This window comes from Mytilus trossulus, chromosome 11 (genome assembly GCF_036588685.1).
Source record: "Mytilus trossulus isolate FHL-02 chromosome 11, PNRI_Mtr1.1.1.hap1, whole genome shotgun sequence".
Classification (NCBI taxonomy): Eukaryota; Metazoa; Mollusca; class Bivalvia; order Mytilida; family Mytilidae; genus Mytilus; species Mytilus trossulus.
The window spans coordinates 30,543,946-30,688,124 of record NC_086383.1 but is presented as its reverse complement, the minus strand read 5'-3'; the positions used below and the strand labels follow the sequence as shown (position 1 = coordinate 30,688,124).

Sequence of the window (144,179 nt, the reverse complement as noted above, 5' to 3'; positions counted from 1 at the left end):
GTGGTCGAATCCGTTTTTCTAATGATTTTTAGACGATATACAGACAATCTAAATTCTTCTTTTCGATTGATCTGCAAACAGGTGTATTCTTTCTATGTGACGTCATTGGGTATAATCGTCATTTGGTCAAAACATTTCAATAGGATATGCATAGGAAGGCAAGAAAACTTGATGTCAGTACATTAGAAGCAATTCACTATGCATAAACGATATTTATCCCCTCGCAACAGTTAAGATTTTAAATTGTAGACGCGAGACACGCCGAGCGATTTAAATATTTGAAATTGAACTGTCACGAGCGAATAAATAAAGTATTGTACAACTCATGTTGGTCGAATCTGTTTTTCTAATGATTTTAGACGATAAATAGACAATCTAAATACTACTTTTGAATTGATCTGCAAAAAAATGTATTCTTTCTCTGCACAATCGTCATTTTATCGTGATGTTACAATATGATATTCATAAGAAAGCAAGAAAATGTGACGTCATAATCGAAGTTTGACCAATGATTGATCGACCTAAAAAACCGACGACCACCTGCATTAGATGCGAAAATGCTATCACGATAAAATTTAATTTGGATGTAACGCGTCTTCTGATTGGCTGGCGTTGTTTTGTTTATCAGGTCATAGACATTATTTTGTCATGTGACCGTGATGTCATCAACGTTTGTTTATGGTTTACTCCGGTTTAAAATGGAATTAAGATTTAAATTATAAAAAATATACTGTAATATGTTTTTCTGTCTATTCGAAATAACATAAAAAACATGGTGCACACTTTAAAATAACCCGCTACGCAGGTTCTTCAGTTTGCACCACATTTGTTTGTATGATATTTGGCGTTCAAACCGACGACCACCGCACTCGATCGGAATCGCTACCACAAGACCACTTAAAAATGCAAACGAATGCCTCCACAGTAGATTTCTATAATAAATTATTGTTTACTGAATTACTGTCACTTTGGTCAAAATCACGAATGAAATATGAAAATCATGCTGAAATGCAATCTTCAGCCATATTATGGTACAGCTGTTTTATTTTTATTTTTAAGGTGATTACCCTAGCATATCAATGATGTATTATATTTTTTGTATTGTCATTGCTTATCTGGCATATTGTATTACCTACAATAACTTTTACGCTTCAAAATGTCAAGTTTATTTAATTAACCTTTTTGCGACCATGAATTCTTTAGTGTACTCATATTACTTGTAGGTTGTCACGTTACGATATAGATATTTTTTTAATAAAAGATTCATTCCTTTATGAAATGTGAATCACAAAATACGAACTATGTCCAGTGCACGATGTTTTGTCGAAATTGTCAACATCGCAATGTCAACTTTATAGTGTCGTTATTGTGTTTACATTGTATCCTATCAATATGTTCTATACCTTTCTGTTTACATCGTTCACATCGTATACATCGGGATGTTGACAATATCGTGTCGACATCGTGTTTATATTGTATATATATAGAGTCTATAGCTTTCTGTTTACATCGTTCAAATCGTATGCATCGCGATGTTGACAATAACGTGTCAACATCGTGTATATATAGAGTCTATACCTTTCTGTTTACATCGTTCACATCGTATACATCGCGATGTTGACAATATCGTGTCAACATCGTGTTTATATTGTATTTATATATATATAAAGTCTATACCTTTCTGTTTACATCGTTCACATCGTATACATCGCGATGTTGACAATATTGTGTCAACATCGTGTATATATAGAGTCTATACCTTTCTGTTTACATCGTTTACATCGTATACATCGCGATGTTGACAATATCGTGTCAACATCGTGTTTTTATTGTATTTATATATATAAAGTCTATACCTTTCTGTTTACATCGTTCACATCGTATACATCGCGATGTTGACAATATTGTGTCAACATCGTGTATATATAGAGTCTATACCTTTCTGTTTACATCGTTCACATCGTATACATCGCGATGTTGACAATATCGTGTCAACATCGTGTTTATATTGTATTTATATATATAAAGTCTATACCTTTCTGTTTACATCGTTCACATCGTATACATCGCGATGTTGACAATATTGTGTCAACATCGTGTTTATATTGTATATATAGTGTCTACACCTTTCGTTTACATCGTTCACATCGTATACATCGTAATGTTAACAATATAGTGTCAACATCTTGTTGTTGTTGTATATACATTTTTTTTTCGTTCTTTTTTTTATAAAATAAGTTAACATGGCTAAACAGTTAGTTATATAGTTAAAATTGTTTTCCATTTTTCATGTCGGCGTCTTTTATTGTTAACTATGCCATATAAACTTTGCTCAATGTTAAAGGCCATACGGTTATCTATAGATGTGCCAGTGAGTATGTATGTACTGGAAATTTTACTTATTTGCAATCATACCACTATTTTGTTTATAAATACCTTTCTGTTTAAATTGTTCAAATTACAATGCTAACAATATTGTGTCAAAATCGTGTTTATATTTTATATTGAGTCTATGGTACGTATATAAACGTTAAACTAACTGCATTTGTTTGCACCTGTCCTACGTCAGGAATCTGTCGTTCAGTAGTTGTCATTTGTTGAATTGTTCATACGTGTTTCTGGTTTCATGTTTTTTTACATTAGACCTTTATTTCTCCTGTTCAAATAGTTTTACACTAGTGTTTTTTGTGCCTTTCATAGCTTGCTACTCGATAAAAACCAAAACTCCGAATTAATGTCAAACCTAAAGGGGTATACTTATAAAAGATGTAACTTAAATAAAAGTTGTCTCATTTGAACTTATACCGCATCTTCTTATATGTATACATCGCTATGTTAACGATGTCAACGATGTAATCAATATATAAGAGTTCAAACAATGTTAACAAAGTTGACTAGATATCGGTTTAATATTGTGTACATCGCGATGTTAACGATGTCAACGATGTAAACAATATATAAGAGTTTAAACAATGTCAACGAAGTTCACACGACATCGTTTTAACCTTGTAAACATCACGATGTTACCGATGTGAACGATGTAAACAATATATAAAAGTTCAAACAATGTCAACAATGTTGACACGACATCGTGTTTACATTGTATACATCGCAATGTTAACGATGTCAACGATGTAAACAATATATAAGGGATCAAACAATGTAAACGATGTTGACACGACATCGTGTTAACATTGTAAACATCGCGATGTTAACGATGCCAACGATGTAAACAATATATAAAAGTTCAAACAATGTCAACAATGTTGACACGACATCGTGTTTACATTGTATACATCGCAATGTTAACGATGTCAACGATGTAAACAATATATAAGGGATCAAACAATGTAAACGATGTTGACACGACATCGTGTTAACATTGTAAACATCGCGATGTTAACGATGCCAACGATGTAAACAATATATAAGAGTTCAAACAATGTCAACGTTGTTGACACGACATCGTGTTTACATTGTATACATCGCAATGTTAACGATGTCAACGATGTAAACAATATATAAGGGTTCAATCAATGTAAACGATGTTAACACAACATCGTTTTAACATTGTATACATCGCAATGTCAACGATGTATACATTATATAAGGGTTCAAACAATGTAAACAATGTTGACAACATTGTAGATATCGCGATGTCGACAATATTGAATAAACATCAATCACTGGACATGATAAGAAGTTGTAAGAATAAAGGCAACAGTAGTATAGTATGTATTCTCCTTGTATTCATGTTTTTATGCTATGACAATCTCCTTATTCATGTCATTAATTTTTTTTTAAAGAGAACGACTAAATATAAATGCATTGTAGGATACATTTAGCAGAGTTATAATAAGAACTCTTCTATTCTTTAAAGAACTCAAACTCATCATATCTAATGGTGTATTTTGGTATATTTATTGGTAGATATAATGTACGTATACAGAGGTTGTCTATAAGGCAGGCCACACATTACGATTTTACAAGTTTTGACGTAAATGTACGACTGAAATTACTGAATGGATATGTTGTTTAAAAAACATTGCGACGTAGTCTGGCGCCAACAAACAGAAATTGGATCTCCAGCGTTTAAAAAAAAATTAGGGCATTTTATTTTGATATACAAAATGAGCACTTTGACCTCATTTTTTTGCAATCGACCGTGTACTTCTAAAATAATGTTATATCAAAATTAAAAGAAAAAAAGTCAATGAAAAATTTGTTTCTGAATGCATTTGTATTGAATATAGCATTAAACATAACTATAGCATTAAACATAACCAAGCTCCGGATTATCTATGCAAACTTGTTCCACCTAGTGTACAGAGCACAACTACATATCCCTTGAGAAATGGCAATGACATCATTGTTCCTTTTTGTAGATTATCTCTTACTAAAGAATCTTTTATACCATCAACTATTAACCTATGGAATCATACCGATTTGTCCCTTCGAAAATCAGACTCTGTAGCAAAGTTTAAAATCCAATTAAAAAGGTTAAATACCACAAATAAAGATGTACCAAAGCACTTTCTATATGGACCGAGGAAACTAAATATGATTTTAACACAATTCAGATGCTACTCATCTTTCTTGAACTATGACTTGTTTAGAGTCAATATAATTGCTGATCCATCATGCTTTTGTGGATGTAACATTGAGACTGTTCACCATTTCCTTTTCGACTGCTCTTTATATATACACCAGAGAGAAATTCTGATGAATAATCTAAGATGGCTTCCTGATGACCTTATATTAAATGTTAAGTTACTTACATCTGGTAATCCGAATCTCTCGTATGAACAAAATGTGAATATATTCAAACACGTATTCGAATTTATCAAAAGGTCTGAGAGATTTCTTGTTATGTAAAAAATGTATTTACGGTAAATTCACGTCATCATCATCATCATCATCATCATCATCACCGTTTTCAATGTTTACATCTACTTCTGTTTCATTTGTTTTTCTCAATTGATAGACTCGTAAAATATTGTTTATTTTGATATTGCATGCTCATATTAATATTGTATTGTAAATTATTGTCATTCGGAGCGGACTTCATAAGTATGGCTTACTTGTGTCCAATCCATTTTACTTTGAGTAAATAAAATATGTTTAAACTATTGAATAGAAAAGTGTCTACGGATTTTCGTTACCAATGTATGATTTCACAAAAAAAATATCAACATGATAAAGGTAACAGGCTGCGGAAAACCATGTCATCTTATCCGGACACAATATTCTGTCAGGTCAGAAATATTGATACCATACCATGAAAAAGTGGGTTTATGGTCAATTTATAAAACTATTCTAATGAATTAAGCAATAAAAAGTACGTAGTGTCAGGTCAGAAATATTGATACCATACCATGAATAAGTGGGTTTATGGTCTATTTATAAAACTAGCCGTCAACCCTTTGTAGTAACTCCTTAATGCCTGCCTAATAGAATGGTGAAGAAACATCAAATATCAATATCAGTGCGTTCAAACCGACAACCTCACAAACTCGAGATTGAACGCTACCAAGATACAATTTAGAAATACAAACGAATGTAAAGATCTATTTGTTTTGTGAATTATTGACCGGCGGTAATAACACTTGTAAATTTAACTCATATTATCTATTTTGAAATACAAATTTCAACTCTATTGTGGTAACAGCTTTTTTTTTAAAGTTAAAAGGTGATTTCCCTTTTATACCTATGTCGTATTACATGTTAAGTTTTATTCTTACATATTATATTACTTTTAAAAATTTTGAAACTTAAACATTTCATTTTTCTAAACTACCCATTTTACGACCTTGTATAATTCAGTGTACTCATATTACTTTTAAATTGTCACGTTACGATAGAAACAGTTTTATATTATGAATCCTTTTATAAAATGTGAAACATCAACCACGAAAAAATAAAGAACAAGGTTTTTATTATTCATGATAATCATTTATGAAATGTATTACTCTTTCCTTTTATTTCTCTAAGTGAACGACTGAAAATAGATGTATTTCAGGTTTATTTATCATAAGTCATAATGATATGTATATGCGACATGTCACTGCCATTCTAAAAAACTCTAACAGATTTACTTTTCCCATTGTTTTATTTGTGAATTGGTTATGGACAGAAGTCATCAAAATCAATTACCACATTTGGTGTTTTAAGGGTTGTCTACATTTTTTTCCGATTTCTCATGGTATACATTACCGGAGCACGGACAGATAATACTGCACTTGAATTCATCACGTTGTTAAAATCATTGTAAATGATAAGCATTCGAAATTGAAGGGATTTTGAGTTTTAACTGGATCTTAAAAGTCTGCATAATACTATTCAGTCATGTTAAGCTTTCAGACTTATTCACTGTGGTTAATTTTGTACTGTTTAGACAGTTAGCTTGCAGTCCTTCAGTATTGTTTGGTAGCATTTCATATCATTTAGTATGATGGTTATGTGTTCTGGTAAAAGCAGCTACTGAACAGTCTGAACATAGACTAAAAAGATCTAAAATGACTGGAAACGAAAAAACTAGTTGTCCTGCATCTCTTTGACAATAACGCATAATGTATACAAAATCAAGGGATACATGAGTATTGAATTATGGTCGCTTTATCAGATGATAATTAAGACGAAGTAGGAAGAGGGTGTCTGTTTGTTTAACTGTTTCATACACATTGACGTAGGATCGTAGCAGGACATTTAATTTAATCCAGAATTCTGTTGAAATCTCTTTTCTCAGTTGTCTACTGCCGATAAAACCTACGAATTTGATTTTGTATATAACATTAGCGAAATATGTAAATATTGTACACTTGGCCGGGTGTTTGGAGGGAAAGAGTTGGATAAAATTCAAAAGATTTAAAGTTTTCTGAATAGATATAGGAAAATGTGGTATGAGTGCAAATGAGACATCTCTCCATCCAAGTAACAATTTATAAAAGTAAACCATAATAGGTCAAGAAACGGCCTTCAACACGGAACCTTGGCTCACACCGAACCACAAGCTATAAAGGGCCAGACAAATATGTTAAATAAATTAATACTTTTCCACATTATCGTAATCCATGCTTTCAAAAATACTGATTAAAAAGATATAATAAGTAATATATGTCACAGAACTTTTTGAAGCCACAGAATGTTCAAAGTTTTTTTTAAATGTAAGGATTACATACAGAAAAGAAAAATTCCTCATGAAGCATCAGAAAACTGATCTATGCAATTTTAAAATAAAAAAATCGAAAATGCTTCTACTATGTCTTTTTTGGGAATAAAAACAATTGATTTATGTTAAAAAAAAACTGTAAGCTCTTTTGCACTTTTTCATGGCGATCAGTTTTTTTATTAGTAGAGGTAACCAGAGTTCATGAAAAGAACCACTAAAAACAAACTGACATTCCTAGGCAATTGGAGTCGAGCATATCTGTCAGGTGTCGTATTCGAAGTAACGTCAGGGTTGACAGGCTAGTGTAACAATAGCTCGATTAACAAGACCTCTGGGCAACCGAGGCTACGAACCAACACAGTAAATTTATTGTACATTCCTTCGCAATAACTTGAATTTCGCTCTAAAATTTCGGACATTAGTAATCAAGAGCCGGAAAAAACTTACCAGAAGATAAGACACTGACACATTCATTACAGTAAAAAGGCAGACAAAAACACGATCCAAATCTATAAAATAATCCATAGAAAACTAAAAAACTAAGCTAAATGAAAGCCAAACAAAAATCTTGGGTTATATCAAATAAACCAGAAGGGTAAGCTGATCCTGATAGATATGTGGCATCAACTGAGTTACCTCTTGATAAAACGTACTAACTTACGTACTGCCCGGTATGCCATCGGCATGTAGAACAGCAACAAAGGTTCTCCATTTCTGTCTGTCTTTGGCCATCTTTTCTACTGTTCCCCATGTTTTATTAATGATCTTCAGTTCTCCTTCTACAGTTCGTCTTCATGTATTTTTTGGTCTCCCTCGATTACGCCTTCCTTCTGTAGGCATGTTTTAAAGGTCATTACTGATATGATAAGATTAATTACGTATTTCTCCTACAAATATCACTTATTTTACACAAAGAAAAACAAAACATCACTTAGACCAATATGCGGTCTGATAAAAGGTCAGTGAGATTCAAAGTGATTTAATGGCAAATACAAAGGAGAAGATTTGATAAGGGCCTAAAATGGCCCCCTTTTTAGCTACAATTTAAAATTAGGATTTATTGACCAATAAATATCAAAATGGATCATAGTTAATACATTGACTAGATAGGAAATAAGGCTTTTGTTGAACATTTATAGTCCTGCGTTATATTCATGACGTCAAGAATAGTACTCATTTTGATTTCCCACAACAAATCAATGAAATTGGGAAATTTCCATTGGTTATTGAACAGAAACTTAGAGCGCATCTGTCGACAACAAATATCTTCAAACATAATGATATTTGACTACTTAGCATCAGTTTGTCCATGCATGCGCTCTATCTTTCCAGCTCCTAAATTTGACTGAAATCCAGGCGATTTTGTCGAATATCGCTAAAATCTCTTATGTTTACCTATTTGGGTTGTAAAAATCTATGCGTTAGAATAAAACTTTGACAGTAATAGTTTTATATAACTTTTCAACATGTATTCAAGTCAACTTAATACCTGTTGTATCTTGTAACATAACATTTCATAATCGGGGCGAAATATGGCCCTTACCGAACTTAATTTTTTTTCTGTATTTTTTTATTTTTCTGTCAACAATTTAGAAAACGGTCTACACGTTTGGGACAAATAAGGTAACATCGATTCTAAAGTTCGTGATAACACTAGATTTTGATTTAAATTTAGAATTTTTTTTTTCAGCAGAGTGAAGTGCGGCAATTGCAAGGGGTAAGTGCCTTAAATATGCAACGAAAATGTTTAGTATCAAATACCAACAAATAAAATAATCATATTACTAAGATGTAGCTTTTAAAAAATATATATATAAACAAGGTTCAGGGAACAACCAATGAAACAAAATCAAATATTAACCAGAGTAATTTCAATTAAAAAACATTTAGGTTTTCGTTCATTTGCATTTTATTGTTTTCCGTGTTATTTTTATCGTCTGGAAAGTATCTGCTCCGAAGTACTGATAACTGTGTTACACGATTTTTTGTATTTGCTAAAAGTATGTAGACAGTATGTGCTGTAATGAACATGTTTAAACGAACAAAAATTGTATATTCTAACATGACGTCCTTCAAACGCTTTGAGTACACACCCGTGGTAAAATATGAATATATTGCATTGGCTGTTCCGATCGAACTCCCACGTCATATGTTGTTTTATGAATAAACTACCCGACGTCATAGAATGTGACGTAATAATGTAAGCATTTTACGGGAAAAAAACACGCTTCTGATAGCATAAAATCATCACAACAAGGAAACGTTAACAAACGATGCTAAAATGTGGTATAAGCCCATTTTTTTTTATACACAGAAGACGTATAAGTACATTATCATTTAAATTCATTCAAATCTATCTAATACGTAATGGTAAATAGTTTGAGCATATCGTTTATTCTGTTTTCTCCGTTCTTTTACGCCAAACTAAAAGTGCGTTAATTTACGGGAACGGCAAATAGTTGCGTCCACCTAGAGCGCTTCGATTCAAAAGAATTGCCGTATTTGTCCTATTAGAATCGAAATAATTCATGGGGGCTTGAATATATCTAGATTTTACCACGGGTTGTCCCTTTATGCCGATATTTTACCCCTCGCTATCGCTCAGGGTAAAATATTTGTCATAAAGGGCCAACCCGTGGTAAAATCTAGATATATTCAAGCCCCCATGAAATATTTCTTAAGTATACATTTTTGTAGTTTGAATTAAGGTTACAAAATGAAATACAAAATTTCCAACATAAATTCATTTTATAAAACGAGGATATTTATACATTACAGGTGGAGTGGCTATATCAAAGAAGTTTAAAGAAGAAAGGGTAACAGTACGATATATAACCAATGTATAACCACCTTTATCAATGTTGTTTTGACCAATTGAAGAAACTTGTATTATAATGTCAATAACTAACATAATATTTAACAGTAAATGTAACTTTTAATTGTAAATTGAATAGGTTAGATACTTTGAAACTTGAACTTCCGTATTTCTGTTGTAAAAAACTATTTACTATTTATGCAAAAGATGCAATCAAGATATGATTTAATATGGCAAACTGAGCTTTATAATGATTTCAGAGGCAATAAACTGTATGGGAACAAGCTTAGAACTTATAGACTTTTTAAAAGCAGATTTTGCTTTACAGAAAATTACCTTTTGAAGGAAAATTTTAGAGATAGAAATTACTTAACGAAATTCCGTATCAGTGCTCACGATTTAGAGATTGAGAGGGGAAGGTACAAAAATCTGACAGTGTCAGAACGTATCTGTAAATTGTGTGGTACTGAGGTTGAGGATGAGGATGAAATTAATTTTCTTCTTCAATGCCACAAACTTTCAAATACTCGTTTCAACTTTTTAAATGAAAGAAAACAACGGTTTAAAAATTTTGGTGGTTTAGATATTCTCATACTCCAGAAACTTGGAGAATTATTGGAAAATTTATCCTCATATAGGAAATTTTCCTTACATGATATATAGATATAGTAATGCCCAGTGACCCCCCTTTTATTAACCTAGTTATATTATTAAACACTGTGCTTGTTTAATTCTTCTACTTGTCTTAACAATTTTTTTTTATAACATTGTGTCTTAATCATCATGATCATATTGAATTAATTGTAATCATTTGTATGTAATTAATGTTGATTGTTCTGCTCCTTGTAGGCGCTTTGATTAGCAATAACATATATTTGAATTTGAATTTTGAATTTGTTGTATATTTACGTTTTGACATACAACATTAAATGTAGTACGCATATGTTTACATTGAATGTTTATATTTGCTGCAGAGTTTGAATTAAGGAATGCTGAGGTTTTTTTTTTGTGGCCATTAACACTCTAATAATTCTCCAATTAAATTCTTTTTTTTTATCTCAAAAAAGTAGGTTATTGAAACCCTTATTTCGCACGTAAAATATCTAATTGTTCATATTTGTACTGACTTTCTACCATTGTCTACTTGATCAATCATGCAAACTTTTATTTTTTTTTCTAATCTGTGTCTCTTGTTTTACATCTAATCATACATGTATGCTCGATCAATATCAGATGATATAAAACATGACATGAATAAAAATGTAGCATGCATAAACCGACGAAACACTTTATTTGCAGTTAATTGCCATAAAACATAGCAGCAAATTACAGCTTATACTTTAATATGGGATACACCATTTCATGACTAGAGAAATCTAGAAAAAAAAGATACTTATGTTATATATGGACTAAATATTGTAATGCATGTGTAACCCAATCGTGTCTTATGGTCCTGCTTCCTTCATATTAGTAGTAGTCTTTCTTCATCCAATACTGTAGAATTTTAAACAATGGTGATAAAATGACCAATGCGTCTCAATGAATTGTTCTTTTTTTTCAAAAACTAATGATAAAAGAACGAGTTATTCAAATTGTGTAAACAGTTATGTACCAAATCGAAAAGCTAAGAGACAGGGCGTAATGCAATGCTAATAGAAAAGTTTCAAAATGATATTTGTAAAAAGTAAAAATCACAAGAATACTGATCGTCGAGGAAAAATCAAATTGGTAAGTTGAATCAAATGGCAAATTCAAATTGTCAAACACATAACCTGAATAGATAACAACTGTCATATTCCTGATTTGGAACATGTATTTTCTAATGTCGAAGATAGTTGATTTAAACTGGTTTGAGATAAAGTCAACAGTATTATACCGCTGTTCGAAATTCATCAATCGATTGAGAAAAAAAAAGCAAATCCTGGTTACACACTAAAAAGAGGGAAACACATCAAATATATCAGGAGAACGACGACAAAACATAAACACACCATTAAAATGTAAAACACAAAAACACAAACTATAATATAACCATGGTCATTTTTATAAATTGATACAGGACATTTAAAAAAAGAAAAAAAAGAAGAGTTGAACCTGGTTTTGTGACATGCCAAACCTTCTGCTTTTTTTGGCAATGTTAAATACTGTATGTTAAATATGTTGAATATGACATGAAAATGACAATATTACATGACTGGACTACAATACAAATAAATAAGAGAACATTTAGGACAGAGAAACACACCAATACTTGCTAATAACATGAATAAAAGGTACATGATTTAAAATTTAGAACTTCAGACGAGCGTTTCGTCCACACAAGACTTACCAGTGACGCTCTGGTGAAAAAAGTTCGAAATCCAAAACAAGTACTAAGTTGAAGAGCATTGAGGACCAAAAGCTTCAAAACGTTTTGATCAATACGGCTAGGATAAGAATATCCCTATTATGAGGAAATAATTCATACTTTTGCAAACATATTTTTTTATAAAATGACTATATAATAGATACATGTGTATGTACAACTCTAAACATCAACCCAACAATGTTAGATCTGTAAATTTGCCTTCGCAATTTTGTTGTTCTTCCCTCGCCGGAATTCGAACCCATGCTACTGAGATATCGTGACACCAAATCGCCTGCACTGAGTCCGGTGCGCTCGACCTAACGACCACCTTGGCTTCATAGATATATGACCTGTTAGTCAAATGCGTTGTGTTTAAATATACTTTTTCACTTTTTTGGTCTTTTGGAAAATGTTGTTTGTGTTGTATTTAGACCCTTCTACAACGAAATTTATTTTACATGCACACGTATAAAAATTGCGGTTTTTATCCATCGCAATCATAGGTTTGAACGTAGTTTTCAATTTAGACTCGTTTATATTTTTTCGTTTGGGCTTGTATCATATTTTCCCTCCAGTTTATATGATCCGTTCATCCTATATTGACTCTTAAAATTCAAGAGTCTTTCTGAAATTGATGGTAAATTATATGGCCTTCCAAATACCGTTTCGATCCCTAACATCACTGAAGAGACATAAATTGTCGAAATCTAGATCTGGTGTACAAACACAATTTTTTTCTGTATACATTATTGACTTTAATTTATTATACATAATGAAACAAAACATAATTAAAAGGAAATTTTGAGTATTTTATTACTTTAGGATTTTTTTCCTTTTTACATAAAGTGTCTTTGCAATAAATTGCATAACTCAATCAAAATGTGCATATAACAGTAAAGAAGAGACGAAAGAAACTTAGTGGAAATAAGACCACTAACCAGAAGAAAAGACACTGACAACGTCAAACCAGAAAAAAAGGCAGAAAAAGACAAACAAATCTACAAAACAATCAATAGAAAATTAAAAAAACCTAAAGTAAATGAAAGCAAACCAAAAATCTGTGGTAATTTTAGAGGATCTGAAAGGGTTGAATGGTCCAGCCTAACATGTGACAGTCATCCAGTTACTTCTTTATAATATGTTGGTGAGTTATCTCGAGTAATCATTTGTCTTGCGTATTTAAAATTGAATCTTATCTAGCACTAAGATAACGCAAAATTCATAAACCATCGATCAATTAAGTTTTATAATCCGTAATCCTTAAGTTATATACCAGTTTTTCGAGTCACACGAATAAGTGCATAGACTCGGCTTTATGCAAGACGAAATATGTGAACTATTTACGGACACTACAAATTTGTCAATTCTTGTTGCTCGACAGTTCGGCGATTTAACGATGCTATTTGTTAACCTATTGTAAACGAAAATCTTGTGATGTTATATGTATACTCCTGGTACATAATAAAATGTAATTTAGAAAAGACTGCATTGTCTTTTATTCAAAAGGCCTTTTTTAAAGTACCCCTGAACAATTGTTTAAGTTTTGACCTACTTCGTTACGCAGCATACACACAATAATAAATGTTTTCTACATCACATACTTTTTATCGTTTAGATAAGCATTATGGTTTTGTGTAAGTTTTTTTATTAATTGTAACACGAAGTTTATTTTATAATCTGATGTTTTCGTGTCTTAACCAAATCAAATGAGAAAGGTAATATATTACCGATGTTTACTCAACTGTTTGTGTATGACCCCAATGGTATGACAGTTACCCTCATTGCGTTTAAAATATGTTAACAGATTTTAACGCTATGTGCATTTTAAGATAAAACTTTGGAAAGACTGATCTGTAAGTAGAATGTATTGCATTGTTTATCTGTTTGCAATTTCGTTTGTTGATGACAGAAATTTTATTTAAAAATAAGTTTTTTTGACAGATTTTCTCTTTTGTTTCCTATCAACCACATACAAGTTAAAAGTATAACAATTTCATTACCAGCATATGTAAGAGTTCTAGCAAGAAATGCTTTGAATACGTTTAAACATGTTTGATTATTTAATTGCATTGCAAGTAAGTTGAGTAAAAAAAGTAAGCATATTGGAATTAATCGAAGTTAAAAGAGGAGGCAAGGCAGTTTACATTTGGAGATTTCGAAACTCCCGTTTTTATGTCAATCAGCGACCACACAAAACGTACACACACGATAAATATTACACAATATTTATCTCCTCGATCTCGCGACAATTAAATTTTGACTTCAATGCGCCAAGATCGCGTATATTTGACATCGAACTATTACGATATGATTAATATAGTGTTGCACGACTTATGGTGGTCGAATCTGTTTTTTCTAATGATTTTAAACGATACACAGACACTCTAAATCCTATTTTTTATTGATCTGGGAAAACATGTTTTCCTTCTATGAGACGTCATTTTGTTCAAAGTGTTCAAATAGAATATGCACAGGAAAGCAAAAAACTTGACTTCAGTACATTAGAAGCAATTCACTATGCATAAAAGATATTTATCCACTCGCAACACGACGGGTGCCACATGTGGATCACGATCTGCTTACCCTTCCGGAGCACCTGAGATCACCCCTAGTTTTTGGTGGGCTTTGTGTTTTTTTATTCTTTAGTTTTCTATGTTGTGTCATGTGTACTATTGTTTGTCTGTTTGTCCTCTTCATTTTTTGCCATGTCGTTGTCAGTTTATTTTCGATTTATGAGTTTGACTGTCGCTTTGGTATCTTTCGTCCCTCTTTTAAAATCTAAATTGAACACACGAGGCTTGAAGATCGATTTAAATATTTGAAATCGAACTGTCATGAGCGGATAAATAAAGTATTGTACGTCTTATGTTGGTCTTATCTGTTTTTCTAATGATTTTTTACGATATAGAGACAATCTAAAAACTGCTTTTGAATTGATCTGCAAAAAGATGTATTCTTTCTATTCACAATCGATACTTTTTCGTGATGTTACAATAGGATATTAATAAGAAAGCAAGAAAATGTGACGTCATAATCGAAGTTTGACCATTAATTGATCGACTTTATATGAAAATTGCATCGAAGAATTCAATCATATATTTTTCTGATTTGATTTGTGTTGAAAAAGGAAAGTGTTTACCATTTTTTGTTACCTATACATGTATGATTTCACAAATTCGTTAATCAAGGTAATAGTTCAGAGGAGATCATGTCACCCTTACCAGAGAAACGTTACTTCTACATCGTAAAACCTTGAATCCATTTTTAAGTATTAAGTTTGAGCCGGTCGGCGTTAAAACCGACGGCCACTCGCACTCGATGCGAAAATGCTAACACGATATAATTTAATTTGGATGTAACGCGTCTTGTGATTGGCTGACGTTGTTTCTTTATAAGCTCATAGACATAAACTTTTCATGTGACCTTGACTCTCTCAACTTTATTTTATGGTTTACTCCGATTTAGAATAAATAGGAATTAAATTATGAAAAATACTGTAGTATATTTTTCTGTCTATTCGAAATAACATACAAAATATTGTGCTCACTTTTAAATAACTAGCTACGCGTGTTATTCAGTATGCACCACATTTCTTTATCTGATTTTTGGCGTTCAAACCGACGACCTCCCGCACTCGATCGAAATTACTTCCACGAGACTGCTCCTGCAGTAGATTTCTAAAATAAATTTACGGTTAACATAATAACTGTAATTTCTGTAAAAATCACAAATAAAATATGAAAATCATGTATTTTGAAATGCAATCTTCAGTCATATTATGGTTCAGCTGTTTTTTTTTAATCTATTTTAAAGGTGATTACCCCCTATTAAATCAATGATGTATTAGATTTTTTGTATCGTCATTGCTTATCTGGCATCTTGTATTACCTAAAATACCTACAATATCGTTAACCTTCAAAATGACATGTTTACTTAAGTAACCTTTGGCGACAATGAATTATTTAGTGTACTCATCTTACTTGTAGGTTGTCACGTTACGATAGAAATATTTTTAAATTAAAGATTCATTCTTTTATGAAATGTGAATAAAAAAATTCAAAAGAAGTAGTAAGAAAAATGGCAACAGTAGTATAGTAATAATTCTTCTGTATTCATGTTTTTTGTAAAAGCTCCTTAATTCTGTTATTAATCTTTGTTTAAAGAATGACTAAAAATAAATGCATTGTAGGAGATATCCAGCATAATTATAATAAGTACTCTTCTATTCTAAACAAAACTTAAAGTCAACATAACTTATGGTTTATTTTGGTATTTTATACACCTCGCCAAAAGTTGAGCAATACTAAATGTTTTTACTTCTTTTTGTTTTGTTTTAAAATTGAATTTGATACTGCTTTGATTCCATATATTACGTTTATCTTTAGTTAATCGACAGGTAAGAATTCAAGAAAAAATAATATTTCTATTTACCTAAAACACCATGTTTTATAAAGCTACATGAAATGTAACTGTTAATCGCAGACTAAATTGTATCAATTTACGCGCCCGTATACCAGTTAAAAGACAATTGCTGACTCGAAGGCAGCACCAAGCTCGACATTAGTGGTCACTTGGTCACCGCAATAGAACTTTGAGACAGTGGCGTCAAGTCCATTGGTCTGACGAGAGAATATTCCTCCAACATCATATTGATGAGCGCATGCAAGTATGGCGTCCTCGGAATACAGCATACAGAAAACAGTACATTCTTTGAACTACAGCATTTGGTGGTAGGGGTTTGACAGTTTTGAGATGCTTTTCATTTGACTGTAAAATGGACCTTTATATTATGGATGGGACAATGACGTGTCAAAAATATCGCGATAACATACCCAGGATATCGTTGTCCCACATTTTGACTATCACAATCTTGCAAGTAGACCAATATTCATTGACAATTATGCTAAGACACACAGAGCAGGCACTGTTTCAGACTATTTACACAAGGAGGTAACTGACACTTTTCCTTGGATACCCACGTCACCGGATATAAATCCCATTGAGCATGTCTGGAATGAAATTGGTCGAAAAATCAACAACAGGATTCCTGCTAGTAAAAATTGACAGGAATTACGAGCAGACTTGAAGGAAAAAATGCTAAGAATTCCAGTTAGAACTTTTCGACGCTTATTTCAAAGAATGAGACGACGTGTAAATGATTTTTTCCGGATGCGTGGAGGAAACACTCGCTAGCGACCTAATTTGTACTTTAATGTATTCATAAATTGTCACTCTCGAGTTTTAAAAAGAATTTTTAGTATAGAGCAAAGCATTTTTTCAAAAACTTCAGTATAAGTTGAAAATTTATCTCGTATTTTATTTTGCCATTTCACAACAAATTGCCCCAAATGAAATAGTAAAAAAATCAATCATGAAAACTGTCCAAACTTTCACTTTTCAATTAACAATATATGTGGTATCTTATAAAAACACAAATTTAGATCATTGTATCGATATTTCGTAAAATCAGTAAAAAATTATTCTGGTAAATTATCAGGTGTTGCTTAACTTTTGGCGAGGTGTATATATTATTTATCGAATGCCAAAAATAACGATGTTACGAGTTTTGACGTTCATGTATGACTGAAATTACTGAATGAATATGTTGTTTCAAACACATTGCTACGTAGTAAAGCGCCGACAAACAGAAATTGGATTGCCAGCTTTAATAAAAGGGTCTTTTATTTTGACATACAAAAAGAGCACATTGACCTAATATTTTTGCAATCGACCGTGTACTTCTAATATAATGATATACAGTGAAACCTGTTTAAACCGAACCTCTTCGAGACTGAGGATTTTGTTCGGTTTTGGCCGATCTTCGGTTTTATCAGATTCAAAACGCACCTAATTTGATATGACGGTGCTCACGAACATGTTTGGTTTATACAGGTTTTCGGTTTATGCAGGATTCGGTTAAGCCAGGTTTCACTGTATCAAAATTAAAAGAAAAAAGTCAATGCTAAATAAGTTTCCCTATGCATTTGTATTGAATAAATACCAATGTATGCTTTCATCAAAAACTTATCAACATGACCAAGATAAATGCGGAAAGTCATGTTAACCTACACGGACACATTATTCTGACTAAAAACGGTCAACTTTTTGTTGTTACTCCTTAATACTTGCCTAATAGTGATAACCAGCCAATACCAATCTCAAGACGTTCAAACCAACGACCCTCCACGATCGCGATTAAAAAACCCTATAAAGCCATGAAAGATACAACTCAGAAATTCAAGCGAATGCAAAAAATCTATTTGGTTTGTTAATTATGGACATGCGATAATAACACTTGTGAATTTAACTCAGATTACCTTTTTTGAAATGAACATTTCAACTATATTGTGGTAACAGTTTTTTTAAAGTTTAAATGTGATTTCCTGTTCATACCTGTGTTGTATTACATGTTAAGTTTTATTCTTTCATATTGTATTACTTTTAATAATTTTGACACTTCACCATTTACTTTACCCTTTTACGACCTTGTATAGTTCAGTGTACTCATATTACTTTTAAATTGTCACGTTACGATAGAAACAGTTTTATATTATGAATCCTTTTATAAAATATAAAACATAAACCATAAAAAAAGAATAATAAGTTCTTTATTATCCATGGTAATTATTTATGAAATGTATCTCTTTTCTTTCATTTCTCTAAGTGAACGACTAAAAAAAGTTTTAGGTTAATTTCCACTGATTATATTTATATGCGACACGGATTGGGTAATGGCAAATGTAATGGTTATTAAGTTTTGTGCATTATAATTTTACATATAATTGAATGTAATGTGTAATTGGGCATTTTTTTTTAATTACATGTAATGGTAATTTAATTAATTACAATGAAACGAGTATGTAATGCTAAATTACTTTTGAATTACATTTGAATTATATGTACTTTTATGGTGTTAATTATAAGAAATGGTGTTAATATACATATTATTTATTTGAAATACAGAAATGTTTGCTTAATAGTCTTATTTTATATAGATTAGACCGTTGGTTTTCCCGTTTGAATGGTTTTACACTAATAATTTTGGGGCCCTTTATAGCTTGTTGTTCGGTGTGAACCAAGGCTTCGTGTTGAAGGCCGTACATTAACCTATAATGGTTTACTTTTACATGTTTTATGAATTATTATTTGGATTGAGAGTTGTCTCATTGGCACTCACACCACATGTTCTTATATCTATTATAACTTTTTAAAAAAATGTGACAATCATATATTTGTGTTGTTCAGTTTTTAAGAAAGATATTTATCTAAATAGATTGATAACACGTATATAAATACCATTAATTCATGTATGTATGGTTAAACAAATGTCTAAACCTTTCTTAGACAGTTCATTTAGAATTTTAAATCACTGCACAGCATCATTTTGTCAAATTAGTATTAACGAAAGGATTATAAAAATAAAAAATATCAGCTGTAAAAAAAAATGGCAATTAATCAGACTAAATGTGTAATAATACAGCCTAGGGACAATACCACTATAACATGTGTTTTAACTAATTAGCAAACTATTGCTAATATTAAGACATTATACATTGTTTGTACTAAAAATTATTTGCAATTTAGTGACATGTATACTATTGAATAATTTTAAAGTAAAAACACATGGATAAATTTTTAATTTATTTATAATGCATTTATTTATATTATGTTTAATTAAATTTAATTAAATGGCTTCATTTCTGAGTTGTCAAAATACCCCTTAATGTATTGGCAACTTAATAGAAACACAATTCCCGACATGTTACTGCTTTTCGCAAAAATTCAAAACAGATTTACTTTTCCTATTGGTTAATTTGTGGATCGAAATTGGACAGAAGTCGTCAAAACAACTGCCACATTTCTTATTTTGTTTTCAAACCGTTTTTCTCATTCCTTTAAGTCTTAGTAAATTACCACATTTCTTATTTTTGTCCTCGCTATTTCACGTGTTAAAAGTCGTCAGGATGACGAATCACCTTACTCTGACACGTTGTTTTACATCCTAACGGAATAGCATTTGATCTTACTTGTTATATGACTTTAGAAATAACAAATTCAATTCTTTTCTTTTGCCATCGATCTGTTACTGCTTAAATAATGTTATTTTGAAATAATTCGACAGTTTTCTCTTCTGAATGCATACATGTATGTATTGAGAAGAAAAAGTGTCTTCGGCTTTTCGTTACTAATGCTTGTACTTGTTTATTTAGTACACAACAAGTTAATCAAGATAAAAGTTCAAACGAGATCATGTCACTCTTTACCGGACAGGTTACTATCATTTAGAGTTGACCAGTCCTTGTTCCTGCTCGTTAATGTCCTGTGTAGCAACATTCAATATATATTTTAAAGTATAAGTTTGATAAAGTCAGCGTTAAAACCGACGACCACCCACATTCGATACAACATCGCTACCACAAGACCATTAACAATTGCAAACGGATGTAATAAAACTAAAAGTTTGTAATTTATTGTCACTCTGGTATTAACACTTTAAAAAAAATGAAAATCAAATTGTATTCTGTAATGGAAACTTCACCAATATTAATGTACAGTGGTCATCTTTCTATATTATATCACTATTATATCTATATTGTATTAAATGTAAAATGTTTTACATTTTCATTGCTTTGCTTTTATAATGTATTACTTACAATAATTGTGTCGTAAAACTTGCATGTAATGAAATTTTATCATTGTGGGCTGTTATTATGATTCACCATTGACCATGAAATTAATATCCATTTACAAAATGCAACATCGTTCAACAGTCAATGTAATGATTTTTTAATCTTCGTGTTTGCAAAAAAAATATCTTTTTCTAATATATATTATCGAAAGAACGATTTCGATTGACAATTTATTAAATTGAGAAAACTATTAAACTATTATGAGAAACCTTTTGTAGTTAAAAGGTAAAGAACACTTCTACATATCCATCTTGATGTTCTGCATTTATCTGAAATATTGGTGAAGTGCTAATAGTTATCAAAGGTACCAGGATTATAATTTAGTACGCCAGACGCGCGTTTCGTCTACATAAGACTCATCAGTGACGCTCATATCAAAATATTTATAAAGCCAAACAATTACAAAGTTGAAGAGCATTGAGGATCCAAAATTCCAAAAAGTTGTGCCAAATACGGCTAAGGAAATACCCTTTCTATAAACAATATGTTTTGTTATAGGCAAAATGAATCAGCTGGTATGGATCCTTCTTCTAAATGCAATGACATTGGAGTTTGTGGTCAAGAGTCAGCTTTCGGGTTTGTTGGATATATTGGTTAATCGTTTATTCTTAAACTTTTTAATACATTTTCAGTACAAATGTACGTCAACTACAAATCATATGGAGTTATAATAGAAATGACCTAACAACAACCCCTTTAACAAAACACATTTGTGAAAAAGCGTAAACGTTTTGACAGGATTGAACTGAGTTGATAAAAACCCACTTTTGAATTTTCAATAGCTAGTATGATGGTTTGGTTCTTTTTTTTTTGTATAATTATGAAAATATTTGTTTTTGTAAGTTTCGTGAAACATGTGAAAGTAATTCAACCAAATCGTATGTAGAAGAAAATGTATGTTTAAATGATTTTATCAGATTGCTTTAGATATGTACATAATCCGCATAATTTTTTGAAAGTTTTCCGGTTGTCATACGTCTCCCGGGAAGAATATAGTTTTTGTTTTTCAATTAGTAATTTCATATTTCGGTTAATAATCATCAACATGATGATCTTTATGTAATATATAAATACGATGATGTGTTATGATTTCCAATGAGTCAACTCTCCACGAGAGATAAAATGACATAGAAATTAACACCTACAGGTCACCATACGGCCTTAAACAATGAGCATAGTGCATGTTCAGCTATTTAAGACCCCTAAAAAGAAATGTAAAACAATTCAAACGAGGAAACTCAAAGCCTAATTTATGTACAAAAGAATGAACGAAAAACAAATATATTACAAAGCAACAAACGACAACCAATAAACTACAGGCTCCTGACTTTGGACAGGGACATACAGAATATGGCAGCATTAAACTAGCTTGAAGACACAAATCAACCCCTGTTTTTACATTATCTCGTTAAATGCAAGAATAGAAACAAAACGTTAAGACACAGCTCAAAACCCATCAAACTGATATTTGACAGACTAATGTCTTGTTTGCTAACCCACAAAAAAAAAAAAAAAAAAACGCACGAGAAAACAATCAAACTCTATAAAAAAAAATCAAACAAGAAGGAATAGAAAGAAAATACAAAAGAAAAATAAAAACACACCACAAAACGTTTGAATATATCAATTTTAAGGATTTTCTAGAAATCTCGATTTTATAACTTACAGATATAAAGATAAATCTGATTTCAACATCGGTATTTATAGGAAAACAAACTATATTCAAAGCAATTTACCAAAATAGGTCGAATAGGTAAATTAGTGTCGTATGAATACTCAATATGCGACACAGCATAGATGTTTTTGCAAGACTTACTCTTCTTTGCAGGTGATTTGCGTATTATTTCGGGTATCGCTGCGAATATAGGACGACTGGAAGTGAATTATAGAGGTGAATGGGGAACAGTTTGTGATGATGGCTTTGGGAATGTTGATGCAGCAGTAGCATGTAAACAGCTCGGATATTGGTGCGTATTCATTTAAAGCTGACTAATACATGTCAAAATTTACATAAATTAGCTCCCCGTTTTCATTACTTGAAGCAAGTTCATGATGCATTATTCAAGATTAGTATTTTAAGTTTGAATATTCAAAAGCTTCACAATGTAAACGTGAACACAATCACATCTGCCTCCAATTTAAGTTTTCTGATTTGCTAACCATCCGTAGTACGAACTGGGACGTGTCCCCGTACGTTTTATCGGGAGTCAACTCCGTCAAATTTAAATCTCGTTCAACAGTTTTCTCTTAATTTCGTTGTTCGTTCCAGCGCTTATATTACTAAAATGTGCAATTTTTATTGAACGAAATCATCATTCTACGAAACAGTGCATCACCAATAATCTCAACTGAGTCTTTAGCCTATGTAGTTGTCAAAGAGCATCCAAACCCGTTCTCTGTTTTCGATTCTTGTATGTAAATCCATATTACGAATATCATGATATATGGAAAATAACGGGAAATATGTGCAAAACCCAAAAACAAATAATCTCTAAAATGTAAAACCATTTACTGCAACATTGTACATGATGATTTAATAAAGCCAAGTTCTCGACAGGGATATCTGGTATTTTTTAACTTAACATGTGTATATGCGCATATGATCAGACCTGCCAAGAAAATTAGATTTATGTTTCAAAAGTCAATGATTTTTTTTGCTGAAGTCACCAATTTCAGTCTCAAATTATCATTCAGCCGGCACACAAGGTCTATTTGCTGACCTTTTAATATTGCAATTTCCGTGGATCTTTCTCTCTCTCTCCCTCTCTCTCTCTCTCTCTCTCTCTCTCTCTCTCTCGCTCTCTCTCTCGCTCTCTCTCTCTCTATCTCGTTATAGGCTAGCATTCAAAGATTTTCTATTCAAATGCAGTTCTGGAGTTGTGGTTTCTGCATCAGCTGTAAATGACGGCATAGGAACAATTTGGTTAGATGATGTTGGGTGCACTGGTTCAGAAAGTAAATTATTCAATTGCAGACATACCAAAACACATGACTGCAAGCACTCAGAAGATATTGGAGTCAATTGTTTGCTCAGCTGTTCAGCAGAAAATGAAAGTGAAGTTAAGTTACAACCACTCTCTACTAGAATTAAAATGAAGTGATTGTTAGCAGTTACATAGCCTTTATCAATGATAAACACCCATACCGTATAATCAGCTATAAAAAGTCCCGATATGGGAAAAGAAAAAAACTAACGGTATAATTTATAACAAAACAATTAACGGAACACAAATGCGGAAAGTTTTGTAAACAGGAAATTTATAAAAATGATCACATTATTGATATTCAAGTCAACACCGAAATGTTGACTACTGGGCTGGTGATACCCTCGGGAACGAAACGTCCACCAGCATTGAAGCCAGACGCGCGTTTTGTCCACATAAGACTCACCAGTGACACTCATATCTATGTATTTATAAAGCCAAACAAGTACAGAGATGAAAAGCAATGAGTATCCGAAATTCTAAAAAGTTTTGCAAAATATGGCTAAATTAATATATGCCTGTGATAAGAAAGTCCTTATTTTTTCGAAAAATTCAAAGTTTTGTTAAAAGGAAATTTATGAAAATGACCACATTATTGATATTCATGTCAACACCGAAGTGTTGACTACTGGGCTGGTGATACCTTCAGGTACGAAACGTCCACCAGCAGTTGCATCGACTCAGTGGTGTAAATAGTAAACAAAGGTACGAGGATTATAATTCAGTACACCAGACGCGCGTTTCAGCTGCATAAGACTCACCAGTGACGTTCATATCAACTTATTTATGAAGCAAAACAAGTACAAAGTTGAAGAGCATATAAAAGGCATTCACCATTTCTTCGCTTGCGTGAAACAGTTCCGGAACACCACCTAGTCATTGAAATTACTGTAGTAATGTAAGACACTGTGTAGAAAATCTAATATAATAGATTTTCTAGAGCCTGTTAGTTTCTGTTAAATTTGTTATGTAGGTAAGCCTCGTTAATCATTACAAAATGTTGTTGCTCTCTTCTATTTTCGCCTGACATTGTTTTGTATCAATCTTAATGAGACACCAAATATCTATTTTTAATGTTACGGTTTTTCACTTCTTAAATGTGATCTAATTCGTAAGTATCATGAATCGCATGTGAACTACCCAAAACAACACTGCTAGCAAGAATCCGTAAGTTACTCGTTTTATTTCTTTCCAAAAAATTGTTTCGGGTAGTTTACGGAATTTTTACGAATTATAACGAGTTCCTAAATATTGCGAACGATTCAGCATAGGTCGTGCAAAGATAGTTTTAAAGATGGTAAAGAGATATTATAAACAATTTACGTGAAGTAACGAGTACTTTACGAATTGACACGGATTCTTTTACTACTTTGGGAAACGTATTACAGCTGTAAAAACGTGAATTTTCGTAACTAATCCACAAGTATTCGGAACAACAGGTAAACGATTCGTAAGTGGGACTTAAAAGTTTCGATAAATAGAAGCATTCCGTTATAGAATCATCAGTCGATAAAATGCCAGTAAATTGCTGGTTGTAATCCGTTACAAGTCATGAAATTCTGCCGTTAATACATCGAAATAACTCGCAATTATAATAAATAAACCATAAATAGTTAATAATAACTCGTGACAACTCTTAAATCGGTCGTAAAAGAGGCCGAATCGTAAGGATTCGTGAATTTTAGCGGAACGCGTGGTATATCCGTGAGAAGAGGACACCCAGGGAAGACTACAATGGAGTATAAGTAATGATTTTAGTAGTTCTATCCCTCATTAAGACAGGTTTTTGTAGAGCTAAAGTTACCTTTTGTAAACAAGACTAAATCCTGGCGATGTTCTGAACAATATGAATATACAACAATTAAACAGGATTGGTCAATATACATCGTTTGCTCATTTGCTTTTACATAACTTAATAATCTCAGACTTCTTATTTGCAGGTGATTTGCGTATCATTTCGACAACTCAAGAGAATAAAGGACGTTTGGAAATTTATCATAACGGCGAATGGGGAACAGTCTGTGACGATGGTTTCGAGAATGTTGATGCAGCGGTGGCCTGTAAACAGCTCGGATATTGGTATGCACTAAGTTCATAGCAACTACAAAATATACCAAAGTTCAAATAAGAATTAAATCAGGTGGTTTTTTTTCTGATATTTATTATATTCACAAAGGACAATTTACGATTAACAAACATACATGTGATTCAAATTCTGAAATTCATATGATGACTCGATGCTGTTTCTAATGTTTAATAAACACATCATACCATATTTGGTTTAAAATTATTGAACAACTTATAAAACATTAACACTTACAGAAAGACATACAACATGATCAATAAATTAATTTTATCAGTCCTTTTGATAAACAAAGAACATTCATTTTTTTGTAAATAACCTCTACACAATGTAAGCATGAGATCGCCTACAATGTTATTTTCCATATAACTTTTTTTTTCAAGGAACAAGCCCCGTGTAACGATATGGCTATGACTATCGAAAATAATTTTAAACTTTGATGCCAATTTCATACAAAAAAATCGACAACAACTTTAGGTTATAATGCAATGTCCAATCATAACAATCTTATGGAGACCAAATATTTGTAAAAATTATTTGTCGGCAGTTATTTTGGACTCGTTTTGACCTTTTGATATAAATCTTTGAAATAACCCTCTTAAACTATGACAAAAAAATGTAGGCTTCGGACGTTAACAACACAATTTTCTATAGAATCTACTTTTCAAACATCTGTAAAAACACTTGGTCACAGTTGTGTTTTTCATATCTCGTCGCAGATTTGAACTTTTGATACAAATTGTCTAAACATCATTCCAGAAATGTAGTCTTGAGAGGTTTAGTTGCTAACTTCTAGGTTATTTGTCTTTGTTGGAGTGTTGTCTCATAAGAAATCATACCATATCTTATTTTGATATTGTGAGCGCATTCTATTCAATTTTCATAATATTGCTATTTACAAAGGGTATTAATGCGTAAATAATATTTTATATTTTCGATATATTCCTGATATACAACTTTTATATTAGTTTAATTAAAAAATTTAACATTTAGATCACTTACAAAAGCAGACAGACGGACAGGCAACATCTGTAACTACATCTCCTCCACTGCGGTATTCAATGGAAATACAACAATTACATAACCTATTTTAAACGGTTCACTTCCAATTGTTTTACAGAAACTATATGCACAAAGCATCTTTAAATTCCCATATAAATCTTTGAACTGAATAACTTATCGATTAACATGTCAATATAGAAAAAATATAAAAATCAATCACGAGTTAATTGCCGGCATACGGAATATATATCTCCTACTTATGATATTCAAGGGATTGTATTTCCTATCATGATTTCCTTTATAGAGAGTTGGTGATCACAAGGAAGATATTAAATCAAGAATTCCAAGTGGTGTAGTTCAAATCATCCGTCGTAAATTTTATGGACGCCATCACGAGTTGGTTGACGGTTTTGCAATATCCGTTTCACATATAATAGCGGATATGTTCCAAATGTCGTAACAACAGCCCCGTCCATTTCCCCCCGAATGTGATTTAAAGAATTATACTTTTTACCGGGTTCGTACTAACAAGAGCAACACGACTGGTGCCACATGTGAAGATTGCCCTTCTGCAGCACATGTGATCACACCCAGTTCGTGTTGTTCAGTCTTTAGTTTCCTATGTTGTTGTGTGCTCTTGTTTTCCTATTTGTCTGTTACCTTTTTTTTTAGCTATGGCGTTGTCAGTTTATGTTCGACTTATGAGTTTGAATGTCCCTTAGGTATCTTTAGCATCAATTGACTGTCATAAAAAAATATGTTTCAGATATCTCCACGGATATGTTCAAATCGTCGTTATCAAACTTACGTTCTCTTTTCTCGAAAGCGACATATCATCAATTTTATACACGAGCAACCCAACGGGTGACTGATGTGGAGAAGAATCTGCTTACTCTTCGAGGCACAAGAGATCTCTCTACGATTTGGGTGGGTTCTTGTTGCTGAATAAGTTTTCTATGTTGTGGTTTTGTAAATTGCTGTGTGTCTTGTCGCTTTAAGTTTTTTCTTGGCGTTATCAGTTTTTTCTTCATCTTATCATTTTGAATATCTCAAATTGGTATTTTCCCCTATCTTTGTATGCATTGTGTAATGTATTAATTTTGAATTAACATCAAAGCAATTAGCATGATAAGTAACAGAAACTGACATTGCCTTGTGCAGTCATCCTAGAAGAACAACCCGCGTTATAAGAGACTTATGGATTTCTTTTTAAAATATTCATTTGAAGAATTTCAACCTTGCCCCCGCTTTTTTACAACCAGTTACATCTTTCTTTGTAATAAAAAGTAAATTCACTAAAATACTGAACTCCGAGGGAAATTCAAAAGTTTCTAATCAAATGGCAAAATCAAATGATAAAACACATCAAATAAATGGACAACAACTGTCATATTCCTAACATGATTTCTCACCAACGATTTTATTTTTTAATTGTAGTTCTGGAGTTGCAGTTGCTCCATCGGCTGTGCATCATGGGGTAGCTACCATTTGGTTAGATGATGTTAATTGTAATGGTTCTGAGAGTAAATTACTAAATTGTCCATCCAATGACGGTAACCACAACTGTCAACACACCGAGGATATTGGAATTCATTGTTTTCTTAGCTGTTCAACGGAAAATAATGGTTAGATTAGGTTATTAAAAAATAACGTTCTTACAGGATGTATTCTAAAAAAAATCAAAACAAAAAGCACAATTACACTTTAAAGTTAAAAATCTATTTTTGCACATCAATTACCCAAAACAGATTATTTATAATTTGTTTTTTGGTAAAATATACAAAGGCGTTAGCTGGTTAAAGGATTGATATTTGATATTTTTTTTTTTTCATATCAAATTTTCTTCATTTTTTTTAATGTATTTTAGGGCAACGCTTTTTATATATGGTTAAAAAAAGACTACTGAAACGAAACGTAATAATATCCATTGTCGAAAAAAAACGAAGTTTGAAAGCTGATTGTTTTTCTTTTTTCTAAAAAAAGATATTTCTAGTAACTTATACAATGTATTCGCATCAGTAATAGCACACACATTGTATTGTCAAGATACAATATATATATGAATTAAACAGTTGAATTTTTTTCATATATGTAAAGTTAGTTTTAGGTAACGTAATGAAGGAATCGGATATGAATGCAACTGCAAATAATTCCGGAAAAAAATAAAAATACAATCTTTAACATTAAAAAACTTTTAAAATAGATTATTATTTTTTTACAAATAACTTATGTCTGTGTCAGAACATGTTTATTAGTTGAAGATAAAGAATTACAAGCAGTTTTGATATTCTAATTAACAAGAAAGGGTCTAATCAGCATTAGCTTGGCATAGTTTTGACAAGTGTGAATACACATTCTGTGTTTTCTTAACAATTTCCGAAAATTGACAATTAATTAAAAATTGTATAGTAATGTTGTCAAATTATATCAGGCATTCATTTGCAGATTTAGCTATGTATAGAATTGTAGTAAATATACGAGAGATATGTTAACATAAAATGTTTTCCCTAACAATTAACATACATATATTGTTGTACATGTACGTGATTTTGGTGTTTCAGTTTGTAGTGTTTGATTAAATTTCGTGTGTTCAATTTTGGCACTTTCATTGGAGGCAACAAATAAACCAAAATAAAACTTAAACCAAAATAACCCCATTTACGGTATGCCAAATACAATTATTCATTAGTCCTCGCTAACTTCTTATTTTAAGAAATGAATACCTGTAACCTGTTATAATTGCTTATTTTTTAGGCACTGACTTTTTGTTGACGTCGCATAGATTTTACATTTTCCAGTAAACACTTCATCTGTATATATATACTGTGATCATGTTGTGAATACTTGAATATATATTTGCTTATGATGAAAGACAATTCATAATGTTAAATAATAAAAACAAATTTGATAAATCTCTACGAAAATTCGTAAGATTTCCCCTGCTAGTTTTGCTAAATAGGTACAATTTTGGAACTGTGACGTTAGTCTCGTATACATTATCTCTTAAGTAGACAACACATAATTTCACAAAGAAACGCTGTCTCCTTACCGTTGCCAGTGTTAGATTATAGCTCTTCGATCTTTTTATACAAAAAAAGTCGCTTGCTTCAATCGAATTCAGAACAAAGCATGTTTTTTTGACAATGAACGATGCAGTTTTTTGGTAGCAGGTGGATGAACGACGATTGTATTACATTATGAGATATTAGAACGACACTCGTGTATGTAAGCGTATATTTTCCTGAAACTATGAAATGTGTACGAACAATTAGTCATCTTAAGTGAAAAACATAATGTCATTTACGGGTCGGAAAACAATTATCTTTTTTACAAAAACGCATTTGATTGCGTTGCTTGCAAGACCGTGGTGAATGATTAACGCTTCGATAATTTGGCGGTTTAGCGAATTTGAAAACTCCCAATAGACAGATTAATAAAATCTGAATACAGCTGTAACTATTACAATGTACATGGCGCAGCTCAGGGTAAAAACTGGTCGTGTTGTTGATGATGCAGGAGATGACAGATTGTGTAACATGTGTTTTAATTACTGTGTAGAAAACGAATGCAATTTTCCTCATTAACTGTAAATGTTTTGCGTCACTGATGAGTATTATGTATACGAAACGCGCGTCTAGCGTATTAAATTATAATCCCGGTACCTTTGATAACTTTTACACCATGCCACTGCTGGTGGACGTTTCGTCCCCGAGGGTATCACCAGCCCAGTAGTCATTCCTCCGGTGCTGACAGGAATATCAATAATGTGGTCATTTTTTCCAAAACGCGTGTTTCGTCTACATAAGACTCATCAGTGACGCTCATATCAAAATATTTAGACAGCCAAACAAGTACAAAGTTGAAGAGCATTGAGGAGGATTTTCTTATCCCAGGCATAGATTACCTTAGCCATATTTGGCCCACCTTTTGTTATTTTGGATCCTCAATGCTCTTCAACTTTTTACTTGTTTGGCTTTATAAATATTTTGATATGAGCGTCACTGATGAGTCTTATGTAGACGAAACGCGCGTCTGGCGTACTAAATTATAATCCTGGTACCTTTGATAACTTTTACACCAATTTATGAGTTCAACATTTGTCACAATTTGAAAATGTATCTATACTATCAAAAGACGAACAGTTTAAAGATCTAACAAAATAAAATGGCTAAATATATATTGCTTATTTTCAGTAAGCGAAAACAATTTTTACATAAAAGTCTTCGACAGAAATTATGTATTTTGTTTGTCATACCATTGCCATTATAGATGATTAACGTAACGTTAAGACCAAAAGGGTTTACATAGGGTGTTCTAGTTACTGTTTAATAATTTAACCGTATTATATACTATTTTGTAAATAATCAAATGTCATTATCATAAATAAATTTTCTAGTTACTTAGTTGAATTTGAATTGTTTTCAGGCAATTTGCGTTTAATTGGAGGGGCAACTAATAATGAAGGGAGGCTTGAGGTTAATTTCTACGGCGAATGGGGAACTGTTTGTAATATGCAAAACACTGGTTCAGCTTTAGTTGCTTGTCGACAGCTTGGTTACTGGTATGTTATGTAAAAATACACTGTGTAAACTTTCCAAACCGTTAACTTTTATTCCAAATGAGAACCTACAAACATTTAATTATTTACAGAATTATAGGTTTTTTATTTCTTTGTTTAAAGAACATTTTCAAAGTGTATATCCACTATTCAATGTTGACTATTCTTAATGATAGAATATCATAATTGGGCCTGAGAAAAACATTATAATTAGTTTTATTAAGTTCGTGTAGTATTATTGTCAACTGAGACACACATATTTTACAATGAGTAAAAACAAAGGTATAACAATGCCGAATTCGTATTTTCAAAATCTAAAAGACTATGGGTTATCTTATTGTTCGTACTTCAAAAAGCTGCACCTCCATTGCTTATGACGTTTAACCAAGCACAACATCTTGTTGTAAGCTTTCAAAATATTACCTGAAAAGCATTATATCGTGAAACGGTGAATAACAAATGTTATATCATCTTACATGTTACAGGAAGGGTAAATGAGTTCTAATCGTTCTTTGAGCAAACATAATATTATTTATGAGTTTGCTTCAAGTAGTTGCACATGGCATACCTTAATGGATTATGTTTTTATTAAAACTGGTCAAAATCGAAGCACCCTGTACAAACTTGATAAAAATAGGTTTGGAATCAGAGTTTTTTTTAACCATTTCCGGTATCTTGAACACCCATAGTCTTTTAGATTTTGAAAATACGAATTCGGCATTGTTATACCTTTGTATTTACTTGACCTATTCATTAACAATAGAACAAAACAAACATAAGAGCCGGGCGTCCAATATTTCATAATTATCTCTATTCATAATAACCTTTCATATTTGAAATTCTGTTCACACAGAAGTAAATCTTGACTGTTCAAGTAAATGCTTATTAAGATTTAAAATGTTGCTAATTCACATTGCTACAAAACGTGTCACGGTACTTATCTACCCCAAATTCATGTATTTGGTTTGATGTTATATTTGTTATTTTCATAGGATTTTGTCTAATGCTTAGTCCGTTTCTGTGTGTGTTACATATAAACTCATCCTAGATACCAGGTCTAAAATTTGTATATACGCCAGATCCGGATTTCGACAATAATTGTCTCTTCAGTGATGTTAGGGATCGAAACGGTATTTGGAAGGCCATATATAAATAAACTCATCATAGATGCCAGGTCTAACATTTGTATATACGCCAGACGCGCGTTTCGTCTACAAAAGACTCATCAGTAACGCTCGAATCCAAAAAAGTTGAAAAGGCCAAATAAAGTACGAAGTTGAAGAGCTTTTTAATGTTGTGTCGTTGTACTCCTCTTAGATTTAATGCGTTTCCCTCAGTTTTAGTTTGTTACCCCGATTTTGTTTTTTGTCCATAGATTGATGAGTTTTGAACAGCGGTATACTACTATTGCCTTTATTTACGCTTAGAAACCATAAATTATTGTTCCCGGCGTTTGGTATTTTTGTGATTTTACTTTTGACACATTGTTACAAGCCATTATTCATTTTTATAATATGTATAAAGTTAATAAGAAATAATACAATTTTTTTGGAATATTTGTACAGTTCTGGAGTTCAATTGCCATCAGAAGCTGTTAATGCAAGTTATGGTACGGCCTGGTTACAAAACGTAAGATGTTCAGGTACAGAGGAGGGATTTGTAAATTGTTCGTCTGTTTTCAACCCAACAACATGTGCACAACCATATGATGTTGGTATAAATTGCACCCAGACATGTCTGAACGCAGGTTAGTGTATTGTTAATTAATAAATGCTTGCGTACATTTGTCATAATTCATAAATTGACTATGTAACAATAGGTACACACATCCAAATATATAAGAAAAAATTAAATAAGAGAACGTGTCATTATTTTGCTCAAATATGTCTTTAATTTGTTTATTTGTTTTAGTTGTAATTGTTTATTATGCATGATACTGCTTGGACATTCTGAAAGATCGTTTATTTTTAAATGTTAAATGAATATGTTCTGATTTCTGTTATTTGATTTATAACCAGTCATACATATATTTCTGTAATTTGAATAGAGTGAATCTTATAATTAGAAGGGTATCATTTAATTTGGTTTTGGTTTTACGTCTAATGATTTATACAGCTTTGCTTCTTTTTCGCTTTCAAAACTATTTTGATACATTACAAACTTTGATGTATAGATCGTATATTGTAAGTCGGAATATACCAGAAACCTATTTCGAACTATCTTTATCAAAGCTTAAATATTGATTAATCGAAATTATGTTTACACAATTATTGTTAAAGAAACAAATACTTATGAATGTTTGATGCTTTTTTTTTTAATTTTTAGGTGATATAAATCTTTTTGGAGGTAAAAATGAAAATGAAGGACGATTGGAGATCTTTTTAAACAATGCTTGGGGAACTGTTTGTGATGATTATTTTGAAAATATTGATGCAGAAGTAGTCTGTCGACAGCTTGGTTTATGGTGATTTAAGCATGATTAAAACGCAACATTTAAACAAATAAAATAACCCAAAACTCTATCAAAAAAACATAAATGGCAATCAAACACAATGCAAATACAAAAATGAGAAAATTAATACGAACCTCACACAACTCAAGTGCATTCAACTAAATGTTCAACAGTTCTACAACTTTAAGACAACAACCGTGTTATTGCGTTCAAATACATCAAATCATATCTCTTATAAAAGCAAAATGATACTGTTATTTTGTCTAACATGAAATATAACCTAGATGATTGTCTATCAGAATGATGCAATGATGCCGTAGCCTGAATTTTACTCATATTTATAGAATAAGACATCACTAGAGTAGAATGAAGGATATCAGATGATTTTCATTGAAACAGGGGTGGGATAGTTATACCGGCCGCTGCAGTAGATAATGGATATGACACCATCTGGCTTGACGATGTGCAGTGCAAAGGAACAGAAAACAGATTGACCAACTGTTCCTATCGTGGTTCGCCTGTTAGTTGTAATCATGGTGAAGATATCGGAGTCAAGTGTTTCGTTAATCCACCAACTGAAGACCAAGGTAGTTGACAATAATATTAGCATATTTAAAAATAGTATATTCTTTTTATTATTGAATATAAATGTAATAACGTAAATAAATGAAAGTTATTATATCACTCCAGAAAGTTAACTTCGACATCGACACACAAGCGCATAGTTTTCTGAATATATGTCATGTAGATATGTTAAGTACAACAAATTACAGATGTCCAACAAGTCATAAAGACAAACTCGTTTGACTTAACAAATTTAAAATCTGATAAAAATCTGACATTTAAACCTGCTTTTGGTTGTTCTGACGTGATAAAATTTTGAAAGTTTCAAAAACAAATTCCGAGCTTAAATATATCATATGCAATGTTTTGTTTTATTAACGACATGAACATAATAAGGGCAAAAATTGTCATCAAATAAGTTTTTGAGAAACATAGTTGCAAATTATTTGAAGTCTTGGGAAAACATATAAGAACAGATTATGTATAAAAAGTGAAATACAAAAAAATACCAAACTCCAAGGAAAATTCTAAACGGAAAATCCCTTGTCAAATAGTTAAATCAAAAGCCAAACACATTAAATGAATGGATAACAACTGAAATACTTTTAATGTAACTTTTAAGTAAATGTATGGTTGTTTTCATACAAGAAATATACTTAAGATATATACAAGCAAACAATTCAAGTTGTGCAAAGTACATGCCATATGCTACAGCAAGAGAAATATCACCCTCCACATAGATACATTTGTTATTGAAACGTGAACATAGTCTTCATTTGCATTTACATAAATTGTAGGAACAACTTTCCTGATTTGTACCAACACATGTATGTTTAATAATGACTATAATTGACTGTTATTAACCGTTTGATTTATCTGTAGAGGTGTCAAACCATCATTTATGTTCCCCTTTTAGTCAGTTTGTTTAATTTGCACTTTTAAAAAAAAATTGCAGAATTTGTCATTGTTCCAAATAAAAAAAATACTTGGCATGAGTTAAGTTTTATTCTGGCCAGTACAAAATGTACTAAAGAAAAACACCACACTATATTTCATTGTATATTCAAAAATAACCATCACTGGAAGATACACCAATCAAACTGTAATTAAATGAATGATTGATTACCTACAACTGTCAAATTCAAGGAATGCAACCAGATGTGACGTTCTATGATTTGGTGGTATTACAGCTAGAGCAGAATTTCATTTGTATAAATTTCACATTGGTTAGTGAATACAGCACCCTTACCAGTAATCATAGCATTCAGTTATGTTTTGTTTATTATATTCGTTAACTTTATTCACTTGTTTTGTGGTACGGATTTTGATGAATAGAGGATACATTGTTATTTGAGATATTATTTTTCTTGCAATAGCTGCATACAAGCAATATATTTTTTGTACCTTATTATAATGAAAACAATTATGAAAAAACACCTATATGTACAAATTGAAAATGTAAGATTTGGCTATATGTTGTTGTCTTTTCTAAGCTCTCCTTCTTCGTCTTTGTTTTAGACTTTCGACCGTTTTGATCAAACGTCATTACTGAATCTTAGGTAAACGAACCTCTATCATGCGTTTTCAAAACAAATGGGTCATTGGCACTGTGTTTGCACGTTTTAGTATTGATAATTACCAGCCCAGCAGCTAGCGCATTGTGTTCATATGCAATATTTTTGATATGTTCTATACATGTATTGTTTATAAAACTGAGTACTGTTCGAAAACTAAGGTTTTTTTATTCTAGGTACAAAACAATTCATTTAAAGCATGAGTCGTGTTTTTTACGATTTTATGGAATGATTTGTTTTAAATGCTCTAAAATTATCTTTCGAGTAAACTTCATACTGTATCAAATTTTTAAAAGAGCACTTATGAAGCTAAGGTAGACATAAACCCCTGATCACATATGGAAGAAATGCATCATGTACTGGATTGTTTTTACAGTTCTTTAATAGTAAGTCGAGGAACTCTTGGAATAAAACAAAACTTGAGTCATAAATACGTTTTTGCAGCATCATATTTGGACATTAATAGTATTGATACTTTATTGAGTGACAGGATTTTATACTTTATATATGCCAGGTAGCATGACACAAAATCAGTTTATGCATAGCAAACAAATAATAAAAAGCAAAATAGCAGCGCTTTTGTTAGTTTGTATTGTAAAACCTATATGCTTGTCAATTTAAGGGATATTACGTTTAGTTGGAGGATCAAGTGGGAATAATGGTCGGTTGGAAATCAAGTTATACAATGAATGGGGAACAGTTTGCGACGATTCCTTTGAAAACGTTGAAGCAGCAGTAGCCTGCCGTCAACTTGGATACTGGTACGTGTTTTGATTTTAATCATCGCGAGTCTCCCTGGATGCATATTTGCTATATATATATTCGATATATATTCATCACCTAAAACTGTTTATGGTATTTTTTTTAGTTTTCAATGATACCATTTACAACTTTATTGACTTTGTTTTGAATGAAATTAGCAAACATGGATCATAACTGCTATATGGAACTGCAAGATTGTGAATTAAATTTCTATTTTCGTACTTATGACGTATTGAATTGAAATAGTATACTTATCAGTACTAGCTATATATAGTGTAAACATAATAATCCATCAATAACAAACAAAAATTATTTAAATACTGAAAATAATCGGGTAAATACATAAGTCAATTGACTGTTCTCAATTGTATTGCGTTAGTGCTGCATCGGACATAAACGAACATGTAATGGCATTGGCCAAATTTCTGTATTAACTTCTCAATAAACACTTTTTTCATATTTTATATTTTCATATACATAATAAAATTGTACCTGGAATGTTTTATTTGATTTTTTTGTATGTTAACATCACGACAGTTATGTGTGCAGAATAAACAAACTTTGAAAAGCTCAGATAGTCATTTTCAGCGTTTTTATATTTTGTTATTCATTTTTAAATCGATTTCAGTTTTAAACAAGAGATCGATGATGTAAATATGTGACATAGTTATAAACATAATTATGTTGATAAACGTGATTGTACGTTTCGATATTCATACAATCCATTATAGAAAAGAGAAATAAAACAAAATCGAGTATAGACAATACAGCTTCCACCACTGCATCAATTGGGTTTGCATTACCTTTTGGAACATTTTGGTCCTCAATGATCTTTAACTTAGTACCTGTTTTTGGCTTTCGAACTTATGTTTTGTCTGAGCGTCACTGATGAGTTTTATGTAGATAACACGCGCGTCTAGATAATAAGCCTGGTACTTTTCTGGTCGCTATTAATTGTGTGTACGTCTCTGTCCTGTATGTTCTACCATTTATTTTTATTGTAGTCATGTCATGTTATGTTATCATTTTAATGTTACATTTAACATTACTTTGCCATAACAACGAGAGGTTTGGCTATCCATAAAACCAGGTTTAATCCAACAGTTTTCCTAAAATGACCTGTACACAGCTACTTTTGCATAATTAGGTACTATTTTTGAACTAAAAATGTGTAGTACTGGAAATTTACTTTTAATATTTAGTACTATTTCTTTACTTTTAAATTATTGTAATATTTAGGTACTTGTATTTTACAGTTCTTAAATTGTACTAAATATTTTGGTACAGAAATAATACAATATTCCATGTTTGAAAATCATAATTTTAAGAGATTTGAAATAGAAAAACTTTCAAAATGCTGAAAAGGTAACGGTAGTAACCATAAATTCGTAGTAGCTAAATATCAAGTACAAATTAAGTACTGTAAAATACAGGTACCTAAATATTACAATAATTTTAAAGTAACAAAATAGTACTGAATATTAAAATTAAATTTCCAGTACTACAGATTTTTAGTACATAAATAGTATCTATAAAAAAGTAGCTGTGTACCAAGTCAGGAAAATGGGATGATTATATTATAGTTCGTTTCTGTGTGTGTTGCATTTTAGTGTTGTGTTTTTGTTGTGTCCCTGTTGTGCCGTTGTTTTCCTCTTATATTTGATGTGTTACCCTCAGTTGCAGTTTGTAGCCCAGATTTGTTTTTTCTTCAATCGACTTATGAATTTCGAACAACTGTATACCACTGTTGCCTTCATTTACCACATTGTCCCACCAAAACATTTGGTAAAGCTCACCTGTCCTAAAAGGTCAAAGTATCACTTCTCATTACTCAACTAGCTGCTCGGCTAAGAATAGAACATAAAGATGGCATGCAGTTTTGGCTTATATCTCTTAATCTGACGAAGTAAAACTGTTCCTTAGGTTGAGCTCGATCTGCCCTGAAATGTTCAGATGAACCAGACAACCTGTTTTGGGGTGGCTGCCCATGAATAAGTAAATTTAATGGAATTGAGCAGTTTTGGGTTATTATTTTTAATATTATTATAAATAGATCTAAACTGTAAGCAGCAATAATGTTCAGCAAATAAGATCTACAACCAAGTCATAATGACTAAAATTACCAATTCAACCCTTAATGAGCTATTGCCCTTTTTAGTCAATTTAAAAATTTGAAAAAATAATAATTACTCGAGTATTTAATTTACAAAAAAAAGTTCGATGACCCCGCCTGCCAATCGACATGACCGACATGGCTAAAAATAGAACAAAGAGGTAACATGTAGTTTTGGCTTATATCTCTGAAACTAAAGCAACTTAAAAGAACAAATCTGACATTGGATAAAATGTACATTAGTTGTTATCTATCTGCCCTGAAACAATTATACGAATCAGACCACCCGTTGTTGGTCTAGTGCCCTAAGACTTGACAATTTAATGGATATTTTGCAGTTTTTAACAAAATTTGTATGATATTTCTTACAGTTCTGGGCATGTGTTGAAGTCAACAGTGGTTGATGATGGTAATGGTACAATTATGTTAGATGACGTAGATTGTTTGGGCAGTGAAGATAGATTGCTCAATTGCTCCTACGATTCTTACACCGGAGATTGTGGACATCAACATGATATTGGTGTCTATTGTTCCTTTGAATGTCCAAAATCAGGTAAGAGTAAATTATTAAACTTTAGATAAACAATGTTCGTTAACAGATTTCAGTAAGATTTGAATTATATACATGTACATGGTAACACAAAAGTCAATTCAAACAATTCTTAAATCTTGAATATAAAAGAAATGATATTACCTTATTTGTCACTGATAATTTCTCAATTTACAGGCACTTTGCGTCTTCTTGAAGGTTCAAATAAAAATGAAGGACGACTCGAGGTGTATATCCAAGATACATGGGGAACTGTTTGTGTCAATAATTTTGACACTATTGATGCTACAATAGCATGTCAACAACTTGGATATTGGTATGTTCTTGTATGAAAGCGTTATGCAATTCACAAATATCTTGGTAGCATACCAAATACAATGTATGTTAGATTTATCTAAATAAAAACCTGTAGTTTTGATTGGCGTTTAGCCATATCAATGCATGCTTATATTCAATCCTATCTCACAATAAAATTATTCCCAGGACAAGTCAACGTTACAACAATGCGAACAGAACAAACGAAAAATAAGGTATGCACATCATAGACAATTCATGGTTGAACTGCATAACAATGTTATGATAACCAGGGACAAGATTTGAATGCTTCTTTTACTAATTTTATAGGAATGTGAAAGCGTTAATCGCACTTCGTTCAACGATTTTACCATCCTATACAATTACAAAAACATGCATTCATTTCTTAAATTAGGGACATAAAAAGGCTTTCCATTTTTTGTAAATATACCTATAGGTATCTATAAGTTTGAATTGCATAAAAAGTAATATATGTATATTCGACAAGCATCAAAGAAAAAAAAATATACATTGTACTAAATGTTAAGATACGATTTATTGGTTGTCTGGTTTCTAAATTTATTGTCTCTTTTCCAAACTGTGCGATTTTCATTGATTGTCCGTTTTTGTTCATATTTAAAAAAAAAATACTATGGGTATATATATCATTGCCTAGAATACAAAATAGCGTCAAACATTTCAATGTGGAATATAGAAAGCGAGATAATGTAGAAAGGTTTTCTTATTAAAATTCCGGGAACTTCTGTGGTATAGTTTTGTACTTTTGAAGTTTTTGTTTGTTAAAACTAAGGAAACATGTAAGGGAAAACGTGTCAAAAGAATACAAAACCAGTTATGTATTCAATAGGACAAAATGTTGATGCAATAACTCATGTTGAATAAGTACCTTTTAAGAGACCACCAGCGTTATGCCAGTAATGGAAAATTATTAAAATGGCAATGAAACAACAATTTAAAAGGACGACTACCATAGTGACTCGACATAATATCGACAACACTTAACTGTACTCGGCATTGGCCTCGACTTTACTTAACACGTATGATTCAGTAGTTGCTGATCTTTGTGCAGTCTGAAGTATTCTCGACGAAGGCTTGGCCAGCCTTCACTTGTCTAGACGCAGTCTTGACCTTTAAACTTAGTCTTAAACTGGGTTGAGCTAGCCCATCTATCTCAATTATATACTGATCTAACAAAATTGCAGGGAATGTGGTAGTTTGGTTCATTACTGACAAATTAAATCATTTAATTAATAAGTAAATTTTCAGTCTTGATTAAACCAGAGAGTCATCTGTACTTATTTCTATTACTTTTTCAAATCAATTTGAAGTTTCACTAAACTCTACAGCTATTTCAATTATACATTATTCAAATGGAATGCCAGGTTGTTAGATAGTATACACCTAATGTATGATTGTGAGGGTAATAGTAATCGGGTTGTTACTATTATAGTTCTGGAAACGCTGTGCTGCCAAATTTGGTAAATGACGGAACTGGTACTATCTGGTTGGCTGGCCTTCTTTGTTCTGGTATTGAAAGCAGATTAGTGAACTGTCGACAACTTGATTCCGTTATTCAGAACTGCAGATCATACCATGATGTCGGAGTCAGTTGCTCTTTAAATTGTCCATCTGCAGGCAAGTTTTTACATGAACGTTTATGATGAGGTTAACCTATAGACATAATTTATTTCAAACAAAGACAAGACCCTTTCGATATTGATTCAAAAGAAACAAGTATCTAAGGTTTAATTCGACTTAGTAATGGCTATCGCTTGATATCAATTTAAGTTTATAAATTTAATATTATTATACACCACCCTTCTGTGAGTTTATTCCTTCTATTTAAATTAATTAACGAGATAGACTTTAAACAGATATTGCAACAGTAATACAATCAATGGATGTCCATACAGCTTCAAATTCAAATAAGTCTCTATTGTAATTTAAAATAAACTGATATTGTAGTCTTTTTTCGACTATTTTCAATAAAATTATACCCCACGAAATGATATTGTTTTCTTTGTCAACTAAAATAGTTATCCTCTAACTTAAAAACCGTGATCTGTTTTCCGTCTTGTTCGTCTCGGAATAAAGCAATACAAAAGAAATGTTTAGGTGCAAAATGTGAGTGTTTTCCCTTTTCATCTGAAAAATAACCTGTCAATATACATGATATATTCCGTAATCCAGACTAATGACTCCCTTTGACCGGTAGATAGAGAAGTATAAACTGGTGGTCATCAAAACCTTTGATATAACCTTTACAGTCCTATAAGTGGCTTGAACAGATACTACAATTATCATGTATTTAAGTTTTTAGGTATATTTAAATTAAATATGAACCTTCTGAAAATGAAATTCAAATTTTCATTAACACTTATTTCATCACTTTCAGCGTCTTCCTTCCCACGGCCGACACTAGGCTAACCGAGAGATAGGTCGGTTAATCTATATTGAGTATGCGGCTATTTGGGCGGTTGGTGTGTTAATCGTGTTGGTTATATGTCTGTTAAGAGTAAAACGCACAATTTAAATGTTAAAATTTATTAAATATACAGATGTTAGGTACATTAAAGAATCAAGTAAAAAAAGAAAAGTGTCTGACAAAATGGTATCTATAAAACAACATTTTCCAACTGTAAAAACAATTCATAGTCTACTCAGTTTTCAGTAAAACTAAAAGGCGTCGCGCAAGTATTTAGTATTTATGCTTATACGCTTAGAAATTTTTGTAATAAAAGGCGAAACAAACAATTTTAGATATCATTTACAGGACACAAAATCGTACTTTGGTTCATAAATATAAATTGACATTAGTAAATATTTCATAATTGTAATATAACGTGAGTAATACCACGTTTTTGTGAACATTGTGGTAATAAAGTCTGTTAATGGGTTGGACAATTGAAATTGTGCCAGTTAAGAGTTATTTAGCCATGACAATAGTTGTGCTTCCTTTATATTTTCCCTTTGAAAAAGTTAAGAATTAGATGCTCTTGAGTAAAAAAAAAATGACAATACGCTGCAACAGTATCCTTCTAGTAAGAGCATTTTTTTTTGCTTCCTTTGCATTTTATTAAAGGGTGTGTCACTTCAATATATCGTGATATGGATTGCCTGCTGGAATATGCATGGATCTATCATTAACGTTTTCTTCAGCCTTAAATTTTGTGTCTGTTCAAAGAAGAACGTTCTCAAATCCGTCCGGAAGTGTCTTTCAAATACAACACGGGGTACATATAACGTGTTGTTGTTCTCATATGCACATGATATTTGTCACTGAACGTTTAACCCTAAATCGTCAGCATCATCCAATTGATTCTGTTCTTCTATTACTAAATCATCTTTTGTTTACAAATCAGTCTAAAGAAGTAAATGGAAAGGAGCGAATGCAGCTACATTTGGTTATCTTAAGTTTTAATTCATTTTATTCCGTTTAGTTCCTTTCTACATAAATGCAGAGGGAAACTGCAGTTGTCCGCATGTAAACTTTTAGCATTTATTACCAATATGAGTACATAGCAATCCGTTAAAGTTTCAACACCCAGGGTTTTTCATGTCTTTATTCTTAAACAGTTATTATTTATTCTATCTTTTTTAGTAATGCATCACCTCCTACTGTCCTTATCTATTATTCTATATTCTGTGTCTCCATCCAGATTTTCGTGTATACCATGAAGGCCCCGATTGGGGTGTTGTTTATTTCTGTATTCTTTAAATTGTCTGTTACTTTTCTCTACATTTTATTTATCTTACTCATTATTCTTTCTTTATTCTTTAAATTCTAGCATCCCAACATATTTTACTTACTGATGTTTAGTTACATTACGACGTTTATCTCTGATTTATATACTGCTTACCAATGTAGATACAAGTTAGTGTCATTCATGACAACCTAAACAGAATCCACATGATATATGAGACCATTCTTTGATGAAATCAATATGTATAGATTATAGCATGCCCTTTTCTATATTAGCCCTGGTATCATCCCGAGGGTCGATTTTGGGTCGAGGGATGATACCAGGGCCAATAAGAAAATACATGTTATTTTCTTTAAGCTATTTATCACTTATTTAAGTTTTGCAGAAAAGAGGGAAAAAAAGTTCAATTATAACAATTTAATGAAAGATGAGAGGTAAATTTTCAAAATTTTCAAAAAAGTCATATCACATTTTCAAATTTAGATTTTATCATTTACTCCATAGAAATTTATTGTCACATTTCCACTTATTTCGGAATATGGCATTTGTTAACAAAGTCTGCCTTATCGTCCTCCTCAAATGCGATGAAACGAGCACCGTCATTGTTCGCCATTGTCGTTAAGGACGCAATGACGTCACGTTATTTGGAATCAGGGCACAATAGACGATAGACCTTATCGCTATTTGTCCGCCATTACTGGATATCACACATGTTCCCGTAAAATGTTGACGTAATAATGGAAAAGTGATTGTTGTATGCGTCAAAAGTTCAAGCGGTCTGTTCAGCTGGGATTAGCGATAAGGTGTATATATAACCAATATACTCTTTTTTGCTCCAGGCAATTTTGAGGTTATTGCGTATCCGTAACAAATATGTGATAATATATAAATAACACATAGCTGAGAGGGTGATAGAGCAGAGAAAACATTGTCAACCGCGGTGAAGCCAATGTTTTTTCAAGGGTTACAGATCAGCTCAATCACTCTCATCTATGTGATATTTAATTTATTATACTAAATGTCCTATCATCATTTTCTTTAACAGATGAGTTGTATTCTAAAGTATTTTCTATGTAGTCCAGGGGCGTACAGATGGGTGCACTCATAACCTGTACAGTAAGTTAACTTGATAACCAGTCATTTGGACTGGTCAAAGTTAACCTGTGACCGAATATAGAACTGCTCTGACCAGTCCTAGGACCAAAATCTAGTTAACTTGAAAAGCGGACTTGGTCCTAGGACTGTTTATATGTCTGCCAAAAAGTTAACTTGGAAACAGGTCCGCTATTGATATAAGTTTACTTCAAACCAGTTCTGTCATAAGTTAACATTAGTTAACTTCGGAACCAGTCCTGTCATAAAGTTAACATAAGTTAACTTGGAAACCGGTCCTGCCACAAAGTTAACTTCTGCTTGGACAAATCCGATCAAAACCAGACCTGTTCCCAAGTTTACTTTTGACTGGTCTGCTCTACACTAAGTTAACTTGTAACCAGGACCGCTCTTCGTTGATTTAAAAAAAAAAATAATATCTTTTTTTCGTAGTATAAACATCGAAAATAAAGTAATTTGAAAATTAATACTTCCGTTTTATGAACAGGATTAAATACAAACATTTGAAAATAAGTACGCACAGAACGTAACACAAATTTATCTTTGATCTGACAATCTATCAATTATAAAAACGATCTCGGTTACAATGATAACAGGCACTGAATATATATATATTCCGAGATCAAAATCAATCATATTATGTATATTTTTGAAAAGAAGTATATTTGATGTTAGGTGTATATACGTCCTTGTTAGTTATACATCCTTGAACTATGCAGCCACAATCAGCAATAGTTTAATTCATTTAATTAATGACTGCAAATTTTTGCTCGCCTAAATTAAGGGTACCAGCATGTCCTGTTTTTACTCAAAATACTGATACATAACAAAATTTCAGTAGTTTTGATGCCTCCAGTTGACCTGTACAACAAAATAATTTGACCGCATCCACCAAAACTGACCATATATGCACTTTAATTTGTAAATCTATATACCCGCATTGTAAATCAGCCATATTTTTTTATGTCAGGATTCAATGTATAATACAATCATGACAATGGACAGCAAAATTGTAATATAATAACAAAAAAGTTTTGTTCGCATAAATTTAGGATACCAACATGTCCTCATTTTATTCAAAATATTGATACATAACAAAATTTCAGTAGTTTTGATACATCCAGCTGACGTGTACAACAAAATTATTTGACCACAATACCAACACTGACCATATGTGAACTTTAAATTGTAAATCTATATACCAGCATAGTAAATCAGCCTTATTTTTAATGTCAGGATTCAACGTATAAAACAATCATGACAATGGACAGCAATATTGCAATATAATAACAACACATTTTTGTTCGCCTAAATTAAGGGTGCCAGCAAGTACTCGTTTTACTTAAAATACTGATACGCAACAACATTTTATTAGTTTTGATGCCTCCAGTTGACTTGTACAACAAAATTATTTGACCGCATCCACCAAAACTGACCATATATGCACTTTAATTTGTAAATCTATATACCCGCATAGTTAATCAGCCATATTTTTTATGCCAGAATCAATGTAAAATACAATCATGACAATGGACAGCAAAATTTCAATATAATAACAACAAATTTTTGTTTGCATAAAGTTAGGATACCAGCATGTCGTCATTTTATTCAAAATATTGATACGTAACAAAATTTCAGTAGTTTTCATACCTCCAGCTGACTTGTACAACAAAATTGTTTGACCGCATCCACCAAAACTGACCATATGTGAGCTTTGAATTGTAAATCTATATACCAGCATAGTAAATCAGCCTTATTTTTAATGTCAGGATTCAATGTATAATACAATCATTACAATGGACAGCAATATTGCAATATAATAACAACAAATTTTTGTTCGCCTAAATTAAGGGTGCCAGCATGTCCTCCTTTTACTTAAAATACTGATACGTAACAAAATTTCAGTAGTTTTGATGCCTCCAGTTGACTTGTACAACAAAATTATTTGACCGCATCCACCAAAACTGACCATTTATGCACTTTAATTTGTAAATCTATATACCCACATAGGTAATCAGCCATATTTTTTATGCCAGAATCAATGTATAATACAATCATGACAATTGACAGCAATATTGCAATATAATAACAACAAATTTTAGTTCGCATAAATTTAGGATACCAGCATGTCCTCATTTTATTCAAAATATTGATACGTAACAAAATTTCAGTAGTTTTCATACCTCCAGCTGACTTAATATTGTACAACAAAATTATTTGACCGCATTACCAAAACTGACCATATGTGAACTTTAAATTGTAAATCTATATACCTGCATAGAAAATCAGCCTTATTTTTAATGTCAGGATTCAATGTATAATACAATCATGACAATGGACAGCAATATTGCAATATAAAAACAACAAATTTTTGTTCGCCTAAATTAAGGGTGCCAGCAAGTACTCGTTTTACTTAAAATACTGATACGTAACAAAATTTTAGTAGTTTTGATGCCTCCAGTTGACTTGTGCAACAAAATTATTTGACCGCATCCACCAAAACTGACCATTTATGCACTTTAATTTGTATCTATATACCCGCATAGTAAATCAGCCATATTTTTTATGTCAGGATTCAATGTATAATACAATCATGACAATGGACAGCAAAATTGCAATAAAATTACAAAAAATTTTGGTTCGCATAAATTTAGAATACCAGCATGTCCTCATTTTATTCAAAATATTGATACGTTATAAAATTTCAGTAGTTTTGATACCTCCAGCTGACTTGTACAACAAAATTATTTGACCGCATTACCGAAACTGACCATATGTGAACTTTAAATTGTAAATCTATATACCTGCATAGTAAATCAGCCTTATTTTTAATGTCAGGATTTAATATATAATACAATCATGACAATGGACAGCGATATTGCAATATAATAACAAAAAAATTTTGTTAGCATAAATTTAGGATACCATCCTGTCCTCATTTTATTCAAAATATTGATATGCAACAAAATTTCAGTAGTTTTGATACCTCCAGCTGACTTGTACAACAAAATTATTTGACCGCATCCACCAAAACTGACCATATGTGCACTTTAATTTGAAAATCTATATACCCAGACAGTAAATCAGTCATTTTTTTTATGTCAGGATTTAATGTATAATACAATCATGACAATGGACAGCAATCTTGCAATATAATAACAACAAATTTTTGTTTGCATAAATTTAGGATACCAGCATGTCCTCATTTTATTCAAAATATTGATACGTTACAAAATTTCAGTAGTTTGAAACCTCCAGCTGACTTGTACAACAAAATTCTTTGACCGCATTACCAAAACTGACCATATGTGCACTTTCATTTGTAAATCTATATACACCGTGACGTACCCGCATAGTATTAATCAGCCATATTGTTTTTGTCAGGAATCAATGTATAATATAATCATGACAATGGACAGCAATATTGCAATTTAATAACAACAAATTTTTGTTCGCATAAATTTAGGATACCAGCGTGTCCTCCTTTTATTCAAAATATTGATACGTAACAAAATGTCAGTAGTTTTAATACCTCATGCTGACTTGGGAAACAAACTATTTGACCAAAACTGATCATATGTGCACTTTTATTTGCAAATCTATATACCCGCATACCATTGTACCGAGCGCCTTAATGTCTTCTCCTGGCGCTCTTGTTCACATTTTATTAGGACCGTAAATGTACACGTAATCAATAATATTGGAAAACTATTAATGCAAAAAATATTCTGAATAAATTTAGAATGTCAGAATTTCATCTCTTTATTCATAATAACAGTCACATCATATATAGGAGTTCATGATGGTATGCGTGTAAAACAAAACTATTATGCCACATCATCAAAGTGTGTACCAACACTGACATGTCTGAATTCCTTTGTACTATTTACAATGATTTAATAAAAAAAAGTATACGAGGTTCTCTTCTTGGAATCTATTATGTCGGTTGATTGATTTTGTTTATAGTTAAACGTCAAGTGGCAACTATTTCATTAAAGTGCGCATTGAGTATAATTTTAGGACGTCCCATATAAATATCGGCAATGACAAATCTCTCGATAAATCTGACGAATTTGACGAGATTGTTGATAGTTTTACCACACCGTATGCTTACGGACATTGAACAATTTCTGTTAGAATATTCTGCTTGAAATAGAATAGAAAATCCAATGCAAACAAGTTGAATATCAATGAAATATCCATGCAAGTATAAATTTATGCATAAAGTAAAATTTAGGAAGGGACAGGCAAACAACGGGGAACGAAGTAACGTAGACAATGTTGCCGATATCCCGTGATATAAGAATATTGTTCCGATGCGTTGGATAACCTTTCTATCCGCCTTCTAATAAAACAAACTCTGTGTGATCGTATAGCCATTTTTTATTTATATAAGAATACATGTATATCAAATAAAAGAGAGCAGTTGTATAATATCTAGTAGAGTCTAGCGAGTAAATAATAAATGATATCTGTGGAAAAACAATGCGAAAGTTGTTTACATATTTTAATGGAAGCTCAAGTCTGATATGAAAACTCTTATAACGATAATCTGTCATAAGCAGACCTATCCTCAGGTCTGGTTAATAGCAGACTTGTCCACAGGTCTGGTCAAAAGCAGACCTGTCCACAGGTCTTGTCAGGAGCAGACCTGTCCACAGGTCTGGTCTGAGGCAGACCTGTCCTCAGGACTGGTCAAAAGCAGACTTGTCCACAGGTCTGGTCTGGGGAGGACTGGTCAAAAGCAGACTAGTCCACAGGTCTGGTCTGGGGAGGACTGGTCAAAAGCAGACTTGTCCACAGGTCTGGTCTGGAGCAGACTTGTCGATAGGTCTGCAGCAGTCCTAAAAAAGCAGACCGTAGGTCTGGTCCACCAACGACGAAGTTAACTTGCTTGACTGCTTAAAAATTCTCAAGTTAACTTAGAAAGCAGTCAACAAGTTAACTCTAAGTTAACTTTTGTCAAGGTTAGGACCGCACCCATCTGTATCTAGAAAGAAACGATGTGCAAGGAACTACCGGCGTGCGGAGTGAGGCGAAACATTTTTTGGACCCTTTTATGCAAAAAAATGTTGTTTTTTTCGGTTGTCGGTCATAGGACGGTTAAAAGAGGAGCTATATGTAGATAGGACTTATAATAAAATTATGAATGTAAAACTATTAATAAATATTCTGAGTAATACTTAAACAACACATTTTTGTGAAACAGAATTTACTCAAAATCGTCCAAAATCTGCTTTTCGGGTCTGGGCAGAAACAAACTTCTCTATTACTTTAATTGTCAATATTCACACTGAAACTCAGATGAATATGCAATAATGCTAGTACCTGCCGTTGTTCATTGTTGGTCGTACATTTGTTTTCAACATACGTAGTACACTGATAGATCTCCATGGTAGCACTCGCGAACTGTTATAAACCAGCGTACGTGTTCGGCATCGAGCGACCTCCCGATTGGAATTCGTCAAAATTACATGCCAGGTCAGTTTCGTATGTCTCAGACAATGTTGAGATTTGTTCGTTTGTTATATTTCTTACAACACGATGAAGCAGATATTGCGGAAAGAAGCGATTTTCTGATAATACTAGAAGCGACTCCACTCTCCAGTTCCCTTATCATATGGTTTATGAACGCTAAAAATAATGAGACTTTCCAATACTGTTTTGGCGTGTTTGCAGTGTGATTGTCGACCACATCGCCTCGGCATATTTTCCACGATATCGAAGGGTTCTTATAATTATAATGCCGATTGGTACATCACATTCCAAACTGATGAACCGTACACTGTAAAATGTGCTCCAAAAACTACATGTCTTAGACTGAGTATTACAAATTCAAATCTTGTAAAAGATACAAGTTACTGTCCGATTTTGTCATAATCTCCAATAAAACTTTTATTTTCAAACCAAATGCCATTATTTGATGATATTTCATTTATTAAGAAAGTGACAACATAAGTGTTTCCTTTAACATTTAAGCTATAAATTGTTTGGTTGCCGAATCGATGTGCACGCAACTGCGTGTTAGCGTATAGGGAGCTACGCGTCTGTTCTGTCACGTACTTAATAGCGTAACGGGTATTTGAAAAATCATCAGAAGTGAAGTAAATAGACAATAGTAGTGCATTGACTTGATATATCAACGATACAAGGATTCGGCTCGAAACGGGAAAAAAGCTCTGCTATCAAGAAAAAAGTTATTTTCAATTGTTGTTATTTTGTTATTGTTATTTATTTTATATAAATTTTGGGTAAATATCCCTTTCAAAAGGCCTCATATCTGGCTGAGAAATATACATCACAATGAACATAATGAAATGCACATCTCCTGTTGAAACCAATGGATGGTGAACGAATGCGTAATATATCAACAATAAGCATAACACATAATGATTTATAGGTTTTAAAGTAAAAATATTAACAAGTGAAATACGTTTTTTTCAAAAATTGTAAAAGAAATAAGTCCAAGTCGTTCCACGCTTCGTTGTAAAGAACTTTAAGCATTGTCTATAAAATATCTTGATGTACATTCAATTCATTGTCGTTTAAAGTGCCAATTTTTGATAGGTCTAGCCGAGAGGTTGACATTCCAAAAAATTGTCACCCGCTCAGCCATGTGATAGAGTAAATTAACACCCTCGTATTAGCCAATCAAAGTATGGCATTTTAACATGAAGTATAATAATACTTTAATATTACACTTTTTTTATATCAGTTTCCAAAATTCATTGCCTAAATTGTTCATTGTTCATGTCAGTGTTTCTTTATATATTATGTTTCATTGCTCATGTGTTGTTTCCGAATATTTTAGCCACTCGTCTTGAGCCTACCCATTTGACCCGATAACACTCCATACAGCAATAAAATTATACTTTTATTGCCATTCATAACTCTTAACCTATTCAGTGATTGTCAAGTTCGGTTCAAAATTCTGAAGTGTAGGACGAATCATTCAGTTTTGTTTTAAAAGAAGGATGTTTTGTGATTTATATTTACTGTTGACATTAGCTGTTATATGTTTTGTTATAATAAATAATTATTTACTTTATGCGATGTATTATGATTAACCATGCGAGATTCTTTTCTGCGAACTTTTCAGTTGAATGTGTGATTTTAATATTACAATGCACTACGCGGACCTCAAAGGATTTTAAATAGAAAAAAGAGTCATAGCCCACTGAACATAAAAGCTCGCTTTACACATGTTTTTCATCCTTGTACAAATACAGCTGATATTTAAAGACACTAAATGGTTATTTTCTATAAATCTGTTAGTTTTGATATATAATAAATGACTTGTCATGATTTTTTGAATAATTTGAAGTATTATGTCCAATTAGATCAACACACAAAAACCATTACTGTACTCAACATGCAAAAGTTACAACTGTTAAGAAAATTCTTTAATTATTAATAATTTTCAAAAATAAAACCAACTGGAGAAGGTTTGGAGAAATGAAGCCGTAATTCAAGTTGAAATGTAGCAGTTCATAAAAATACTTGAAAGCAAGAACATTTATTAATTAATTGCAGAAATAAATTCTCAGTAATATATAAAAATGTTTTTTTTTTATATAGAATCGCTAATAACATTTGATAAATGTTTACATGATATTGAAATTTAGGAGAAAAATATGTCAAAGAAACAACAACCCGACCAAGAAATAACGGACGTCGCACTACACTCGGCATCAAATAAATGACCTAAATTAAAAAAAAACAAAACATACAAGACTAACAAGGGCCAGATGTATAATTAATGTGTAATTACACACACTATTATCTATTGTTCTTCTAGTTAATGGTGGCTGGAGTACATGGTCTCAATGGAGCGGCTGCTTCTGTGGAATTCAACAATTTCGAACAAGAGATTGCAAAAATCCGGCACCTTTATATGGAGGACGATTTTGCGAAGAGCATTCCGCAGAAAAAAAAGAATGTAGTTCTAACTGTTATTCGAGTAAGTATCAATAATTAACTCGCTTGTTTGAAACATTTTAAAAAACATTGAAGGAATGCCACTTTTTTTATTTCACGTTTCTTAAAAAATCCGAGACAATGCTAACTATTTACAGTTTAATAAAATTTGGTCGACATAATCTCCCTGCAAAATGAAACACAATGTCGTTTTAAAAAATAGGGGTCCATGCTCTCGTTTTAAAATTAAATCAGTTTGAATGACAAAAATCAGTCGAAAAATGCATTTTTCCCGATATGTCATAGGTTGACGTCGCTAAAATAACATTTTACGTTAACAACGTCAATACCTCTCCTGTAACTGTATCGTATGCCCTTAAGCGTAAAAAGGCTAAAAAACGATTGCTGTTAAACATATTTCTTTTTCATTGCTAGTAGTAGGAGCACAATTTAAGTTATACGAAACAAATCAACTGCACATTCATTATCGAATTTAATTTTTTAGAATAATTGTTTTGGCCTCTATTTAACTTCATTTCTGCTAAAAACATGTTAATTATCATTTCAAACATCCGTAGCCTAAAAGTAATTCGGAAGGAATATTAAACATACCCAATAAAATGGTCTGTTAAGACTGTACTTCGACATCAAACTTACCGAAGTTATTTGATGATAGACAGTTTACCACAAAGTGTTTTCAGGGTATTGCATCTCGCGTTTTTACGATTTTGTTTGGTGTCATTAAGATCTGAGTGTTTGTGTAGGTTTGTACATAAATATCCTAGCTTTCCTGGATAGACTGTTTTCTTACTCACTTCGCTGGTATTTAGTCATTTTGTATTTTTTCATTATATTAAAGTCATAAGAAACCTCAAATCCAAAAAAAATAATGCATATGTTTTTTATAACTCAATCGATAGTTTTCATTGTAAAACTTATGTACATATACTTTTTTCTGAAGAAAATTCTTTAATTTATTCATATTTAGAAGAAGTTTACTTTATTTGAATTGCTTCCTTCCAGCAAGCAATTCCCCCGATATATTTTCCGTATGCAAGGTGACCTCAGTGTGACCCATCTCGTAAAAATCCGGTGACCACAATACGCATGGATGTCCTTAAAATAAACTATTATCTGAAATTACATGTTAAACACGTGCTCAATTGCCACGCTTTTTTGTTTATTTTTCGTCAATTGTTGACAAACAGGTGACAATCGTTAAACTTCGGCTTCAAAACACGAACTTTAATTACCTGCCATATTTTCACAACAACACTGACCGATTGAAAAAAAATTGACAATTATACGAAGTTTACACGAAAAAAATGATAAATTCGAGCACAGAAGACTAGGTTTATGATGTTTGTATGCATTGGTTTGAGAATTGGAAGAACATTATTTTTCACCGGTCACTCGTTTCTTATGACTTTAACCAATTTATATAAAATTTTGAATTCACTGATCAACACACTGAACCAATTATTTTAGAACTTTTTTCTCCTCCTTTTCTACTGTTTTAGATATATTCTATATTTATTTGTTATGAAAATTGAATTATCTAAATAATGATGTCAGTACAATGCTTTTATATATATATAGTTTTTTTTTAAAATAAATTGTAGTATAGTGATACTATGGTTATTTAATATTTACCTAACTATGTATGTATACTGACGCATACAAGCTTTAATTCCTATACGAGCTTTTTAATAGAAATAATTATAACGGAGAGGTATACGATTTAATAGCTTTCAAATAATCATCATACATATGAAAGTATTTACTTTGCTTAACGTAATTATTGTTTTTTGCTGGTTTGTTTTGTTACTTTACTTTACTGTACGTTAATCATATTTAATCATTTAGCTTGTAACAACACTTATACATATACATAAATGTATATTGAAAGAGAGAGCTTTAGTATTAAGTAGTAATTATATCTGTTTTATTGTACTTTGTTAACCATTTTCTTGCAATGATCTTAAGTAATATTTGAAAAAAAAACGCACATTTCTTTGTCATATGTTTCATTATACAAGTTAACATTGTCACCTGGAATACGGCTATACAATTGATTAAGAGCAACAAAACGCATTTCATTTTCGTTCAATATTCAAACTATTATCTTTTCAAGATAGACACGTGTACAAACAATTAAACTTTTATTAAAATATTTCAATTATTCCACTTTGCTTCATGCATGTCTCCCAAATATATCTTTTAATTTATTTAATTGTTTTCTTTACAAATTTTTGCATGAATGGTCGGCCTAGTTATCTAAAGTTAGGTTTACAGTACAGACCAAGAGCCAATTCACTGGAGACCTTCAGGAGGATCACAAGCACCATCTTTATCGATTTCTTTGCTAGATGTAAACAATTCGCCATCTGTACATTGAAGACCATATTAGCTTGGATATATATATGGGTTCATTAAGCTGGTTCTCGACTGACTACTACACTCATATTAATATGTATTTACATGCAGAGTATATATGGTAAGGAAAGCTAACATATATTTAACAACGTAAATTAAGTAGAAAAATAAAAATTGGTTAAAAGGATCAGTATTTTTTTTTTAACTTTCTGTTTCATCGTCCTTATTATTTAAATTGAATACCAAAACGAATAGAAACTTATATATACGAAACACTTATTTAGTTAGCCAACGTCTCAATTCAGAAGATGCGTTACAAAAAAGTGGACAATTCACATTTTTTCTTTAAACAGGGACTACACATAAACATTTGAAACTGTATAGTGAGTTGCCAACAGTTGTCATTGTAAATGGTATGCATGGATTGATGTATCAATTGTTTACATAAGTAATTCAATACAATTAAATTTAAATCATCAAACGAAGATAATAATTAAGATCAACTACATCACTTTTCAGTGTATTTCACGTGTTTCAATTAACAGTGTTCTGTACTATTTAGTTTGGTACCAACGACCAATGATTCAAAGACAAATCTGGAAAGAAACTCATTGTACAATTTTTGAGAGCGCACAAGTCTTATTGATCGATATAGACCAGTTAAGGACAGAGAAAGTTGACTTAAAAGTTCTGGGTTAAACATGTTTTTGAGATCTTCATCATGTACATATACTATTTTTATGATTAAAGAATTTGTAGTATATTAACATGATGAAGATCTCAAAAACATGTTTAACCCTGACGCATTTTAGCGCCCTTCCCAAGTCAGAAGCCTCTGGCATTTGTTTGAATTGTATTATTTTTAATATTATTTTCTTGTGTATATTTTTAGTTTATTATGTCGTCCATTATCACTGAAATAGTATCAATATTTTTTAAGGGGCCAGTAGAAGGACGCCTCCAAGTGCGGGAGTTTTTCGCTGCATTGAAGATCTTTTGATGACCTTCTGCTGTTGTTTGTTCTATGGTAGGATTGTTGTCTCTTTGACACATTCTCAATTTCCATTTCAATTTTCAATTTTAAAACAGTTCCATAAAATATGATATCAAGTTCCCATCATCTTTGACTGACAGATTTATATATGGGCAAGTTATGATATACACACACCATACAGATGGAGTTGTGAAGACATATCTGTATATTGATCTTTTAAGGTGAACTAAAACATTATTCTACATTATATTGTCATGCTGTTTAAATAACTCAAGAAAATAAATGCATTAATAAATAAACTTTTTTCAAGGTAGCACTGCTAAACTATATTGCAAAAGTTCATGAATTAAAAGATTAAATCAACTACGGTCAAGATATACAATACAAATACCAGCTGGAATTATTCTATAAACTAAGCTACATCAAATTTTCATAAAATATGCCTCAGGCAACATATGCAAGAACGTACTGGAGTGTTTTTATGTTTTTATTGCTCCCGCCTTGGTGACGGAGAAAGTAACACGGGTAACCCTTGTAAAATACCAATTGATTAAAAGCAAACATATTGAATCCATTATCTTGCTATATGGTATGGTTGTGTTTGTTCCTACTCATGAGCTTGTTTGGCAGTGTTTGTCGATTTTTGGTTGTCTTTTTCTGTTGTATTTCAACATTTTTTTACGATACATTGTTCTGTCTAAACTTAAGGCTACAGTAAGTTTTCAATGTTGAATAATAAATTCAACAGTAGTAACCCGATATTGAAATATCAATTATCTATTAAAGAAAAAAACAAAGACTTGCATCAACGTATTAAGAATTAAGACCGGTTGTACTGACATGATTGTGAAGTTAGCAGCCGGTTCGTTATTCGATATACGATATTCAATATCCATCCAGCTGCTAGCAGTCGGTTCAATATTCAAATTTGGTTGAAAATCATAAAAAAATATAATATTTGCTAACATTGAAAGCATGGTTTGCATTGCTGAAAGGAGCGAAAATATACGTAGGAATGTTGTCTTAAACTCTCGTTGTCCTCGAATACAAACCCTCATCAATGTAAGTTGCATATTTGTCTTTATATATTATAGATTTTTGTCAATAAAACGACATCAAATTTGATATCTATTATTTATTGAAACAAGAACAAAAAAACGATAGATCTAGAAACATTTTACATTACAAATACAAATACATATGAAAAGCAAAAAAACAAAACAATATATAGTGAAAACCTACTTGAGACCGCTTAAGTGACGGTGAGAACCCCTATTAATTCAATGTCCATAACATTCGAAGAATTCATAGACTCTGTATATATAAAGATTGTATCAAAAGGATTTCTCAGAATAATGTCATCTTTGATATCTACGGAAGGCGTAGATTGTCACTTTTCAGTTAAAAAAATCAAATTTCAGAACAAAGGGTAAAGGGCTATGGTGAGAGCCCAAATGTTTCTTAATCTGCATTATATTAAGCAGAAAGTTAGTAAATATGTAGATACAAATATGACGAAAAGGAATTTGGATACACTTCCTGTCTTCTATGTTTACGGAGGGCCCAAAGTGCCAGTTGGATATTCAAAATAAAAAGCGAAAACCTACATGAGACAGCATAAGTGACGGTGTGACCCCCCTATTATCTCACTGTCCATAAAATTCGACGAAAGGAATTTGGGTACACTTTCGAATTCCTTTTAGTCATGTTTGTATCTACCTATTAACATAAAGTCTACAAAGTATAAGACAGATTGAGAGATCAGGGGACTCTCAGCATTGCCCTGTGTCCTTTGTCCTAAAATTTTGACAATTTTAGCTGGAATATGACAATATAAGCCTTCCATAGATATCGAAGATGACATTATTCTGGGAAATCCTTTATATATATTTACTTGAATTTATATTTTCCATAAATATTTATATTTGTATTTTTAGATGGTTATAGAGTTATATCGATTTTTTGTTTTTGTTTTCAGAAATATCATATATAAAAGTACATCTTTGAAGTCGTTTTATTCATTGATAAAAATCTATATTACATAAAGACAAATACATGTATGCAAACTTAGAAAAGGGTTTATATTTGAGGACCACGAGAATTTACGACAGCTTAAAGTTTCTACGTATCTTATAAGTCCCCTTAACTATGAAAATCATGCTTTTAATGTTATCAAGTATTTGTTTTTTTTCAAATAAATGTTGAATATCGAACCGACTGGTTGAATATTGACTATCGAATATCGAATAACCAACCGGCTGCTAACTTCACGACAATGTACACAGCTTTCGCTCTGTATTCATCACTCGACATGCAAATACAAATATGTTTAAAACAGGGTGACTTGTATCTAAACCTTTCGAACAGTAATGTTTTAAAATATATGGCTATTATGAACCACAAACAGAGAGATGAACATGTGGCTATTTATTAGATTTACATGTATTAATGATAAACTGGACTGCTGCTGAAACCATTGCAAAATACTTCATACATGTATGTATGCTTTCTCAACAAATGTACAACGCATTGTTATATTAATTAATATGCGTTTCTGTATACATTTGTTCAACTAAGGTGATAGCAGAATAAAATGACATATAAAATGACATATAAACAAATAAATACAAATGTAAGACAGTATAACATATCAAATGTTGAATTACGTAAGATATATATGCTCTTTTGTGATTTTTTTATATTTAATGATGGGAGGATCGCAAATAGCAAACATGATCTGCAAATATATTTAAAATATGGTCTCAATTGTTTTACAGGAGTTACCGCATGTACCGTTCCGGAGCTAAATACCATTGTTCGATCAGTTGGTTGTGAAAGTTATTGAAACAACAATACACAAATATAAAACAAAACAGCGCATGCGTCAAACAAGTCCAGATCTTCAAATACGTTATGTGATGTATATTGTCGAAAGAATATTTTTGGAATTATTGTCTTCAATATTGGGACACTTTTATTAAACAAATATATTTTTTATTGAACTAAACCAAACCTTGCTAACAACCTCTGAATGTTTAAAGATTGCAACAAGTGCTGCTAATGATTTCAATGTTCGATGTGTTTGCTATGCAACTGATTTAGACCCCTATGAGACAGATGTTAATGTTTAAATGTTATATCTTCCAGCTAAAATTAGTTCAGAAGTTTAACATGTCTTATCTTGTTTGTGCTTGAACACATACGCATTGTATCAATTTTTATATTTTTCATACTCCAATAAGCTGTTTAAATGTTATAATTACTATATGAACGTAGAACAACGCAGATATATGTTCATATTCTATTTAACCCAATAGGCAAATTATTACAATAGGTCATTTCTTTTAAAGTGTGTCGATCGAACGTACAACAAAAATAGATGTTAATGAAAATAATGCATCCAATATTTGATAAACCGAAGTAAGATTAAGTAAACCGAACTGTTATTGACAAAGTCACTTTTTTGTTTTTTTTTTGATTCATAATCAAAACATATACACATTTGTTTTTGTTATACATTGATAACCAAAGATGAATAAGGAGCTATACAATTTGTAAAAGAAGAAGATACTGTTCAGTATGATTCAATGATTATACTCAAACTATAAGAACAATGTGTTTTTATGACTGTATTATGAAGGAAAGTGATTGCCATACATTTTTATTTTTACACATGTTCCTATACAAAATGTTAATTGAAATGTCTGTTTTTAAATATAGAACGAATTCATTATAAGTCGTTGGATACCAATTTCAAAAAAATTGTGGATGGAGGTAAACCACAAAATTCAATATTTCTCAAAATTCACACATTTTATAAAGACTTTTCTATAAAAAACCACTGTCTTAGAAAAATATAACGTTTCTCAATCCATAACAATTGGTACCAACAACGAAAATAAATAAATTTAGTACAGATGTTGCAAGTCTCAAACCATGTTTAAACAGCAGTGAATTAATATATTTCTTTCATAACGATGTCAATTATTCCAAGAAACAATTAAAAACAACTGTTTTTGTCATTTGTTTTTTTAATTTGAATCTCATTTTCTCGGAGAAAAAAATCAGAAGTAAACCGGTGTTCAAAAGTCTTCAATCGATTGAGAGAAATACAAATCAAAACCAAGAAAAACAAACGATCAACAGGAACACCGAAGTGCAACAAAATTAAACGCCAACACATATATAAACGAACTGTCTTATTCCTAACTTGGTTTAGGACATTTTAAGAAACCAAACGATAGCTAACAGGGTTATCACGGCTACCATCAATTGCGTAGATGCTACAGTATTACGAATTTACCCTTGAATAATAAAATACAAAAGAATGTCTTCTATGCCATTTCAAACTATTTTTATCGGGTCGTAAACGAAATACAATACGGTGTTGGCAGTGTTATATGCAGGAGTTGTAAGTTATTTTGTTATTTCTGCAATGACAGATGATTTACTATGACACCTATAATTAGTGAAGTGGCATCGATGATATGTGATTTATTTAGAACTCAAAGGAAGTTCCTTCTATAAAGGCAGTCGATTCACAAATATTTATACCACTATGCAATATGAAAAGTTCTAAGCCTTGTAATCAAATAATCTACTATGCATTTAGATACATTTGTATACTGAGCCCGATAACTATGCATGCTACATGTACTAAACAAAGAATTTAAGTTTCTCATTGACAACATAATTGTATAAACAGAAGTTTCAAACTGGGCTGTTGACATTCCTATGAAACCAACATCTATTGTCCAACCTTTTATTACTTTCATATGACTTGGTTTCTTTCATACAGCTTCCCCTATATCATAAAAGATATTAACCTCGATGTTGACCTTAATTAGTGGTTATCTCAATTTTATAATCTATGACAAACGATACGATTCAAATTTTGAAATTATATATAAGGACCGACATAAGAAACGCAACAGTAGATTTTGTTTTTGATTTTTATTTTCTAATATGCATGTTATACATCTTGACTTACATCTAGAAATTGACAATGAGGGTCGGTTGAAGACAAAATTTTACGACAAAAGAGATGATTTCAGCTTTCCAATTGTGAACTTTCCATTTCTAAGTAGCAACATTCCAGCAGCACCTGCATACGGGGTATATATCTCTCAATTGATACGATATTCCCGTGCTTGCATTTCCTATCATGATTTTCTTGATAGAGGGTTACTGTTCACAAGGAAGCTATTAAATCAAGAGTTCCAAATGGTGAAGTTGAAATCATCCCTTCGTAAATTTTACGGACGCCATCACGAGTTGGTTGACCGTTATGGAATAACCATTTCACAAATGATATCGGATATGTTCCTTACGTCGTAACTACAATCACCTTCCCTTTCATGAATTTGACCTACCGAATTAGACTATTTACCGGATTTGTAATCACATAAGCAACACGACGGGTGCCGCATGTGGAGCAGGATCTGCTTACCCTTTCCGGAGCACCTGAGATCACCCCTAGTTTTTGGTGGGGTTCGTGTTGTTTATTCTTTAGTTTTCTATGTTGTGTCATGTGTACTATTGTTTTTCTGTTTGTCTTTTTCATTTGTAGCTATGGCGTTGTCAGTTTGTTTTAGATTTATGAGTTTGACTGTCCCTTTGGTATCTTTCGTCCCTCTTTTATAAACACATGTATGGACAAAAAATTCATGCACTATTTCTTGTTTGAAAGTTAAATTTATAACGTTTGTTTTATTGTTAAAACATGTAGTATGCACTGTAACCTTTGTTTTCCCATTATCAGCGTCAAAAGCAATTAACGCCTGTAACAAAAAAAAAACTATAGTCAAAAAGGTCAATACATTTGGTTGGGTATGTTTTAATTTCTTTATTATATCTTCTGATTTCTTACAGTGTGATAATGCAGTGTGCTTTAGAGATTTTAAATTGGTTTTGAAGTCGATTCTTAGGCATTTCAATTAATGGGAATAGTTGAAGGGATAAAACTGTCTACCATGTCATATGGCGAATTTTATTAGAAGTTGACGTTGCAAACATAAACATGCCTTGCAAATAAAGTTGCGTTATCAAATTAAATTCTATTGACATTGCGTTGTCACTAAATATTAAACTGGTCATGGATGGTCAGCAACCAATTTCGCCTGCCTGTATCAATATCGGAAGGACATAAAGACGGCTTTATGAAGTGATATTGTCTGAATTCAGCATGTTTACGTTTTTCTCCCTGCAATATTATAATGGGCTGATTCAAATCTTTATTGCTCAGACTAGGGCAGATTGAAGAATTGTTTCACGATTAAAACACTTGAACTAAAATGTGTGGGTTTCACATTTCGCTGTAAGGTCTACGTTCTATGTTCAACAGTCTCAATTAATTTGCAAGTAAGTCAGATATTAATGTTTCTAAACAGAAAATATGATAAGCATGAAAAGTGGTTATACATGTATGAGGACCAATCATGATTTGGGAAAAAATAAATAAAAACAATGTGTCTTGACTCAGTATGTGTTCCCAACCTTAGCAGAAGTTTACCATCTTCATCCACGTATGGACAAAAGATTTCCAATTCAAACGATATTCAAGAGCGTGCAGCTGCTACATCGAGTCTGTTAATATCATGGTTTTATTAGCAAAACATAAACGAATTAGGCAGTTGTGACGGAAGTCCAGTTCTGTTTTATTTAAGGTTAAAGAGTGTATACTAAATATACTAGGAACGATATCTTTTTTTATCGCCGTCGTTGTCGATCTAACACCAACCTAAAAATGTTGTTTGATTAATTTAAGTAGAAGGTTTTATTTTCAATTTAAGACAACTATTTTGCATGTCTGCATTTGTTTTCCTGCAAGACCAAAAACATTAGCATTTTTTCTCAACTCAATCGGTTTGTTGATCATGTTTGATTTTCTTTTAGTTTTAATTGACTTTTTAAAAATGTACCTTGGAGTTCGGTATTCATTTCATGGATACTGTTTCATTTGCAGACATGGATTAGCATTTATTGTGTCAGAACTAGAAACAAACTGTTAGCAAACCTTGTACTTTACAAAGTCAATGGATTTTCAATGCCAGTAATAGAGACTACAGCTGTACATTAGCTATATTTGTCAAAACCTTGCGAACGGTGAGACGTCAATACTAGTCATCTTTGTCATTATTTGTCCCCGTTATCGTTTTTTTTTTTTAATTCAGCTGTCACTAATGAGGTGTGTTTTAGATGAACCGCGGGTACGGCATACCAACTCCTAATTCTGGTGTCTATTACGAATTTAGATGTTCATAATTAAATATTAACTGAGATAAACGTCGATTGTTGCAAACTACTTAGGATTTATGAACCCCAAAATAGAGCCAGAGCTATATCTAATTATTCATTCTACCTGTTTTTCTTTCCAATGTATACAACGAATGGAAGATTCTCCCAATATATTTAAAACAAAAAAATAACATTAACACATTGAATTTTGTTTTTTAGATTGCAGTACAAAGACAATTATAGTACAGTGACTTGACATATTAACGATATAAGGAGTCGACCTGAAATGGGGAAATAAGCGGCAGAGCCTCGCATTTTCTCGTTTTTAAACTTATCCTTTCATCTTTGGAATGCCAAGTCGATGCACTATTATTGTCTATTTTTGGGAAAGAAAAAAGAAAACATCTTTTAGAACTTTGGTTCATCAATGCTTTTTTAAAATTCGTTCTTTATTTGTCATTTAACATGTTTTGAATTCAGCGTTACTGACGAGCTATTTGTAGTTTATCCTTGTTTCTATAATGAGTTCATTAACAACCACTGAATCGATGAAACTACTAATAAAAATATCTTCCCAAAGGCATATCGGCCCAGTAGTCCACACTTCTGTGTTTACTGAAGTTATAATAAATGTTTGTAAATCAAAACAGGACCGAACAGCCTTTTTCACTCATTAAATAGAAATAACAGAAAGACTTACAGATGGTACTAGTATAAAGAAAGAACAAATAGCTAAATAATAGTAAAATAATATCTAGCCAAACCCATTATTAGTTTTACAATAAAACGGGGTTCAGCCGATCATTTTTTTCTTAAAACGCTTTTACAAATCAGGAATATGGTACTAGAAGTTGTTAGAAAAGGGATGTTTCAATGTTTTTTGGCGTTTGTATCTGTTGCAGTTCTGTGTTTCTTTTGTTCCGTTTTTATCCTCTTACAGTTCATGTGTTTCCCTCAGTTTTGGGGTACATGTATGACATAGGTCCATTAAAGACTATTGAACAGCGGTAATGTTTTGTTGTCTTTATTCATATGAATTCTTATTCTCAAAATCAATATAATACATATTGTGGCTTATACATGTAAGTGAATGAGAAAAACAAGTATACACACCAACAAAGGAGAGACACATCTTTTTCTACCCACGATGCATTTTTGGTAAAATCGTGTTGAGGTGTGAATTAAGGATTTTTTTTCTTTTTCATTTTCACGGGAACACTACAAATTTTCAAATGAAGACATCATAAAAAGATTGGTATCAGATGACAGATTGAATTATCAGCTTTTATTTGTTCATCAAACTTTGATTTAATATGAACATTTAAATTGGGGTGAATCCGACGATTTTTAAAATCATTTGATTTAATCTTACCGTCTGTCAAAGTATATTACATTTCGTATATATATCACCAATAGTAAACTTTCATAAAAAATAGTCGAACAACAAAAAAAAAATACTTAAGAAGTTTTCATATATTTAAGATTGATAGAGCATACGCAACTTTTACAATCCTTTTTATTATACGCATCACATAGAAATTTTCACCTCTAAAAATCATTTAACACTCTCTTTTCCAAGTTTTCCAATTCATATGAAATGTTGGGTTTTTCACAATGAATTAAATATGCATTTTCTTAAGTTTTGTAAATAAGAATACAGATTTGTATCAACAGTTGTGTCTATGTGGCTGAATAAGTACAAAGGCTAAGATTATATAATTTTTGGGGTGCTTTTTTCTTGTATTACGAAAAAATATATTTCGAACCACATTGGAACCCTATGAGAAAAATTCGGAAAAGTATTGTCATTAAAGGAGAACACGCAAAGTAGCTTAGGTAATGTTATTAAGCCTTTACATGTACATAAAGACATTTTGATGCATTTGAATTTGGGAAAAAAAACATGCGTGTAATGTTGAATCGTCTTTCGTTAAAACACGCTACATGGCATTACCATGACTGGTAAACATGTCTATTCTGGAGACAAAAGTCATACAACAAGCTAAGAAATTAAGGCATATCGAGTCATGTGAGCGTGCCGATATTGTTTTAAATGACGAAAATCATTAAGCAGGACATCCAGTGGACAAACGGCTTCAACATTCAGCATGCATTGTAACATAATTAAAATGAATTTGCTTGTAATGTTTCAAATTAGTCGATTCATGCTGTTGCTTTTCAAACACTACCAGAAAGTCTAAATGCTTATTTGTTTGCGAAAGATAGAAACACATATTGTCATTGTCGTATAGTTCGCCAGTTGTATTTGTTTACAGATCTTTCATGTTATGAAAAAAATGTTAAAAGCTTTGTACAAAAATGTCTGATCGTTTGAAATTTCTTATTATTTCTATCTTTACAATGTATTCCAACCTCTCAGATACATATTGTGCCTGGTTATTAGATGACAATCTTGTTCATATGGATAATGATTACAATGCACTCTCATGTGATAGTGAACGAAAATGTGTATTTAAGCTGAGTGTGTGATATAACTTATTTAAAAATCAGATACGCATATTGATTTCTAGTGCTAGTGTCTTATAATCATACCTAGCCACCTCTTTTGAGGCTTAATATTTCTGTATATCTTGTTTGTTTGTAGTAAACATATGTATCTGGCTTTCAAGTCTGCTATATATTCCATTGTTTATAGATATAAGAAGATGCAGTATGAGTTCTATTGAGACATCTTTCCATCCAGGTCATAATTTGTAAAAGTTAACCATTATAGGTCAAAGTACGGTCTTCAAGAAGGAGCATTGGCTCACACAGACTACTTTGTTATACAAAGCTCCACAAATGACTAGTTTATAACCATTGCAACCGTCTAAGCTATATAAAGAACCGAAACGAGAAACGAGATGAACCACTCCAATAAACGACAACCATGTCTGTTTTTGTTTTATAAAAAATGGTGGACGCATTGTTTCAATGTGCGCTTGCTCTAGTACTGGTATTTATAAAAAATAAAGGCAAACTTCGTATACTGTAGTGTTATGAATATGTAGACTAATTTTTATAGTTGTAACATCCTTTAATATTTAAATGATCAGCCTAGAATTTCTTCATTTTTGTTCATTACATCAAGGACCGGGTGTTAACTTTACGGTCAATATTTATTCACTGTTTTTATGGCATTTTAACAAAAATTTCCCAAACATATCTTCTGTAATATTTCGTTAGTGGTGACTTCATCATGCGAAATTCTAAATTTTATCAACTGAAATGCAAGAATATATAATCATGTTCAATTTATCATATAAAAAAAATGAGTTCATAGTACTACTTGTATATTCAAGCGTTGAACATGCATCTGATAACTATGTGGTATATGTTTTGTTTATTTTTAAGACTGCATGGTTTCTTATAGTTGTTTACTACAACGTCTTTTTTTTTTGCTTTCTGGTAGATTTTGGTCTCATTGTTAACACACACCATCTTTGTACTGATGTTTATCAAGAACCTATTTTAAAATATGCATTGAAATTTAAAAGTTACTCCATTTAATCAGGCAACAAGCAAAAATGCTTACAATTGTTCTTTAACGCAAAAACACATAGGTGTTAACGTCTGCATGTCGACCGGATGTGCCTGCGTAATTATACATCCTGATCGGCATAATAGACGACCCACTTGACAATCGGACGTGAACACGTATTTTGGATAACCTACATGAAATGAAAAACCTTAAGTCAGACAGCCCTCGTAAGTCTACATGGAAAATGACGCCCAGAAACTTGAGAGAAAGACACATGCTATACTTAAAATAGTAATAAAGATCTTACGAAAGTTCCTAAATAAAGCGCCCTCTCGATCGACATCAATAACATTTGTTGACAAAGAAATCATAAATCAATGCACATTTGCCATCTTCATTGACGTTTCAATAAATATTGTGTCTACATAGTGTTATTAGTAGCTTTTATTACCAAAAGTGTTAACCCCTCTTTAATGGTAGGATATTTTATAGAATGTTATTTGAGTATACATTTGATATTTCTACCGATTTAGAAATCATTTATTATCATGATTTTTTTTAATATATAATCTTATCGTATAAAATAATCGTTTGTTGGAAAGTATGCAGATACTACAAAATGTTTATAATTCAATCAAGTACAACGTTTATATTTAAATACGTTATAGATAATGCATATGTTAAGGTTTTTCTTGTGTGTTCTACGACAAGAAAAACCTTAAAATATGCATTATCTGACTTATATACCGTCAAAAAAATCTTGTTTTTTATAAAGATTTGCAAAATATATATCCTATTTTACCGACAAGACTAAAGTTGGATATTCCTTTCTAATGCGTTCATGTTTTAATACGCCCTACGGCTAATTTAGAATGTGAAATAAAACTCACTAATGAACCTTTTAAAAAATATTATCCATACACAATAAAAATATTACTGTAACTGCATGAAGTAAGATACAAATGTGTTGTTTCCATCCGATAACGGTGTATGACAAATACAAGACACATTGTATGTAATTTATTGTACCACTTAGTTTATGGAAAAGGGGGAGGGGTATGTTTTTTTTTTTCTATTTGTAATGTCATTTCTATCGCGGAAAAGTGGTTATTTTTTTAACAATTTTAATTGAATCGAATGAAAAATTCAGAAAAAATGTCTTTTGAAAAGCAATACGTTTTATTAACAGATAATCAGGATATAATTATATACCCCCGCACCCGACCCTTTTCTGTTTTACGTTAATGTTATTCGATAGAATATAAGATTATCTCATTAGTTGATCATTTGATAGAGTAAAAGGTATACATGAATTTTAAAAAGTTAAGAACTGACACGAAGACGAATATAAATACATGTAGGTCACAGTATAATTTCCTATTCAGTGTTTATCGTCCTGAACATGCATGAAATATTTGCCACTGGACGTTAAGCAAGCAACCAAAAATCAATCAACCTATTCAGTGTGACTCAATAAGATTTTCAAAATCTAACACATGAATATGTTAAATCTGGCTTTTTATTTATGAAAGTCCCTATTAAAATTCATCTCACATATATGATAATGTTTCTTTATTGTAGCGATAAATTAACAAAACTTCACGTTATTTGTTTCTAAAATTAAAATGCGGGCAATGAAGGTTTCTTTTACATCTATCATCGATTGAACTTTAAAAAATAAATTTCCAAAATCAGCAACAAAAAACCATCAGACGAATAAAATTTTGAAGTAAATTATAGATTGCATTGTTATCAAGGAAAATAATGACCTCACACAGGTCATTATTTTATGCCTTTGAGCATATTTCATTGAAACATGGTATCGTCTGGGTTGATTCTGAAAAAAATAATGATATGTCGTTCTGAAAGAAAATAACTCCATATAGGTATATAAGTAGTTAGGTAAATAACATGTGATATCCTGTAAAAACAAACTAAAGGTATTTAAACGTTAATATATAAGATAACTTATATTACACGTTCAATATAAAATGTCTGTTAGAATAATACATGTATTGATTGTTAACTAAGCGTTCACTTGAGCATAACGCAACACACATTGGTTGAATTGTTCAAATACAATCTTGTCAATGATTTATATACTATCTATTGTACTTGATTTAAAATTAGAATTCATTAGAATGTACTACAATAACCTGACGTCATAATTGTGATTTTGATCGAATTTAAAATGGCTCAAGCTGCGTCTAAAACATGTGAGGTTTGCGTGAGCGCTCCTGGATCACACTATTGCATTGACTGTGACGAATACTATTGTCGAAATTGTAAGTTACTACACAAAAGACAGAAGTTATCGAGAAACCACCATTTTCAAAAAGCTTCCGAACTTATCCCGGAAGGTAAATCTAAATGTAATGAACACAAAGAAGAATTGACTTTAAATTGTAACACATGTAATGCACAGATATGCACACGTTGTGTGACAGGAAAACACAATGGGCATACGTTTTCCCAGATTTTCGATGTCATCGTTCAACTACAAGGGGAAAACGAAACGAAAATTCATGCCACAACAAATGAAGCAAATCAAAATATAAAGAAAATTGAGGATAGTTTGATATCGTTTGATAATTCTGTTGAGTCTGTTATAAAAGCCATCAACGACGAAGGCGGTAAGATTAAAAGTATGGTTGATGAAACCGTAGCTCAGATGATTACTTTAGTGAAAGAACAATCCAAGAAGGAGAACGACAAGCTGATGAATATGTTAGCTGATGCTAAATCCGAGCTTGTAGCCGCACAGATATTAGACAGAAAGAGAACAGAACTAACTAAGACCCGACAGGATGGAAATTTGGTACAAAAGATCAATAGTCTGAAAGAAGAAATTGACAAACTACATATAAATTCTCTTCCAAAGTTTCCCAAAATATCCTTTAGTCGTAAATCTGTAGCTGAAGATGACATCAGACAAATGATAGGGACATATACTATTAGGTAACTATAACAACATGCGATGTCTTTTACATTGATACAGTTTGCATCATGAACCTTGCAAAACTTTAAAATATTGAGTGAAATTATTTTTAGAGTTCATATATAGCCAGAAATGATTGACAAATACACATACCACAACTTAAGATTGAAAGCTTGAAACATACCTACTTTTTTAAATTAGATCTCCAAAATACACGTTCTTTTTTATAAGTAACATACACTATATCGGTAACTACTGACGTGGACAGTGTTTTCCAAATAATGAAGCGCTTAAAGTAACGAAATAACACCGTCCACAAGTAATGAACAAATTTCTCATGCAGTTATACAAAACCTATGATAAGCACTGCATTGATCATATTGATAACACAATTAATCATAACAGTATATGCATTGATAATACAAGTAATCACTTTACATTGAGTCATAGAAAAACAATATTATCTACGAAAGAGTGTTTATTTTTAAAGTTAACATCATTATCAAATATTGAAGAATATTTTAAATATCCAAATGTACATTTTATATAATGTGAGCATACTGTTAAATGACAAGACATATTATGAAACTGTAATAGTTTCGTATTTTATTATACTTTATTGAAAAATGACAACAACAGTTGTGTACATTAGTGTGTTTACCTGCACTTTTATCCTTAATATCAAATAGTTTACCAAAAAAAAAACAGATTTTACATAGAATTAAATAATTTCAAAATGAATCATTTATTTAAACATTTATAAAAAACATAAAGAAATCAAATCTTTTTGATAGCAATTGTGCACCAGTCCTTAAAGTAAATGAGCAACGCCATGGGTACTTATTCAGATGTTCTGGTTGTGGGTAAGTTCTTAGAATCAGCTCATCCTTTAGATTATTAATCATACAAAATAAATACATACAAAATAACAAGATACAGATCTGCATTAAAGTAACAAATGATTCAAATGAACTAGACATTAAATAAAACATGCACAATCTACAACTTAGTATAGTGTAATATGTATCTACTTTTATATACTTTGTATGACGTAGTATTGTGCAGGTAAATACATCAATCAAGTGTTTAACTGGCAATAGTTTTAAAACCAACTGATTTTTAAAGTTCTGTCTCATAATTGTACTGTAACACAACTGTCCAAAATAAGGAAGAAGGTTTGGGTTCCGCGGACACATTTAACATCGCTACAATCTGTATGTATGTGTCTGTCCCAAGTCAGGAGCCTGTTATTTAGTGGTTGTCGTTTGTAGATATGTTACATATTGGAATTTCGTTCATTTGTTTCTATAAGAATTGGCCGTTAGTTTTTTTAGTTTGAATTGTCTTACATTTCATGTGCTGTCGATACCTTTTATATATGACTCTGCGTAATGTATTTGATCGTTGTTCAATGCTGTTTTTGGTGACCAATAGCTGTTCATTTCTGTGTAATTTGGTCTTTTGTAGAAAGTTGTCTCATTGGCATACAGAACGCATCAGCTTTTGAATATTCGTTTTTCAAGACAATTTCTGGTTTGTATTTTGAACTTTTCAGCCGGTTTGAAGGAGTTTTAGCTGCAAGATTTTATTGAGTTTAAAATTGTGTATTAATCCAAAAAAATAAATTTTCTGAAAGATTGATATTCACGTTTTATTTTCTCACACTAGAAATGAATTTGCTAGTCAAATTATTGTAGTAAACACTACTTCCAATTATACCCAGTATAAGCCACCAGTAAGTCTTTTTTTTTCTTTTGAAAAGGGTGGAAGTGGGAGTGTCGTCAAGTTCGTTACTTATTCATTATTCATTCGTTAGTTATTCTTTGTTTATTCGTTATTATTTCTTTTTCCTTATATTTGCTACTTTTTCTTTTTTTCCTTATTCGATACATGTTCATTAATTCTAATTAGTAACCGATTCGTTACATATTTTTATTATTTATTTGTTTCCTATTTGTTGCCTATCCCGTGTTTATTGCTTATTATAATTCATTATGTGTCCCTCTTTTTGTATGTTATAGCCATATCGTTGGTAACAGTTCTTGGTTTCAAGAGATTAAATGAACTTTAAGAACGATTGTACCAGTTTCAATGCTGGACTGGTGCCTTATTTGCTTGTATCACGTGTTATATGTTTTCAAATTTAAAAAACAATATTTTCAATTTTAATCTTGTCTCCAGTGTTATTACATGATTTATTTTACTTGACTTGACGGGGTCTAACCGGTTTGCTTATTTTAGACCAGACCATCTAACAAGAGGTGTATCGGGATAAACTCATCAATGAAGTATCCAGTAATTCGTCCCATATCATACACTCAGTTCAATTGTATATCCGTTTTGTGACACTGATAGTGATTAAAAATCAATTATAATTTTAACAGCTAACATACTTATCAGACACATCTTCAAATAGACTGTCCTTGTGCAAATTAAAACGTAAGCTCTGCCCAATCATTTGAAATAAAATTAGTTATAGCTATTGTCTTAGAGATGAAAGGATCCTTTGGCGATAACACACATGTTCCAGCGCTGAAACGATGCACTGTTACTTATTAGTTCTTTATTCGCTTAAAATCCGTGAATTATACGTTGGACCTTCAAAAAATATCCTCAATTGTATTCTTGTCTATGGTTTTTGCTATTAGATCTCAGAGGTTAAATCACCATATTAGCGCGTATGGACCCTTTTCAGTGATCGACTGATACCCTGTTACTTATGTGTTTCTAAATAGCTTAAAATACATGTATCTTGTCTATGGTGTTTGTTTTTGGTTCTAAGAGGTTAAATAGCTATAATATCGAGTATGGAACCTTTTCAGCAATCGACCGATACCTTTTTACTTACTTGTTTCTTATTTCTTGTAACACGTGTATTATATTTTAACGTTTAACAAATTTCCTCGATTGCATTTTTGTCTTCGACATGAATACTTACTTAGTCATTTATATTAATATAAAGGCTACTTATAATTGCTCAAATAAGAACAAAATAAGCATTTAATTTATTTATGAACAAGGAGAAAAAGAATTAATTTCAGAATTGTAAATACATTGGGGCGTAAATTCGTTGACCGCAGTAGATTTTCCGCGCTTCATTCTAAAAATGTGCGCATGATCACGCTTTTATAACCCACTGAGATTACAAAAAAGAAGCATTAAATACTTATAATTACAATTTTGTTATAGCTAGGATCATGAAAACACGATTTGTATCAAGCTTTTATTTTATTTACCTGTTGGACCTCGTGCCATTATGAAAGTTCAATTAAATTGTGTAATGAATGTCAACTTCAGAAGGGCTCGACATTGCTGTTAGCCAATCAAAATAACGTAATATAATGAAAAATACATGCAATGTTATTATTTTGAAATACAGATTACGTGGATGTTGTATACTGTAATCATGGTATTTGCTACACCAAATTCAGTATCGACGTTGTGATGATTAAAAATCTCGATTTAAAAAAAGTTGCAATGACAAGGTGATGATTCTTAATTTCAAAGACAGAAAATAAAAAAAAAACTCTCTGACTATTTTTTTTAATTGTCAATCTTCTAGGGCATTACCTGCTGCAGCCATTTGTTTATGGTAATATACATACGGTCTGAGAAACAGAATTTCCGCACCAAAATAAATAAACATGGAATTATAAACTAACTGCAAATTAGACAATAGACATGTTGGCCTAATTTGTTTTGATAAATTTCGAACATTTTCCTTTTCAAGTATCTAAGAGTAAAAACAACATAAGCTGTCAATTTTTCTGAAAGATTGGTAATAAAAAAAAGTGAGTCGGACATTTACAATTTAATAAATGTTAATTATGTTTTATTTTGCAAACTCTCAGACATAATTGATTGTATTATAAAATTGAGAATGGAAATGAGGAATGTGTCAACAGCGGACGATCATCAGTGCAGCGAGAAACTCCTGCACCTTCAGCCATCCTTCAACTGGCCCCTAAACAAATATATATACTAGTTCAGTGATAATGGACGTCATATTAAACTCCGAATTATACACAAGAAACTTAAATTAAAAATCATACAAGACAAACAAAGCCAGAGGCCTTTGACTACAGACAAAACACGTATATCTATTCATATAATTTAATAAGTATTACGACAGTATTAAAGAAAACAAAAAACCACGATGATCAGAAACAGAGTATTTTCAAGATTTTCAATTTTTATTTTCCCCCCTGAATATATCGTTCAGGTTTAAGTATAATTCAAATAATTGTATAATTTATCGTTTAAGGCACGATGAAATTATACCATTCGGAGACATGTAAGTATTTTGATTTCTACTTGCATATATGAATATAAAGGTAAACTCCATTTTGCTTAAAACAATTTTTAACATATACTGCTCTGAATAAATGTGTTAATGTCAAGTCTATCAAAGTTTTGGCACCATACACAGTGACATCATTTTTTTACTTGTCTGCATTTATTTCTTAATAAATATCAATATTTTTCTTTCTTAAAAGAATAAGGGAAGGTTGAATTGTTAGTATACACGGAATAGCAGACAGGTTTTGAAATGATTGCAAGCGTTATTATTTACCCGTCGGCCGTTGACCTCGAGCATACCGAAATAAATCATTAAATCAACAATGGTAAAATTCTAATGTTTCAAATTGTAAGTAGCAAGTTCAAGGTTGATTAAGAAAATTATTTGTGAATAGACTGCAATGCAATACCTTAAATTATATGTTCGGCTAAAAAATGAACTATTTACAAATTAAGAATAACAATCCTACTTATTAACTCAATAGCCGCTGCACACAACGAAAATAAACAAAGAATTTACACCATATTTAAAGCATAAAAACAGTCTTGTCAAGTCTACATAAGAGTAACAACTATGATGATAATAGTAAATGGCTCAATATGTTATTTCTCTAAATGACACATACATGTATGATGTTGTTCAAGCCTTCAAGGCAACACAAACGACTGCTTCATAAAGAAACCATATTGTTTCAGTATAAGGAAAAAGCTCGACATTTATTAAAAACATATCGAAATCCTTATATCACATCAACATTTCAAAAGAAAATGTCATTCTGGCAAACTGTATAATATGGCTATAATGTTATCAATGAAAATACCTTTCACCATGTTCACATTGCATATATTTAAATACAGATATTAATTATCCTATAAAGATCTCAAGCCTTCTTATTGACTCATCAGCCACTGACCACGAAAATAACGAAATCAAAAATTGACGCCATATGTAAACAATTGCAACTTATGTCTTTGTCAAGCAGACATAACAGCAGAAATTATTATGTTTATCGTTATTGGTTGATTATTATTCGTTTTGCTAGTTATCAAAAGTACCAGGATTATAATTTTATACGCCAGACGCGCGTTTCGTCTACATAAGACTCATCAGTGACGCTCTGATCAAAATAGTTAAACAGCCAAACAAATACAAAGTTTAAGAGCATTGAGGACCCAAAATTCCAAAAAGTTGTGCCAAATACGGCTTAGGTAATCTACTTCTGGGGTAAGAAAATCCTTAGTTTTTCGAAAAATTCAAAGTTTTGTATACAGAAAATTTATAAAAATGACCATATAATTGATATTCATGTCAACACCGAAGTGCTGACTACTGGGCTGGTGATACCCTCGCTAAACACGGAATATATATGTTGCTGTTCCAGCCGGAAATCCAAGCCAACACAAATGATTGCTTCATCAGAACATCAAATTCTTGTGTTGCACATATGATGTGTTTGAAGTTCATTAAAGACATATCGAAATCTTTATAACAAACATGAAAAACTTATTTCATAGAATATACCATTCTGATAAACTGTGCTATATAGCTCAATGTCACAAAGTAAATACCTATTTTGAAATTCATTACATAGCAATACAGAAAAAGTATAAATTAATCAATGATGCCGAAAAAACTAATGTACCATTCTTTTTTTTTCAGTTAGTAAGTAACAAGTTCAAGTTTGATTAGAGAAGTATTTATAATTCAAACTGCAATGCAATACACGTAATAGTTGTTAGAACATGATATTGTTTTTCCTTTCAATTATTACAAAAACTATTTTTTACTCAATTGGTGACATCCGTGAGGACAATAAACAAATAACTGACACCATATTTGAAGCATAAAACCAGTCTTGTCAAGCTTACATGAGAACACCAACTTGATGTCTGCAGTATATAGCTTAATAAAGATGTTCTCTATGTTGCTGTTTAAGTCTTCAAAGCAACGATAATGACTGCTTCACCAAAACACCACATTTTGTAAAGCTCATATAAATAGCTTAAAGACATTCAAAGACATTTCGTAATCAACATTACTATTTCAAAAGAAAATTTAATTCCGATAATTGCATAATATATAAATTGTTTGAAGTTCATTAGAGACATATCGGAATTTTTACTGCAAACAAGCGTAACTTATTCAATTCTGATCAATTATTCTATATAGCTTGAATGGTAAAAAAATAATACCCATTTTGAAATTCATTACATAGCAATACATACAAATTATAAAATAATCAATGATGCTGAAACAGACTAATGTAACATTCCTTTTTTCAGTCGGTAAGTAGCAAGTTCAAGTTTGATTAGAGAAGTATTTATAATTCAAACTGCAATGCAATACACGTAATAGCTGTTAGAATAACATTTTTTTTTCCTTTTTAAATATTACAATAATTAGTATATACTCAGTGGCCGTTGACCACGAGCAAAATGACGAAATAACTGACACCATATTTGAAGCGTAAAATCAGTCTTGTCAAGCTTACATAAGAACACCAACTTGATGTCTGCAGTATATAGCTCAATATAGATTTTCTCTACTTTACACATACATGTATGTTGCTGTTTAAGTCTTCAAAGCAACATCAATGACTGCTTCATCAAAACACCACATTTTGAAAAGCTCACAGAAATAGCTTAGAGACATTCAAAGACATTTCTTAGTCCTGATCACAAATCAACATTACTATTTCAAAAGAAAACTTAAATCTGATAATTGCATAATATATAAATTATTTGAAGTTCATTAGAGACATATCGGAATCTTAACTGCAAACAAGCGTAACTTATTCAATGGATTATTCAATTCTGATCAAGTATTCTATATCGCTTGAATGAAAAAATAAATAAATACCGATTTTGAAATTCAATACATGACATTACATAAAAATTATAAACTAATCAATGATACTGAAAAAGACTAATGTAAAATTCCTTTTTTTTTCAGTGTGTAAGTAGCAAGTTCATGTTTGATTTGAGAAGTATTTATAATTCAAACTGCAATACACGTAATAGCTGTTAGAACAAAAAAATGTGTTCCCTTGTCTTGTCAAGCTTACATCAGAACATCAAATTTCTTTCATTTGCATATATGATTTGTTTGAAGTTCATTAAAGACATATCGAAATCTTTATAACAAAGGTGAATAATTTATTAAATAGAATATACCATTCTGATAAACTGTGCTATATAACTCACTGTCAAAAATTTAATACATTGTAAATTTAATACATTGTACGCATTTTGAAATTCATTATATGGCAATTCATAAAAATTATAAAATTATCAATGATGCTGAAAAAGACTAAATTGTAACATTCCTTTTTTTTTCAGTTCGTAAGTAGCAAGTTCAAGTTCGATTAGAGAACTATTTATAATTCAAACTGCAATGCAATACACGTAAAAGCTGTTAAAACAATAAATTGTTTCCCCTTTCAAATATTGCAATAAATATTATTTACTCGTTGGCCGATGACCACGAAGACTATGAACAAATAACTGACACCATATTTGAATCATAAAACCAGTCTTGTCAAGCTTACATAAGAACACCAACTTGATGTCTGCACTGCATAGCTTAATATATATTTTCTCTACTTTACACATACATGTGTGTTGCTGTTTAAGTCTTTAAAGCAACATCAATGACTGCTTCATCCAAACACCACATTTTGTAAAGCTCATATAAATAGCTTATAGACATTCAAAGACATCTCGTAATCCTGAACACACATCAACATTACTATTTCAAAAGACAATTTAATTCCGATAATTGCATAATATATAAATTGTTTGAAGGTCATTAGAAACACTTTGGAATCTTTACTACAAACAAGCGTAACTTCAATGGACGATTGAATCTGCTCAATTATTGTATATAGCTTGAATGGAAAAATAAATCAATACCCATTTTGAAATTCATTACATGGCAATACATAAAAATTATAAAATATTCAATGATGCTGAAAAAGACTAATGTAACATTCCTTTTTTTCAGTATGTAAGTATCAAGTTCAAGTTTGATTAGAGAAGTATTTATAATTCAAACTGCAATGCAATACACGTAATAGCTGTTAGAACAAGAAATTGTTTTCCCTTTCAAATATTGCAATAACTATTATTTACTCATTGGCCGATGACCACGAGGACAAAAAAACAAATAACTGACACCATATTTGAAGCATAAAACCAGTCTTGTCAAGCTTACATAAGAACACCAACTTGATGTATGCAGTATATAGCTCAATATAGATTTTCTATACTTTACTCATACATGTGTGTTGCTGTTTAAGTCTTTTAAGCAACATCAATGACTGCTTCATCCAAACACCACATTTTGTAAAGCTCATATAAATAGCTTATAGACATTCAAAGACATCTCGTAATCCTGAACACACATCAACATTACTATTTCAAAAGACAATTTAATTCCGATAATTGCATAATATATAAATTGTTTGAAGGTCATTACAAACACTTTGGAATCTTTACTACAAACAAGCGTAACTTCACAGCAACATCAAAGAGTGCTTTATCAAAACACCACATGTTGTAAAGCTCATAGAAATAGCTTAAAGACATTTAAAAACATTTCGAAATCCTGATCACTCATCATCATCAATATTTACTTATTTACCGTTGACGACGAGCAAAACAAACATAAAATGACGCCATATTTGAAGCATTAAACCTTTCATTTTAATTATAAAAATTAGCAACAACTATGATTTCTAAAATATACTTCTCAATATATTTCTTCTCTGCTTTACACACACATGTATGTTGTTGTTCAGACTTTCAAGGCAACACGACTGACTGCTTTATCAAAACATCGTACATTTGTTATGATAATAGGAATAGTTGTACATTTAATAAAGACATTTCGTAATCTTTATCACAAATCAACATAACTATTTCAAAAGAAAAAAAAAAAACTGCATATAATATGGCCATAATACTAATAATTAAACAGCTAGGCAATACTTCCAACGTTTTATACTTTTTTATACAGATATAAATTTCCCTATAAAGATAACAAGCCAAATTATTGACTCATCAACCGTTGATCACGATTAATACGAACTGAAAGATAACATTACATGAGAAACATAACATTTGCTTTTGTCAAGCAAACATTTAAAAAACTGATCATAGTTTCATGGTACAGTATGTACGGTGGTCCAAGTGGGTTTTTTGTGTTTTGGTCTATTTCTAAGGTTAGGTAAGCACTCAGTCAGTTTTGTCTGACAGTAATCATCTGATGTATACTCAATTTCATTTTTCATTGATCAATGTTATTTTTATTTTATGTGTTTTTTTAGATACATTTGGTACTATAAGGGCTATTGCATAAATGAATTTAGAAGTGTGTGTGTATGGGAAAAGCGGGGAGGGGGGGGGGGGGTCGGACGATAATTTGAATTGCATACATTTGTAATTGCATATCTATTAATTGCTAAGGTTATCATTCAAAAATAAACACCACCAATCAAATTCAAGTAGAAGAGTCTTCCGACCCCAACAACCTCTACAATAAATTCTGGAACGGACTTGAGAAAAACATGAAGCATAACTACTTAAAAAAAATGATTGTAATGTGTATATATTTGTCTGGCAGGTTTCATGATAATCTGCTTGAATATGCATATGCCAATCGTGTGGATCATCAAGCTATTAAAGTAACAAGACATTAATGTGTTAAGTTTGTGGCTTGCAAAGAGTTAAATGGCCATTGAAATATAAAGACACCATTTAGTTTAAACATATTTAAACATATTTATTTAGAGTGGATTGGGAAAAAAAGTTTTCGAACTTATATTAATCCCTTTCCACTTTGCAGTTCCGAGTGCTGCCTTGTAGCGGCATTATCCTGCTCTTTTTCGAAATCTACACAGGTGTCTCTTTTATACAAGAGATATGGCTCTATTTTAACACGGTCAGCCATTTATCGTCCCCTTTCGATGTACTATCATCGTTTCATCAAGACCATACTCGCAAATGGTGTCAGGGGAGACCATTTAAGTGCAAACTAGCCAACATAGACGGACTGATCTATCGATTGAGATCATTTGTGTTTCCTTTATATTTTCCCTTTGAAAAAGTTAAGAACTAGATGCTCTTGAGCAAAAAAAAATGACAATACGCTGCAACAGAATCCTTCTAGTAAGAGCATTTTTTTTTACTTCCTTTGCATTTTATTAAAGGGTGTGTCACTTCAATATATCGTGATATGGATTGCCTGCTGGAATATGCATGAATCTATTATTAACGTTTTCTTCAGCCTTAATTGTTGTGTCTGTTCAAAGATAAACGTTCTCAAATCCGTCCGGAAGTGTCTTTCAAATACAACACAGGGTACATATAACGTGTTGTCGTTCTCATATGCACATGATATTTGTCACTGAACGTTTAACCCTAAATCGTCAGCATCATCCAATTGATTCTGTTCTTCTATTACTAAATCATCTGTTGTTTACAAATCAGTCTAAAGAAGTAAATGGAAAGGAGCGAATGCAGCTTCATTTGGTTATCTTAAGTTTTAATTCATTTGATTCCGTTTAGTTCCTTTCTACATAAGTGCAGAGGGAAACTGCAGTTGTCCGCATGTTAACTTTTAGCATTTATTACCAATATGAGTACATAGCAATCCGTTACTGTTTCAACACCCAGGGTTTTTCATGTCTTTATTCTTAAACAGTTATTATTTTTTACTATCTTTTTTAGTAATGTATCACCTCCTACTGTCCTTATCTATTATTCTATATTCTGTGTCTCCATCCATATTTTCGTGTATACCATGAGGGCCCCGATTGGGGTGTTGTTTATTTCTGTATTCTTTAAATTGTCTGTTACTTTTCTCTACATTTTATTTATCTTACTCATTATTCTTTCTTTATTCTTTAAATTCTAGCATCCCAATATATTTTACTTACTGATGTTTATTTACATTACGACGTGTATCTCTGATTTATATACTGCTTACCAATGTAGATACAAATAAGTGTTATTCATGACAACCTAAACAGAATCTACATGATATATGAGACCATTCTTTGATGAAATCAATATGTATAGATTATAACATGCCCTTTTCTATATTAGCCCTGGTATCATCCCGAGGGTCGATATGGGTCGAGGGATGATACCAGGGCCAATAAGAAAAAAACATGTTATAATCTTTAAGCTATTTATCACTTATTTAAGTTTTGCAGAAAAGAGGAAAAAAGTTCAATTATAACAATTTAATGAAACATGAGAGGTAAATTTTCAAAATTTTCAAAAAAGTCATATCACATTTTCAAATTTAGAGTTTATCATTTACTCCATAGAAATTTATTGTCACGTTTCCACTTATTTCGGAATATGGCATTTGTTAACAAAGTCTGCCTTATCGTCCTCCTCAAATGCGATTAAACGAGCACCGTCATTGTTCGCCATTGTCGTTAAGGACGCAATGACGTCACGTTATTTGGAATCAGGGCACAATAGACGATAGACCTTATCGCTATTTGTCCGCCATTACTGGATATCACACATGTTCCCGTAAAATGTTGACGTAATAATGGAAAAGTGATTGTTGTATGCGTCAAAAGTTCAAGCGGCCGGTTCAGCTGGGATTAGCGATAAGGTGCATTAATAACCAATATACTCTTTTTTGCCCCAGGCAATTTTTAGGTTATTGCGTATCCGTAACAAATATGTGATAATATATAAATAACACAAAGCTGAGAGGGTGATAGAGCAGATTGTTACCCGAGAAAACATTGTCAACCGCGTTGAAGCCAATGTTTTTTCAAGGGTAACAGATCAGCTCAATCACTCTCAGCTATGTGATATTTAATTTATTATACTGAATGTCCTATCATCATTTTCTTTAACGGATGAGTTGTATTCTAAAGTATTTTCTATGTAGTCCAGGGGCGTATCTAGAAAGAAACGATGTACAAGGAACTACCGCCGTGCGGAGCGAGGCGAAACATTTTTTGAACTCTTTTATGCAAAAAATGTATTTTTTTTCGGTTTTCGGCCATAGGATGGTTAAAAGAGGAGCTATATGTAGATAGGACTTATAAAAAAAATTATGAACGTAAAACTATTAATAAATATTCTGAATAGAGTAATACTTAAACAACACATTTTTGTGATACAGAATTTACTCAAAATCGTCCAAAATCTGCTTTTCGGGTCTAGGCAGAAACAAACTTCTCTATTACTTTAATTGTCAATATTCACACTGAAATCCAGATGAATATGCAATAATGCTAGTACCTGCCGTTGTTCATTGTTGGTCGAACATTTGTTTTCAACATACTTAGTACACTGATAGATCTCCATGGTAGCGATAGCGAACTGTTATAAACCAGCGTACGTGTTCGGCATCGAGCGACCTCCCGATTGGAATTCGTCAAAATTACATGCCAGGTCAGTTTCGTATGTCTCAGACAATGCTGAGATTTGTTCGTTTGTTATATTTCTTACAACACGATGAAGCAGATATTGCGGAAAGAAGCGATTTTCTGATAATACTAGACGCGACTCCACTCTCCAGTTCCCTTATCATATGGTCTATGAACGCTAAAAATAATGAGACTTTTCAATACTGTTTTGGCGTGTTTGCAGTGTGATTGTCGACCACATCGCCTCGGCATATTTTCATCGATATCGAAGTGTTCTAATAATTATAATGCCGATTGGTACATCGCATTCCAAACTGATGAACCGTACACTGTAAAATGTGCTCCAAAAACTACATGTCTTAGACTGAGTATTACAAATTCAAATCTTTTAAAAGATACAAGTTACTGTCCGATTTTGTCATAATCTCCGATAAAACTTTTATTTTCAAACCAAATGCCATTTTTTGATGATATTTCATTTATTAAGAAAGTGACAACATAAGTGTTTCCTTTAACATTTAATCTATAAATTGTTTGCCTGCCGAATCAATGTGCACGCAACTGCGTGTTAGCGTATAGGGAGCTACGCGTCTGTTAAGTCACGTACTTAACAGCGTAACGGGTATTTGAAAAATTATCAGAAGTGAAGTAAGTAGACAATAGTAGAGCATTGACTTGATATATCAACGATACAAGGATTCGACCCGAAACGGGAAAAAAGCTCTTCTATCAAGAAAAAGTTATTTTCAATTGTTGTTATTTTGTTATTGTTATTTATTTTATTTTGGGTAAATATCCCTTTCAAAAGGCCTCATATCTGGCTGAGAAATATACATCACAATGAACATGATGAAATGCACATCTTTTGTTGAAACCAATAGATGGTGAACGAATGCGTTTAATATCAACAATAAGCATAACACATAATGATTTATAGGTTTTAAAGTAAAAATATTAACAAGTGAAATACGTTTTTCCAACAATTGTAAAAGAAATAAGTTCGAGTCGTTCCACGCTTCGTTGTATAGAACTTTAAGCATTGTCTATAAAATAACTTGGTGTAGCTTCAATTCATTGTCGTTTAAACTGCCAATTTTTGATAGGTCTAGCCGAGAGGTTGACATTCCAAAAAATTGTCACCCGCTCAGCCATGTAATAGAGTAAATTAACACCTCGTATTAGCCAATCAAAGTATGGCATTTTTACATGAAGTATTATAATACTTTAATATTACACTTTTTTTATATCAGTTACCAAAATTCATTGCCTAAATTGTTCATTGTTCATGTCAGTGTTTCCTTATATATTATGTTTCATTGCTCATGTGTTGTTTCCGAATATTTTAGCCACTCGTCTTGAGCCTACCCATTTGATCCGATAACACTCCATACAGCAATAAAATTATACTTTTATTGCCATTCATAACTCTTAACAGACCAATTAACAGACCGGGTTTTATACATCCGACCCATTTACAGACCAGGATTTAAATAAAGATTGATTTATGTCACCAAAATAGAGATTTTTGGTGTAGATTTTTCACACAATGATATCAATTTGGTTGACAAACATAATGCCAGTCTTTGTGCGATGTTCAACATATCGCATGCAAGTTAATTCAACCAACGTGTCTTTTTGTGTACATTTTGTGTGTGTAAAGTGTGTCTAAATTTATTGATGAGTAACACGCATTTTCATTTAATAGATCGTACATCGAAGCTAGACAAATAATAATTTAACCACTGGATTCAGTACATTGAATTGTTGTGTTAGACATGAATAATTTTTATGATAAACATATATTTAAAAAGTTATACAATGAAACATGCAGAATTTTCAATGATTTCCTCGATAAATCCTGATTAGCCAACCCGATTAACAGACCAACCGCCGATATAGCCACATACTCAAGATAAATTAACCGACCAATATCTCGGTTAGCCGAGTGTCGGCCGTGCTTCCGTTCATATTAATATAATAGATAATAGTAAAACATGGAGTTTGGTGTTAACATTTTACCCGAGTACCACGGTAGTTAACAATTGAGCTCTTCAACTTCAAAACTTCGAAAATTTGATTGACCTTTCAAGTCAGCAAGCAATGAGAGCATTTCACCAATTGAAATATCGTGGCAAAAAAGAATTGTATTTTAAATATCTGATATTTCTTTAACACCGTCACCTTCAAAGACGTTACTTACTAATTAAACTGTGTCACCATCAATCAAAGATTGAAACGCTTCAAGCTCCAGTCGTGAACTGTTTCATTTAAAGGAGTGTCAATTATACAGTATTTAATGTCACTGCATTATATTGACATATGATGTTAAGCCTGACCCAATGAATTGCAAATATGTCCTAAGCATCATAGAAATGTTTCGACATGTCTATCATAAATGTACAGCCCATATCACTATCACTAGGCTGTATCTGTATCGTATACAGTTATCGCTTTACAGATAAGCTCACTGCCGGACTATTTGTTGTGTATTTCTGTTGACGACTGCTGTATGAACCTGCGTTACCTTGAACTTTGTATTGCAGTCGCATTCCTATAACATATTGACATAATGTGAACTATAGATTTATTTACGTTCAATTTGTTTTCATTCTTTTCGTTACAGCAATATGAAGTAACCCATTTTCTGCTAACATACAAAAATGAACAATTGGATTAACTCTTTTTTTTGTTTACGTCGCCAATAATAGAGTTCAAAACTTGAACGGGCACATCTGTAAAACATACTCACAACCATGCAACAATGTCAATATCAAGATATTCATATTCAGTGAATGTCAAGTTCAGTTTAAAATTCTGAAGCGTAGGACACATCATACAGTTTTGTTTTAAAAGAACAATGTTTTGTGATTTATATTTACTGTTGAAATTAGCTGTTATATGTTTTGTTATAATAAATAATTATTTACTTTATGCGATGTATTATGATTAAAGTCATAAGAAACGAGTTACCGGTGAAAAATAATGTTCTTCCAATTCTTGAACCAATGCATACAAACATCATAAAAGCAAGGAAATTGAGCACGTGTTTAACATGTTAATTCAGATAATAGTTTATTTTAAGGACATCCATGCGTATTGCGATCACCGGATTTTTACGAGATGGGTCACACTGAAGTCACTTTGAATACGGAAAATATGTCGGGGGAATTGCTTCCTGGAAAGAAGCAAATAAAATAAAGTTAACTTCTTCTAAATATGAATAAATTAAAGAATTTTCTTCAGAAAAAAGAATATATACAGAAGTTTTATAATGAAAACTATCCATTGAGTTATATAAAAACATATGCATTATTTTTTTTAATGTGAGGTTTCTTATGACTTTAACCATGCGATATTCTTTTCTGCGAACTTTTCAGTTGAATGTGTGATTTTAATATTATAATGCACTACGCGGACCTCTAAGGATTTGAAATAAAAAAAGAGTAATAGCCCACTGAACATAAAAGCTCGCATTACACATGTTTCTCATCCTTGTACACATATGCTGATATTTAAAGACACTAAACGGTTATTTTCTATAAACCTGTTAGTTTTGATATATAATAAACGACTTGTCATGATATTTTGAATAATTTGAAAAGTATTATGTCCAATTAAATCTACACACAAAAACCATTATTGTACTCAACATGCAAAAGTTACAACTGTTAAAAAAAAATCTTTAATTATTAATAATTTTCAAAAATAAAACCAACTGGAAAAGGTTTGGAGAAATTACTCCTTAATTCAAGTTGAAATGTAGCAGTTAATTAACATACTTGAAAGCAAGAACATTTATTTATTAATTGCAGAAATAAATTCTCAGTAATATAAAAAATGTTTTTTTTTATATAGAATCGCTAATAATATTTGATACATGTTTACATAATATTGAAATTGAGGAGAAAATATGTCAAAAAAACAACAACCCGACCAAGAAATAACGGACGTCGCACTAAACTTGGCATCAAATAAATGACCTAAATTAAAAAAAAAAGCATACAAGACTTACAAAGGCCAAATGTATAATGAATGTATAATTACACACAATATTATATATTGTTCTTCTAGTTAATGGTGGCTGGAGTACATGGTCTCAATGGAGCGGCTGCTTCTGTGGAATTCAACTATTTCGAACATGAGATTGCAAAAATCCGGCACCTTAATATGGAGGACGATTTTGCGAAGAGCATTCCGCAGAAAAAAAGGAATGTAGTTCTTACTGTTATTCAAGTAAGTATCAATAATTAACTCGTTTGTTTGAAACATTTTAAAAAACATTGAAGGAATGCGACTTTTTTTATTTCACGTTTCTTAGAAAATCCGAGACAATGCGTACTATTTACAGTTTTATAAAATTTGGTCGACATAATCTCCATGCAAAATGAAACAAAATGTCGTTTTACAAAATAGGGGTCCATGCTCTCGTTTTTAAATTAAATCAGTTTGAATGACAAAAATCTGTCGAAAAATGCATTTTTTCCCGATATGTCATAGGTTGACGTCTCGAAAATCACATTTTACGTTAGCAACGTCATTACCTCCCCTCTAACTGTATCGTATGCCCTTAAACGTAAAAAGGCTAAAAAATGATTGCTATTAAAAAATATTTCTTTTTCATTGCTAGTAGAGTAGTAGGAGCACAATTTAAGTTATACGAAACAAATCAACTGCACATTCATTATCGAATTTACTTCTTGCAAGAGGATAATTGTTTTGGCTTCTATTTAACTTCATTTCTGTTAAAAAGATGTTGTTTCTCTTTTTAAACATCCGTAGCCTTCAAATAATTCGCAAGGAATATTGAACATACCCAATAAAATGGTCTGTTGAGACTGTACTTCGACATGAAACTTACCGAAGTTATTTGATGATAGACAATTTACCACAAAGTGTTTTCAGGGTATTGCATCTCGCGTTTTTACAATTTTGTTTGGTGTCATTAAGATCTGAGTGTTTGTGTAGGTTTATTCATAAATATCCTAGCTTTCCTGGATAGACAGGTTTCTTACTCACTTCGCTGGTATTTAGTCATTTTGTATTTTTTCATTATATTAACCAATTTATATAAAATTTTGAATTCACTGATCAACACACTGAACCAATTATTTTAGAACTTTTTGCTCCTTCTTTTCTACTGTTTTAGATATATTTTATATTTATTTGTTATGAAAATTAAATTATCTAAATAATGATGCCAGTACAATGCTTTTTTATATATATAGTAATTTTTTTTAAAATAAATTGTAGTATAGTGATACTATGGTTATTTAATATTTACCTAACTATGTATGTATACTGACGCATACAAGCTTTAATTCCTATACGAGCTTTTTAATATAATTAATTATACCGGAGATATATACGATTTACTAGCTTTCAAATAATCATCATACATATGAAAGTATTTACTTTGCTGAACGTAATTATTGTTTTTGCTGGTTTGTTTTGTTACTTTACTTTACTGTACGTTAATCATATTTAAAATCATTTAGTTTGTAACAACACTTATACATATACATAGATGTATATTGAAAGAGAGAACTTTAGTATTAAGTAGTAATTATATATGTTTTATTGTACTTTGTTAACCATTATCTTGCAATGATCTTAAGTAATATTTGAAAATAAAAACCGCACATTTCTTTGTTATATGATTTATGATACAAGTTAACATTGTCACCTGGAATATGGCTATACAATTGATAAAGAGCAACAAAACGCATTTCATATTCGTTCAATATTCAAACTGTTATCTTTTTAAGATAGACACACGTACAAACAATTAAAGTTTTATTAAAATATTTCAGTGATTTCACTTTGCTTCATGCATGTCTCCCTAATATATCTTTTAATCTTTAATGTTCTTTACAAGTTTTTGCATGAATGGTCGGCCTAGTTATATAAAGTAAGGTTTACAGTACAGACCAAGAGCCAATTCACTAGAGACCTTCAGGAGGATCACAAGCACCATTTTTATCGATTTCTTTGCTAGATGTAAATAATTCTCCATCTGTACATTGAAGACCACATTAGCTTGGATATATATATGGGTTCATTAAACTGGTTCTCGACTGACGTCTACACTGATATTAATATGTATTTGCATGCAGAGTATATATGGTAAGGAAAGCTAACATATATTTGACAACGTAAATTAAGTAGAAAAATAAAAATTGGTTAAAAGGATCAGTATTTTTTTTTTAAACTTTCTGTTTCATCGTCCTTATTATTCAAATTGTATACCAAAACGAATAGAAACTTAGATATACGAAACACTTATTTAGTTAGCAAACGTCTCAATTCAGAAGATGCGTTACAAAAAAATGGACAATTCACATTTTTTTCTTTAAACAGGGACTACACATACACATTTGAAACTGTATAGTGAGTTGCCAACAGATGTCATTGTAAATGGTATGCATGTTTTAGATTTTATCGAAAGACATGTATGTGTTACTTTAAAATTATTACACCAGGGTTTTCGATATCACAAACTAGTCAACACATTTACTAAATTTTATCATCGGTATAAAGACATCATTCGTAAATATAGCTCAACATGCAGACTTCTAATACGTTCAGGTATTTCGCATCCAATTTGTTATGGAAATATTCTTTATAAAGCACAAAGGTGTCAGTATTCACCTCAGAAACTTACAAAACCTTTGAATAGACTTATTACGAAGGGAGATAATTACGATACTGTTGTCAAGTCATTAAAGATTGCATATTTTGGCATTAATATTGAGTCACTGATAAGGTCTTTGCATCGGAACTAAACACATGTATTCTAAAACAGTTGTTGGCATGACACGGATTCTGTTCTTCTCATATATGTTATGATGATATGATACTAAACCTCTAACGGGAAGGATTGTGCCTGATGTTCATATGATGAAATCATAATCTTTCAGTCAGTTTAATTGAAGTTTGGAGCTCGCATGTCATTTAACTGCTACATGTAGTAGTCTGTTGTTATTTATTTATTATTGTAATTTTGTTTATTTTCTTTGGTTACATCTTCTGACATCAGACTCGGACTTCTCTTGAACTGGATTTTAATGTGCGTATTGTTATGCGTGTACTTTTCTACATTGGTTAGATGTATAGGCGGAGGGTTGAGATCTCACAAACATGTTTAACTCCGCCGCATGTTTGCGCCTGTCCCAAGTCAGGAGCCTCTGGCCTTTGTTAGTCTTGTATTATTTTAATTTTAGTTTCTTGTGTACAATTTGGATATTAGTATGGCGTTCATTATCACTGGACTAGTATATATTTGTTTAAGGGCCAGCTGAAGGACGCCTCCAGGTGCGGGAATTTCTCGCTACATTGCAGACCTGTTGGTGACCTTCTGCTGTTGTTTTTTTATTTGGTTGGGTTGTTGTCTCTTTGACACATTCCTCATTTCCATTCTCAATGTTATGGATTGATGTATCAATTGTTTACATAAGTAATTCAATACAATCAAATTTAAATCATCAAGCAAAGATAATCATTAAGATAAACTACATCAATTTTCAGTGTATTTCACATGTTTCAATTAACAGTGTTCTGTACTATTTAGTTTGGTACCAACGACCAATGATTCAAAGACAAATCTGGAATGACACTCATTGTACAACTTTTGTGATCGCACAATTCTTATTGATCGATATAGACCAGTTAAGGACAGAGAAAGGTGACTTAAAAGTTCTGGGTTAAACATGTTTTTGAGATCTTCATCATGTACATATACTATTTTTATGATTAAAGAATTTGTAATATATTAACATGATGAAGATCTCAAAAACATGTTTAACCCCGACGCATTTTTGCGCCCGTCCCAAGTCAGGAGATTCTGGCTTTTGTTTGTCTTGTATTATTTTTAATATTAGTTTCTTATGTATATTTTAGAGTTCATGATGTCGTCCATTACCACTGAAATAGTATCTGTATTTGTTAAGGGGCCAGTAGAAGGACGCCTCCGAGTGCGGGAGTTTTTCGCTGCATTGAAGACCTATTGGTGACCTTCTGCTGTTGTCTGTTCTATGGTAGGATTGTTGTCTCTTTGACACATTCTCAATTTCTCAATTTTTAAAACAGTTCTATAAAATGTTATATCAAGTTCCCATCATCTTTGACTGACAGATTTATGTATGGGCAAGTTATGATATACACACACCATACAGATGGAGTTGTGAAGACTTATCTGTATATTGATATTTTAAGGTGAACTAAAACATTATTCTACATTATATTGTCATGCTGTTTAAAAAACACAAGAAAAAAGATAAAATAAATAAACTTTTTCCAAGGTAGCACTGCTAAACCATATTGCAAAAGTTCATGAATTGAAAGATTAAATCAACTACGGTCAAGATATACAATACAAATACCAGCTGGAATTATTCTATAAAGCTACATCAAATTTTCCTAAAATATGCTTCAGGTAACATATGCATGTACGTACTGGAGTGTTTTTATGTTTTTATTGCTCCCGCCTTGGTGACGGAGAAAGAAACACGGGTTACCCTTGTAAAATACCAATTGATTAAAAGCAAACATATTGAATCCATTATCTTGCTATATGGTATGGTTGTGTTTGTTCCTACTCATGAGTTTGCTTGGCAGTGTTTGTCGATTTTGATTGTCTTTTTCTGTTGTATTTCAACATTTGTTTACGATACATTGTTCTATCTAAACTTAAGGCTACAGTAATTTTTCAATGTTGAATAATAAAGGCAACAGTAGTAACCCGATGTTCAAATATCAATTATCTATTAAAGAAAAAAACAAAGACTTGCATCAACGTAAAAAAGGATTAAGACCGGTTGTACTGACATGAATGTGAAGTTAGCAGCCGGTTCGTTATTCGATATACGATATTGAATATCCATCCAGCTGCTAGCAGTCGGTTCAATATTCAAATTTGGTTGAAAATCATAAAAAAATATAATATTTGCTAACATTGAGAGCATGGTTTGCATTGCTGAACATGCTGAAAGGAGCGAAAATATACGTAGGAATGTTGTCTTAAACTCTCGTTGTCCTCGAATATACACCCTCATCAATGTAAGTTGCATATTTGTCTTTATATATATATTATAGATTTTTGTCAGTAAAACGACATCAATTTTATATCTATTATTTCTGGAAACAAAAACAAAAAAACGATAACTCTAGAAACATTTTTACATTACAAATAAAAATATATATGGAAAGCCAAAAAAAGCAATATACAGTGAAAACATACTTGATCCCGCTTAAGTGACGGTGAGAACCCCTTATTATCTCAATGTCCATAACATTCAAAGAAGTCATAGACTCTGTATATATAAAGATTGTATCAAAAGGATATCTACGGAAGGCTTTGATTGTCACTTTTCAGTTAAAAATGTCAAAATTTCAGGACAAAGGGTATAGGGCAATGGTGAGAGCCCAAATGTTTCTTAATCTGCATTATATTAAGCAGAAAGTTAGTTAATATGTAGATACAAACGTGACGAAAAGGAATTTGGATACACTTCCTGACTTCTATATTTACGGAGGGTCCAAAGTACCAGTTGGATATTCAAAATAAAGAGCGAAAACCTACCTGAGACCGCATAAGTGACTGTGTGACCCACCTATTATCTCAATGTCCATTAAATTCGACGAAAGGAATTTGGGTACACTTGCAAATTCCTTTTAGTCATGTTTGTATCTACCTATTAACGAAAAGTCTACAAAGTATTAGACAGATTGAGAGATCAGGGGATTCTCAGCATTGCCCTGTGCCCTTTGTCCTAAAATTTTGACAATTTTAGCTGGAAAATGACAATATAAGCCCTCCATAGATATCGAAGATGACATTGTTCTGGGAAATCCTTTATATATATTTACTTGAATTTATATTTTCCATAAATATTTCTATTTGTATGTTTAGATGGTTATAGAGTTATATGGATTTTTTTTTCTTTTTTTTTCTTTCAGAAATATGATATATAAAACACATCTTTGAAGTCGTTTTATTCATTGATAAAATCTATATTACATAAAGACAAATACATGTATGTAAACTTAGAAACGGGTTTATATTCGAGGACCACGATAATTTACGACAGCTTAAAGTTCCTACGTATCTTATCAGTCCCCTTAACTATAGCTATTATGAACCAAAAACAGAAATCTGAGCATGTGGCGTTTTATTAGATTAACATGTATTAATGATAAACTGGACTGCTGCTGATATCATTGCAAAATACTTCATATGTATGATTTCTCAACAAATGTACAACGCATTGTTATGTTAATTAAATTACGTTTCTGTATACATTTGTTCAACTAAGGTGATAGCAGATAGATTGACATATAAAATGACATATAAACAAATAAATACAAATGTAAGACAGTATAACAGATCAGATGTTGAATAACGTAAGATATATATGCTCTTTTGTGATTTTTTTTTCATTTAATGATGGGAGGATCGCAAATAGCAAACATGATCTGCAAATATATTTTAAAGATGGTCTCAATTGTTTTACAGGAGTTACCGCATGGACCGTTCCGGAGCTAAATACCATTGTTCGATCAGTTGGTTGTAAACGTTATTGAAACAACAATACACAAAGATAAAACAAAACAGCGCATGCGGCAACAATGCCAGATCTTCAAATACGTACTGTGATGTATTATGTCGAAAAAATATTTTTGGAATTATTGTCTTCAATATAGGGACACTTTTATTAAACAAATATATTTATGATTGAACTAAACCACACCTTGCTAACAACCTCTGTATGTTTAAAGATTGCTACAAGTGCTGCTAATGATTTCAATGTTCGATGTGTTTGCTATGCAACTGATTTAGACCCCTATGAGACAGATTTTAAAGTTTAAATGTTTATATTTTCCAGCTAAAACTGGTTCTGAAGTTTAACATGTCTTTTCTTGTTTGTGCTTGAATACACACGCATTATATTAATTTTGATAGTTTTCATACTCCAATAAGCTGTTTAAATGTTATAATTACTATTTGAACGTAGAACAACGCAGATATATGTTCATATTCTATTTAACCCAATAGGCAAATTATTACAACCGGTCATTTCTTTTAAAGTATGTCGATTGAACGTACAACACGAATAGATGTTAATGAAAATAATGCAGCCAATATTTGATGAACCGAAGTAAGATTAAGTAAACGGAACTGTTATTGACAAAGTCGCTTTTTCATGTTTTTTTTTTAAATCATAATCAAAACATATACACATGTGTTTTTGTTATACATTGATAACCAAAGATGAATAAGGAGCTATACAATTTGAAAAAGAAGAAGATACTGTTCAGTATGATTCATTGATTATACTCAAACTATAAGAACAATGTGTTATTATGACTGTATTATGAAGGAAAGTACACGCCATACATTGTGTGACATTACAATATCTTATTATTTTTACACATGTTTCTATACAAAATGTTAATTGAAATGTCTGTTTTTAAATATAGAACGAATAGAAAATTTTGTGCATGGAGGTAAACCACAAAATTCAATATTTCACAAAATTCACACATTTTATAAAGACTTTTCTATAAAAATCCACTGTCTTCGAAAAATATAATGTTTCTCAATCCATAACAATCGGTACCAACAACGATAAAAACATTTTTTTAGTACAGATGTTGCAAGTCTCAAACCATGTTTAAACAGCAGTGAATTAATACATTTCTTTCAAAATAATGTCAATTATTTCAAGAGACAATTAAAAACAACTGGTTTTTTTTTGTAATTTGAATCTCATTTTCTCGGAGAGTCCTAATAAAAGAGACAGTAGAAAACCGGAGTTCAAAACTCACCAATCGATTGAGAGAAAACAAATCCGAAATACAAATGAACAACAGGAACTCCGAAGTGCAACAAAATTAAACGCCAACACATATACAAACGCACTGTCTTATTCCTGACTTGGTTCAGGACATTTTAAGAAACCAAACGATAGCTAACAGGGTTATCACGGTTATCATTAGTTGCGTAGATGCAACAGTATTACGAATTTACCCTTGAATAATAAAATATTCTATGCCATTTCAAACTATTTGTATCGGGTCGTAAATGAAATACAATACGGTATTGGCAGTGTTCTATGCATGAGTTGTAAGTTATTTTGTAATGTTCTGCAATGACAGATGATTTACTATGACACCTATAATTAGTGAAGTGGCATCGATGTTATGTGATTTATTTAGAACTCAAAGGAAGTTCCTTCTATTAAGGCAGTCGATTCACAAATAGTAATACCACTATGCAATATGAAAAGTTGTAAGCCTTTTAAACAAATAATCTACTATGCATTTAGATACATTTGGATACTAAGCCCGATAACTATGCATGCTACATGTACTAACTAAAGAATTGACGTTTCTCATTGACAGCATAATTGTATAAACAGAGGTTTCAAACTCGGCGGCTGTTGACATTCCTATGAAACCAACATCTTTTGTCCAACCTTTTATTACTTTCATATGACTTGGTTTCTTTCATACAGCTTCCTCTATCTCATAAAAAATATTAACCTCGATGTTGACCTCAATTTTATAATCTATGACAAACGATACGAATCAAATTTTGAAATTTATATAAGGACCGACATAAGAAACGCAACACTAGATTTTGTGTTTGTTTTTATTTTCTAATATGCATGTTATAAACACATGTATGGACAAAAAATCCATGCATTACTTCTTGTTTGAACGTTAAATTTATAACGTTTGTTTTATTGTAAATACATGTAGTATGTACTGTAACCCTTGTTTTCCCATTATCGGCGTCAAAAGCAATTAACGCCTGTAACAAAAAAAAAACTATAGTCAAAAAGTTCAATACATTTGGTTGGGTGTGTTTTAATTTCTTTGTTATATCTTCTGATTTCTTACAGTGTGATAATGCAGTGTGCTTTAGATAATTTAAATTGGTTTTGAAGTCGATTCTTTGGCATTTCAGTTAATGGGAATAGTTGAAGGGATAAAACTATCTACCATGTCATTTGGCGAATTTGATTAGAAGTTGACGTTGCAAACATAAACATGCCTCGCAAATGAAGTTGCGTTATCAAATTTAATTCTATTGACATTGCGTTGTCACTAAATATTGAACTGGTCATAGATGATCAACAAATTTCGCCTGCCTGTATCAATATCGGAAGGACATAAAGACGGCTTTATGAAGTGATATTGTCTGAATGCAGCATGTTTACGTTTTTCTCCCTGCAATATTATAAAGGGCTTATTCAAATCTGTATTGCTCAGACTTGGGCAGATTGAAGAATTGTTTCACGATAAAAAAACACTTAAAAATAAAATCTATGGGTTTCACATTTCGCTGTAAAGTCTACGTTCTATGTTCAACAGTCTCAAGTAAGTCAGATATTGATTTTTCTAAACAGAAAATATGATAAGCATAAAAAATAGTTATATGAGGACCAATCATGATTTGGAAAAAATAAATAAACACAACGTATCTTGACTCAGTATGTGTTCCCAACCTTGGCAGCAGTTTACATGGACAAATGATTTCCAATTCAAACGATATTCAAGAGCGTGCAGCTGCTACTTCCAGTCTGTTAATATCATGGTTTTATTAGCAAAACATAAACGAATCAGGCAGTTGTGACGGAAGTCCAGTTCTGTCTTATTAAAGGTTAAAGAGTGTATACTAAATATACTAGGTACGATATATTTTTTATCACCGTCGTTGTCGATCTAACACCAACCTAAAAATGTTGTTAGATTAATTTAATTAGTAGGTTTTATTTTCAATTGAAGACAACTATTGTGCATGTCTGCATTTGTTTTCCTGCAAGACCAACGATATTGACATTTTTTCTCAACTCAATCGGTTTATTGAACACGTATGATTTTCTTTTAGTTTTAATTGACGTTTTAAAAATTTACATTGGAGTTCGGTATTCATTACATGTATACTGTTTCATTTGCGGACATGGAATATCATTTATTGTGTCAGAACTAGAGAAAAACTGTTAGCAAACCTTGTACTTTACAAAGTAAATGGATTTTCCATGCCAGTAATACAGACCACAGCTGTACATTAGCTATATTTGTCAAAACCTTGCGAACGGTGAGACGTCAATACTAGTTATCTTCGTAGTTTATTTGTCCCCTTTATCGTTTTTTTTTTAAATTTCGCTGTCACTAATGATGTGTGTTTTAGATGAACAGCGGGTACGGCATACCAACCCCTAATTCTGTTGTCTATCACGAATTTAGATGTTTATAATTAAATATTAACTGAGACAAACCTCGATTACTGCAAACTACTTAGGATTTTCGAACCCCGAAATAGAGCCAGAGCTATATTTAATTATTCATTCTACCTGTTTTTCTTTCCAATGTATACAACTAATATATTTAAAACAAATAAATAACATTTACACATTAAACTTTTTTTTTGTAGATTGCAGTATAAAGACAATAATAGTACAGTGACTTGACATATTAACGATATAAGGAGTCGACCTGAAATGGGGAAATAAGCGGCAGAGCCTCGCATTTTCTCGTTTCTAAACCTAATCCTTTTATCTTTGGAATGCCAAGTCGATGCACTATTATTGTCTATTTTTGGGAAAGAAAAAAAAACAACTTTTAGAACTTTAGTTCATCAATGCTTTTTTAAAATTCGTTCTTTATTTGTCATTTAACATGTTTTGAATTCAGCGTTACTGACGAGTTATTTGTAGATTAATCCTTGTTTCTATAATGAGTTCATTAACAACCACTGAATCGATGAAACTACGAATAAAAATATCTTCCGAAAGGCATATCGGCCCAGTAGTCCACACTTCTGTGTTTACTGAAGTTATCATTAATGTTTGTAGACCGAACAGTCCTTTTCACTCATTAAACATGTTAAATAGGAATAACAGAAAGACGTACAGATGGAACTAGTATAAAGAAAGAAAAAATATTTGAAAACTAACAGTAAAATAATATCTAGCCAAGCCCATTGTTAGTTTTATGATAAAACTAGGTTCAACCAATCATTTTTTTTTCTCAAAACGCATGTACAAATCAAAAATACAGTACTTGAAGTTGTTAGAAAAAAGTTTGTTACAATGTTTTTTGGCGTTTGTATTTGTGTCAGTTCTGTGTTTCTTTTGTTCCGTTTTTTTCCCATTGACAGTTGATATGTTTCCCTCGGCTTTGGTTTATGACATGGATTTGTTTTCGCGTAATCCATAAAAGACTATTGAACAGCGGTAATGTTTTGTTGTCTTCATTCATATGAATTCTTATTATCACAATCAATATAATAAATAGTGTGGCTTATACATGTAAGTCAATGAGAAAAAACAAGTATACACAACAACAAAGGAGAGACACATGTTTTCCTACCCGAGATGCATTTTTTGTAAAATCGCGTTGAGGTGTGAATTTCGATTTTTTTTATTTTTTATTTTCACAGAAACGCTAGTTATGAATTTCCAAATGACGACATCATACAAAGATTGGTATCAGATGACAGATTGAAGTATCAGCTTTTATTTGCCATCAAACTTTAATTAAATATGAACATTTAAATTGGGTGAATCTGACGATTTTTAAAATAATGTTACATTTTATTTAATCTTACCGTCTGTCAAAGTATATTACATTTCGTAAAATATATCACCAATAGTAAACTTTCATAAAAAAAATAGTCGAACAACAAAAAAAAAATACTTAAGAAGTTTTCATATATTTAAGATTGATAGAACATACAAAGCTTTTACAATCCTTTTTATTATACGCATCACATAGAAATTTTCACCTCTAAAAATCATTTAACACTCTCTTTTCCAATTTTTCCAATTCATATGAAATGTTGGGGTTTTCACAATGAATTTAATATGCATTTTCTTCAGTTTTGTAAATAAGAATACAGATTTGTATCAACAGTTGTGTCTATGTGGCTGAATAAGTAAAAAGGCTAAGGTTATATAATTTTTGGGGTGCTTTTTTTTTTATTTTTTTACAAAAAAATGTATTTTGAACCACATTGGAACCCTATGAGAAAAATTCGGAAAAGTATTGTCATTGAAGGAGAACAAGCAAAGTAGCTTAGGTAATGTTATTAAGCCTTTACATGTACATAAAGACATTTTGATGCATTTGAATAAGGGGAAAAAAAGATGCGTGTAATGTTGAATCGTCTTTCGTTAAAACACGCTTCATGGCATTACCTTGACTGGTAAACATATCTATGCTGGAGACAAAAGTCATACAACAAGCAAAGCAATTAAGGCATATCGAGTCATGTGAGCGAGCCGATATTGTTTCAAATTACGTAAATTATTAAGCAGGCCATCCAGTGGTGAGTTTACTCTTCATAAATAACTGCAAGGACAAGCGGCTTCAACATTCAGCATGCATTGTTACATAATGAAAATTAATTTGCTTCTAAGGTTTCAAATTAGTAGGGCATGATGTTGCTTTTCTTAAGTCTAAATGATTATTTGTTTGCGAAAGATAGAAACAAATATTGTCATTGTCGTATAGTTCGCCAGTTGTATTTGTTTACAGATCTTTCATGTTGTGAAAAAATTGTTAAAAGCTATGTATGATCGTTTGAAATTTCTTATTTTTTCTATCTTTACAATGTATTCCAACCTCTCAGATACATATTTTGACTGGTTAATGATTACAATGCACTCTCATGTGATGCTGAACGGAAATGAAAATTTTAGCTGAGTGTGTGATATAACTTTATGAAAAATCAGATACGCATATTGGTGTCTAGTGCTCGTGTCTTATAATCATACATAGCCACCTCTTTTGAAGCGTATTGTTTTGTAAATCGTGTGTGTTTGTAGTAAACATATTTATCTGGCTTTAAAGTCTGCTATACATTCCATTGTTTATAGATATAAGAAGATGCAGTATGAGTTCCATTGAGACATCTCTCCATCCAGGTCATAATTTGTAAAAGTTAACCATTATAGGTCAAATCACGGTCTTCAACAAGGAGCATTGGCTCACACAGACTAGTTTGTTATACAAAGCCCCACAGATGACTAGTTTATAACCATTGCAACCGTCTAAGCTATATAAAAGAAAAGAAACGAGAAACCAAATGAACCACTTCAATAAACGACAACCATGTCTGTTTTTGTTTTATAAAAAAAAGGTGGGCTCATTGTTTTAATGTGCGCTTGCTATAGTACTTGTATTTATAAAAATAAAGGCAAACTTCATATACTGTAGTGTTATGAATATGTAGACTAATTTTTATAGTTGTATCATCCTTTAAGATTTAAATAATCAGCCAAGAATTTCATCATTTTTGTTCATTACATTAAGGACCGAGTGTTAACTTTACGGTCATTATTTATTCACTGTTTTTTATGACATTTTAACAGCACTTTTCCAACATAATCTGTATATGTGGTCGTGTATAATTACATAGCTAATTCTTAATTTTTCCAAATTTAGCTATGACAGAATTTTTTTTATTTATAAGTCAATGCAATTATTTGTAAAGCAGTAACAACCAAATTATTCAATAATATATAAACTTTGTATGACCCTCTCTGCATGCTGTGGAACGCAGCGTAAATGTAAGGGGTTGTCTCTTACGCGTAGTTGACATAATGGAAATGGTAACAGACGAATCATCTGGAAAATGTTACATATTTCCATGATCAACCAACCAGATTATGCTCTATATTTGACTTGTACTTAGCTTGCAGGGCTGCAGATGACAGAGTTTATGCATTGTACATTTTTTGTAAATTCCGTTCAAATCGCAATTTTCAATGATCATGTGTATCGCATTTTAAAAGAAAAGCTGCTTTCAAAATATTTCTATTACATATATTTTGGGGACATGATATTTTGTTGACAAAAACAACAACCATTGTTACATGCTCTTCAAATCTTAGATCACGAAAATGCTTATTTTTTTGGTGTACATGATCCCGTGCAAACTTTTGCATAACTTAAATTGCATTATCAAACATTCAATATGTTGACATACATGAAAGGTTGTAGACAATATTTCGTTAGTGCTGACTTCATTCTGTGAAAATCTAAATTTTATCAGCTGAAATACAAGAATATATACTCATGTTCAATTTATCATATGAAAAAAGATTATTTTGAGTTAAAAGTACTACTTGTATATCCAAGCGTTAAACATGCATCTGATTAGTATATTGTATAGGTTTTGTATATTTTTAAGTCTGTATGGTTTCTTATAACTACAACGTTTTGTTTTGTTTTCTGGTAGATAGTTGTCTCATTGTTAACATGCAACATCTTCGTACGGTCATTTATCAAAAACCTATTAATATGCATCGAAATTTTAAAGTTACTCCATTTAACCAGGCAACAAGCAAAAATGCTTACAATTGTTCATTAACGCAAAAACACGTCGGTGTTAACGTTTGCATTTCGACCGAATGTGCCTGCGTAATTATACATCATGTTGCCTGCAAAGTGTCATTAGTAGCTTTAATTTACCAAAAGTGTAAACGTTACAAACCCCTCTTTAATGATAGGATATTTTGTGAATTATAGAATGTTATTTTAAATAAACATTTGATATATCGTCTTACATTTTTTCTACCGATTTAGAAATAATTCCTTATTTTTAATATATAATCTTATCGTATGAATTAATCTGTTGGCGGAAAGTATGCAGATACTAAACAATGTATATAATTCAATCAAGTACAACGTTTATATTTAAATACGTAGTTAGGTAAATAACATGTGATATCCTGTAAAAAACACACTACGGGTATTTAAACGTTAATAAATAAGATTACTCATATTACACGTTCAATATAAAATGTCTGTTAGCATAATACATGTATTCATTGTTAACTGAGCGTTCAATTGAGCAGAACACAACAAACATAAGTTGATTTATATACTATCTATTGTACTTGATTTAAAATTATAATTCATTAGCATGTAATACAATAACCTGACGTCATACCTGTGATTTTGATTGAATTTAAAATGGCTCAAGTTGCGTCTAAAACATGTGAGGTTTGCGTGAGCGCTCCTGGATCACACTATTGCATAGACTGTGAGGAATATTATTGTGGAAATTGTAAGTTGCTACACAATAGACAGAAGTTATCGAGAAACCACCAGTTTCAAAAAGCTTCCGATCTTATACGCAGATGGCAGTTAGGTCCGCTGCTGTATGCCCTGAGGTAATCGGTGCCCTCAGGTAATCGTGGCAATAGTGCCCATATGCGTAGTAATAACATGATCTAAAAATAGAATAAACTAAAAATACATCATTGTGCTTTCTAATTCGACTGACAGTATATGTGCGAAAAATAGGAGAAAACAGGAACACATACAATTTTTTCAATAAGTTACGACAAATAATACACGAAAAAAATCCAATTAATTTGTTTATTTGTCATCATTGTAACGTGAACAGATATTTATTGAGTGAAACGTAATTAAAAAGAAAACTCTTTTTGAATGGCGATTTAAACTTTTATAATAATAGTTGTCAAAAACTGGTTTCATAGAGATTTATGTAAATAAATGTATATACAATTATTTAAACTAACTATTAAAGAATAAAGTTATCCACACATGACTAAGGCAGCAAACATTTGATTTTCGGGGAGGGGGAGGGGGGCTATGGATTTTTTTTCCTTCGGCGAAAGACACCATTTTTTGGAGACATGTCAAAAACATTTTTTTCTTTCATTTCAATTTTAGCATTACATATAGTGGCAGCTGAGGGTGAAACAAACAATTTTTTTTCTCAGGGTCAAAAACAAATTATTTGTTTCTCAAACAATTAGAAACAAACTTTAAAAAAAAATAGCCACCCCCTCCACCCCCCACCCCCCTGAAAATGAAATGATTGCTGCCTAAGTTTTGTGAATGTCCTGTTGAAACTATGACACTTACATATGGACAGATTACGCATATATTGATTTTGGTTACTTCTTTTAAAGTAACATAAGTAGAAAATGATAACATTTAATAGATAGGTTATTAAAATCAGTCCATCTTGTTCGACTGCATGAGGGGCAGTGGCGGATCCATCCATTTTAAAAAAAAAAAGGGGAGGGGGAGTCACCAATCCAGGACACAAGGAGGGGGTTCAAACTTTATGTTCCCATTCAAATGCATTTATCTCAAAAAAAGGGTTCCTATCCCCAGAACACCCCTGGACCCACCACTGAGCTGTTAAAAAAAGGAGCTGTGGTATAAATCTCAATGAGACAACTGTCCACAAAAGGACACAGAAATTAATAACTGTAGGTCACCGTACGGCCTTCAACAATGAGTCCATTCCGCATTGTCATCTATAAAAGGTTCAGAAATAACAATGAAATACAATTCGAACGACAAAATTAACGGCCTTAATTATATAAAACAAATGAACAAAAACAAATATGTAGCACATACTAGTAAACAAACGACAACCACTGAATTACAGGCTCCTGACTTGGGGCAGGCACATAGGGTTTTTTTTCTCATAAAAGTTGTACAGACAATCGATATGTGAAAAGTATTCCATCAATTGTATCAAAGTATAAATAATCATAAATCTTTATCATTTTTACAAAGCAAAGCATACAGTTATAGAGCCGTATTTTACTCGATTGGCTTTAAAATAGTTAATAATATATGACACTAACATATGGACAGATTACGCATATATTGATTTTGGTTACTTCTTTTAAAGTAACATAAGTAGAAAATGATAACATTTAATAGATAGGGTATTGAAAATCAGTCCATCTTGTCCGAGTGCATGAGGGGCAGTGGCGGATCCATCCATTTAAAAAATGAATGGATCCGCCTTCGGCTGTTGTCTGCTCTATGGTCGGGTGGTTGTCGCTTTGACATATTCACCATTTCCTTTCTCAATTTTAATAATTAAGTTTCTGATCTAATTTTGTATTCTATAAACGGCATCTATATATTTACATTACAAATCTACAACTCTCAGTCTATGGCTACACGTGCTGATCTTATCTATATTCATGCATAATATTCATTAGCTGTGTATGAGTATCAAAATCGTATCATACGCGATGATGACCAGCCAGTCCACACTGTAAGGATTTTATTCACCAGTTTAAAAAAAGAGAAACATTGCAGTACGAACAGTAATTTATTATTTTTTTCATTTGACATTACTTTGAAAGAAACGTAGTTACAAGCACAGGTTATATAGTATATAACTGCTTTTTTTAAAATGTTAATTGTCTTATTCAATCTTATTTGAGAGATGTTGGATATTTTCAAGGAAAAACCTCACATCTCCAGTGGACTTTTGTACATGGTTAGATAACCTTAGGTCATCTCTAAATTACTGTGCATTTCCTGTATCTCAGATCATATCTATGATTGCTCACATGGTGAGGTTACCTCAGGTCACCTCTTTATGATTGAACATTGTGAGGTTACCTAATATTACCTCTGTATTGCTGTACATGGTGAGGTTACTCTGTGTTACTGCACATACTCGTGTTACCACACTTTGTATAAAATTTACAAAACACTATTTTTTTAGTTTTCCTCAGGGCACTTCTGCATTTCTATACATGGCCAAGTGCACATGTTAACTAATGTCATTTCTTAGCTACTGTATATAAATATGTATAACCTGAGAATACCTGTATGTTAGAATGTGGTGAGGTTAACTAAGGTCACAACTTCATGGTCATTGTACCAGCTGCATGTTACCACAGATAAACTTTGCAAAACGCTAATTTTCTACAAACCTTAGGTTACCACAATTGAATGTTCATAACTCCCTTCCTCAGCTTAGTCCAGATTACATCTATGTTCTTTTTTTTCACGGACAGGCTACCTCAGATCATCTGTAAATTACTGTACATGACTAGGTCACCTCAGGTCATCTGTAAATTACTGTACATGACAAGGTTACCTCAGGTCATATGTAAATTACTATACATGACCAGGTTACCTCAGGGAACCACTGTACTACTGTGCATGGTGAGGTTACCTCAGGTCATATGTAAATTACTATACATGACCAGGTTACCTCAGGGAACCACTGTACTACTGTGCATGGTGAGGTTACCTCAGGGAACCATGGTACTACTGTGCATGGTCGGGTTACTTCAAGGAACCATAGTTCTACTGTGCATGGTCTGGTTACCTCAGGGATCCATTGTATTACTGTGCATGGTCATGTTACCGAGGGAACCATTGCACTACTGTGCATGGTCAGGTTACCTCAGGGAACCATTGTACTACTGTACATGGTCAGGTTATCTCAGGGAATCATTGTACTGCTTTGCATGGTGAGGTTTCCTCAGTGAACCATTGTACTATTGTGCATGGTCAGGTTACCTCAGATAACCATTGTACCCTGTGCATTGTCAGTTTATCTAATATCACCACTGTACATGGTCCTTGTACCAGCGGCATGTTACCATAAATAAGCTTGCCAAAACGCATATTTTCTAAAAACCTCAGGTAATCACAATTGATTTACATGGTCATAACTCCCTTCGTCAGCTTAATTTAGATCACATCTATGTGATTTTGTGCACGGACAGGTTACATCAGATCAACTGTAAGGTTTTCTCTGGTCATTGATAAATTACTTTACATGATCAGGTTACCTCAGGGAACCATAATACTACTGTAGATGATCATGTTACCTCAGGGAACCAATGTATTACTGTGCATGGTCATGTTACCGAGGGAACCATTGCACTACTGTGCATGGTCAGGTTACCTCAGGGAACCATCGTACTACTGTACATGGTCAGGTTATCTCAGGGAATCATTGTACTGCTTTGCATGGTGAGGTTTCCTCAGTGAACCATTGTACTATTGTGCATGGTCAGGTTACCTCAGATAACCATTGTACCCTGTGCATTGTCAGTTTATCTAAGATCACCACTGTACATGGTCCTTGTACCAGCGGCATGTTACCATAAATAAGCTTGCCAAAACGCATATTTTCTAAAAACCTCAGGTAATCACAATTGATTTACATGGTCATAACTCCCTTCGTCAGCTTAATTTAGATCACATCTATGTGATTTTGTGCACGGACAGGTTACATCAGATCAACTGTAAGGTTTTCTCTGGTCATTGGTAAATTACTTTACATGATCAGGTTACCTCAGGGAACCATAATACTACTGTAGATGATCATGTTACCTCAGGGAACCAATGTACTACTGTGTATGGTCAGGTTACCTCAGGGAACCATTGTTCTACTGTGCATTGTCATGTAACCTCAGGGAACCTTTGTACTACTGTGAATGGTCAGGTTTTCCCAGGGTACCATTGTACTACTGTTTATGGTCGGGCTACCTCAGGGAACCATTGTACTACTGTGCATGGTCAGTTTATCTCAGGGAACCATTGTACTACTGTACATGGTCAGGTTATCTCAGGGAATCATTGTACTGCTTTGCATGGTGAGGTTTCCTCAGTGAACCATTGTACTATTGTGCATGGTCAGGTTACCTCAGATAACCATTGTACCCTGTGCATTGTCAGTTTATCTAAGATCACCACTGTACATGGTCCTTGTACCAGCGGCATGTTACCATAAATAAGCTTGCCAAAACGCATATTTTCTAAAAACCTCAGGTAATCACAATTGATTTACATGGTCATAACTCCCTTCGTCAGCTTAATTTAGATCACATCTATGTGATTTTGTGCACGGACAGGTTACATCAGATCAACTGTAAGGTTTTCTCTGGTCATTGATAAATTACTTTACATGATCAGGTTACCTCAGGGAACCATAATACTACTGTAGATGATCATGTTACCTCAGGGAACCAATGTATTACTGTGCATGGTCATGTTACCGAGGGAACCATTGCACTACTGTGCATGGTCAGGTTACCTCAGGGAACCATCGTACTACTGTACATGGTCAGGTTATCTCAGGGAATCATTGTACTGCTTTGCATGGTGAGGTTTCCTCAGTGAACCATTGTACTATTGTGCATGGTCAGGTTACCTCAGATAACCATTGTACCCTGTGCATTGTCAGTTTATCTAAGATCACCACTGTACATGGTCCTTGTACCAGCGGCATGTTACCATAAATAAGCTTGCCAAAACGCATATTTTCTAAAAACCTCAGGTAATCACAATTGATTTACATGGTCATAACTCCCTTCGTCAGCTTAATTTAGATCACATCTATGTGATTTTGTGCACGGACAGGTTACATCAGATCAACTGTAAGGTTTTCTCTGGTCATTGGTAAATTACTTTACATGATCAGGTTACCTCAGGGAACCATAATACTACTGTAGATGATCATGTTACCTCAGGGAACCAATGTACTACTGTGTATGGTCAGGTTACCTCAGGGAACCATTGTTCTACTGTGCATTGTCATGTAACCTCAGGGAACCTTTGTACTACTGTGAATGGTCAGGTTTTCCCAGGGTACCATTGTACTACTGTTTATGGTCGGGTTACCTCAGGGAACCATTGTACTACTGTGCATGGTCAGTTTATCTCAGGGAACCATTGTACTACTGTGCATGGTCAGGTTGTCTCAGGGAACCATTGTACTACTGTGCATGGTCGGGTTACCTCAGGGAACCATTGTACCACTTTGCATGGTAAGTTACCTCAGGGAATCATAGTTCTACTGTGCATGGTCAGGTTACCTCAGGAAACTATTGTACTACTGTCCATGATCAGGTTACTCAGGGAACCACTGTTCAACTGTGCATGGTCAGGTTACCTCAGGGAACCACTGTACTACTGTGTATGGTCAGGTTACTTCAGGGAACCATTGTACTACTGTGCATTGTCATGTTACCTCAGGGAACCTTTGGTCTACTGTGCATGGTCAGGTTTCCCAAGATACCATTGTACTATTGACATGGTCAGGTTACTTCAGTGAACCATTGTACTACTGTGCATGGTCAGGTTACCTCAGGGAACCTTTTTACTACTGTGCATGGTCAGATTTCCCCAGGGAACCATTGTACTACTGTACATGGTCAGGTTACCTCAGGGAACCATTGTACTACTGTGCATGGTCAGGTTACCTCAGGGAACCAATGTACTACTGTGCATGGTCAGTTTATCTCAGGGAACCATTGTACCACTGTGCATGGTAAGTTACCTCAGGGAATCATAGTTCTACTGTGCATGGTCAGGTTACCTCAGGAAACTATTGTACTACTGTCCATGATCAGGTTACTCAGGGAACCACTGTTCATCTGTGCATGGTCAGGTTACCTCAGGGAACCACTGTACTACTGTGTATGGTCAGGTTACTTCAGGGAACCATTGTACTACTGTGCATTGTCATGTTACCTCAGGGAACCTTTGGTCTACTGTGCATGGTCAGGTTTCCCAAGATACCATTGTACTATTGACATGGTCGGGTTACTTCAGTGAACCATTGTACTACTGTGCATGGTCAGGTTACCTCAGGGAACCTTTTTACTACTGTGCATGGTCAGGTTTCCCAAGGGAACCATTGTACTACTGTACATGGTCAGGTTACCTCAGGGAACCATTGTACTACTGTGCATGGTCAGGTTACCTCAGGGAACCAATGTACTACTGTGCATGGTCAGTTTATCTCAGGGAACCATTGTACTACTGTGCATGGTCAGGTTGTCTCGGTGAACCATTGTACTACTGTGCATGGTCAGGTTACCTCAGGGAACCAATATACTACTGTGCATGGTCAGTTTATCTCAGGGAACCATTGTACTACTGTGCATGGTCAGGTTGTCTCGGGGAACCATTGTACTACTGTGCATGGTCAGGTTGTCTCAGGGAACCATTGTAATACTGTGTATGATCAGGTTACTCAGGGAACCACTGTTCAACTGTACATGGTCAGGTTACCTCAGGGAACCACTGTACTACTGTGTATGGTCAGGTTACTTCAGGGATCCATTGTACTTCTGTGCATTGTCATGTTACCTCAGGGAACCTTTGGTCTACGGTGCACGGTCAGGTTTCCCCAGGGAACCATTGTACTATTGACATGGTCAGGTTACTTCAGTGAAGCATTGCACTACTGTGCATGGTCAGGTTACTTCAGGAAACCATGGTACTACTTTGCATGGTCAGGTTACCTCAGGGAACAATTGTACTACAGTGCATGGTCAGGGGTCCCCAGGGAACCATTGTACTATTGACATGGTCAGGTTACTTCAGGGAACCATTGTACTACTGTGCATGGTTAGATTACCTCAGGGAACAATTGTACTACTGTATATGTTTAAGTTACATAAGGAAGCCATTTTAATACTGTGCATTGTCAGGTTACTTAGGAAACCACTGTACTACTGTGCATGGTCAGGTTGTCTCAGGAAACCATTGTACTACTGTGCATGGTCAGGTTACCTCTGGGAACCATTGTACCACTGTGCATGGTAAGTTACCTCAGGGAATCATTGTACTACTGTGCATGGTCAGGTTACCTCAGGAAACCGATGTACTACTGTGTATGGTCAGGTAACTCAGGCAACCACTGTTCAACTGTGCATGGTCAGGTTATCTCAGGGAACCACTGTACTACTGTGTATGGTCAGGTTACCTCAGGAAACCATTGTACTACTGTGCATGGTCAGGTTTCCCCAGGGAACCATTGTACTATTGACATGGTCAGGTTACTTCAGGGAACCATTGTACTACTGTGCATGGTCAGGTTACCTAAGGGAACCATTGTGCTCCTGTGCATGGTCAGGTTACCTCAGGGAACCATTGTACTACTGTGCATGGTCAGGTAACCTCAGGTAACCATCGAACTACTGTGCATGGTCAGGTTACTAAGGGAACCACTGTACAAGTGTGCATGGTCAGGGTACCTCAGGGAACCATGGTCAGGTTACCTCAGGGAACCGTTTTACTACTGTGCTTGTTCAGGTTACCTCAGGAAACCATTGTACTGCTGTGTATGGCTATGTTACCTTAGGGAATCATTGTTCTACTGTACATGGTCATAGTACCTTAGGGAACCATTGTACTGTTGTGTATTGTGAGTCTACCTCAGGGACCCATTGTACTACTGTACATAGTCAGGTTACCTCGGGGAACAATTGTACTACTGTGCATAGTCAGGTTACCTCAGGGAACAATTGTACTACTGTACATGTTTAAGTTACCTCAGGGAACCATTGTTATACTGTGCATTGTCAGGTTACTCAGGGAACCACTGTACAACTATGCATGGTCGGGTAACCTAAGGAAAGCATAGTACAACTGTGCATTGCCAGGTTACCTCAGGGAACCATTGTACTTCTGTGCATTGTCATGTCTCTTCAGGGAACCACTCTACTACTGTGCATAGTCAGGTTACCTCAGGGAACCATTGTACTACTGTGCATGGTAAGGTACCTCAGGGAATCATTGTACTACTCGGCATTGTCAGGTTTCCTCTGGAAACCATTGTTCTACTGTGCATGGTCATGGTCCCTCAGGGAACCATTGTACTCTTGTGCATGGTCAGATTACCTCAGTGAACCACTATACAACTGTGCATGGTCAGGTTATTCATAAAGATAGACAAGAATGAGATTTACAGATAATTTAGGAGACTGAATTTTTTTCTGAACTCATTTTTTTCTGTTTGTTTATAGGTTTATGGTGAATGGAAAAATAAATATAGACTTTTTAAGAATTCTTGCATCTTTTGGGGATATCATTCCAGGAAAGTGGAAGGATATCATGTTCACTTGAAGTGGTGAGGTCTAGTAAAAATAGCAAACAGAAAGTAGAAAAAAAATGAGTTGACTTCAGGATTGCGTAACTTTTTATTCTTCGTGGCATGACCCCCTTTTTTCAATTAAATCACAATTTCACTTTGGTACATACATGATATGAACATGACTTTTTTTTTCTAAGATCAGCTGTTTTGCATGTAGACTATGGTGCAGTCAATAACAAGACTGCAACCTTATGTTAATTTGATTTGAATCGATTATATTTGTTGTTATTTTTTGGGTTACCTGAGGTAATCCCGTTATGAAAGAATACTTCGTAGATACTTTGCTGGTATATGCATTAATGCTGTAATTACACAATTTCTTAATTTTAAATGTAGGACTTCATAGATTTGTATTGTTTATGCGATTATATGTAAATGTTACCTGAGTTCACTTGAGTTAAATGGGTTGTATTTGATGTTATAATTAGGGTTACCTGAGGTAACCCTGTCATGAATGAATACTTCATAGATACTTTGCTAGTCTTTACATTAATTGTAATAAACCAACTTGTTCATTTTAAATGTAGGACTTCATTGAAGTTATATTGTTTATGGGATATATATGTAAAGGTGATCTCAAATAACTTCAGTTAAGTTGGTTATATTTTGAATTATATTTTAGGTTACCTCAGGTACCCCTGTTATGAAAGAATGCTTATTAGATAGTTTGCTAGTGTAAACATTTATGTTGTAATCAAACAATTTCTTTATTTCACATGTATGACTTCACAGATGTAAATTGCTTACGCGATATTAAGAAAATGCGATCTGTCTTAACTCGATTTAAATGGATTATACTTGTAGCTATTTTATGGGTTACCTGAGGTAACTCTGTCATGACAGAATACTTAGTTAGATACTTTGCTAGTATATGTATTTATGGTGTAATAAATCAACTTCTTCGTTTTTGATGTAGAAATTCATTGAAGTTATAATGTTTATGTGATGTATATGTAAAGGTGATCTGAATTAACTTGAGTTAAATAAGTTGTATTTGTTGTTATTGTATTGGTTACCTCAGGTAACCCTGCTATGAAAGAATTCTTAGTATATACTTTGTAAGTGTATACATTTATTTTTTAATTACACAATTTCATAATTTAGAAATGTACGACTTCATAGATTTGTATTGTTTATGTGATGCATATATATTTAAAGGTGATACCTGAGTTCACTTGAGTTATATGGGTTGTTATTATTGGGTTACCTATGGTAACCCTGTAATGATTGAATTCTTCGTAATACTTTGCTATTGTTTACATTAATTGTAATAAACGAACTTCTTTATTTCAAATGTAGGACTTCATGGAAGTTGTATTGTTTATGTGATGCACATGTAAAGGTGACCTCAGTTCACTTCAGTTAAGTGGGTTATATTTGTAATTATGTCTGGGGTTACCTCAGGTACCCATGTAATGAAGAATGCTTTTGAGATAGTTTGCTAGTGTAAACATTTATGTTGTTATCGCACAATTTCTTTATTTTAAATGTAGGACTTCATAGATGTGTATTGTTTATGTGAAAATTCTGAAAGGCGACTTAAGTTAACTTGATATGAATGGATAATACTTGTTGCTATTTCATGGGTTACCTGAGGTAACCTGTCATGACAGAATATTTTGTAAATACTGTGCTAGTATATCCATTTATGGTGTAATAAATCAACTTCTTCATTTTTAATGTAGGAATTCATTAAAGTTATATTGTTTGTGTGATGTATATGTAAAGGTGATATGAATTTACTTGAGTTAAATAGGTTGTATTTGTTATTATTGTATTGGTTACCTCAGGTAACCCTGCTATGAAAGAATTCTTAGTAGATACTTTGCTAGTGTATACATTTATATTGTAGTTCGACAATTTTTTAATTTGAAATGTAGGACTTCATAGATTTGTATTGTTTATGTGATGTATATATATTAAAAGGTGACCTCAGTTTACTTGAGTTAGATGGGTTATCTTTGTTATTATTGTTATGAATACCTCAGGTAATCCTGTAATGAATGAATCCTTCGTAGAAACTTCGCTAGTGTTTACATTAATTGTAATAAACAAACTTCTTTATTTTAAATGTAGGACTTCATGAAAGTTGTATTGTTTATGTGATGCACATGTAAAGGTGACCTCAGTTTACTTCAGTTAAGTGGGTTATATTTGTAATTATGTCTGGGGTTACCTGAGGTACCCATGTTATGAAGAATGCTTTTGAGATAGTTTGTTAGTGTAAACATTTATGTTGTAATCGGACAATTTCTTTATTTTAAATGTAGGACTTCATAGATGTGTATTGTTTATGTGATATTTCTGAAAGGCGACTTAAGTTCACTTGATATGAATGGATAATACTTGTTTCTATTTCATGGGTTACCTGAGGTAACCAGTCATGACAGAATATTTTGTAAATACTTTGCTAGTATATCCATTTATGGTGTAACAAATCAACTTCTTCATTTTTAATGTAGGAATTCATTAAAGTTATATTGTTTATGTGATGTATATGTAAAGGTGATCTGAATTAACTTGAGTTAAATAGGTTGTGTTTGTTGTTATTGTATTGGTTACCTCAGGTAACCTGTTATGAAAGAATTCTTAGTTTTTTACTTTGTAAGTGTATACATTTATATTTTAATTACACTATTTCTTAATTTAAAGATGTAGGACTTCATAGATTTGTATTGTTTAAGTGATGCATATATATTAAAAGGTGATACCTGAGTTTACTTGAGTTATATGGTTTGTATTTTTTGTTATTATTGGGTTACCTGAGGTAACCCTGTAATGAATGAATTCTTTGTAGATACTTTGCTATTGTTTACATTAATTCTAATAAACAAACTTCTTTATTTCAAATGTAGGACTTCATGAAAGTTGTATTGTTTATGTGATGTATATATATAAAGGTGACCTCAGTTAACTGAGTTAGATGGGTTATCTTTGTTATTATTGTTATGGTTAACTGAGGTAACCCTGTAATGAATGAATCCTTCGTAGACACTTTGCTAGTGACAGAATATTTAGTAGATACTTTGCTAGTATATGCATTTATGGTGTAATAAACCAACCTCTTAATTTCTTATGTAGGAATTCTTTGAAGTTATGTTTTTTATGTGATGTATATGTAAAGGTGATCTGAATTAACTTGAGTTAAATAGATTGTATTTGCTGTTATTGTTTTGGTTACCTCAGGTAACCTTGCTATGAAAGAATTCTTAGTTGATACTTTGCTAGTGTATACATTCATATTGTAATTCCACAATTTTTTAATTTGAAATGTAGGACTTCATAGATTTGTATTTTTTATGTGATGTATATATATTTAAAGGTAACCTGAGTGAACTTGAGTTAGATGAGTTATCTTTGTTGTGATTGTTTTGGTTATCTGAGGTAACCCTGTCACGTCAGAATACGTCGTAAATAGTTTTCCAGAGTATACATTTAACTTCTTATAAACCATTTACTTTTTCATTTTGGACTTCATAGATAAGTATTGTTTATATGATATTCAGGAAAGGCGACTTTAGTTAACTTAATTTGAATGGATTATATTTGTTGTTATTTTTGGAATAACATGAGGTATCTCTGTTATGAAAGAATACTTCGTAGATAATTTGTTGGTATATGCATTTATGCTGTAATGACACAATTTCTTAATCTAAAATATAGGACTTCATAGATTTGTATTGTGTATGCGAGGTATATATAAATGTAACCTGAGTTAACTTGAGTTGAATGGGTTGTATTTTTTGTAATTATTGGGGTTACCTCATGTAACCCTGTCATGATTGAATACTTCGTAGATACTTTGTTAGTGTTTACATTTATTGTAATAAACAAACTTCTTTAATTTAAATGTAGGACTTCATGAAAGTTGTATTGTTTATTTGATGTACATGTAAAGGTGATCTCAGTTTACTTCAGTTAAGTTAAGTGGGTTATATTTGTAATTATGTCTGGGGTTACCTCAGGTACCCATGTTATAAAGAATGCTTATTAGATGGTTTGCTAGTGAAAACATTTATGTTGTAATCAAACAATTTCTTTATTTTACAAATAGGCCTCATAGATGTGTATTGTTTATGTGATATATCGGAAAAGCGACTTTAGTTAACTTGATATCAATGGATAATACTTGTTGCTATTTTATGGGTTACCTGAGGTAACCCTGTCATAACAAAATACTTAGTAGATACTTTGCTAGTATATGCATTTATGCTGTAATAAACCACTTTCTTCTTTTGTTATGTAGGAATTCATTGAAATTATAATGTTTATGTGATGTATATGTAAAGGTGATCTGAATTAACTTGAGTTAAATAGGTAGTATTTGCTGTTATTGTTTGGGTTACCGCAGGTTACCCTGTTATGAATGAATTTTTAGTACATACTTTGCTAGTGTATACATTTATATTTTAATTACACAATTTCTTAATTTAGAATGTAGGACTTCATAAATTTGTATTGTTTATGTGATGAATATATAAAGTTACCTCTGTTGACTTGAGTTTAATGGTTGTATTTGTTGTTATAATTGGGGTTACCTCAGGTAACCCTGTCATGAATGAATACTTCAGATCATTAATTGAACTTTTATGAGAAAAAAAAAGTAGATAATTTTACCAGCCATCCCCACCCTACCCGTACAAACGAAATGAATGATGGGTGAATACAAATAATAAAATCATTTGGGAAGTTTGTTGACATCTTTGGTATTTGGTCACATTAAAATTTGGTATTAAGGACATCTTTGGTATTTGGTCACATTAAAATTTGGTATTAAGATCTATCTAAATAAGAACTATATTTTCGTGCGTATTTAATCAATGACGCATTACCACGATTACCTCAGGGCACCGATTACCTCAGGGCATACAGCAGCGGACCTAACTGCCATCTGCATCTTATACTGGAAGGTAAATCTAAATATCATGAACACAAAGAAGAATTGACTTTAAATTGTAACACATGTAATGCACAGATATGCACACGTTGTGTGACAGGAAAACACAATGGACATACATTTTCCCAGATTTTAGATGTCATCGTTCAACTTCAAGGGGAAAACAAAACGAAAATTCGTGCCACAACAAATGAAGCAAATCAAAATATAAAGAAAATTGAGTATAGTTTGATATCGTTTGATAATTCTGTTGAGTCTGTTATAAAAGCCATCAACGACGAAGGCGGTAAGATTAAAAGTATGGTTGATGAAACCGTAGCTCAGATGATTACTTTAGTGAAAGAACAATCCAAGAAGGAGAAAGACAAGCTGATGAATATGTTAGCTGATGCTAAATCCGAGCTTGTAGCCGCACAGATATTAGACAGAAAGAGAACAGAACTAACTAAGACCCGACAGGATGGAAATTTGGTACAAAGATCAATAGTCTGAAAAAAGAAATTGACAAACTACATATAAATTCTCTTCCAAAGTTTCCCAAAATATCCTTTAGTCGTAAATATGTAGCTGAAGATGACATCAGACAAATGATAGGGACATATAATATTAGGTAAATATAATAATATGCGATGTCTTTTAAATTGATACAGTTTGCATCATAAACCTTGCAAAACTTTAAAATATTGAGTGAAATTATTTCTAGAGTTCATATATAGCCTGAAATGATTGACAAATACACATACCACAACTTAAGATTGAAAGCTTGAAACATACCTACTTTTTTTAATTAGATCTCCAAAATACACGTTCTTTTTTATAAGTAACATAAACTATATCGGTAACTACTGACATGGACAGTGTTTTCCGATTAATGAAGCGCTTTAAGTAACGAAATAACACCGTCCACAAGGAATGAACAAATTTCTCATGCAGTTATACAAAACCTATGATAAGCACTTCATTGATCACATTGATAACACAATTAATCATAACAGTATATGCATTGATAATACAAGTAATCACTTTACATTGAGTCATAGAAAAAAATATATTATCTACGAAAGAGTGTTTATTTTTAAAGTTAACATCATTATCAAATATTGAAGAATATTTTAAATACCCAAATGAACATTTTATATAATGTGAGCATACTGTTAAATGACAAGACATATTATGAAACTATAATAGTTTCGTATTTCATTATACTTTATTGAAAAATGACAACAACAGTTTTGTACATTAGTGTGTTTACCTGTACTTTTATTCTTTATATCTAATAGTTTACAAAAAAAAAAAAACAGATTTTACATAGTACTTTTACATAGAATTAAATAATTTCAAAATGAATTATTTATTTAAACATTTAAAAAAAAACATAAAGAAATCAAATCTTTTTGATAGCAATTGTGCACCAGTCCTTGAAAAAAAGGAGCAGAGCCATGGAAAATTATACAGATGTTCTGATTGTGGGTAAGTTCTTAGAATCAGTTCATCCTTTAGATTATTAATCATACAAAATAAATACATACAAAATAACAAGATACAGGTCGTCATTCAAGCAACAAATGATTGAAATGACCTAGACATCAAATACAACATGCACAATCTACAACTTAGTATAGAGTAATATGTATCTACTTTTATATACCTTTGTTCTAAGTAGTATTGTTCAGGTAAATACATCAATCAAATGTTTAACTGACAATAGTTTTAATACCAACTGATTTTTAAAGTTCTGTCTTATAATTGTACTGTAACACAACTGTCCCAGGTAAGGAAGAGGGTTTGGGTTCCGCTAACATATTTAACATCGCCACAATCTGTATGTATGTGTCTGTCCCAAGTCAGGAGCCTGTTATTCAGTGGTTGCCGTTTGTAGGTATGTTACATATTGGATTGTCGGTCATTTGTTTCTGTAATAATTAGGCTGTTAGTTTTCTAGTTTGAATTGTCTTACATTTCATGCATTTGTGATGTCTGGACCTTTTATAGATGACTATGCGGTATGTGCTTTGATTGGTATTACATGCTGTTTCGGTGACCCATAGCTGTTCATTTTTGTGTCATTTGGTGTTTTGTGGATAGTTGTCTTATTGGCATACATAACGCATCTGCTTTTGTATATTCATTTTTCATGACAATTTCTGGTTTGCACTTTGAACTTTTCAGCCGGTTTTAAGACTGTTTTACTATAAGATTTTATTGAGTTTTTAATTATGTATTAATCCAATAAACGATTAATGTGTAAAATGTTCTGAAGGATTGATATTTACGTTTTATTTTCCCACTCTAGAAATGTTTTTGCTAGTCAAAATATTGTGGTAAACAGTATTTAAAATATACCTTGTAGAAGCCACCACGCAGAAAAAAGATACACGTCAGTCTTTTTTTTTCAAATATAGTGTAAAAATTTAATGAGTGTTGTCGCTTTGCATTTACGTCCTGTCATTTCTTCTTTATGTTATGTACAGATGCCTTTATTTCCTGGCACTACTCTGTGGTATGTCATATTAATTAATTGTTTGGTCAAACACTTGTATGATATGTCATTGCTAATCTTTGTTGTGTGCAATAGGTATTACATTATACTGTAACCACTATATATTCCGTGAATACCTTTTAACTTTATGATCCATCGTCTTTACATTCTTTCATATTTTCACTATTTTGTGTCTATTCTTCCATTAAGTAAGTCAGTAACTAATTACGTTCTGTCACAAATAAGATTGTTATGCCGAATGTTCTTAACGTTTTGTTTGATACATCTTTGTTCTATGAAAACCTCAGGATGTTATAATATAATGGTTTTATGTTGTGTTTATACATATGTATCTCCAGTGAAAAACATGACACTTATTGGTATAGTTCATTTGCGTTTTGCCGAACAATTAATACTCTCCGTTAGCATTCATTACGTCATGTGCAAATGCCTTTTACATTACGTTCAAACACCTAATACAGTATGTGCAAACACTTATAACGTCATGTCCAAACAACTGATGGCTTTTGTATAAACAACTGATAGGTTTTGTATAAACATCGTTTATGTTATGTGCACCTATAACGGTATGTACCAATGCCTATAACATTGTGTGCAAACACCTATTACGTCATGTGTCAACACATATTACGTTATGTTTAACATCTTTTTCATTATGTGCAAACACCTATTACGTTATGTGAAAATACCTATTACAGTATGTCCAATCACCTATTCCGTTATGTGCAAACGCTTATTACATTATGTCCAAACAACTGTTACGTTATGTATAAACACCTGTTACGTTCCTGTAAACGTGTTTCTGACAAAGATTAAAACAAAACGAATCAATGATATGATTTTTAAAAATTACAAGTTTGAGCTTTCTAAAACGCTGTGGACTGCAGCGATGTACATATCCTTATTGAAGGTACTGTGAGTGCATCAGTCTACTGATATATTATTGGAAAATGTAGTATTTTTATATATTGATTGAAGTTAAAATGTTATATAAATATTTAGTTTTTAGAGGAAAGTAAGTTGTCCTACTTATAGTGTGTGCGTTATACACATATGCTTTTAAATTATATTTGTAATATTTATAAATATACAGACACGACTCTAGTTTCCAATAAGTTCAACCGAAAGTAACAATATAATATAAAAAAAGAGGATGTGGTATGAATGCCAATTTGACAACTCTTCACAAGAGAGTGCATGACGCAAAAATTAAAAACGATAGGTCAACGTACGGACTTCACCAATGAGCATAGCGGGTACCGCAAAGTCAGGTATTGTCCGAAATGACAATTGTAAAACAATTGAAACCAAAAAAGTGAAGACCTAATCTAGTTACCAAACAGTAAACTAAAACGAAATAAGTAGCACAACAAACAACAACCACTGAATTACGGGCTCCTGACTTAGAACAGGTACACACATCATGTGGCGGGGTTAAACATTTTAATGGGAGACGAGCTCTCTCCTTAACATGGCTCAATGGTGTAAAAGTACAATTATATAAAAAAACAAACTATAAAAATAAGTCGAAAAAGGCTCCTTACACATAGAAAAACATCTAACAAAAACATAGAATGGACGTGGCTGGGTATTTGCACGTCCCAACGAAAAAAAAACACTCAAAGATCTGAGAATACTCCCAGTTACTAATAGCTAGTTCAAAGTTCCCATTGTTTCTCCCGACTTCAACCTCGAACTAGAAATATAACGGCTGTCGGGTATCAGAATGATTTGTTATATCCCTCCCAGTATTCAAGCGTGAAACGTGTACCAGTTTAAGTGCTACAAATGCAATAACGTCTCCCACGATTCATGTAGCAGCTAAGAATTCCTGCAAAATGATTTAGATTTTATCGTCGTTCATTTCCCATAAATGTCGTACATATTATTCTGAATAACCTTCCTAAGACTTACGTTTTCCTCCGTACCTGATAAGGCGTGTTGAGACATGTGGGTGTCCTGAAAAAAGGATGGAGCAGGTGGCCCGTCCCTCTCATTTGAGACTTTTGCAAACTAAAAGAGATTTTCGAAAAAGCGGTATGGCCGTTTTCCCGTGAGCTTTTTTTTGCATGTGATTAGTTAGTTAACTCATGTTTTTAAATAACCCGGTAGATGTTAATTATAGTACATTCAAATATGTCACATCATCTATTTTCATACTTTGAACAGGCATTCCTCCAATAATCAGGGCCAAGACTATTGTTTGATTTTTGTTTATCAAAACCAATATTTATTTTGTTTGTTAACTCCCCTGTGAAGCATTAGAATATGAATCATCAACTTATATATATTTGAAATTAGTTTTGTATTAAAAAACCGTGTTAATGTTGATAGATGATTTGTATCGTACATGTGTTTCATAGCTTTGTTTAACTCTAAAATAACACAATATTAACACAGAATGTACGTGTCCATAGTACACGGATGCCCCACTCGTACTGTTATTTTCTAAGTTCAGTGAACTGTGAAATTGGAGTAAAATTTGTAATTTGGCATTAACATTAGAAATATCATATCATAGGGATCATGTGTACTTAGTTTCAAGTTGGTGGACTTATAATATTTAAAACGATTGTAATTTTGATCACGTTATCTTCATTCTTATTTGGAAATAATCAATTTGCTTAAATCTAGAATTTTAGTTTATTGAATATAATTTGAATTAGCTCTCGTCGCGATATAGCCTTGTTGTGCTAATGCTGTGTAAAGCATCCAACAATCAAACAATATTTACACTGTTCCGTCTATACATTGTATGTACCAGACACCAACTTATACCAGTTGGTACTAGAACGGCTTGTGTAACAAACACTTCAACGTATTTTCTGCATGGCATTGTACCAAGTGCACACATTGTTGTGATACAGATTCAACACTTTCTTTAATGTTTTACCTACGGTCATTCTTTCATCCATTGTTGTTGGTTTTTTTTTGTTTTTTTCTGGGGGGGGGGGGGTAAATTACTATTTTCCTGACATATCATATTATATAAAAATCGAGATATTGACCTAAACATATTTTTGTTTCTGTTTTTATCATAAATTCTATTCTTTCGGCACTTATTAAACTGGCCCTTCTGTGATAGAAATATTAGGCCAATGGGGAAGTCGGCTCTACCTCAAATTTGGTCCGATTTTTTTTAATTATTGATTAAAATGTACAAGACAGGTAGAGGGTATATGAAAAAGCTGCATTTTCTCTTTTTTGACCTATTAAAAACGGCCTTTATCCTGTAATCCACAAAAAGGACGCACACACATATTCCTTCTAAATAAAAGCTTTATTAGCTTTGGGTCACATTCACTGGCCATACTGGCAATTAAAGCCCGCAAACTCTAGGTAATGACTTCGATTTATCTGTTTTTGGTCCAGTAACTGCGAGTCGTGTCCAAAACCTGTCATCAAGAATGATACAGATTTTTTTTTGCTTATTTGTTAAAGTCTCCAGTGACCCGCTTCCATGTTGAACAATAGGTAATATGAAGATTTCTTTCTGTGTAACAGATCATTTTGGGGTCCTCTTCGTCGTCCGCGTTTCAATTATTGAAAAAAAAACCCAGAGACAATGAATTGGATTTAAACGATTTATGCTCAATTTTCAAGGGTGAATAACAAGATAAAAACAGTACATGTAAATTGTAAAATGTATTTGTAGTCGCTGCGAAACAGGAGATATATCGGCAAGCCTCACTTTTCGTCCTGTTTCTAAAGCTCGTACAAATAAATGTAATGTTTTCCGACAAAGTACATCTACTATATATATACATGTATATATCATGTTTATAATCAATATAGCATTCCACAGTTGTTGATAATGAATTTCTCTTTTTGTTTAACATTTTAACAAATATCGTCGCATCAATGAGAAACATCTACTTATTTTCCAAACGGTTGAGTCATGAATTCAATGAATATTATTTCGGGATACCGTATTACTGTTAACTTTGATGCTCTTAGTTATGAACGCGAATGGTTTAATAAATATAGCTAAATACACAATTATGCTAAATGATCATAAAAGGGATTTGCTGCACATCTGAGAAATCTTATTTCTAGAAATAATAAAATTTCATACAAATATATTCTATTAGAGATATATGTTATCATTGTAAAATATACATTGTTTTGACAAATATTGCCATTTTTAGGAATACCGTTCCCGCTTTTCACGGCTACCGTTAAAGCGTGTACAAAATATGTTAACAGCCAGATAAGCATCTAGTACATATGATTTAATCCAAATTATCCTCAAAGTGCGGAATCCTTCTTATATTGATGAATTCTGGTTCACATTGAAATCGACGTAACACATTTAAGCAAAATTCTTTAAAAAATACCCACCTATATAACGAAAACAAAAACTAGGACAGAATTTAATACGAAAGTAAAGAATGTTCCCTTTTTTTTGAAATTTTCTTAAATTTTCGGAAGCGTCTTGTTCATCCGTGTGAGCTCCCAAAAAAATTTACAAGCTAAATCCCAGTTAACTTAAATCTTTCACATGTACAATTTGCCATAGATACGTTTTTAGTTCTCAAAATTAATCAAAATAAAGTAAATATTATAAGGAATTTGTAAAAAAAAAATAGAAAACCCTTTGAGAACATATTCATGTTAAAGATTTGAAAAATGAATAGAAAAAAATATTCCCGCTAAAATATCATTAGATAATCTCTGGAAAACAAACACACGGACCTATATTATTATTTTGTCCTTTTTGTTTTCTCAGTCAATGACCAATGGCGGAACCAGAATTTTTAAAAGGGTAGAGCTACATTTGTTGGTTTTATATGCAATTTGATTAAGAAGGGGGGGGTCTCACCTTGACTAAGTCAAAAAGCGAGACATAGGTATGCTGTTTCCGGCGTCGGCGACGGCGTCATCAACAATGTACTAGTTTGTGTGATTAGGTCTAGTTTATGGTAAACCACAAATGGTAGGTCAATCATATTTTGTAAGCATCAGCATACCTCATTTCCATGGAGATCATTTAGCTCCGCCCTCTTAGTCATGGTCTATTGACTTTGAAACTTTTGCTTATTTTACATGTATTAGTTTGTGATTAGGTGAGTTTATGGGGAACCACAAGTGGTAGATCAATGATATTTGGTATGTAGTTGTGTAAGCAACAAAAGTCTATAATTGATAACAATTATTATCCGCGTTCGAAAACCATATGTAATAAATATGTTTGCAAGATATGGCGACCTATACAATGATTCAGTTGGTGGAGGTGAAATAGAACAGTAAAGAAATGCGGTTGCATTTTGTTTTTAACATGTAGAATGCTTTGTTTTAGTCTAGTAGTATTATAATTCATATTATTTATTTTATCAATTCCACTGTAATTCTCACAGAAGTCCACAATCACATCATCAATTACGATTGTAAGGATAGTGTTAAAATTGCATTTTTTAAAATATAAAATCCCTAACGAAAAACTTTGTAAATTGTGCATCAGCAGTTGGTTTTTCTGTTTGAATTGCTCTACACTAGTCATTTTGGGACCTTTTATAGCTTGCTGTTCAATGTGAGTCTAGTCTCCGTGTTGAAGGCCGTACTAAGAACTATACTTGTTTACTTTTACAAATTGTGATTTGAATGGATAGTTGTTTATCTATCAAGTTTAAAAAAAAGAAATACTGTGACATGCTCTTATACTGCCGTTGTCAACTTCCAATATTTTAAGATTGATCAGGGTCTAACATTTTACTTTAAAAAAAATGTTTTCATTGATTGTTTTATTGGGCAATTAATTTCAAAAGTTCATTCTCTGAATGAATTTATAAATTTCGTATATGTTTTGCTCATTGTTGAAGACCATACAATGACCTGTAGACATTCACTGTTAACTTATATGTCATCTGGTCTTTGGCAATCATACGGCCAAATAATCTGACTTTTGACAATTACAATAATTTGATGTATTTTGTGATTTATTAAGAAAACGAGAACGGTGATTCCGTGGTGTTTTTTTTTTGCTTTCGGGAAACATGTTTAACGAGCTGTATTTTCCTCAGACATTTTTTCACAAACTAAAGCTTAAACAAGGGTCGGCGATCCATATATTTTTTTTTATCATATGTTTGAAATTAAAAAATATGGCAATTTAAAGAATGAAAAACTCGGTTTACATAGTGCAATATCTACCTGACAAATTAACAGCATGCCGAAATCCTGAAGAAAACATGATGTCAATTTGTAATCTATGCATTTAAACCTGCTAAAAAACCCAACTGCATTTAGCAAAATCCTGTGTTATGAGACAATTAAATGTAGGTCCCTATGTAGTGCATTTCATATATAGATTGAACGTGTAGAAGACGACCAGTGATAAGAAACCACAGTTTTGTTTTCCCTTAAGTTGTATCTAAAAACAGTTTTTAATTCATTTGCACAGCGGGTTGAATTTAGCCTTTCTATTATAATTTGAGTTCTCTCTCTCTTTCTTTTGTTAATTGGTAATTCATGTAAAGATAATAAACTTCCCACAAAGTATATACCTTTAAAAATATGGAAATAAAGACATTTGGAAGATGAGTCCAGTGCAAGGGGTCTTTTGTTCGAAAGAGTTTGGAGTGTCTGTAAATGAATACACAGAAGCCTGCTATATGGTTGTGTGCAATCCAATATAATTGTCGGACACCTTCTCACACTCTTTCTTTCTTTCTTTCTCAGATTAATGTAAAAGTCAAATTTAGCATACTAGTCTTATCGCATGCGTATGTAAAAGGCAATTCTATTCGAGAAAATGAACTCAATTTTACCACATTATTTAAAGAAATAATAATCTTGTTCACACACATGATGCTAGGTATAGATGACTTTAGAGAGATTGTTCTACTCACAGTAGATCAGTAGATAAACAAATGATCGTAAGCTATACTTTGCTCATTGTTAAAGGCCGTACCGTTATTTTTTTTTGGATGGGGGGGGGGGGGGGGGGAGAGTTGTCCCATTCGAAATCATACCCATCTTCTTTTGTATAGATGAAATGTTGATGAGATACGAGTATTTCTCAGGTAAAACGTTTTGTTTAATGAGTTGCTGCGATAAAAGAAAGATTGCACGTTTTACTGAAATGTTCATAATCAAGAAGTACTTTTTTCTCATAAGATTTTGTATTCTTAGCTTCGATACTTTAAATAGCAACGCTAGGAATTAGAGAGTGTGTGTATAGATTCATTTGGAATCGTTCATAATCCGCCAATAAGGGAGCTAATTTAAACGATACACTTTCTTTTGATCGCATTTCCAGTTTCCATGTATCTTGCTTTTTTTTTTAAATGAAAGTGATCATATGTAAACTTGTCGTTTTTATGACTCCTTGTATTTATCATGTTTTATGAAGCATCCGCATTTAATAATTCGACATCCTAAATCTTTGATACAATGCAGATCTATATTTCAGAAATATATAAGTTTATTTATATAGATCAGATCATTTTATGAAATTATTCAATGCAGATATGCATGAAAAGTCATATACAATTTAGCGTGATCATAACGCGAACGCCAAGTTAAGATTATAGGGACATATCATTGGATATCTTAGATTGTTTCAAATTTTCTATCTGCAGCTCAAACAAAAGTACATATCATATAATTTTTTTTTAATTGTGTTTATTTATATATATGTACTTGTATCGTTGTTTTTTTACGCACTGTAAAGCGCATAGAGTAAATGTTTATTTAGATAAGCGCTATGTAAGCACTGTAAATAATAAATAATAATAATTATGAAGTAAAATAAATGTATTTTCTATTCATATCAAATAACAGTTGTTAAAGTGTTGATATATAATAGAATTTCGATATTTTTAAAATCCATTTTCATCCATTATATTTTATAAAAGCGAAGACAGAAAGTTTGTGTACGAGTTTAGCAACTTATTGGGACATTTTTTTTCTCTTCCTTATCTCAACTCAACTCTTCTGACGATTTTTCTTCCCTCGCAGTAAAACATGATAATATTTCTTCCCTCACATTAAAAAATGTATATAACGCCGCTTTACGTTATAGGTATACAATACAGTTGTAAAATTATTTTACATTTAACTATCCAATTAATCCACACTGGGGTTTCAAAGACGCGCACAAAAAAAAATTGTAACAGCGGCACACCCTTAAAATGACGTTATTGGCATCAAAATGAACAAAGTTTTTCATTAAATAATGTACAAAGCAAAAAATCATCTAATATGTTATTGATTTCTATGGTTTGTTTCTTTTTTTTTTAATTTTTTATTTATTTTTTCATTAGTCAGGATTTAACATCACCCTTACAACACCACCTGACTAAGGTTGTACAGGGTTTCAAATATATAACAACAAAGGACTATTGTTTTATCAAGATTAAAACAATCGAAAATATAATTTTTTGAAAATCTCTTTTTTCCCGCCTCTCTCTCTTTCACTCTATTGCTCTCTCTCTCTCTCTTTCTGAGACTCTTTCTCTCTTTTTTCACAATCTCTTCATATAGAAATATCTACATTAAATAATAGAAGACAAAAAAAAGTTTACATGTGCTATGCATACATTACATGTTGTTTGCTCTGTTCCATAAATAGGTGAAAAAGATATATATTGATATAAATTTTGTTGTTTAAGATTACCATTCAGGATAAATAATAAGCATAGGGGCCCAAAGTTTTTCAAGTTCAAAAACTTTGTTGTATTTTCTTGCTGTATATAACTCTAAGTTATAAAAGTTTTTCAGTCTATTTCTTAATTCAATGGCATTTGGAAGCTTTTCGTCTAGCTTGCATTTATAAATGTATTTTTTGGCAAAAATTACAAGAAAATTTAAAAATAAGCTTTCTTCTACAAAACCAAGAAAAAAGTTTTTTTTGTTTAATTCAATGTTAACATAAAATTTTGTCAGACAAGCACAAAACAAATTTAAAAAATTTGATGTCACTTGACAATCATAAAATAAATGTCCAATAGTTTCATCTTCACATCTACAAAAAGAACATAACTTTGTATCTTTGATTTTAATCTTATATAAAAATGTATTTGTAGGAATAGTCCTATGTAAAAACTTATATTGGAAATTATACAAATATGTATCTCTACAACCTTTCTGAAGTATACAAAAGTATTTCTTCCAGTCTTCAATGTTAGAATGCAGCTCATCCTCCCATTTTGAAAATTTTACATCTGGAGGATGTGCACATTTTACAATAAGATTATTATATATGAATTTGATATTTTTACTCCTAGTAATTTTCTCCAAAAAATTATCCTGTGGAGTAAAATTTTCTAAGTCAGTGTCAGTGTTTTCCCTAATACACTGTTTTACCTCCATAGGGATATTTGATATCAAACTGTAATAGTGCATATAATTATGTGTCTGTACTTTTTGTTTAATCTGATCAAAAGTGAAAAAATCTCTCCTTTGATTATCAAAAATGTGACAGAGGTTTTGCACATCTGTTATATAATGGGAAATCTTCTGTGTTCGCAAAATTCAAGATATCAAGCGAAAGACACTCCTTGACATCAGTTTTAACATGTGGTTTTGATGAGTGTAAAGCTTGAAAGACATCTTTCCAAAAAAGGATTGCTGAGTTGATTTCGAATCTCCGAAAGTTTGAAGTTTTGTAAAGAAAAAGATCTTGCAACTCCAAATTTTGTCAATATCAATTTAAGAATATTTTGCCAGTCCCCATTCAAATTTGCAAAATATCGTTTCATCCAACCGAATTTAAGATAAAAGTTGAAAGATTGTAAATGAATCATTTTCAAACCTCCCTCCTTTTTATCGGCAATCAGTGTATCACGTTTGATTTTTTCTGTTTTTCCATCCCATATAAAATTAAAGAATAATCTCTTGATTTCATTCAACATGGATTGACCTATATTGGGTAAAGACGTAAGCAAATTAATCAATTTCGGAAGTGCAAGAGTCTTAATAACAGTAATCTTGCCAAGTAGTGTTAGCTTCCTATGCTGCCAACTTTTCAACAATTTTGAAATATCAATGATTTTTGCTCTGAAATTCAAACTGGGCATTTGTTTCTTTTTGATTGGGATGCAGAACATGAATATTTCTTGTAAATGAAAAGAGCTTATATAAGAATAACCAGCCATATTCGCAAAGAGACACCAATACCATGCGCAACGTCACACTCTTAAAGTAAAAAAACATAATTTCCCCTTAAAACCAAACATCTTTATATCAATCAATATCTAAAAATACCACATTTCCAATAGTAAATCAACAAAAAAACCGATGCACACATACTACCTTAAATAAGGATGCAGCGGAGCAGCCCACAGCTTTTTAGAAAGCTCCAACTTGTAATTTTCTTAATTTTCAAAGTGTATATCATTGATGCGTTTTTATTTTAATCTGTGTCAAAAAGCGTTTACCAGAACGTAATAGGTGTTTGCACAGAACGTAATATCTGTTTGGACATGATGTAATAGGAATTTGCACATAACGTAATAGGAGTTTGTACATAATGTAACAGGTATTTGAAGATAACGTAATAGGTGTTTGCACATAATGAAATAGGTGTTATACATAACGTAATAGGTGTTTGCACATAGCGTTATAGGTGTTTGCACATAATGAAATAGGCATTGGCACATAACGTAATAGATGTTTGCACATAACGTTATATTTGTTTGCACAGAATGAAATAGACATTGACATATAACGTAATAGGTGCTGCACATAACGTACATGATGTTGGCACAATACCTATTAGTTGTTTGCACATAACGTAATAATTGTGTGCACATAATGTATTAGGTGTTTGAACATACAGTACAAGGCATTTTACACATGACGGAATGGATGCTAACAGAGAGTATTAATTGATCGGCGACACGCATACAAACTATACCATGAAGTATCATGATTTTCACTGGAGATACATATGTATAAACACAACATAAAGCAGTTAGACTATAACATCCTGATGTTTTCATAGAAGAAAAATGTATCAAAACAAGACGTTTAGAACAATCGGCATAACAATCTTATTTGTGACAGGACTCAATTAGTTACTGACTTACTTAAAATAACCCTATTAGCGCGTATGGACCCTTTTCAGTGATCGACTGATACTTTGTTACTTATTTGTTTCTAATTTGCTTATAATACGTGTATTATACGTTGCACCTTTAAAAATATTTCCTCAGTTGTATTCTTGTCTATGGTGTTATTTTATATTAAGAGGTTTCATAATCCTTTCAGCACGTATGGAACCTTTTCGGCGATCTACTGATACCCTGTTCCTTACTTGTTTCTAATTTGCTTATAATACGTGTATTATACGTTGCACCTTTAAAATAAACCGTCTTTTCTATCAATTTCTTTCTTGTCTCTGTTGCTAGTTATAGGTTCTAGAAATGAAATAACCATATTAGCGCGTATGCACCCATGTAAGCGCTCGGTTGATATCCGTTTATTTATTCGCTCCTTATTTGCTGATAATACGCATAGCATACGTTGCACCTTTTAAAAAAAATATCTTTTCAATTTGTTGTCTAATCTCTGGTGTTAGCTATGGGTTATGGTGAACATGTCTTTTAAAGTTATTGTAGATTGGAAGGAGTATTTTTCATTACAAGGCAAACAACCAAATTCATTATTTTATTCAGTCATCCATCATGGCTTTATAGTTGACTAGATAGTGTACATTACATTGATTCACTATTTAATATGCATACCTACTAAATTATATATACATATCAATATCAATGCTCCTAATAAGGATGTACCATTGTTGAAGTAATGAATTGAACACTTAAAATTCCTCAAATACGAACAAAATAAACATTCAATTTATTTATGTACAAGGAGAATTGGTAAAGGTATATAAGTAACATATATTTGAAGATTTGAAATGCTGCACTGTTTAAAAAATAACTAATTTCAGAATTGAATGCTTGTTTTTGTTAATAATTTGAGGCGTAAATTTGTGGACCGAAGTAGATTTTTCGCGCTTCATTCTAAAAATGTGCGCACGGTCACACTTTTACAACCCAATGAAATTACAAAAAAGAAGCATTCAATACCTAAATTAATACATCTTTTTAGCTAGGATCACGAAAACACGATTCCTATCAAGTTGTTTTTATTTACCTGTGGGACCTCATGTCATCATGAATGTTAAATTAAATTGTGTAATGAATGTCAACATCAGAAGTCGTCGACATTGCTGTGAGCCAATCAAAATAACGTAATATAAGGAAAGATACATGCAATTTAATCATTTGGAAATACAGATTACGTGGACGTTGTTTACTTTAATCATCATTATTGCTACACCAAATTCAGTATCGACGTTGTGATAACTGAAAATCTCGATTTCAAAAAAGTTGCAATGACAAGGTGGTGATGCTAAATTTCTAAGATAAAAAATCGAGGAAACGTCTCGGTCTCAGAAAATTCAAATATCCTAATTGTTTTTTTAGTGTAATTGTCAATCTTCTATGGCATTACCTGATGCAGCCGTTTGTTCATGGAAATTTACATACACTCTTAGAAACGTGTCGGAATATCCGCACCAAAATAAATAAACATAGAATTATAAACTAACTGCAAAGTAGACAATATACGTATTGGCCTATATTTTTTAGATAAATTTCGAAGATATTCCTCTTCAAGTATTTAAGAGTAAATAATAACGTTAGTTGTATATTTCATTATAATACGTTATTCTGATTGGCTAACTGTTCATCACGTGTTATTCCTTAAGCAATTGCATGACACAATAAAACTAATCATTCATGTTAACACGAGGTCCCACAATACAGTGCACAGGTGAATTAAATAAAAAAAATGATTAAATTCGTGTTTCATGATCCTAGCTAAAAAAATGTAATTATAAGTATTGAATGCTTCTTTTTGTAACTTCATAGGGTTGTAAAAGCGTTGACCGTGCGCACATTTTTAGAATGAAGCGCTTCCGCGCTTCATACAAATGTACTTCGGTCAACGCTTTTACACCCCAATAAAGTTACAAAAAGAAGCATTCAATTTTTAAATACAGCCTAAGCTTTCTGGCAATCTCTCAGACACAGTTGATTGTAGTATAAAATTGGGAATGGACATGGGGAATGTGTCAAAGAGACAACAACCCGACCACAGAACAGACACCAGGGGCACGTCACCAATAGGTCTTTAATGCCGCAAGAAACTCCCGCACCCGGGGACGTCCTTCAGCAGGCCCATACACAAGTATTTATACTAGTTCAGTTATAATGAACTCATACAAAACTCCGAATTATACTCAAGAAATTGAAATTCAAAATCATACAAGACTAACAAAGGCCACATGCTTCTGACTTGGGACAGGCGCAAAAAAGGGGCGGGGTTAAACTTGTTTTTGGGGTATGGTTTATTTATTTTTCGATACAGACAAAAACGTATTTCTATTCATATTATTCAATAAGTATAAATACATAAGTAAAGAAAACAAAACGAAAATAAACCCCACGATGATCAGAAATAGAGTATTTTACAGATTTTTCAAAATTGTTTTCCTGAATAAGTTATATCGTTCAGGTTTAAAAAGAAATCAATTAATTGTATAATTTATCGTTTAAGGCGTGAGGAAATTAGACCACTCATAAACGGGTAAGCATTTATATTTCTACTTGCATATACGAATATAAAGGTAAACTCTATTTTTCTGAAAACAAAATCCGAAACAGTTGTGTCTTTTTTTATGAGTCTCACTGTTACCTGTGTATCTTAATAGTTAAAAAGTTCATTGCCGCCGTTAGTTTTTATGTTGTTATGTTTTTGTTTTGTTATAACATTATGCATTTGTAATCTGCTTTAGACCAGAAGAAAAAGGAAAAGACACATAACTTGTAGTATGTCTTTACATTTTATAGATACAGAGACACCTGTTTTTACCGGTATATGCAATTCCTCTATACACTAAGGACGTTTACATCTAAAAACAAAATGAAAGCCGATCCATGTTTAGAGGACTAAGATTATTTTCATGAAAGTTACAATGTTTAACAAATGCTGCTCTACATAAATGTGTTAATGTCAAGTCTGTCAATTTTTGCACAGTTTTGGCACCATACACAATGACATCATTACTGACTTGTCTGCATTTATTTCTAAATATATATCAACCGGTTTATTTCTCAAAAGAATTAGGGGAGGTTGAATTATTATTATACACTGAATAGCAGTTAGGTTTTGAAATTATTACAACCTTTATTATCTACTCGTCGGCCGTTGACCTCGAGCATACCGAAATAAATCATTAAATCAACAATGGTAAAAATTTATAATGTTACATTTTTTTTCAGATAGTAAGTAGCAAGTTCAAGGTTGATTAAGAGAAGTATTTGTAATATAAACTGCAATGCAATATCTGAAATAATATGTTCGGTTAAAAATCGAAAAATTTACAAATGAAGAATTACAATCCTACTTATTAACTCATCAGCTGTTGCACACGAGCAAAATGAACAAAAAAATTACACCATATGTCAAGCCTACATAAAAGCAACAACTATGATACTAATAGTAAATGGCTCAATATTGTTTTTCACCAGTTGACACATACATGTATGCTGCTGTTCAAGCCGCCAAGGCAACACAAATGACTGCGTCATCAAGACACCATATTGTTTCAATATAATGAAAAAGCTAGACTTTTATTAAAACCATATCGCAATCCTTAAATCACATCAAAATTTCAAAAGAAAATTTCATTCTGACAAACTGTATAATATGGCTATAATGCTATTACTGAAAATACCTTTAACATTGCATACATTTGCATACAGAAATAAATTCTCCTATAAAGATCTCAAGGTTTCTTATTGACTCATCAGCCCTTGACTACGAGCATAAAGTACTTTAAATTGACGCCATATTTTAATTATCACAACTTATGTCTTTGTAAAGCAGACATAACAGCAGAAATTATGATGTTCAACGTTATTGGTTGATTATTATTCGTCTAAACACGACATATATGTTGTTGTTCCAGCCGGCAATCCAATCCAACACAAATAATTGCTTCATCAGAACATCAAATTTCTTTTAGTGTATATGATATGTTTGAAGGTCATTAAGACATATCGAAATCTTTATAACAAACACGAATAACTTATTTAATAGAATATACCATTCTGATAAGCTGTGCTATTTAGCTCAATGTCAAAAATTAAATACCCATTTTGAAATTCATTACATGGCAATACAAAAAAATTATAAAATAATCAATGAAACTGAAAAAGACTAATGTAACATTCGTTTTTTTTTCAATGAGTAAGTAGCAAGTTCAAGTTTGATTAGAGAAGTATTTGTAATTCAAACTGCAATGCAATACACGTAATAGCTGTTAGAACAAGAAATTGTTTTCCCTTTCAAATATTACAATAACCATCATTTACTCATTGGCCGATGACCACGTGCAAAATTAACAAATAACTAACACCATATTTGAAGCATAACACCAGTCTTGTCAAGCTTACATCAGAACATCAAATTTCTTTCATTGCATATATGATTTGTTTGAAGTTCATTAAAGACATATCGAAATCTGCATAACAAACTTGCATAACTTACTTAATAGAATATACCATTCTGATATACTGTGCTATATAGCTAAATGTCAAAAATTAATACCCATTTTGAAATTCATTACATGGCAATACATAAAAATTATAAAATTATCAATGATGCTAAAAAAGACTAATGTAACATTCGTTTTATTTTCAGTGAGTAAGTAGCAAGTTCAAGTTTGATTAGAGAAGTATTTATAATTCAAACTGCAATGCAATACACGTAATAGCTGTTAGAATAAGAAATTTCCCTTTTCAAAGATTACAATAACTATTATTTAATCATTGGCCGTTGACCACGAGCAAAATGAACAAATACCTGACACCATATTTGAAGCATAAAACCAGTCTTGTCAAGCTTACATAAAAACACCAAGTTGATGTCTGCAGTAAATAGCTTAATATAGATTTTCTCTACTTTACACATACATGTATGTTGCTGTTTTAGTCTTCAAAGCAACATCAATGACTGCTTCATCAAAACACCACATTTTGTAAAGCTCATAGAAATAGCTGAAAGACATTTAAAGACCTTTCTTAATCCTGATCACACATCAACATCACTATTTCAAAAGAAAATTTGATTCCGATATTTGCATAATATATAAATTGTTTGAAGTTCATTAGAAACACATCGGAATCTTTACTGCAAACAAGCGTAACTTATTCATTGGACGATTCAATTGTCAACAATTATTCTATACAGCTTGAATGGAAAAATAAATTAATATTCATTTTAAAATTCATCACATGGCAATACATAAAAATTATAAAATAATCAATGATGCTGAAACAGACTAATGTAACATTACTTTTTTTCAGTCCGTAAGTAGCAAGTTCAAGTTTGATTAGAGAAGTATTTATAATTCAAACTGCAATGCAATACACATAATAGCTGTTGATTGTTTTCCCTTTCAAACATAATAATAACTATTATTTACTCATTGGCCGATGACCACGAGGACAATAAACAAATAACTGACACCATATTTGAAGCATAAAACCAGTCTTGTCAAGCTTACATAAGAACACCAACTTGATGTCTGCCATATATAACTCAATATAGATTTTCTCTACCTTACACACACATGAATGTTGCTGTTTCAGTCTTCAAAGCAACATAAATGACTGCTTCATCAAAACATCGAATTTTGTAAAGCTCATAGAAATAGCTTAAAGACATTTGAAGACATTTCATAACACATCAGCATTACTATTTCAAAAGAAAACTTAATTCCGATAATTGCATAATATGTAAATTGCTTGAAGTTCATTAGAAACACATCTGAATCATTACTGCAAACAAGCGTAACTTAATTAATGGACGATTCAGTTCTGATCAATTAGTTTATAAAGCTTTAATTGAATAAAAAAAATTAATATCCATTTTGAAACTCATTACATTGCAATACATAAAAATTATAAAATAATTAATGATGCTGATACAGACTTATGTAACATTCCTTTTTTTCAGTCTGTAAGTAGCAAGTTCAAGTTTGATTAGAGAAGTATTTATAATTCAAACTGCAATGCAATACACGTAATAGCTGTTAGAACAGGAAATTGTTTTCCCTTTCAAATATTATAAAAACTAGTATTAACTTATTGGCCGATGACCACGAGGACAATAAACAAAAAGCTGACACCATGTTTGAAGCATAAAACCAATTTTGTCAATCTGACATAAGCACACCAACTTGATGTCTGCAGTACATAGCTCAATATATATTTCTCTACTTTACACATACATGTATGTTGCTGTTGAAGTCTTGAAAGCAACATCAATGACTGCTTCATCAAAACAACTCATTTTGTAAAGCTCATAGAAATAGCTTCAAGACATTTAAAGACATTTCTTAATCCTGATCACACATCAACATTACTATTTCAAAAGAAAACTTAATTCCGACAATTGCATAACATATAAAATGTTTGAAGTTCATTAGAGACATATCGGAATCTTTACTGCAAACTAGCGTAACTTATTCAATGGACGATTCAATTCTGATTAATTTTTCCATATAGCTTTCTTTAATGGAGAAAAAAAATTAATATCCATTTTGAAATTCATTATATTGCTATACATAAAAAGTATAAAATAATCAATGATGATGAGAAAGACTAATGTAACATTCGTTCTTTTTTTCAGTGAGTAAGTAGCAAGTTCAAGTTTGATTAGAGAAGTATTTATAATTCAAACTGCAATGCAATACACGTAATAGCTGTTAGAAGAAGAAATTGTTTTCCCTTTCAATTATTACAATAACTATTGTTTATTCATTGGCCGATGAGTGCAAGACAATTAACAAATAACTGACACCTTATTTGAAGCATAAAACCAGTCTTGTCAAGCTTACATAAGAACACCAACTTGATGTCTTTAGTATATAGCTCAATAAAGATTATCTCTACTATACACATACATGTATGTTCCTGGTTAAATCTTCAAAGCAACATCAATGACTGCTTCATCAAAACACCACATTTTGTAAAGCTCATAGAAATTGCTTCAAGACATTTAAAGACATTTCTTAATCCTGATCACACATCAACATAACTGTTTCAAAAGAAAACTTAATTCCGATAATTGCACAATATATAATTGTTTGAAGTTCATTAGAGACACATCTGAATCATTACTGCAAACAAGCGTAACTTATTCAATGGACGATTCAATTCTGATCAATTATTTTTTATAGCTTCAATGGAAAAATAAATTAATATTCATTTTAAAACTCATTACAGTGCAATACATACAAATTATAAAATAATCAATGATGCTGAAACAGACTAATGTAACATTCCTTTTTTTCAGTTAGTAAGTAGCAAGTTCAAGTTTGATTAGAGAAGTATTTATAATTCAAACTGCAATGCAATACACGTAATAGCTGTTAGAACAAGAAATTGTTTTCCCTTTCAAATATAATAAAAACTATTATTAACTAATTGACCGATGACCACGAGGACAATAAACAAAAAGCTGACACCATGTTTGAAGCATAAAACAAATTTTGTCAATCTGACATAAGAACACCAACTTGATGTCTGTAGTACACAGCTCAATATATATTTCTCTTCTTTACACATACATGTATGTTGCTGTTTAAGTCTTCAAAGCAACATCAATGACTGCTTCATCAAAACACCACATTTTGTACAGCTCATAGAAATAGCTTATAGACATTTAAAGACATTTCTTAATCCTGATCACACATCAACATTACTATTTCAAAAGAAAACTTAATTCCGACAATTGCATAATATATAAATTGTTTAAAGTTTATTAGAAACACATCGGAATCTTTGCTGCAAACAAGCTTAACTTATTCAATGGACGTTTCAATTCTGATCAAATATTTTATATAGCTTTTATGGAAAAATAAATTAATATCCATTTTGCAATTCGAGACATTACAATACACAAAATCATAAAATATATCAATGATGGGAAAAAATTAATGGTATCCATTTATAAAATATTGTTTTTCTCTACATGACACATATAAGTACGTTGCTGCCCAAGCCCTAAAGACAACTCAAATTACTGATGCATCAAAACACCATATTATTTTAATGCAACTAGAAATAGTTGGACAATTATTACTGACCCTTATAAAATCCTTATTACACATCAACATTACTATATCAAAGGATTTTTTTTCTCAATAAACTGTATAATATGACCATAATGTTAATATTTTTTTTGGGAGGCAATACCTGTAATATTGTATAGATTAAAACAGAAATAAATTCCCTTGTAAAGCTTTCTTATTTACACATTGGCCGTTGACCATGAGCAAAACGAATTGAATATTGACGACATATTTGAAGCATAACACATATCTTTTTCCAACATACATCAGACCATTATTGGTTGATTATGATGTTTCTTCACACAACACGTGTTGCTGTTTCAGTCGTCAATTCAAGCCAACCAAAATTATGGCTTCATCAAATCATCATAGTCATGTCATTGCCAATATAAAATGTTTAAGGTTCATTATATAAATTTTGGAATCTGTATAACTAACACGCATTACTTATACACTAGAACATTCTAATCTAAAAAACTGTTCTATATAGCTTTAATTTCATATGCTAAATATTTATTTTGAAATTGATGACATGGTACATGTGGCAATACACAAACTTTTAAATTTTTTCAATGATGATGTAACAAAACTTTTTATTGATTCATTGGCCGTTGCCCATAACCAAAACGAAGAGAAAATTGACACCATATTTGAAGCATAACACATGTCATTTTCAAGCATATATAAAATAAATAATCATGATGTCTAACGTCTTCGGTTGATGATGATATTTAATTACAGGACACACATGTTGCTCTTTCAGCCGTCAATTAAAGCCAACACAAATAATTGATTCATTAATACATCATAATTTCTTAAATTTAATATATAAATTGTTTGAAGTTCTTTAAAGACGGATGAATCTGATTAAGTATTATATACAGATTTAATGTAAAAAATCAAATTTCCATTTTGCAATTTATGTGATTGATATTTATAAAATGATCAAAAATAGTTTAAAGATTGTAAAACATTATTGTAACAATTCTTGTTTCAGTATGTAAGTATCAAGTTCAAGTTAGATTAGGGACGTATTTATAATTAAAACTGCAATGCAATACACTGAATTAACCTTAAATAGAAAAAATCCTTTCTATAGATTACAACCATTATTATTTACTCATTGACCATTGACAAAGAGCAAAACGAAGTGAAAACTGTAACCATATTTGAAGCATGCAACATGTCTTTGTCAAGCAATCAGGCGTCCGAAAATCGTGATGTTTTACGTCATTGCATTATTATGAGTTTGCTTCTTAAGACTGTATGTTGCTGTTCAAACCCAATATCCAAGCCAACACAATTGATTGCTTCATCAAAACATCATATTTCTTGTATTGCATATATTCATGTTTGAAGTTCAATACAGACGTTTTTGAATTTTTATAACAAACAAGCATAACGTATTTATCAGAAGATTAAACTCTGATACACCATTCTATATAGTTTTAATGTCAATAATTAAATACCCGTTTTGCAATTCATTTCATGACAATACACACAATTATAGAACTCATCAAGAAGGTGTACAACTAATGTACCAATTTTCTTCTTCAGTGTGTGAGTAGCAATTCACATATTATTGAGAGAAGTATTTATGATTTAGTTGCAATGAAATGCAAAAACATAGCTGTTAAGAATAGGAGTTATTTCCCACGTTAAATAGAACAATCATTATTAGTTACATAATCGCCGATGACCATAAGCAAAACGAACAGAAAATTGACAACAGAGTTGAAGCAGCATGAAAACCTGTCTTGTCAAGCATACATAAAATCAATAACTATTTAAGAAATAATTGATGCATAAGAGATACAAAAGATACCAGAGGGACAGTCAAACTCATGAATCGAAATTAAGCTGACAACACCATGGCTACAAATGAAAAAAACAAACAAACAATAGTACACATGACACAACATAAACAACATTATTGAAGTTTAAACATTGGTAGGCATTATATTCGTGATTATTTTTGCCCGATCGAAAGTGAGGGCTAAAATAACACGAAACAATGCCTACCATTGTTTTAATTACAATAAATTATAGCTTGCATCATTTATTTCGATTCTGAATAGGATAATTAAGGTAATTTCTATGTCCGATAAGTATAAGTGTAAAAGCGTTCGTATAGGCTCATCCATGAACCTCCCTTTTTTGTAAGGAAGCAAACGGCTGGCACTGTACTTTTTCAGAGGGAGGAGTTTGAACAGCCAGCATGAACGGTTGTCGTATCTAGGTCAAATATGTCAATTTCGGAATGCTACATGTTACAGTCATAATAAATGAATTTGTAACATCGTGTGCACCATTTAAGAGTTTGAAAACATTTAAAAGTTAAAGAAACATATTTAGCATTTTTAGTGAATGACAATTTGATAAAATTCATTATTCTGAAGTAGTCAATATACGCATGTGCAAACAAATTATATTGGATTAGTTAGAGCATTGGTTTGTTCAACAAGACGAAAGAAACATGTTTTATTAGAATTTTATGTAAATTATATTGCTCAATATGGTTTGTATATACTTAACACAAAAATGTTTTTGGTTGTTCTATCAAGGCAATACAAACGATTGATCCAGCAACATATCATCCATGCTAATAGAAAGATATTTCTGGACGTAGATACAAAGCTGATTTTGTTTTCTCATTTGTGTGTCATTTTTGGGAATAAGATCAAACATTTGAAAAACAAAACAAACAATAGACCGTAGCTATCACCAGGTCAAATTGCGTTTTCTGCATAGTAAGATGAATATGATCATGATTTAGTATTATCCTTAAAATTAATTATCTCCATGAGAGAGTTAAGTTAAACATATGGTGCACACAGTATCACAAAATGTAATGTTTTACAGGTCACTTCTAATGAGATAAGATTGTAAATATTTAGATCTGTCCTACGAAGGGCAGTTTCATAAAGCAAAAACAAATGGTTTGATATCACTTGGAGAATGATGTGTTTGGTTTAGTCTATGTTGTGTCTTCTGTACTATTATTTGTCTGTTTGACTTTTTTATGTTTAGCCATGGCGTTGTCAGTGTATTTTATATCTATGATTTTGACACTCTGGTATCTTTCGTCCCTCTTTCAACTTGTTAGAACATTTTTGTTTTTTATGTTCCTTTTTTTCAGTAAATTGAACATTAAATGCGAGATTTGCAGTGGGTAGGTACTATAGTCTTTTAATATATAAAGCCAAGATTTTGCATAAAAAAACAGGATTATATTATCATATTTCATTCGTTGTAAAAATCTATCAGTTAACATTTGTTTGAACCAATGTTCTAATGAGGATCAGTGAATACCTTATAAAACGATATCAAATATAAAGAAGAGTAATTTCATCTTTAAAATAACATTAAGTAAATAACTACAATGTTTTTGTACATCCGTTCGCATTTTGTTTCGCTATCAAATGAAGCCAGCATACAGTGTTCATATTGTTTTTGTTGAGTAATACGTTTTAACAATCTTTCACATTTCACAATAATTTCCTAAAGTATTTACTAAAAATTCATAAACGGAAGTGCTTTAATTATTATGTTTAAACAATTTAAAAGAATACGCAAATGTGTGTTTTTATTTTACCTTCTTTAGTATGACTACAACACATAGAAAAAAAATTCAAACATTTCCATCATAATATAATTTTATTGTAATCTATTGCAGACGCATGCACTATATCGGAGAGGTTTAAATGAGTCAAATAAAATGTGTAATCTTTCTCCAAAATACAATCAAGATGTTTTCAATGCTGTTTTGAAATAGTGTAGTATACTGTAACTGATGAGGAAACTATGATTCAAATGACAACAAACTTATCTTTCAGTAAATGTTACTTGTTATTGTATGTTGAATATACTAATTGTTTTTCATTTGTTCTGTTGGTTGATAACGTTTGATTTTGTCAATTTATTTAAGGTAATGTGGATTCATTATTATTCGTTGGAAACAAATCTTCGTGGATTTGGTGGGTACAGGTAAACCACGAAATTAAATGTTCAACGAATAACAAAGTTTCCATAAGCGCGTATGCATACTTCTGCAAAACCACGAAATAAAATATCAACGAACATATAAGTTTTTATGAATCCACGAAAATTGATATCATCGGAAAATAAATGAATCCACAATACCTGAAACTTGATATTGCTGTCAGTTATATATTTGTTTCGTTTAGATCTTAACATTAAACGAAATGCCATATATAAATTTCTATTCATACTACTTTAGTTATAATGTTTATGTAGAACTGAAACATCTTTCACCCGATTCAAGAGTCTAAAACACTCATGGAATGGCAACTCGTGCCATTGCAATGCACGTGCTTAGCTTTTGATTTATGTTTAATGTTACAGCTTTAAAACATATTAATGCTGATTTTTTTGTGATTGTTTGATTAGCTTTTTTATAATTTGTGATAACTGTGCTTTAGTTTTTATGTAGCTTTTAGCCTGAATATGCATGAAATATTTGCCACTGGACGTTAAGCAACCAACAATCAATCAATCAATAGCTTAGTGCTCATACATGTGTATACTATATAGTATTTAAATTAGTGCAACCTAAATGTGCACTTATATGTATGTTATATGTCTTTTATATTTTAATATTATCATTGTGTATGATTATTATATAAATGTGTGTATGTGACGGTTATCAAAGCTCATAGAACTTATGTTTATTTGTTATGTAACTAAATTGAATGTATACATTTTTTGATGCTGTAGATATTGAATTATTGGGAGTTTATAATCTGTTTTAAAACAATAGATAACTAAATTAAAAGTATTGCACGTCAAATAAACACATGTGTCTTATTTATTCTGACTTTTTACCAAATACAACAACATGTTATCATACATGTATGCTCGATGAATATAAGAAGGAATACATGTAATACATTATCATGAAAACAATACATTTTAACCGACGAAACAATTTGTTTATTATTTAATAAGGAATATGGGCGAAACTGCAGTTTATATATCCTAACATTAACAGAAAGTGTACATGATTGCAGGTACCATGCAATGCATCTTATAACATGTTTACACATTATGTGATAAAAAAAAAGTAAGTTTGTCGCAATGTTAGAATATACAATTTGATAAGTTCGTGTGTGTTTATGCAGGTATAAAATTACTTTGAAGCATTTGCTTGTTGTCCTAATTGATGAGAACCAGTTTGCTTTAAAACCAGGTTTAATCCGCCTTCTTTATATACGAAAATGCCTGTATCAAGTCAAGAATATGACAGTTTTGTCCATTCGTTTGAAGTGTTTGAGCTTTTGATTTTGCAATTAGATAAAGGAATTTCCTTTTTTGAATTAATTTTTTATAGATCGGAGTTCAGTATTTTGTGATTTGGATTTTTTTATTTTGGTGAAATCGGATAATGAAATTTTATTTACTCTTTTTGAGACGCAATGACGGATAACTTCAAATATCAGTCATAAAAAAAAATGTATGTAGGACAACAAAAGGACAATCACTTTGAAAACAGATAAATTAAGCATCGAAAACATAAAACAAACTCTTAAAAAACGGGACACGAGGGGGAAATAAAAAGAAAAAGAAAATTCGTACCAAGACATATAATATAAGGTAAATACACAAATATCCGTTGTCTTTGAAATTAATACAGTTTTCTACAATAACCTTGCAAATCTCTAATGTGTCGAGGAAAACCTTTTTTTAAGTTAATATATTGGAACAAATGATAGAAAAATACACCTAAGTGAAGATTGTCAGTTTGAAACACATTTACTCTTTTTCAAAAGATCTCCAATCAACACACAAAGTAAATTGAAATATATTAGTAACGACTGACGTGGACAGTGTTTCATGAATAAGGAAGCAGTTACCAATTAACACTTTCCACAAATAATTTGAAAAACACAATCAAATAAGTTAAATTGCCCTTTAACTGTTCATACTCATCAACCGAACGTATGATACAATATTAATTGAAGTTAACGTCCAATACACAATATGGTGCCTAATCTAGGTACGATCACCATTGACTAAAAGTTGAAGTAACCTGGTGTTACCCATAATTACAGTGCCTTTTGAATAGTAGCTTGAACAAGTTTAATAACAAAAAAAAAACATGTAATAAAAACGTCATATTAGTAACTGTTGTATTATACAAACTTTATATTTAAGAATTTCACACATCACAAGTAATTAGAATACTATTTACATTGATGCCACATGTAATCATGAATTTAATAGTTTTATATCAATACACAGAGTAAGGATGATTGAATAGGCTACAACTCTCTGTAATAGACAAAAAATGACAGAGCTATAGGTCGCCGTACGGTCTTAAACAATGAGCAAAACTCATATCGCATATTCTGGTATAAAAGGTCCAGAAATGACAATAGCGGAATCTTTAAACATGCTATACAGCAGTCGAAGAATTCTTAAAACATATTCAAAACTATATTAAACATATCGATATAATCATGTTAACTTAGTATTACACAACTAATGATAACCACTTCATTGACTATATTGATTACACGATAGATCATAACAGTATTTGTAATGATAATACAAGTACTCGTTTTACTATTTGCATTGATGAAACAAACATATTTTCAACAAGGGTGTTATTTTTTTAAGTTAGCATCAACATATCATACTTTCAGAACGTCAATTTTCCGAATGTTCATATTCACTTGTATGCATAATTTTATATGATAAGACACATCTTAACACTATAATATTTTCGTATTTTATTGTAGTTTATTATAATTCAAATATTATTTACATTGAAAAATAACAACAATAATTGTGAAAATAATTGTGTTGATCTTTACTAGATAACTATTTATTCTTAATACTGAATACTTGACAAGTTAAATTAACAAAACATCAACAGAATTCACAATATACTGTATCTCGGAATCATTAAATGTCTAGATATAATATGTTTTCAAAGGCAATCATTGTTTAATGTTCATGCACCATTTAAACTTAAAATGTAGAAATACTGTGTTATAGCAATCGTTCACCAGTCCTAAAAAAAGAACCTCAAAGACGCTTATACAAATGTCGTAAGTGTGGGTAAGTAATTCGAATCAACTTGTCTTTTATATTATTATACGTACAACATAAGTAAAATACAAAACAACAAGATACCCCTATTGGTTCAAGCTACAAATGAAATGAATGAGAAATTAAACACACAGTGCACAATAGATAATGAAGTATAGTTTGATATAAAACTGTAGTTATTATATACCTACGTTTGACGTAGTATTGTTCAGGTATCACTTTACAGTTACTACACCAATCAAATGTAAACATGGTAAATGTGCAAATAGTTTAAAACCGACTTTTTTTAGACTATTTTTAGATTGTGTTTTGATCATTTTAGCCGGTTGAATGGCTGTTTCTTTGCAAGATTTTTTAAAGTTTGAAATTGTTTATTTATAAAGGTTCAGATCAATATATAATATTTTCTCAAAGA

General features: G+C 31.8%; 2 protein-coding genes and 1 long non-coding RNA gene across 3 annotated transcripts; all 3 read left to right on the top strand.

Annotated features, from left to right (window-relative positions):
* The first annotated feature begins 8,745 nt into the window (after positions 1 to 8,745).
* On the top strand, positions 8,746 to 10,932 carry LOC134690989 (uncharacterized). The gene is made up of 2 exons (XR_010102073.1): positions 8,746 to 8,885; positions 9,947 to 10,932. It is a non-coding gene; the product is annotated as an uncharacterized LOC134690989 (long non-coding RNA).
* Positions 10,933 to 25,850: 14,918 nt separating this feature from the next.
* On the top strand, positions 25,851 to 41,638 carry LOC134689945 (deleted in malignant brain tumors 1 protein-like). Its single transcript, XM_063549912.1, has 10 exons — positions 25,851 to 26,083; positions 28,527 to 28,714; positions 31,515 to 31,650; positions 33,213 to 33,394; positions 33,973 to 34,111; positions 34,499 to 34,686; positions 36,860 to 36,998; positions 39,484 to 39,665; positions 39,840 to 39,978; positions 41,428 to 41,638. The coding sequence occupies exons 1-10, from the start codon at positions 25,851 to 25,853 to the stop codon at positions 41,636 to 41,638; spliced, it is 1,737 nt and encodes a 578-aa protein (XP_063405982.1).
* Positions 41,639 to 68,989: 27,351 nt separating this feature from the next.
* Positions 68,990 to 115,529, top strand: LOC134689944 (uncharacterized). Its single transcript, XM_063549911.1, has 4 exons — positions 68,990 to 69,756; positions 71,405 to 71,471; positions 86,509 to 86,670; positions 115,116 to 115,529. Exons 1-4 carry the CDS (start codon positions 68,990 to 68,992, stop codon positions 115,527 to 115,529), a joined length of 1,410 nt encoding a protein of 469 aa, XP_063405981.1.
* Positions 115,530 to 144,179: the final 28,650 nt, after the last annotated feature.

Bases quoted from the DNA above. Each gene is read 5' to 3' on its own strand.
- LOC134689944 (XM_063549911.1), top strand. From the start codon at position 68,990: ATGGCTCAAGCTGCGTCTAAAACATGTGAGGTTTGCGTGAGCGCTCCT. The intron at 69,757-71,404 runs GTAACTATAACA...TTCTCACACTAG, and splicing joins ATAGGGACATATACTATTAG to AAATGAATTTGCTAGTCAAA. The intron at 86,671-115,115 runs GTAAGTATCAAT...TGTAATGCACAG, and splicing joins TAGTTCTTACTGTTATTCAA to ATATGCACACGTTGTGTGAC.
- LOC134689945 (XM_063549912.1), top strand. From the start codon at position 25,851: ATGAATATACAACAATTAAACAGGATTGGTCAATATACATCGTTTGCT. The intron at 28,715-31,514 runs GTTAGATTAGGT...AATTGTTTTCAG, and splicing joins CTGTTCAACGGAAAATAATG to GCAATTTGCGTTTAATTGGA. The intron at 34,687-36,859 runs GTAGTTGACAAT...TGTCAATTTAAG, and splicing joins TCCACCAACTGAAGACCAAG to GGATATTACGTTTAGTTGGA.